This window comes from Solea senegalensis, linkage group LG9 (assembly GCF_019176455.1).
Source record: "Solea senegalensis isolate Sse05_10M linkage group LG9, IFAPA_SoseM_1, whole genome shotgun sequence".
Taxonomy (NCBI): Eukaryota; Metazoa; Chordata; class Actinopteri; order Pleuronectiformes; family Soleidae; genus Solea; species Solea senegalensis.
In genome coordinates this window covers 21,080,763-21,196,634 of record NC_058029.1, presented here as the reverse complement: position 1 = coordinate 21,196,634, position 115,872 = coordinate 21,080,763, and the positions used below count along the sequence as shown (strand labels likewise).

The 115,872-nt window shown below is 44.2% G+C and overlaps 2 protein-coding genes across 4 annotated transcripts; both read left to right on the top strand.

The window, feature by feature from the left end:
• Positions 1 to 227: 227 nt before the first annotated feature.
• Positions 228 to 43,468, top strand: pou2f2a (POU class 2 homeobox 2a). Of its 3 annotated transcripts, XM_044034399.1 has the most exons (16): positions 228 to 456; positions 30,986 to 31,051; positions 31,240 to 31,274; positions 31,699 to 31,749; positions 32,430 to 32,549; positions 33,054 to 33,410; positions 34,096 to 34,201; positions 34,306 to 34,397; positions 34,517 to 34,666; positions 34,769 to 34,910; positions 35,236 to 35,384; positions 35,932 to 36,129; positions 36,657 to 36,880; positions 38,509 to 38,577; positions 38,861 to 38,934; positions 41,387 to 43,468. In XM_044034399.1, exons 1-16 carry the CDS (start codon positions 357 to 359, stop codon positions 41,713 to 41,715), a joined length of 2,262 nt encoding a protein of 753 aa, XP_043890334.1. In that variant the 5' UTR covers positions 228 to 356; the 3' UTR covers positions 41,716 to 43,468. The 3 variants fall into 3 exon arrangements, with proteins under 3 accessions (XP_043890334.1, XP_043890335.1, XP_043890337.1); XM_044034400.1 differs by lacking the exon at positions 33,054 to 33,410; XM_044034402.1 differs by lacking the exons at positions 228 to 456; positions 33,054 to 33,410 and adding an exon at positions 26,321 to 26,496.
• Positions 43,469 to 62,133: 18,665 nt separating this feature from the next.
• Positions 62,134 to 115,614, top strand: erfl3 (Ets2 repressor factor like 3). Its single transcript, XM_044034056.1, has 5 exons — positions 62,134 to 62,432; positions 102,139 to 102,373; positions 112,227 to 112,342; positions 112,429 to 113,579; positions 114,063 to 115,614. The coding sequence occupies exons 1-5, from the start codon at positions 62,411 to 62,413 to the stop codon at positions 114,750 to 114,752; spliced, it is 2,214 nt and encodes a 737-aa protein (XP_043889991.1). The 5' UTR covers positions 62,134 to 62,410; the 3' UTR covers positions 114,753 to 115,614.
• Positions 115,615 to 115,872: the final 258 nt, after the last annotated feature.

The window sequence follows — 115,872 nt, the reverse complement described above, 5'->3', positions numbered from 1 at the left end:
TCCTGCAGCGTGCAGAAGTGAGCTGTGATCTCCTCTCCGTCCACCTGTCTGTGTGTGTGTGCGTGTCTGCTGCTCTCACACCTTCTATGCACATTCACACCTAAACTAAAGCTCCACCACCACATATGTAAAGAAAAGTGCACGTGCAGCAGTTCGGGGCTACATGTGTACACACCTCACGGCGACTGTAGCGAGCTGTCCACGCCGAATATTCCCCTCCCCACACACAAAGCCAAAGCTGTTTACGAGAGAGACACGGACCGAGACCGAGAAGCTCCAGAAGAGGACACCGCTCGTTTCTGCTCAAGTTCTGACACATTATTCGCATCAAAACAAGACGCCGGAGGAGGAAGATCATGTTTGTTCCCTTGCCGGTGCCGTTCGTGTTTCAGAGAACTGCCCCTGACCTCAACGCCTGGCGTCTCAAGTCTCCTCTGGCTCTCCGCTCCAACTCCGGTAAGACATCTTTTCCTCCCTCTCCTCCTCCCTTCCTCCTCTCTTCCTCTCCCCTCTCCCTGCTACACCTCCTCCATGTCGGTCAGCCATGCAGACCCGCCCTGCCTTCTCTTCGCTCGGTGCCGATGCTCTTGTAACGGATGAGTGAGAGCTGTCGGCGCGCACGCACGCACGCACACACACACACACACACACACACTCCTCCGGCTCCTTGTGAAGAGTCCTTTACACCTGCGGAGCGCTCCTTCAAATAAAAATATGCTCTCCCATAAAGGCCGGCGTGTCCAAACTGAAATGTTCTGCACAAAATGTCCATTCTTGCTGTGTCCACTGTCCTCCACTTGCGCCCATGCGTTTGTTAATCTCCACGCCCGCGTGTGTGTTTCCCTTCTCCGGGTATTTTTTTCCCCCCTTTTTTCCTCTCCTGTCTTCCGTCTCCATCCTTCCCCTCTCCTCCACTGCCTGCGCCTGAGCCTCAGCCTCCGTCTCTCCCCAACTAGACTCTCGGCAGGCTGGGAATATTCATGCCAACTTATCGATCCTGTGGAGATCGATTCCTGGGGCCGGTGGTGGAAAGCAGGGAGAGAGGGAGATAGAAGGAGAGTGTGTAGGAGCACGGAGGCACGAGAGGAGGAGAAAACGCTGTTGTTGTTTCTTTAATATCACACTGTTGTGTTTTTGGGCTTTATTTGTGTGGATGGTGTGTCTGTGACTCTTGTTTGAGCTCTGAACATCACTGCCTGCCCGGACCTGCAGGTTTGTTCTGGGGGAAAAGACTCGCTTCTTCTTTTTTGTAAACAGTAAACATCAGCAGTGGAGAGAGAGACTAGATCTCATCCCTCTGTCCCGCTCCTGCTGAGCTGCTGGTCGGTTGAAAGCAGAGGGAGAGAGGGATGGAGGGGGAGGGAGGGAGGCTAGAGAGAGAGAGGGGGAGCTGGCTGCATGACTCTGAGGCGCCGTCTGCGTTTCATCTGCGCTGAAGCGGAATAAAAGCAGGACGCATGGTGGGAGCAGCCAGGGCCGCTTCACTGTGTCACACACTGGTCGTTGTGAGAGATCAGTCCAGCTTCCAGTGTTTCTCAGTCATGCAACAGCTGCTCATGCGTTTCAGAGGGGGAAGAACGTGCGCTTCCTGTTTACACTGACTGCAGAGTATGAGGGAAGTGATGGGGAATGTCAGGGGAGGCCGATGGGCTTCAACTCTCCCCATCAGTGAGTAACTGGGCCTAAATGTGAACAGGTGTGCACCTGTTCAGCCACACGGTTCAGTTCTGATTCAGTCCAGATCCTATTTGATAGTTCACATTCATAACTTTCAGAGTCTTGCACGTGACTTTCATGTGCAGATTGTCCTCTGAGACGGCACTGATGACGTTGATGGGCAAAAAGAAAGAAAAATAAAGTCAAAAAGCCACATGATCGTTTTCATTCATGTCAAATCTAGTGACACAAGTGACTGATTTGAAAATCAGATTTCTGTGTGCACATAGTCCTGGAGAAATCTGATCACATCACATCAACAACAAAAAAAATCCTGATTTGATTCACTTACAGGTCCAGCACGTAAGAATTAGTGACACCTAATGGTGAGACCGCGACAAACAAACAGAGACCTCCTCCGCTCTCGTCTTTCTTTAACCCCTAGCGCGCTACTGAACTATGATGGCCTTCACATACCAGAGAGAATGTACCAGGGCTGTAAAGTCCCGGTACATTTATGAGTCCATACGTTCTGGTTCGACTCAAATTCTGATAAGTCGACTTCTTGCCGTGTTGATTTCATACAGTCTTTGGTTAATTTGATTTCACCTGGAGGAACGTACCAAGTGCTAATGGGAGTGTTTTCAGAGCACCCCTGTTCACACAGGTAACATTATAGCCCCCTTATTTACAGTATTGACATCGGCAGTGTGGCAGCATTTTACAAAAATAGATGGCAATAAAAAAGTCAAATGCAAGGTTTGCATATCACAGCTCGACGACAAACAAGCTAACTTGTCTTCGTTATGTCGCTCCGTCCGTTTTGAGTCCATGATCATATCAGAATTGGCATATTTCAATGTTTAGTCGAATAATCATTGATTCATACTCGCCTGCAACAACGGCAGTGATCTATTTGTGTCTCAGCCGCGAAGCTGAGCGCCTATGTTCAGTGTCGCTCTGTGTGAGGACATGCACAGAGACAAATCATCTACGTAAATATTCCTCAACAGTTGATATCACGCTGATATCAGCGTAGTATAGTTTATAGTATATTTTCGTAAATCATCCCCCCGCCGACTAGTCGATTTTGATTCGAAATTTCAGGGCTTCAGTGGACCAAGAATTTCTTTTGTTGATTACAGCAGTTGACGCAGTTGAGCGTACACTCTCTCTGCTGATTCCTCCTCTTGTTTTGTGTGTTTTGGGCTGGTTTGTGTGGCCGGAGCCATTTTCTGTGGTCAGCTTCAGTTTCAAAATGTGGGCTGCACATGTCAGGTCAAGATAAGGTAAAGGCCTAAGTAATGCTACACTTACATACACAAACATACTAAAATGAAACCTCCTAAATGTTGCTAGACCATTAAGCCTGGTCGTGTGAACATAGCCTCAGCTGGTAGACGGACTCTTACAGGACCAGTCCTCTTCCCCCTGGAGCACAGCTCCCCTTTCATTTCCAGATCAGTTCAAGCCCATTTGATTTCAGAGATGCCAGGCATCACCCTTACTCCACATACTCAGTCAGCAGTGCACAGCATGTGACGGTGAGGGGACAGGTGATAGAGTGGGAGAGAAAAAGAGAGCAGAGGGATGAGAGGGAGACCTGTTACCCACCATATCTCTAGAGATATATACACAGAAGAGAGCGGAGAGGGATGGTGGTGGTGGTGGGGGGTTGGAGGGGTTGCTCGATGCCAAGGAGCGGGGAACTGGGGAGGAGGAGTTTTCACGCCCCGCACGGTGAAAAATGGTGAATGTCAGAATGAGATAAAAAAAAAAATGTGGAAGGAGAGAGCGGGAGAGAGGGAGAAGCGGGTGAAAGTAAGAGGAGATGACAGAGTGAAAAACGAGGAGGGAGAGGAAAACCTAGTTTGAGCTTGAGAGGTGAGGGTAAACCTCAGATGAGCCATTATGTTGCCGTGTCCCGGGCCAAGGCCAGCATCTGAATAAGCTGGCAAAGTGATGGGATGTGTACACAGGCTGCTTAGATGGTGGGATAACAGTGATTCACAATGCTATGCTGATTTTATTCCGTTTTGATAACGTGGTACAAGGTGCTGTCCTTTTCAAACTTGGAGTATTTGTCGCTTAAAGGGAGCAGGGACTGAAACTAATTTCTTGGAAACAGCAAGGGGCGACATCATAATATAGTTTTTACTCTGAAATATTGACATAAAGCAGGTGTACTCCAGTCTGCCTTGATGTGTCCTTGAGCTCTAATCTGACTTTCTCAGCCTCCACTGGATGTTCAAAGACATTTTAATAGGAAGAATAGCAAGAAAATATCAAAACACTGAAATATCAAGATATTTCATGGCATGATACTGCACTGATTCTGGCTGCTGGTGTTCGGACATTTGACTCCTCCTCTTCCTTCCAATCCTCTCATTTTTCTTAAAACTAAAACAATTTTATATACGTTGCCATATATGGCATCGTCACCACTATATTGGGATGTGTATCGTATTGTGTTGCCAGATTTTTGCCAACACACTGCTCTGCATTGTAAATACTTGCACACCGTCCTGTTTTTTTGTTGTTTTGAGTGTGTGTGTGGGGAGCTCTTGACTCTCAGTTAACTTGTCTCTTTGACTCGTGGCGGCTCCTTGACTTGAGTTTGAGCTCCGTGCTCGGGGGTCAGAGGTCCCAGCACAAGTGTTTGACTCAGCCCCACCTGACCCTTCTTTGCCCCCTGTGTTTTCATTCTCTTTCATGTTACAACAGCCCTCCAGCACTTATACACAACCCCTGTGGGGACTCGCACACACACACACACACACACACGCACTGTGATGAAACAGACAGACCATCATATAACATGGAACAAGCGTGTCTGACCATTTTCCACCTGGATAGCAGGCCGTTCTGCAACTGATCCATGTTTTGTTCTATTTTTAATGGCATTGTGTCTACACAGGCACGGGTCAAGGCCACCGCTTTGTGTGTGTGTGTGTGTGTGTGTGTGTAGTAAAGTGGTTAGCTAAGCCATCAGCATTAACTGATGTATGAAAGTTTAATGGGACATCGAGGAAAAACCTCAGGTTTCCCAGGCAGTGAATGGTTTTATATGATGTGATATGATGGGACATCATCAGGAGATGCGTTCTCTCACACGCACACACACACACACACACACACGCACACACACACACGCACACACACACACACACACACACACACACTTACACACCCAGATTCAGTCCATCTCAGCTATGCACCTTCTGTCACACGCCATTAAACACCATCACCTACCAAATACACTGACTCTCTCTCAGTCACAGAGTTGAGACTCTCGTGAGGTGCTTTGTTGCTCCAGTCTTTGTCCATTATCCACCGCGTCTTTAGCGCGCCGCATCTGTGCTTCCCGGCTACTTTCAAGAGCGTGTGTTAAAGAAAAAGACAAAGAAAAAAGTCTTCGATTACTACATGATGTGAGACCATGCATGTGTTCACCCGGTCACTCTGTGTGTGAGAAATCAAGAGGCAGTGTCCACATATGTGCATTTGTGTGTGTGTGTGTGTTTACAAGCATGAGCCCATGTGCAAACTAGTGTGCGTACGTATAGATCGGCTTGTGGAGGGGGAGCGTGCAAGTCGCAGTGTTAACATGATTGCAAATGACAAAATGTCAACCTGGGTTTGTTAGCAACATAATGGGGAATCAATAGACACGAGAAAGATGTCAATACTACATGCTTTATTGCATTAAGCTACCTCTCTTCCTCTCCGTGGCCCTCTCTCTCCCTCTCTCTCCTCTTCTTTCCCCTTTCCCTCCCACTCTCGCCTGATCTCTGTCACAATACAATTCTCTCTCCCTGCTCTCCTCTCCCTGTGGTAGTTGAATTAGATTGCAGTATATGAGCCAGCCACAAGGTTGTGAATGCAGCGCGCTGATGGCAGAATGCTTCAGGAGCTAATTTACCGTCATCCCGTCTATTTACGTATATTAGGCTCTTATAGATATCCCTCAATACACTGTGACAACCTGACGGGCCCGAAGGAGCCACAGACATGTTGTGTTTAAATCAGCCTTCACGTAGACACGAGACTTAAAGAATTATCCCGAACCATACCTGGAAAATAATCGAAAGTCATCATAGGACATCCTTTTAAAAACAGAAGGGGCTTGTTTGTGTGTTTCTTGACACTATATCATCGCGCGTGTGTGTGAACTGCTTTTATATTTATGTGCTTCAAGTGACAATATTCTATTAAAATTGATGAAGGGCACTTGGGGATTAAACCGGTGACACGGCGTTGGATTAAACCAAACAAATCCAGGCTGTAAGTGTGTAATGATAACGTATGTTATTTGTGTTGCAGCAGGGTTTGAAAAATCCTCCTAATCCTATTAACCGTTTACCTTTTTATGGATTCGGACAGGTGCGTATATGTGCCTGTAGTTTGTATATATATATATATATATATATATATATATATACCTGTGTGTGTGTGTGTGTGCATGTGTGTTGGCGGAGACTAATGTAGTATTAATGCTGATGAGGTCCCACAGCTCATTAGCAGCAGTGAGTGGTATTGAGTTTCTCCTGGGGAACAAGACGGACCAACACGCACACACACACACACACATACATCGTCAACAACCATTAGCGTATTAATAACCTTGCACTGATACACACACTCCCACATGCACACATTCTCACCAAACAATGACCTTTACGCAAATGCTTCTAAATATACACGCCAACAAAAGCACTTAAGCTTACATCACAGCAAACAGCATGAAAACAAATGCATATATACATATACATATATATATATATATATATACATATGTGTGTGTTTCTAAGGACCATCCATGTGTTTCTTTACACACTGTGTCACTTGTTTGGCTCGTTCACACACACACACAGACACACACATAATCATTGTTCACAGATGGTCAGTTCATACGCTGAAACAGAGCCCAGCATTAGTTCTAATCAGAGGCCAAATGAGTGAAGCCACTTCATCAGACCAATCACCTGGAGAACACACACACAGAGGGGGATAAATGCAGTGTGTACTGTACGTGTGTGTGTGTGTGTGTGTGACGGGCAGTTAATCAACATATCAGCAGGAATAAACACATACATACCTGACTCTCGCCGGGCTATTGATTTATACCCCTTCCAGTGTTTTTCACGTCCTCCCGCTGCCTTTGCTTGAGTAACGCGATGATGACGCGCAGGCGGGGAAACTCCAGCGTTCTTGACCTCTACATACAGTAGTTATTCTCTCGAGTGTGTTTGTTTAGTGGTGGTGATCAGAGTTGCCTTCGCCGCACGCTGCCAATCACCCACATCAGACTAGGTAGTCAAAACAAGTGTTTGAACCCCTGCTGGTCACACTGAACACTTGATTACCTGATTTTCTCCCAGCCTTCAGACTCCCTACATTCCCCTGGTCAGAGCGAACCAAGCTTGATGCAATTTCTTTGCGGCAAAACAAAAAAAAAAAAGCCTGAATATGTTATTTGCTGGAAATGAGCGGCGAGTCATAAACACAGCAATAATGTGTTGTCGTCCACAGCTTCGCGCGCTGTTCATTTTGTTGTTGATTGCTGCAGGCTGTCACCTTTGCACCCTCGCTCATGTGCCGCTACATTTAGATAATAAAAGAGGCCAATAAAATGCCCGGCTTTTGATTGGGTGTCTCCCCTTAGCCCAGCAGAGCAGAGGACTGAATGACTGGCCCTTTCTCTCCGTTTCATTTTCTGCTGATAAGATTTATGGTAATGAAGGGGCTCCTATTAACCTTTAGGGTTCTACTGCTGTCCTTCACAGTGAGGGCAGATGAGAGTGCTCACTGATTGGGTTTTGAGGCAGAGGTAGCGAACATGTCTGCTATAAACAATGTCACATCATTGCAAATGCACTGCCTGGAGTGTGCGCACACACACACACACACACACACTAAAATGAAGACCCTCCAAAAGCAGCTCAGCTCTTAGAGAGAGCTGAATGCATGTTTAATCTCCCTCCTCTCTTTCTCCTCTCAGCATTTCCCCTTCTCTTTATCCTCTCTATCCTTCCTGCTCTCCATCCTTCTCTCGGCAGGAGCACTCTGTTCTGAAATTAATCTGTTGTACCCCACCACCTCTTCTCCCTCTCATTCCCTGGCGCAGTCTCTCCTGCTCTGCCTTTCTTTCATAAAGGCATAGTCCCACTCTTTTCTCCCCATGGCTCATGAAAGCAAAGTACGAGGGATTTTTGAAAATACCTTTGTATACTTTTTTCAAAATATACAATTTCCTACAACTAATTTCAAACTGCTTCCATGTATCCGCCCCAACGATATTCAATAGTTGTCTTTTTGGAGGTATAGACCCCTCCTTTTTCTGTACATGGGCTGCACCCCTCAATCCCTTTGTCTGCTTGTAAAGGGGACGAATGAAGAGGCACGGGGGGAGTGACTAAGTGACCTCTCCCGCCTCTTTCTTTTGACGCTTCCATGATCTGTCCATTTTGTCGTGCACGTCCCTTTTCCTCCCTCCTCTTTCATCCTCTTTCGTTCCCCCTTTTTTCAGGCTGGTTAAGTCGCCATGGCTATTGGCCTCATCTGCCCTGTTCTCTCTCTCTCTCTCTCTCTCTCTCACTCTTTCCCCCCCTCTCTTCTTGCATCTTTGGCAGCAGCAGCCTGGTTGCCAAAGTGTCTGTAGGACACATTAAGGCCCATAAAAGCCTAGTCTGCGGTCGCACTCTAAACCACCAGTCAGAGGTAGTGTAAAAGTGACTTTAAATGAGTCTGTGATTACCCTGGAACATGGAGAGATATTGAAGTGGCCAAGAAAGTGAGAGACAAGGCCATGGCATTGGAGAGAGCGGCTCCTGGATGTTTCTTGAGTCTCTTAAGGAAAATTGAGCAGAAACAAACATGTGTTACAGCTGAGAGCTAAAAAGAAATATATATATATATATATATAAAAATGCCACTTTAGAGAAGCAAGCTACGAAAAAGTTGCAACCAAGTTCCCTGCCCCCACCTCCACCTCCACCTCCTTTAGCACAGCCTGCTTGCCCCCTTTGCTCCCCTACACCCCTTTGCCTAATTGGCCACATGCTGCCGTGAGTGACAAGTGTAATCATCAGTCAAATTATGATTGGGGGAGAGAAGGTGGAGGCAGAAGCGGGGGAACAGCAGAAGGTGGTGGACGGAGGGTGGGGCGGTTGTGGTGGGGTTGAAAGGAAGTGCTTTGATCAGAGATAGAGAGGGGGCGAGCGGGCAAACAGACCACAGAGCTACATGGAAACCTGCTGTCCACACACCTGCTGCTTCATAGATGGGCAACATTAGCACCATCACACACCAGTGAATGATGAAGCGTTCTCTGTAAACACCGTTAATCTGCACTCATTCTTCTTGCTATGCAAATAGTGTCCAACGTGACCAGCAACACACGTCCTCTGCTGTGGGTGCAACGTAGCCCTCCTGTCTGATTTCAGTTCACCGGGCCAGGTCCGCATTATATTTTCAAATACTTTGTTAGTGTGAGCAGATGTTAGCTTTCTAGCCAGCTAACAAGGTTTATAGTAATTAGGAGTGCTGATAAAGCGCTTTGATTCTCCGGCTGTGGCGGCCCTCTCATTAGCGGCTAGCTGGCTAGAGCTGCAGCAGGCGCTCCAGTCACATCCTATTAGGCGGCTCAATGTACACTCTGAATTAGGAGCGGGAGATTAAGTGGAGATGAAAACTCTGTGCGTGCACTCGGGGATACACACACACATATATAGATATATACACTTACTGTTAAACCAGAGTTAGAAGACGAAAATGCATTTAAACAGAAATGTTTAAATGCATTATTTGGAGTTTATCAGTTTATCAAATGCAACAAAGACATGTGGACCAGAATCCCACACTCAGATCAACATTTGTTCACATGAGTAATCCACGTCCAGGAATTTCTCTCTGTGTTTGTGTACAAATTAAAGACGGCAAAAATCCTTGAAAATTCTCTCACAACAAAAACACCGCGTTATTCATCAATGCACACGCTCTCCTCTCTGTGCTCGCTCTCTCGCTCGTTCTCCCTCTCCTGTCTTTTGTGTGATGGAGTGATTATTGAGGACGTGGCTCCTGTGTTTAACGTAGGTTGATGAAGTCTGCCTTTGTCTGTCTGTGCTAACCTGTCACAACCGGGACACTGCTTATAGCAAAATCAATACACAGAGTAGAAAAGAGAGAGAGAGAGAGAGATGGAGGGATGGAGACAGACACACAGAGATGGAGAGAGAGAGAGAGAGAGACACTGGCAAAGAAAAGAAAGGAGGTGTGTGGGTGAAAGGGTTTGTTTGAAGGTAGATGAATGCATTGAGCAAAATGTCATTGGCAAGAAAATGGAAGTGAGTTGGAAGAAAAGAAAAGGTAAATACTTGACTCAGTGATGGTGAAAAGCTTCTGTGTGTGTGTGTGTGTGTGTAAATCAGGTATTTTGCCTGTGCGTGGCCTTGACCACAGGCGAGTTGTAGCACGGTGTGCATGTGCTAAAATGTGTGTACATGAGCAGAATGGGACAGTCCCTATCTGTTTGTGACAATCCATGTCCTGTGTGTGTGTGTGTGTAGCATCACTTTCCTCCACTCCCCAGAGCCGGGGCTCGTGTGAAGGGGAGAGCAGAGCTACAGAGGGATGAGGAGTGGGGAAGGAGAGAATGGGAAGAAGGAGAGGTGTAGGGGTTGAGTTGGGAGGGGGCAATTGTGTGAGAGAGGCACAGCTGGGAAATGAGAAATGAACCCCCACCCACCCCACCTTACCACCAACTTACACTCACACATACAACATATACACACATGCACACTCACACACACACACACACATGATCCCCATCTCTTTATCCTCCCCTCAGGAAAGAAGGGGTGGAGGTGGTGGTGGAGGGGGCTGAAGGGAAAGGAGAGGCAAGGGGGATAGGAAGAGATGGAGAAGGGGACAGATAGGGGCATTAAAATTCATGGCCTTTTTTTATTTTCCCTGCTGAAAATCAATAGTGTTTACTATGAATGAGTGGAACAGTGGACAACAGTGGTGCCGGGGGGACAGAGAGACAGGGAGGAGGAGGAGGAGGTGGAGGAAGAACAGAGAGAGAGAGAGAGAGAGAGAGAGAGAGAGGTAAAGAGGAGGAGGGGTGACTTTATTGCGATAGGCAGAAGCACCAGAGGCCAAGGTTAAAGACCAGCAGGGGCACAGAGACAGAAGCACTAAGTAAATTCAGTTGTCTTCTAAAGCAGACGTACTAACCCTGTAAATGCATATTTACTATGAACCATCATAATAATCTGGCCGACTCTAATGTCCCCTGCAGTAATATCTACTCCTCTGCTGTCTCACATTCTGACTTTCCATTCATCATCCCTCGCTGCAGCTGAATATACCTTTCAAAAAGCATGTCTGCTTGTCTGTGTGTGTGTGTATTAATTTGCAGCCCACACACACGCAACACCAACACAGTCTCTTAGAAAACACACACACAAACACACACAGGCTTGTGCAGCGATCCTTGGACTCTAGTTGACTTCCATTCATTTAAACAGACTAAACAAAGCATTTAGTCTGTTTAAAACCTGAACATTAACTTTACCACAATTCAAATCTTAGCCATAAACTTCACCAGTTCATCAGAAATGAGGAGTTAGGACCATGTTTTGGTCTCCATGAGGACTTCTGGTCCTGATAAGGTCAGTGTTTATGCCAGAAAATGTCTGAATACAAGAACACACACATACACCATAGTCCAGTTCACACTGAGTTGTTCAGCAGCCTTGACCCTGTTCCCTGCTGCTGAAAGTCTAGAAGTTCACCAAGGCTTACCAGTGTTTTGATTAAGCACTGCCTGTGTGTCTCACACCACTAGATCAAAACAGAAAAAAGAGGGAAAACGATGTCTTTATCTGTTATTTCTTACTACATGTTGCTCCGTTGTGTTTAACGATCATCAAAGCGTTCAAAACGTTTATGTCGCTTTTTCTGCACCCCCTCGAAGTGAAATGCTGCCATTTAATTGAATGTAGACCATGTGACGCTATACGGCTGATTTACAGCAAAGTTTTGTCTTTGCTTTACTTTCTGAGGCCAAATGTTGTTGTTTTTTTCTCTCGCTGCTTTTCTCTCTTTTCTGCTTTTCATCAGCTCCTCAGTCTGTGTCCTCGGTTTGTTTTGTGTTCAGCTGAGAGAGGACTGTAGTGGAAGGTATGCAAGGCTGTCTTCTGCATATGTGTCCATGTGATTATGCACACTGGCTACTGTGTCTATACAGCGCCATGAGTGTGAGTGATTGAGTGAGTGAGTGAGCGGTGCAGGGGGTGATATGTACAAATATATATATATATATGTATATATATGTATAAATATATATATATATATATATAAATATGTATATATATACATATATATACACATATATATATATATATATATGTATATATATGTATATATATATATATATATATATACATATATATATATATATATATATACATATATATATATATATATATATATATATATATATATATATATATATATACATATATATATATATATATATATATATACATATATATATATATATATATATATGTATATTCAGGCTGCTCATGCATTATGGAGAGTGCAGGTGAGAGCCTCTAAGTGTGAACTGCTGGTATGTGGAGGGTTCACGGCCAATCTCACCAAAGCCTTTTGTATTAGCATAGCATCTCCATTTCAAATGGGCCTGTCAAAGCCTGCAGCATGTTTTATTCAGCAACAGATATTGATCACATATTATGCATACATACCAAATCTATATTGCATGCCAAGTCCGAGGCTTTGATATTTATATGACTCTGCTTTCAAAAAATATGCAGCATGCAGAATTTGGGCCGATTGTTATGTGCATAAAGTCTGCAAAAATATGTCTGCGTGTGGTTATTTGTTATTTGTGATTTTGATCAGGCGTCAAAGTTTGGAGCTGAGAAGTGCTGGTCACGGGAGAAGAGAGAGGCAGCGAGGGAGTGCGTGTGTGTGTGTGTGAGAGAGAGTGAATGTCTGCAGTGAGGTCAGAGCGGCACTGACATTCTCACCTGCAGGCATGCACACGTGTGTTCGTTGCACCTCAAAGCACTAAAGTGCGTGATGTTGTTGTTGTACTAACTTCACTTTCTCAATCCACTTACCGAGCTTCTAGCTTCTTGGTAGAAATGACCTCCAGCACCCATATACATTAACAGCCAGCGTTTCACTACACCAGGCCTTCTCTTTGTCCATCAACACGTTCTCTCATCAATATTTTTCGCCATGCATTAAACCGCAGACCCGAGGCCATCGCTGCCTCTCTGTCATGTGCCGGTTTTTACCATCCACGCCGCGTCGGTGCTGCACTAAATCTCCCGTCTCTAAATGACTGGAGAGGATGAGAGGTCACAGTATATGGAGAGAAGGACAATGAAGGCTCTGGCTGTGATGGCGCTTGCTTTTTCACCCTTTATGAGCACAGGTGGCCCATTTAGTGAATGGGACATGAAGAAAGTAATCGTTGATTTGTTAGGGAATGAGCATTTTTCCTGACCACACATATTTGTGCCCGACCCCCTTCTTTTCTTCTTACTGAGGTTGAATTCATGGTTTCATTAGGTGCCTGTCGTCTACCTCTTTAAATTCACCTTTTTCACCTCTCTCTCTCTCTCTCTCTCTATGCTCTGTTCCCCTAGCGACCGTTTCCAAGGTGTCCAGTGTCCATTCCCAAGGGTTGAAAGAGGGGGGGTGATGTCATGCATGCATAACTTTACACCTGTAATTCATCTTTTATATACTTTTTCTATCTAGTTCAACTCCACGTAGCCCCTCCCCACCCCCTTATCCTTGTATTAAAGCTGCAGTGTGTAACTTTTAAATATAAACAAATGTCAAATGAGCTCCACACAACAGTGACACATTTTATATGATGGCTGATGGAGGGAGGGCAGAAGAGTTCTACTCGTAAAACAAGACATCTGAAACATGAGTAAAGAAGTGAGATCTGGAAGCAAATATTGAAAGAGAACAGTTGAATATGTAGATTCTTCCTTTTAAACAGCTCTGCAGACTCTCCTGAGCAACAGAAGTTCCACACTGGAGCTTGAAACACCTGACTTCTTCTTACAGCAGAATATCCACCTGAGGTTCATGCGTCACTCTGCTTTTGTTGCACATTTTGCACATTGCACTTTTGGTGTATTTAAAGTCCTCGTAATGTCAGTGTTTTATTTTAAACAGTGTGGAACAGTGACGCTTATCTTTTCACGAGCCGTTAAGAGACAGACGGTCGAGCGGCCCTGTGTCCACCGTGTACATGACTCTCTACATCTGCTCCATGTTTAAAAGGTCATTTGTCAAACCTGACATTTTCTGCCCTTACCAAAGGTTTCCTCAATATCCAGCCCGGCTCTCCCATTCAGAGTTTATGCTTTTTCATCTATTTGTTTCCTTTTGTATAAACCTTTTCTGACAATACGTTCCTTTTCCGTGTCAAAATACATCAAGGGGGTAGGAGGCTGAATTCTATCATCTTGTAATGTTCAATAAAACTAAGGAATGACAGATGTGGTCCTCTCTGTTGGTGTGTGTGTGTGTGTGTTTGCCCTTGTTTTACTACGTCCATGGAGTCTGGGAACCTGGAGATCACTACACCTGTAGGATCTGACGGCTTTGTGTCGTTAAAAAGGGTCGAAAATAAGTTTCATTTTAGGGTTAAAGTTAAAATAAAGGGATTACATGATGTTAAGGACTGATCTCCTGGTCAGGTGTGTGTGTGTGTGTGTGTGTGTGTCTGGGTTGCCTGGGTAATGGGGCTAAGGATTTAAAGAAATGTAAGTTACATAAGTGTTCTGAGTGGGTACTTGCACATTCACATTGTGTGGGGTCTGATCAGCGGATTAATGTGTGCACACTTTAGTGTAGTGTCCTGCATGTGTGTGTGCTCGTGTTGTCAGGGTCTGTAGTCCTCATGGAGACCAAAACCTGGTCCTAATGAGGCAGAACCTCACTTTGTTTTAGGAAATGATTTAAGTTTACAGCTAAGATCTCAACTGTGGTTAGGTATTCACTGGTTATGGTTAAGGTGATGGGTTGGGTTTTGGTTAGGCTGTACAAATGAATGGAAGTCAGTGCAGAGTCCCAAAAAGGGGAGCTATGCAAACCTCTGTGTGCGTGTGTGTGTGTGTGTGTGTGTGTGCCCCCGTGCCAGTGGGATGTTTTTACTCAACACAGTTGTCACTTCCCTTGTTCCCCCTGTGCACCTTCTGTTCCACTCCTATTCCACCATTTTTGTTTTTATCCCAGACAAAAAGAGGCCCCACAGCAGGGCCCCCTACCTGAGCGCGGCCTCCCTCCTGATACCCTTCAAAGCTCCCTCTCTTTCTTCCCTCAAACACTCTCCCTGGTTCTTAAATTCTAATAGAAATCTGCTTCTTTTTTTTAGCCGTGAGCAGATATTGCCACAGCACCTTGTCCAGGTTTATAGTTTGTATATAATGTTAAATATGTCGTAGCAAAATAATGAAAACAGATCACCACAAATTATTAAAGATAAAATAAAAGATATAGGGTTTTTTAGCCATACCTTAAAACAGCAGTATATATATGTATTCTATATAAAGGCGGAGTCAATGCTGTGAGTCACTACTTCAATGACTGATGTGATCATTAAGACTAATTTGTCTGTTGAACACTCAAGTCACAAGCTCCTCGCGTCCATTTTGTGAAAATATTTTCCAGTGACATCCACACGTCTTCACTTCTCACAGTCAAAAACTGTTTATCTGAGTGAATGACAGGCCTAGATGGAGAAAGGTTATACATAGAAATGGTCCCTAATTACTCACCACATAAATCATTTCTGCTCTCATATTCTGTATATTCTGTGTACTGAATGTTATTTATAAGATTATTCAAAAAACGAGATTTCTTTTCATAAATTCAAATATATTGGTTTAACCATGGAAATAAAACAAAATTAAAGTACTGTTTCAAAGTTAAAATTATAGTATAACTTTTTAACCAAGACGCAAGATTATAAACACGGCAAAATCAGCACAGGGAGACCCAGAAACCTCTGTGATGTCATCCAATCATTTAGTTGTTATCAGTAGTCAATAGATGCATAAACTCTGTCTGTGGCACCGGGCCCACAACAAGTCAGCCAGAGGAGACAAAGTGGACAGAAGTCTGGTCCAGGTGTGGTCTCTCAGTGTCTCTCTCTCAGTACTGTGGTGATGAGAGGGCAGTGGTGGGCTCGTTGAATGAACTCTGTGGTTTTGCTGACAAATCAATGATAAAGAGTAATGACATCAACACTGTAATGTATCTCCCCGTGTCTCCCCACCCCCTGTCCCCTCTCTTACTCCACCTTGGCTCTTTGACTTTCACTGTTGATGTTTCCATCTCTTCATGTTTGTCATAATATGTATCTTTTATCTTTGTCTATTGGTCTGTCTATCCTCTAACTCTCTCTCTCTCCCTCTCTCTCTCTCTCTCTCTCTCTATTGATCCAGTCATAGTTTTCTCAGTCTTCACAGTACTGGGCCGCTCTAATCAATACAGATAATTGTCTGCTCTCTCTCTCGATGCCAAACATAGTCTCCCGTTCTCCTCACTCCTTCTCCCTCGCTCCCTTTTTTATCAATGAACCCTCACCCCCCCCCTGCAGACGGGGATTCCCCCTCCCCTAATGACGGAAGATAACCTGCTTTCTTTACCGATTTTTCCTCCTCCCCCATGCACGTCCCTACCTCACCCACTGCCTCCCTTTTCCTCCCTCGTTCATCGATTACCGTGAGAGTTGGGGCCCGGCCCACCCGCCCTCCAGATGTGAATACACTCAGCGCTTGTGTTGTGGTTTAGTTGCTCTTCGACCGTCCCTCGCGTGCGGTCCTCTCGGTTGATGACTGGGTTCCCGTGGTTTATTCGGTGTCATGGCCGCCTTCTGCTACGACACGGACGCTACACCGTCGGACCTGTTATCTGTCACGGCCAGAAGTACGGCTCCTCATCACTCAGTCGTGATGTGAACGAAGACATCCTTGACCAGCTGAAGGCCCCCAAGCCGGATGCCACAAGGAAAAACTCAATAGATTTTGTAGAGACTCGAGTAAAGTGAAGTTTGTTTATTGAGTCCAAAATCAGAACTTGGTCTCAGTGGGCTTTAAAAACCAACACTCGGCTAACACTCACACTTTAACACAGAGGAAAAGAAGACGGCGACAAATGAGAAATCCCTCCTTCACGAGGCCACTTTAGTGTGTGGTCACAGCAAACGAAAGTTGCCGTATTAGAACTGTAAATACAGAGAAACGGAGTGACACGATTACATAAATAATGTAGCCGGTGATTTAAGTAAACGTAAAGTGTGATAAATGAAAGATTTTCAAGGAAAATGTAAGAGTGGAGTCCAGAGCAAGGCAAAATATCCTCAGTAGGGTCCACAGTGCAGCATTCATATTCTGTCTCTACATATGAAATCCAGTGTGTTTAATAATGCATCCACACACAGCCAACAAGGCAGGTTGTAGGCCTGCAGGTTATTGTACAGTGTGTGAGTGCATCTGTGTGCACATGCATTGCCCCCGTGTGTGTATGTGTGCGTGTGTGTGTGTGTGTATTCATGCTTCCATGAATCAGATGTGTAGCATCCAGAGCTAGTCTCTGATGTATACTCTATCACTGAACTCAATCTGGAGCTGCACGTAAACCACACAAGCAATATCAGTGACACTGTATACAGTATATGTATCCAATGTTTACACAAATATCTCATATCCACTCACATCTGCTGCGACTGATAGTCGAGGCAACGCCGTGTTTTTTTTCTCCGCGACAGGAGTAACTGAGATGGAGGTGGAAAACCGCACAAACTGTTTCAATCACCGCGTTTCGGCCAAGCTGTAACGCGGGAGAACGGAAAATAGGAGGGGTGAATCATTTGTGTTTGAGGATTATTGTGTGAATGTCTGTGCGTCGATGACTTGTTTGTATGATTGTGTGTGTGTGTGTGTGTGTGTGTGTGTGTGTGTGTACTTGTATTTGTACCTTTTCTGGTAGAAACGCTGACCTTGTCAGGACCAGTATTCCTCATGGAGACCAAAACCTGCTCATATGAGGCAAACCCTCATTTCTCACAGTTAAAGACATAAATAAGATGAGAATTGTTGTTAGATTAAGGTTAGAGTTAGACAATAACAATAACAATGTTTGTGTTTAGGGATGAGCTGATATGATAATTAGAATCAGTGTTGGTATGATACTACAAAATGACTGGATTGAATCAATTAGTCAACTATTTTGATCATCATTTAATGGATTTGGGTAGGGTTAGTTTTTTTTTTTCAATAATTCAAACACGTTTTCAGCTTCTTAAATGTGAATAATTTCTAGTTTCTTTGCTCCATATAACAACGAAATCAGTAAAACTCAATCATTTTAGTCTGTGTACAAAACAAGACACTGGAGAACATCATTTGCAGGTTTGGTTCACATCCCATTCTGACATGTATCTGACCAAACAATGACTCGATTCATGGAGAAAATAATCCACAGATTAATCAAATCTGAAAATAATCGTTCACTGCAGCCCCCAAAAAACCTCTGAAGTTCACATAAACGCCTCACTCAGCACCGACTGTGAAAAATGTAAAAACGGTTTATTTCTCCTTTATAGGTGCAGAATATTTGTTTTTAACACAGTTGGAGTGTTGTGTTTCTGAAGTGGCTGCGCGGTAAATGCATCAGCGCAAACGTGTTGTTATCAGCTTTGTCGTTTAAACGATGCAAAAACAGCTGCGTTGGACTGATATTGCTATCAGTTCGACTCAAGATTGTGATATTGGTAAAAGTGATGTATAGAACGAAAGAAAAGTGCAATTGAGCCAAATGTGAATATGGTTAAGGATAGGGTTAAGGTTTTACTGCGGCTAAATGAATGGAAGTCAATGCAGAGCGCTCTCTCCCTCTCTCTCTGTGTGTGTGTGTGTGCATGTGTGTGCGCGTGTGTGCGTGTTTGTTTACGAGCAGCCCAGCATGTGCACATCTATGTCTACATCTGAGACAAACAGAGAGAGTCTGGAGGCGAAGTTCAGGTTTACACATGTGTGCGATCAGACTAAGCAGGGATTAAAAGGACCAGCAGTGGGATAGAGGAGAGTAAAGAAAGGTGGAGGGAGGGAGGGAGGGAGGGCTGTATTGTCTTTGGAAGGCAGGGAGGGAGGGAGGGATCGGGCATAGGACGGTAGACAGCAGGGATGCTCCTCGTCCCCTGGGAGTCGAACCTTCAACCCCCTAACCTTCCTCTAGCCCGCTGGTCATGGACTTGAACCCTGTAACAGCCCTGATGGACAATCTGTTCTCCTCCGCGGCCTCGTCGCAGAGCTGTGCATGCCATTAAGAGATAAATAAGCTCTCGCTCTCTCGCTTCCCCCCCTTTTTGATTTCATTTTTGTCAAACATGAGAGTTAAAAAAATAAATAAATAAAGGTAGGGGCTGATTTGTTATTTTTGACTCGTGTCCCTCTCACAAGGACAGAAGCAGCAGAGACGTGGCGACAGACCAGGACCACGCTCATTCTTCACCTTTCAACAAAATCATCCTCGCGTCTGAGAAAAGACATGAGAGAGGGGTTTAGTGAGTGAAAGAGAAATGGAGATAGAAAGATGAGGGAGCAATGAAGAGGACGGGGCTGATAGATTCCACTTTGCTCCCTCTCCCTATTTTGTTTATTTCTTCCCTTGTTTGTGTTTGTATTATCAGATCCCGGCTCCATTCAGGGCTTCAGTCAGGGGGAAGAAGCCAGACGCCGCTCCACCTCTCCTTCATTCAATCCCTCTGTCTCTCCTCCTCTCTCCTGGTTCCCCGTGCTCTCCCTCTGCTAACCTTTGAGAATAAGAGCCTTGAATTTGAATTTCAGAGCGAGCGAGCGAGCAAGAGAAGGAATTGAAGGGGGGAGGAGGAGGAGTGGTTGGGTGAGTGTGTGTGTGGGGTGGGGTGGGGGGGATGTGGAGGGTTGGAGGAGCCACAGTCGTTGAGAAAGGGCCTGCTCAGCACGTCCTGCGGCCTCCCCCCTTAGAGGGGCCCCGATCGATACAAACTCTGAGCAATAAAGCTTTCCCCCTGTCATCTCTGCAGAATACAAAGCAGAATAGAGAGGGAGAGAGAAAGAGAGGGAGGGAGGGAGGGAGGGAGAGAGAGCGAGAGCGAGAGAGGTGAAAAGCTGTTCCGCTAGCCAGACCAATTTCCTAACCCCCCCTCCTCCTCTCTCCCCTCACCACCACCTCTATCACCCCCTCTTTTTCCTTATTTATGTATATCGCTCATTCACCTCTTTCCCCAAATGCACGATATATCCCCATGACTACTTCACAGAACTGCAATCTCTCCATAATAAATACAGCATGAATAAAGTATACAATAGCCAACTATCTGGGAGAGAGAGAGAGAGAGAGAGAGAGAGAGAAAGGTAGAAACCGGGGGGTGTTGACGGAGGAGGAATGTAGAAATGGTGGTGTGAGGCGTAAAGAAGTAAAGGGAGTAGGACAGAAGGAGAGCAGGAAGGAAAGATTGTTATAGGTGGGGATGAAGTGTGTTGAAAAGAGAACGCTGCACCTGGAGAAAGATGGATGGAGCGATACAGGTAGAGAGGAGGTGCAGGAATATTGATGAGGAGGGAGGTTGGTGTAGGTTCAGGAGGAGGCAGAAATGTGTGGGGAGGGGCGAGGTGACGGGGTCAAACAGAAATCGCTTGAATTGAGAGCCAATTACTGTAATTGTAATCTGGATTCAAAGCATGGAGACGTGGCACTGACAGGCTGACGAGACAGACAAAAGACTGTGTGTGTGTGTGTGCACTCGTGTTTATTACCTCTTTAGGACGTCTTCTGACCTCGTCAGGACCAGTAGTCCTCATTGGGACCAAAACCTGGTCCTAAAGAGGCAGAACGGCGTCGCTGAGGAACTGGTGGAAGTTTTGGGACTAAGATTTGAATTGTGATTAGATTAAAGTTATAGGGTTTGTGTTAGCTGGTTAGTTATGGCTGTTCAAATGAATGTGTGTGTGTGTGTGTGTGTGTGTGTGTGTGTGTGTGTGTGTGTGTGTGTGTGTGTATTCTTCATCACTGAATGCTGGCCTGCCAATCAACTATTGTACTCTTGTCAATTTAATAATATTTCTTAGCGCTGACCTCTACAGCACGGCTCTGTGTGTGAATGTGTTCCTATATATTTTCTATGTCTCTCCCTCTTTCACCTCAGTCTAACCCCCGCCCTCCCCTCCATCCCTCCCTATCTCCCTCCCTCCATCCCCGTCTCTCATTCTCTCCTTTATTAGAAGAAGATAGTGCGAATCCTTCATCTCTCCCTCTCTAATTCTCTCCGTTATTGTCCCTCTCCGTTCGGCCCTGCGTCTCTCTCTCTCTCTCTCTCTCTCTCTCTCTGCGCTCCTTCACTCGTTTCCTCTTTTCTCTCCTCACCATGATCTATGTGGCTCGTTCTTTTTTAACCAATGCCCCGGCGCCCGTCCTGTTCTTCCCTGTTATGCTTCAGCTTTCTCTTGTTCTTTCTTTTCCTCCATCGCCACACATCTCTCTCCGTCCCACTCCTCTCTCCTCCTCAGATTTCCATCTTCCTATCCCAGCCTCCTTGTGTTCACACCCTCTCTCTCTCTTTATATCCCTCTCTTTCTTGATGTTCTTTCTTCCGGGGCTGCTCTTCCCGTCTCATTTTCAACATCGTGCTTTTTTGCTTTTTCATCATCATAGGCTCATTTTGTCAACTTTATGTCCCACTCTCATTCCTCAACCTCCCTCCTTCCATCCTTCCTTCCTTCCTCATCCCTGTCTCCCTCCCTCCACCCTGTCCGTTCCCTGGGGAGGTCAGTAATAATGGTAGTGATGGAGTGAGAGAGGGAGGTGCGATTATTGTCTTGTCGGGAGTCAGAGGAATCGATCGGCCCAGAAATATGAGGCGCGAGAAAGAGCCGCTGTGTCAGATACAATAACCACCCTCTCCCGGGGGCTTACACACACACACACACACACACACACACACGTAGAGACACATTTATATGGTTCGACGCAAGTGCAGACACTGACACACGCACTTGTACCATCTTTCTTTTTCATTAACACAACACACACACACACACACACAGCTCTCTTCTTCTGTGGCGAGGCAGCCCAATCATCTGCATGCTTTGATCTGAGATAAAACATAGACGTGGATCATTCTTCATGCACAGATAAAGGGCAAGGCGAGGAAAACCGCTCACACACCTTTCACTCACGTAGCTATAAACAGACATAAACACACACATACGTGCGCGCCGAACGCACGCTCACACACGCTCACACTGAGACCTTTCACTGCTGTTGCCTGGCAACGTGGCCGAGTGTCCAATCCAGGCAGAGAACAGTGGCCAGTGATGTCACAGCTGCTGCTGACCAGCAGGTCTGACACAGAGAGAGAGAGAGAGAGAGAGGGAGGAGGAGAGAAAGTTTGCATTGGAGAAGAAAAAGGCAGAAGGTCACAAAAAAAAGGGACTGGAATGATGATGATGATGATGAGGAGGAGGAGGAGGTTTGAAGGAAAAGGGGCACAGCATGTGAAGAACAGGTCAAGGTGAAACGGGGAACAGGTCGTAAGCTGACCATAACCAAAGTATTCCCTCTGTTTTGTCAGAGTAAGTGAACTGTTTGCTCTAAAGTGTCCTCAGTGCTCCTGTTTCCGGCGATGAAGGCCACCAGTCCCTCTCAGCACACACTTCACTCTAGTGCCAAGAGGTGGAGGAGAAGAAGATGGAAAAGGAAACAGAGGATGAAAAGAAAAAGAAGAAGAAGAAGGGAAGAAAGGAAAGAAATTGAGCTTCAACCTTGGTAGCGCCGTGGGAGAGAGCGATGTCTGTCTAGACAAGCCAGGCTCCCTATGGGCTGCTGAGATGATAGAGAAGGGGGAATGGTGTGAGAGAAGGATGGAGGGGCAGAGGGGCCAGAGGAAAAGGAGCGATTGAGAGGTATTAGGACAGGAGAGGAATAGGTGTTGCCGATGTGTAGGCGGCCTGTGTGTGTGTGTGTGTGTGAGTGTGTTAGATGACACAGGTCCCATGGTGACCAACGGTGTGAGTGTATTTTAGCGCCCGCTGCTTCTCATACAAAACCTCCACCTCTGTCGTCTCCACGCTACACACTCCACTCTGTGTGTTTATAATCCCTAAACTCCTGGTGGGGCTACAGCTGCACACACACACACACACACACACACACACACACTGGATTTAAAGTCTCTCACCTTGTGGAATTGAGTCCTGGTGTTGGGACTGTGTAAAGGCCTTGGTGGGTCCATCACTGAGCTGCGCTCTGTCCCCTCTATGTAAGAGGAGGAATATAATATGATGGATTATATGAATTAGAGCAAGTGTGTGCTCCCGGCCTGAGGCTGCACTAGATATAGAAGGGCCGAGCAGTAGAGGGACACGGCGCAGGTTTGGAGACCTCACTATTGTCCCTGCAATGACCCATTATACACACATTCTCTCTCCGTCCGTCCTCCAATGTCCTCAACCCCGGCCAATATCCCTTCACTAGTCTCTCTATCAGTCGCCCTCATTGCCATCACTTTCTTCATTTTCTTTTTCTTTTTTCTTCCCTATTCCTCTTTTTCTCTCTCTTAGTAGCCCTCATATCCCCCTCCCTCCCTGCCTCCCTCCTCCCTCCCTCCCTGCCTCTCCCTCCCTCTCTGACAGTGGAGTGATTGATGGCACTCTGGAGGCCCCAGCCTCCCCCATCCTTCTCCCTTGGGTCCCACTATCAGGTTGTGTGTGTGTGTGTGTGTGTGTGTGTATATATACTGTCTATATATGTGTGTGTGTGTGTTTTTATTATCTGACCAACATAACTTAGCAGTGACCAAAACACAATGTGTTAATGCTCTGTAGTCTGTTCCCTAAATAATCATAAGAACATCCATTAATTATTCATATAGTTCTATTTTAAAAATGAACGGCGCGACATGTGACCGCGTCGTTTGTAAAAACATGTTAACTTAAAACCATTTGCCATTAGCCCCGCGTCATTTAAGTGGCATCGCTGGACTGTTGCGAGGTCTGGTCTCCATGGTAACCAGGGCTCAGACCTCATCGGGGCAGGAAGCTCCCCATGGCCATGAACTGTTCAATATACACACACACACACACACACACACCCCACCCACCCTGAGCACACTTGGGTTCACCTCAATGAAAGATACACACACACACACACACACACACACTGTGGTCATTATGTGGGTAGTCTCAGGTTTGAACAAAGGTCACGGCCAAAGCCAGGGTGTCCAGACGACCTCTGACCCGGAGAGACACCCCCCCCTCCCCAGCGTGCAGTCTGTCACTGACAGACGTGGACACACATCGACACTCTCTCTCTCTCTCTGCACTGATTAATTACACGTGAAACAAATAATCTCAACTGTCGTGTACTAAAGTGTGACGTTAGATATTTAATAAGCAATAAAAATAAGAACTGATGAAGCAAATCCAGCCGTAGCTGTAATGGTAATTATTGAACGATGATTTCCGTTCTCAGCGCCGTCCTGAAATCTAAAGGTGATGCAGCTTTTGTGGTAAAAGCAGCGTCACCTCGCTCTCACTGTCAGAGCTGCACAATCCCTTCATTCCTCCAACAAATCTCCAAAAACACATTTTCACAGACGGAATTTCTCAAATCTGTGAAAAAAGAATAGTTTTTTTATGATTTGTGTCGTGATTGTGGGGGTGATAAACTAACCCTTGCTTATTTACGTACTAACTAATTACTAAATCAAGTCATTATTTCTGTGTGAGTGTGTGAGACATTTAGTTTACCGCAGAATCACTAAACACAGCAGAATAATTCAAGTTCAAGTTAGGGCTGGATGATTTGGCCAAATGTGTTTTCACAAAGAGTTGATATTGCAATAAATGTCAGATAATTAAAGATTGATATTGACACGATAGTGCGTTTGCACAGTGTATAAAGTGTGTTACTGAAACCTTTGCTATATTGATACTGACAGAAACTGTATCATAATATAATATATTGTTATTGAGTTATTGCCCGGCAGTAGTTCTTGTACTATCAAGAAACGTAGATGCTGATGTAGAGCTGAGACAATTACTCGATGAATCGATTACTAATCCATTACTAAAGTAATCGTCAACTTTTGAAGCTTTTTTCATGATTAAAACAAGATTTCTGATTGTTTCAGCTTCTTAAATGTGAATATTTTGCTCCATATAACAAAGAAATCATTAAAACTCAATTTTATACCGTTTTCTGACATGTTATGGACCAAACGACGACCCGCTGATTAATCGATAATAATGAAAATAATGGTGAGTTGCAGCCCTGTGCTGGTGATTCACCGAGCAGTTATTGAACACAGAGGAAGAGCTCCACACTTCCTGTCCTGATGATAAAACATACATTCAAATGTGTGTGTGTGTGTGTGTGTGTGTGTGTGTTAGAGGACAGATGTAAAGATGTGTCAGTGGAACAGAGAGCACCTCCTGTGCTGTGGGTTATGCACGTCCTGGTCAGTGTCTGTCCAGCACTACATCGGCCGGTTGTAAATCAACACATCAAGTATTTATAAGGTTAAACTTGGGAGCTCTGCTGCCGTTAGCTTTTAAATTAGTGAACTCGGACCAAGGGAGACGGAAGAGGGGAGGGAGAGAGGGAGGGGGTGTCCACTCACCTCTCCTCTCCTCCTGGATGGAGCCACTGTGTTCACACTGAAATGAGAGAATCAAGAGTGCCACCTTGTGGTCAGCTGAGCCTGGAGCGTCAGAGCAGCACACCAACACTGGCACGTTCTTTCTGCTGAAACACGCTGTTTCCTCGAGATCTTCAAGATTTTCACTTGTGCCGCAGATTTAGCTTTAGTTGCCGTTCTCGAGTGGGTTTTGGTGTCACTGTGACAGTGGGTCATATCTAGTTTATCTGCAATGTTCCACTTTGACGCTGCATCTCCACGTCCATGTAGGCTGTGTGGTTGTGTGTGTGTGGGCTGGTCAGTGTGGTACAGTGACTGTTGTGACAGACTTTTTCCCTCTGCTCAGGATAAACCGAGCCAAAGACGATGATGATGTCTCACATCTTCTCCTTGTTGGTGTCGACCTCCCTCTGAAGACCACCTCACACCCACTGGGTGACAGACAGGTCAGAGCAGGCAGAGCTGCTCCTGTGGCCACAGCAGCAGTGAAAGGCCCGACGAGAACTCACCGTGTCACATATCAGACGCATTTACCATACTCTCCTCACTAAGAATGTCAAGCCTGCTGTTTTTCTCTCTGCTGCGTGAGTGAGTGAGTGAGTGTGTGAGTGTGTGAGTGAGTGAGTGAGTGAGTGGCTGTTTCCAGCCGCGCAATCACTTTCCGTCATTACCCATCATCCCCCTCTTTTTCACCTCGTCTTCCTCTTCGCTCTCTCTCTCTCTTGTTCTCTCCCACTCTTGTGTGTCCTCCTTTCTTTTCTCTCTCTTTTCTTTTCTTCTTCTTCTTTTGTCTCTCGTGTGTGTGTGTTTAAGTTCCTACTCTTCGGAGGTTTACTTCCTGTTACACTCGCGGGGGGGTGTGGCCTGTCATGTGTGTTTTGTGTGTGAGAGAGAGAGAAAAAGAGAGGAGAGGGAGAGATGATTTCATACACTCCTCCTTTTTTGGTTAGAGACTGTCAAGAGAGAGGGAGAGTGAGAGTTTTTCTTCTCTCACACTCACACACACAAACACAGACACACACCGGCACACAGACACACAGATATGACCAAGACAGCAGCAATAGCATCAAAGGACTTCTCCAGTATGTGGTTGCCAGGTGAGTGACTGTCTGTGCAGCCGTCTCTCTCTCTCTCTCCCTCTCTGCCTCTCTCTGCTGGCCTTCATTTACCAACGCCAATTAAGCTGTGTGTGTGTGTGTGTGTGTGTGAGAGAGAGGGTGTGTGTGTGTGTGTGTGTGTGTGTGTGTGTGAGGAGAGCAAAATTGAAGGAGAGAAAAGGGAGAATGGTGTCTTTGCTGCTGATTAATGCCACTGGGTCTAAGAAGCTCGGCTAATTAGAGCACATCAAAGAGCGAGAGGTGGTTGGGCTGCTACGCAGAGAAAGATGAGGATGGATGGAGGGATGATGGATGGATGGGTGGATGCCTGTCGCAAGGAGAGGGAAAAGGTCAGACACCTCACCAGTCCTTATAGCGTCTGTGTGTGTGTGTGTGTGTGTGTGTGTGTGTGCGTGGTGAATGCTAATCAAAGCTATAAGGAAAAAAAAGTTTGCTGCAATATTTAATTTGTTCGTTTAGTTGTTTTTCTTTCCCATGACAGCGGTATATTTGTGTTCCGTGTATTGATATTGGAAACTTGTGTCAACTTTTTGTTTTGTGTGTGTGTGTGTGTGTGTGTGTGTGTGTGTGTGTGTGTGTGTGTTGGAGGTGTTGGTTGCCGCAATTGTTGTTCACTTTTACATTCAAACACATTTCACAACAGTCATAGATGGACGTAGTTTTTAAGAAAGTTAATCAGACGGGGAAATACCTAAAATAATTGTCCTCGTCTTTATCGATGGTCACCTCAGGCTCAGTGAAGGTGTCAGACACACTTTTAGTTGCCGGACGACGACATCTCATCTCAAAAACACTGCACTGACTCACCAATTACTAGGAATCTAAAATGAAATGTCAATTAGCTCATATTTCTTATTTCTTACTCCTTATATGATTTTCTAAAACAGTGTCTTTTGTGGTATATATATATACAGTATATATATGTTATTCTGAGCAGGGTGACACGTCACACACTGTGAGAATTAAGCATGTTCAATCTCTATTCAATAACACTAATTCTGTATTAATTGTAAACGATGGGTTTTTGCAAAAACAGAATTATTATAATAGTAATAACTTAAATTTTAGGTTAAAATTTCACTTATCTTAAGAGTTGAGGCCTTTTTGTACAAACAACGTCGCAGCGTTGTTGGTGAATTGAAAGGTGCAGCTCCTCATTCACGTCATGTGTGTAATTAAACAAGAGTAAGCGAAAAGCTTTTCCATAACTTTAAATAAATTGTACAGTCAAAATCGTATCCTGCCTCCACGTACGGCCTTAAACTTCAGAGCATCAGCGAATGAACACGTTTCTGCACAGAGTTTAAACTCATTTCCATCTGAGAAATCACTATATGACACATTATCATTACTGAGTTGTGTTATTTATTCATTTATTGTCTTTTTCTTTACACAATCATAAAGTGTGTGTGTGTCTGCATTATAGCAGCGTTAAATCAATTATTTTGGTGTTTTAGACTAAAATATTGAGCGTTATTATTAATATTATCCTTATTATTATTATTATAATAATCAAACCTAGAATTAATAATAATATGCCGCTGCTGTGACATCCCCGATGAGCTTCTCACATTAATATTCAGCGTCTTGTTTAATTTCACTTGCTCAGCTTGTTTTATTGTGAAACTTTGACGCCGGCGTGTTATTTTATCTTTTGACGTTGACTTCAAACAGGATGACATTTCTTATCAATGGAAATGTTGCTGCCATCAGAGCTTTTGTGCTTGTAGTTGGTAGTTTGCTGCGATGACTCCAGTTTCCCTCCTGAATCAGGAAGTGTGGTACACAGGTGGAGGAGTGTGAGTCAGTGGCGCTGGAGTTTCATGTTGACCAGAATACCCAGAGGAGACAAACAGAAACAGTCCAGACCGAGCGCAGGCTCTGTTGTTCCTTCTTCCTTTCTGTTGCAACATTTATTCATGACACAGGATTATACAGCATTAATCTGTTTGCGGTCTCACTGAGCGTTGCTGTGAAATTAGCAAATTAGGAGATTGTGTTTCTCATTCTCGTGCGTGTTCAGTCCTAAAGATCTTTTTGAAACTGTAAAAAACATTTATGACATGCAACTCTGCTCCGTGTCAACTATCAGTGGCATGTTTTGTGTGCAGCAATGTGGTGTTTTTTAAAGGGAGAGTTTAAGAGAGAGAGAGACAGAGAGAGAGACAGAGAGAGCAGGCTAATATTAATAGCCTCACTGACAGTAAGTGTTGGGTTTAACACTCTGTGTTCAACCCGGTACAAGGGGAAGTCGGGAGGGGAAGTGAGAAAAAGACACAGCAACTTGATATACTGTCCCACCACTGTATTACTGACCACATTATCCACCATGCAACTGTCTCTAGGCCATTTTACACTATGAATCAAATCACATCTCCGCCCGAGAACGGGCACGAAAACTTCACTTCACAGCTGTTTTATGAACTGGACAATCGTTTTATATGGTGTATTTGGCTTTTAGTGATGTGCACTGCACCGCACACCGCACGCAATACAGTAAGAGAAGTGACATTTACAGTCAATTACTGCATTTGTTGTCTTTTTTCGTGAGGCGTTAACTTTCAACAAAACTCTCAAGTGTGTGTGTGTGTGTGTGTGCGTGTGTGCGTGTTGAGCGGAAAGTTTTGCAGATTTAACAAGAAACACTGGACATTTTTCTGCTTCCACTAATAACTCTCTGTCTGTCTGTCTGTCTGTCTGTCTCATGTAGCACCGAAACAGGAGCTGCAAGTAATGTTGGAATAACCACAAATGAACCCCATGCATGGATGTTTTTGTCCATGTGGTCGTTGGCCAGATTAGCTTTTTGCAGAAGTCGTTATATATTTGAGGGAAACCCTGTGGTCAGTGTGTGTGTTCCTGTCCTGAACTAAGGTTAAAATAACCACGCTGGAGCTTCCCGCCTTCCCCTTAAAGACATGCACCGGAGCCAGCTGTGTCCACATCTGTCTCACTCAAACAAATGCTTCTGCCGCCGAGTGTGTGCCTCTTATCAGGGAGTGGCTCATTTCATTTATACACTCCCGTCTTTATGGAAACCACACTGCACTGACGGTTTAGATGTTTTCAATCAGCAGCAGGTCAGTGTTGGTCAGTGGAGCAGGTTTGTCCTCTCCTCTGTGTATCACTGCTGCCCCCCAATGGTGAAAGTCATGTTTGACCACTTGGAACTGCAGAAAAGATCACACAAGAGTGTTTTATGTTTTATTTGACAATCCTATAAGCACAGCAACGGCATTATGGGAAAGCAAAAGGGAGAGGAGGGGCAGAGAGAGAGCGGAGAGAGGAAAAGGGAGACTGAGAGTTTATTATGCAGGTGGCAGATATAATTAGTTGGTCGTTGGGCAGATTTGCATGTTTTCACAAAAGGGAAGTAGCTCCGCATGTGTGTGTGACTGTGTGTGTGTGTGTGTGTGTGTGTGTGTGTGTGTGTGTGTGTGTGTGAGTGAACAACAAGGTAAAAGGTTTAAATGAATGCACTTAACTAAACGTTGTCTTACAGTTTGTGGTTTCACACAAATAAAAAAAGGTTTTTCAGGTTAAATAATATGTGAGTACATGAACACAAACAACACACAAGTATGAAAGACACGCACCCACACACGCACACACACACACACACACACACACACAACATAACCTTGACCTGTTGTCTGGGCCTGCAGTTTCATACATAGTTCTTCCATGCACTCACACACTGCTGTGCCTTTCAGCCCAAAATGATCGCTAAATTAAAATCCAAAAATTAGATTATAAAAAAAAAAAAAGAAATGTTGAGATAGATTTAAGAGGAAATAAAAAAATAGGTGATGTCTTTCATGAAACATATTTAGGACAAGATCATTTGTTCCTTTGAGGCAAAGGGTCCTTTATGTTTTATGAATACTTTGACTAATGAATAGAGCATGAAGAATAGAACACACACACACACACACAAAGCTCTTTACTCATCGTTCTGACTCTCTTTTGCCAAAAAAAAGAAAAAAAAGGTCTCATTCTCTTTGTGACAAACTTTGTAAAAAACGTATATACTGCTGCGCTCCATTCACCACCGTTGCTATAGGGACTGTCCCAAAACAGCATCAACCAGGAAGTGATGTGGTCTGATGATGAGTGACACACACAGTTTTTTGTGCATATCACTCCCACGTAAACACCTTGGGTTAAATTTAGAACAAGCAAACACCTTGGGTCAGCCTACTCTCTGTTAAACCACTAATTGGAAAGAGTGAATGAATGTGGGCTGCACTCAAACTGTGAGTGATTCAGCCACATCTGTGTGTGTGTGTGTGTGTGTGTGTGTGTGTGTGTGTGTGTACAGTGTGTGGGCCCCAGCTCCGTGACCTGAAAACACTCACAGATGCCCTGGATGTCCTCTTTTCCCTCTTGACGTCCACATTCACCTGCTTATTTGTCTTTTTTTTTTAAGTCTGACTGACTTGTTTCTCTGCGTGTCTTCCTGTTTCAGATATCAGGATGTCAAAGCCAGTAGAGGTTGAGAAAGTAGGGGCGGACTCACCAATGGACGGCACAGGTAAACACAACAAGGAATATAGAAAGTTTCAATTCATTTTATTGACATTAACACAATTGATGTACATGAACAGTTCATGTGACGTATTACTTTGATGTACGCTATCTTACAGTGTTTTTTTTATTTTTTTTGCATTTATGTGTTAACACCTGATCCACTGTTCACTTTTTCCTTCCTCTCCTACGCAGATTCTGAGCGGAATGGACCTGAATCAAATCACCAGGTACATTTGAATGCTCTTGATTAATGACACATTTATCTCCCACTTCTTTTTACCAACATAACTAATCTACAAAGAAAAAGACATTTAGTGTTATGTGTTTTTGGAAGTAATGACGAGACTAAATCAATGTTTTCACCTAACTGTGGAAAAGAAAATCAGTTCATTTAAGAAAAATTCATGAATAAATAGGAGTAAAGAAGTCAGAGAAAAGCAGCAAATTGTTAAGAGGACACAGCTGTATATATGTATATATATATATATATAGTTTAGTAAGTTTAGTAATAATTTTTTTATTATTAAACTTGGCAATTGACCAATATTTGCAATACTACATACTGTATTTATATAATTCAACAAACATGTGTTATTCTATGAATATTCTCATTTATTCTATTCTATAATGTAATTTCTGTTTCCTTTTCAGTCAATGAAAGTCAGTCCTTTTCCTCTGTCTCCAAACCTGAGCAGCAGTAAGGTAAATGTGTGCTTGGTGTGGCGTGCGTGCGTGCGTGCGTGCGTGCGTGCGTGTCCATTGTGCTGAACTCCGTGTCTCTGTGCACGTCTGGGCTGACGTTTGTGCATCTTTTGTGTCTTAATGTCACACAGTGGCTTTATTGACAGTGAAAGCCGCCTCAGCTTTGTATTTGTTTCTATGCAGTGAATTGCTCTTTTGTGGCGTTTGACATTGAGGTTCATAATGTGTCGACTCTCCGCCCAGCCTCGAATGTAAACACACCCGGCGAGGGCAGACGGCACATTCGGAACAGAAATAAATCCATAATGCTGCGATATGCTGGTGAAATACTCCCTAATTTGCATTCCATGGGAGATATGCAAATCAGTAAACTGGAGGAGCGCTGCTGCCAGTTCAAACATGCCTGATCTTACAAAAAAGATCTTTGTGCTGGAAAAAGACAGACCAGCCGGCTCCTGTCCTGTGGGACACGTCTCATCAGTTTATTTTGAGTTGATCAAAATCTAAATAATTGCACTGTCTGCTGTTGTCACCTTAAATAGCAAGTAAGCTGATGTAGCCCTTCCTAATTGGCCAGCTTTAATGTTGCCGCTGTTGTCAGCAGGGTAACAAGACCGATGCAGGATTCATGTTTTAATCACATGTATAATTAACTTTCCTGTGTATCGTCTTCTTCACAGAATAAGATGGAGGAGTGTGGTGAGATGTCCCCGGCCCTTCCTCACTCTCATGGTCCGACGCCCTCACAGACGGCCCTGCAACATACACAGCTCATGTTGACCGGCTCCCAACTAGCAGGGGTGAGACACACACTCACTCACACACCACACTCACACACACATGCACTCACTCACTCACTCACTCACTCACTCACTCACGCAGCATTCTCAGTGAGGACGTTCATAGACATCATGCATTCCCCAGCTCCTTATCCTAACTGTTACCACCACAACTAAGTGCCTAACCCTAAAACCAGGTCTTAACCTGGTGAGGACCAGACAAAATGTCCTCACTCCATAGGGTTTATCTGTTTTTAGTCCTCACAAAGATACACATACAAGAACACACACACAGCTTTGCTTTTACCTTGCTTGCTTCCCTTGAACACTTTGTTTCCTGTCTTTCCCTGTCCATTTCCTCCTCTCCTCTCCTCTCCTCTCCTCTCCTCTCCTCTCCTCTGCTCTCCTCTCCTCTCCTCTCCTCTCCTCTCCCTCTCCTCTCCTCTCTCCTCTCTCTCCTCTCTCTCCTCCTCCTCTCCCTCTCCTCTCCTCTCCTCCTCTCCTCTCCCCTCCTCTCCTCATCAGTTGACAGCTCTGTTGCCTGCACAGCAGCAGCTGTTGCTGCAACAGGCTCAGGCACAGCTCCTGGCTGCAGCTGTGCAGCAGTCCAATGCAGCCCACGCCGCTCACGCTGCCCATGCAGCCGCCCAAGCCAATCAGCAAGCTCAGGCAGCAGCAGCAGCAAATCAGCAAGCCCAGCAGCAGCAGCAGCAGCAGCAGCAGCAGCAGCAGCAGCAACATGCAGGACAAACGGGTCAGCAGGCTCAGTCGCAGTGCCAGGGGCAGGGACAGAGCACACAGGAGCAGACAGCCCAAAGTGTCCCTGTCCCACCTCCTCCACCCCAGCTCACTCTGTCTCAGCCAATCCAGCTCACCGCCCAGGTACTGACCACCAAGCAAAGCCATTTCCTGATGAGTAGGCTGACTGAAGAAGAAACAGTGAAAAACGATCAAACAATTCGTCTCGCACGTGTTTGGCATGTTTCCTGATTCACACTTTCACTCTTGCTTTTTCCTTTACTTATCTTGATGCTGCTCAGCGACAACAGTCTCTGTTTTACCTCTCGTCAGCAGGAGTCAGCTCACATACTAACACACGATTCACTTTTCTAATTATCCTTTTGAATTCAAAAAGATTTTACACATTTTACACATTACACATTTTACACATTGGACCTTGATAATAGGTTGTTTTAACGTATAATAATGTTCTGTTTAAATTTGACGTACCTCGATTACTTCAACAAGCAATTTCAAGTTGTCTATTCTTGTTGTTTTTTTAATAGATTCCAATAAAGATGGTTTCCTCATCTGTATTATTTATTGCATATAGTCGTATAGTAATAACCCAGGCTTAACTGGCTGTTTTGAAGGGGCGGGGCTGCAAACTATCAACCCCCACCCACCACTTCTATTCCCCTTCATTTTTCATTTTTTGTTTAACTTATAAACTTACAGGCATGAGCCAATGAGATTGCATTTACTCAAGACAACAGACGTTGGGAAACTTAATAATGCGTTTGGTATTTTACAGTCTGGATACATACATTCTCTCTCGGTTGCACAGGACATCCAGCAGTTGCTGCAGCTTCAACAGTTGGTGTTGGTTCCAGGTCACACGCTCCCGTCTCCTGCCCAGTTCCTCCTCCCACAGGCACAGCAGGCCCAGCAAGGTGGTGACGGCGCTTACATGCATTCATTTTTTTTTATCAGTTTATAACTCTTTGTTTTGTCAAAATTATAATTGATAATGTGCTTTTTTTTTTTTGTTGATTAGGACTCCTGTCAACACCAAATCTTATAACGCTACCTCAGCAAAACCAAGGGAGTCTGATGTCTGCTCCGTCTAGAATGGGACTCCAAGCACAGGTTTGAGGAAACTTTTAAAGCTTCAGTCAGTGGAAAACACCGGTGACACCTACAGAACACTGGTTTGTTTTTCTTTTCTCAAATTCTCACTTTCATTCCTTCATGTCCCGCTGCTTCAGCGAGATAAGAGTTTGGAGGTGAGCGGCGTTGGAGGTGTGACCACGATGCCCTCGGTGACCTCTCACCCCGAAGAGCCCAGTGATCTGGAGGAGCTGGAACAGTTCGCCCGCACTTTCAAACAGAGACGCATCAAACTGGGCTTCACACAGGTGTGGGAGAGGCACATGTGCAGGTCACGTCAGCGCTGGAAGTCACGCATGCGGTTCGATTTCTCTGAAACTTTCTCGTGTTATGTGTTATCTCTCTGTCAGGGAGATGTAGGTTTGGCCATGGGGAAGCTGTACGGCAACGACTTCAGCCAGACAACCATCTCCCGCTTTGAGGCCCTCAATCTGAGCTTTAAGAACATGTGCAAGCTGAAGCCACTGCTGGAGAAGTGGCTCAATGATGCAGGTGAGGTTCCTTCAAAATAAGAGCACTTTTAATCACTCTTATCTTAATGTGGGCTATTTTTCTAGATGTTAATTATGCATGTTTATTATCTTATCTTAGACTCAGGATTTTCAAGATCTTTATCAAGACCGATAAAGACTCCAGACGGTTTATTTTTTATGAATCATTCATGTAATTAGACAGACATTTAAATGGGAAAATGTAAAGCCCATTTATTAGGCTCCTCTTCCTGGAAATAAGCAGACAGGGTGTTATATTATTGCTGGTAATATACTGTAACACACAGTTACAGGTCTAATATGAGGTCTAATATTCCCTCCTTCAGAAACCATGTCCATAGACAGCACCCTGCCCAGCCCCAGCTCGCTGTCCTCTCCCTCCATGGGCTTTGAGGGGATTCCTGCCCGACGCAGAAAGAAGAGAACCAGCATCGAGACAAACGTGCGCGTGGCACTGGAACGCGCGTTCATGGCGGTAGAGTATTTTATTACTTTTAATGTTATTACAGTGTTTCCCAGCCCTGGTCCTCAGGGAATACTGTTCCATCTGAATCAGGTGTGTTGGAGCAGGGCAACATCTGAAACATGCATTTTGTCGTCGTTGATGTAGTGGGAGTAGTATTATCGTTGCTATCATTATTATTATTATTCTGAGTGTTTGTGTGATGCAGCGGGTTTTTTGAGTGATAGAATTAACTTCTTGTAGAATCTTCAGTCAAACTCTGTCGACCTGTTTGCAGCCGTCTCGCTTTACTAGAGTAATGTTGCTGTTGCCTCTGTCTGTGTTGATGTAAGATGAATCACTTCTAAACACTCGTACACTGAGGAACTCACGTGGAGCTGATAAGTCACACGTTACAGTTTTTACAGCCCAAGGCTTCATCACGATACCTTTGTCAGCAAATCATTCCACTGTCTCCCTCTGCCCTTTGTGTGAAAGAGCATGATTAATATCCTGCTGTTGTAAATGCTCTAAGCGTTTCTGGCTGAAATCCTGTCTCCCCTCCTGTCTCTTGATGCAGAACCAGAAGCCTACCTCAGAGGAGATCCTGCTGATCGCAGAGCAGCTCAACATGGAGAAGGAGGTGATCCGGGTCTGGTTCTGCAACCGTCGGCAGAAAGAGAAGCGCATTAACCCCAGCAGTGCCACCCCTCCCCTGCCCAGTCAGCCCCCTACTGCCCCACCAACGCACAAACCGCCCTGCTACAGCCCTCACATGGTAAACACACAGTCTTCTATGTTAAGTACCTAAAGTACAAGTATTTTACCAGAAAACAACTTTTTTAGAAGTTGAAGTCCCTTTTTATAATATTACTTAAAACTCTTAAAACTCTTAAAGTATATGACATTTACTGTACTTAAGAATCAAAGTCATTTTCTGAAAGGTATTAAAGGTATTAAAGTTAAGATTGAGCCATGGTGGTTCAGTGGCTATTCTATGTGTCCTTTGGCAAGATATGTGAACGAGTGAATGGCAAAACCATCATGTGTGAAGCAGACAGACCATAATACCAACTCTTCTTCTTCATTTATTTGGTAGTAACGAGTAACAAATATAGTTAGAGGAAATGTAAAGTAAAGGACAGATACTTAAGTACAGCAACAAAGTAAACACACAGCCTTCATATGCTCATGAATGCACCATGAATGCACCACGGTCCTCACATTTTGACTGTTTTTTTTTTTCATTTCTCTGTATTCCCGTATCATCAGTCACCTCAGTCTGTCTGTCTGTCTCTCTGGCAGATGTCCAGCCAGCTGTCGCAGGCCGTGACCAGTCTCAGCAGCACAACAGCGACCACCATGTCCCCCATCTGCCCCCTGACTTCCAGTCTCTCCTCCACCCACCCCTCCATCAGCTCAACTCACCCCTCTCTCAGCTCCGCCCCCTCCCCGGTGACTCCTCCTCCTCCCCGCAGCACGGCCAGTCCGGCCACTCCCAGCCACAGCTCACTTAACCTGAACACAGGGTAAGACGATCGTGTGACGTGCAACCTGGGAATCCCCCCCATCAGTCTCTGCAGGGATTTAGATTTTGACTGATATCATTCAGGTTTCTGGACAAGTTCACAGCCACTGACCAGAAGAGTTAGGGTTTAAACTTTCTCTTCAGTGCACAACAATAGAGAAACATGTTCAGCCTTCTCTCTGCGAGTCATCCTTAATAGTTGCAGAGGAGTAAGGTTACTTCCCATAAGCGTTCATACAAAACAGCACCACATAATGGATGCCATTGCTCAAACGCTTATCTTTTCAAAGTAAATACAGTCTTTATGTCCGTGAACATGTCCATGTCATCAGCCTGACGTGTCGCTGAGTCATTGTTTATTACAGTCAAGGGGTTCAGCCGTGTTGTCAGCGTAACCGTGTAAATGTGAGTATATCCTGTAGCATAAGTCATGGCTGACATTTGGACCATAGCGATTAAAAATGCACGAGGCTGCAACTTCTCCTGTGACATAATATCTCACTTTAGTTAGTTATGACTGTTTGTGGGAGATTGACAGCAAGATATTGGGCATGGCCACATTTACATTGTACTGTTACTCTTGGTCTGTCAGCTATCTACAGTATATATACATGTATATATATATATATATATATGTATATATATATATATATATATATATATACATATATGTATATATATATATATGTATGTATATATATATATATATATATATATATATATATATATATATATATATATATATATATGTATATATATACATGTATACATATATATGTAGACATGAACAAATTGTGCCAAAGATATCCAGTAATGTTAAATAATTTAGTATTTCTGGGGAACTGATCCTTGTTGTTTCAAATGTTTCTTAGCATTTTTTTAGCATTATGCTCCAGTTCCAGTATTACAACATTTATAATCCAAACACAACAGGAGCCATTCATTCTGCAGTCTTTTAGAACTTTTCTGACACGCCCAGCATCACCAGCAGTGGATCTGGATTTATTGACTCCAGAGCTCTTGTAATGTAGGGCATAATGCATGAATATGCAGTAAATCTTTCACATTTCTCACATATGGGTGACACATCTGCAAAGATTGTATCTAACGTCGCGTAACCGGCGTAAAATCTTTAACTGGATCAAACAGTGTCTCGCATTAAGGGAACAGACGTTAACATATTTCAGGCCCTTATGCTAAATGTCTCCATGTTTGACATGATCCATGTTTAGTTGTGTGATGTGTCATAATATATAACAACACTGCATGACCTTCTGTGATATAATCCCTAAAACACTGGTCTAGTTTGTGGAACTGGTCCTTTAACCTTTATGTCTTTGTGTGGTTTTTAACTGAATCACTTTTAAACATTATAATTGATACCACAAGTGAATACATGGAGGTACAGTGCTGCACCATGTTTGCTTCACCTGCAGTTTGTAGTTTAATGGTTGATTCCACACACACACACACACACACACACACACAGACCTAGTGATTATTTTGAGCACACACACACATAGACCCTGATATCCCATCATGACCTATGGGTGCCACTGCTTCCTCTGTGTAGCAGTGTATTCTAACCCTGACTGTGTGTGTGTGTGTGTGTGGTTCTTGTGTTCACAGCTTATGGCGTATGGGTAAAAAGAACGGTGATGTGTCTAACTACCTCACCGATTTTGCTGCAAACTTGAGGTGAATACGACTCACGTGCAGGTCTACAGCATTGGACTATATCCTGTATTATAAACACAAAATCTCTGAACATTTTCCAACGTGACCTGTTTATCTGCACATTTCTAATCTGTTTTTCTTGACATGGTTTACAATAACGTCTGTCAGCAAACTGCTGCTCTTGTCCTATGTTTGTATTTGCTGCCAAACCTGCTTTTTTTCTCACTTTTTCTCCTCTTCATGTCTCTGTTGGTGTACATGCTTGCACATGTATGGTGCTGTGTGTGTGTGTGTGACACAACAGGAACACTGTGATGGGAGTTAACACAGGGATGAACCAAGCCCTCCTCGGTAACAATCCCCTGGCCACTATCCAAGGTGTGTGTGTGTGTGTGTGTGTGTGACAGAGAGAGACATTGAAAAAGGCAAATGCACTTGAAGCCACTGAAAGCAGATTATAATTCAGACATCAATGCTGAAGTTGAGGAGATGTTTTAGGTGTTTTATTTCTTTTCTGTACAGGATTAAAGAAAAATATGAGGGTCACAGGACTTTTAAAGCACCACAAAAACACTTTGAATGCTGTCACACAGGTCATTGACTGCTTTATAAGATGCACCAAAGTCCATAGAGAAAATCAGTGATTTTACATCATCACACATAGGACTACTTGATCCAAGTTCAAATATGTTATTTTGCGACTACCTCGTACAAATAAACTTGAAAAGACACGAGCTACGACTTTAAAGTCAGACATACACGGCACATGACACATTCCCTCTCCACGACACCTTCCCACACTCGAGAACAAGTGTGCCGGTGTGCATGTAGCGCGAGAGAAAAACAAGTGTGCAGCCCAGCGGTTGTGACCACTGAACAGTCACACACCTCCTTTATGATCACGTATTAAAAAGAAAAAGTGTGATGGTGACTAATACAGTTATGCATGGAAGGTGAATCATCGCCTGTACGAAACCACTGAGGCTGGCAGAGTCGTAGATTTGTTTCTCGCTGATCTGTTGCCATCAACATCCATGAATCCATCCCATCAAGTGTCTGCATGTGTGTGTGTGTGTGTGTGTTTTTGTGTGTACGCCTGTGCTGTCTCACTCATCTTTGTCCTCCAATCTCTTCATCCAGTCATGTATCATCATTATTATTATTGAGATAGATAGATAGATAGATAGATAGATAGATAGATAGATAGATAGATAGATAGATAGATAGATAGATAGATAGATGGATGGATGCAGTCCACCCACAGAGAGTGTGTGTGAGTGCCTATAGCTGTTGCTCTTTGGCTGTTGCCATGCAATCAAAATATGTTTGGCCGTGTTAGCACACAAACCATGTGGATAGTGAGAGAAGCACTGAATGAAGCACGTTTATAGGAGTCTTCAACCTTGTTTCCATAACAACACACCTCACGTGTCCGCCTTTTGCTGTGTCTAATTCAACAAGATTAGCTTGTCACAGATGTTAGATATGTCATTACGGCGGCGCTTCATCTCGATTGGCACCGCGCTGTAATGTGGTTGGAAAGTGATTTCACTGAGAGAAGCAAACAGGTGAAGACAGGTGCAGCACTTTTGGTTTTCTTATATACAGACACCCATGACCACTCCCCCCCGCACATTCAGTGTAAAGGAAGAGTTCATAGATGGTAATTCTCCTGCTGCTGCTGCTGAAAACGAGTCTGGGCGCAGCTTCCCAAACCAGGAGAGCTGTCAGAAAACTGAGAGACTGAATCTTAATTAAAAACACCTATTCAATGAGAATAGAATAGTTTGACGAAGAGGGAATCTTAAAGCTGTATAAACAAATCTATGTTGCACTCAAACAATTGTCCAATGAGTTCACACAATGTTGTACAAGTAAAAGTATTGGTCTAAACATGTACTCAAGTTAAGTCTAAAATGTACCTTTACAAATTAAAGTGCTGACAAAATAAAATAATGACATAACGACATTATGTATAGGTCAAAATGGGTCAAAGGTCAGAAATGCTTCAACTTTCTCAGTTCTCATCGATCACCTGTCCTCGCCGTTCACCTGTCCTCATCGTTCACCTGTCCTTCATTTTTTACTCAGTAACAGATGTGATTTAAAACGTAGTGAGGTACAGTACTTCCAACATTATACTTAACCCTTAGAACACAGAGCATTTTGGCTGCTTTCTTCTATTACTATGTTTAAACGTACAGTATATACAGAGGCTATAATAATGTGCAGTATATAGTGTCTTATATCCTTTTTTTTCAGCACAATCTAATGGAAAAAAAAACCCAACAATTTCACAAACACTATAAAAACGCCAAAGGAACAAGTACTCAAAATGTTTAAAATCCTGATTGTGAAATTTGGAAGTACCTCACAGTTCAAATTTCACTTATGAACAAAAAGAAAAATGTGACTTCAGCACAATTATTTCTACTTTATATCACTTCTAAAAATGCGATATAAACACATAAGGACGGGGAATAAAATACACTTTTAAAGTCAGAATATGTGACCTATAAACACACACCCCCATGATGTCCATATAAGGAGTTGTGTATTATTCCCACGGCAAATTACCATGGGTGCACCTGCGGCACAGATCAGTGCCATGTGGGCGCTAAGGGTTAAGTGAAAGTAAAATTCCAACTTTAAAAAGTACAAGTACTCCATTACAGTAACGTGATCACTTATGTCAAGACATCATCATGTTCAAGTTGCACCAAACGCGCATAATTAAAAAACATCAATCAACTAAATTGAAGGTTTAAATTGTCACATTTAATTTAGAACAAAGTATAGTCCTTTAACCTTTGTCTTCTCTCTCCCTCAGCCCTAGCAGCCAGTGGTGGTCAGCTGCCTCTTTCCAGTCTTGAGGGGGTCAGTAAAGTGATGCTTGGGGCCTCTGCGGGTCAGGGAGGGGGCCTCCCCTCCTCCCTCTTCCTCAACCACCCCGCTCTCCTCCACATGACTCAGCATCCTGGCGCTGGACTGGTCAGCGCCGCCGTAGCCAAAGCCTCCCAGGCCTCGCCCTTCCCCTCAGCCAGCAGCATCAGTCCCACCCCCTGCTCCCCCTCCCCCTGCTCCAGCCCCGCCTCTTCCTGCTCCTCCAGCGAAATGGCACACAGCCCGCCCTCCCTGGGCGGGTCCAAGATTGAGTAACCACACCAAGGGCCAATCAGGGAGGAGGAGGAAGGAGTAAAATGGGAACCACGCCTTTCACACCAAAGCTATCTCTTTCTCTCTCTCTTGCGCTCTTCTTCCGTTCTTTTTTTCGCAATGGCTGTCTCTCCCTCTCTCTCTCTCTCTCCAAGTCTTTCGATGCCAAAAATACACAGAATGAAAGAGGAGAGATGGAGAGAGGGAAAGAAGTGGAAAAAAGAGGGAGAAGGGGAGGAAAGGGAAAGATTGAAACCAAAAATCTTAATCTGTCAAAGCAGATGGAGACGAAGCAACATGGGAACTCTTGTCAATAACACACGATGTCGACGTGGCATCTCTCCACACTTCCTCTCTGAAGGAAAACAAACCAATGACTCTTGAACAAAGAGAACGGAAGAGATGGCAGGGATTCATGTTGAAGTGCAGAAACCAAAAATGACGATTAAAAGAACTCTACTATGTGACAAAGGAATGGCGGCAAGGACAAAAAGAAAATGGAGAGGAGGACTGTACTCACGTTTTTCCTTTCTTTTTTTCTTATCTTTTTTTTTTTTTTTGAAAAGCTGCGGGTCTGAAGGAAGGAGGAGTAGGGAGGATAAATTTAAACCAAAAATTAACCTGAGGAGGAGGCGGAGGAGGAAAACACAATGACGAAAAAAAGTCAACCATACCAAAATCCCAAATACCAAAAATACGGAGAGAAAAGCTTTATTCAAAGGACATGTAAATACTGAAGCTATCCAGGACCAGGACTTTACTGCTACTGCTATGTACACACACACACACACACACACACACATGCAGAGCCACGTCATCCCACATCCATCCATCACCTCTGTCTGTCACCTCGTAGGGTTTCATGCTAGACTTCTGTTTTGGTTCATTTTGTAAAATCATTGCCAATAGAGCTGTACCTTCATGCGTTTAGTCTCTTTACCTTCCTCCGGTTGTATAAGAGCATAACAAAGATTTTCTCTCCTTTTTTTATCTATTTTTTACACTTTGAGAAGTAAAGTTTGGATTTTTCTATTGTTATTATTTATTAGCGCCATTTTTTTATATATAGTCCAGCTCCTATTTATTGTTTGAAGTGTTGATTTTTGGAATCGTCGTCATCATCATCATCACTGTCATCATCATCACTGTCTTCATCCTACATGCATCTCTGTTGTAACTGTGACTTTTCTGCAGGAACAAAGACGACGAGGGTGAACGCGCGCTCATCTCAGTCCTCACCAAGTGCCAGTAGATCAAAAATAGAGTCGGCACACTGCAAGTTGATTTCAGAGTGTGAATGAATGTATCATGATGGAGACATGTGGCGTCACATGTGTGCGTGAAGTCAGACTCGCATAAGTTTTAAATACAAACAAATGTCTGTTCGGTTCAAACCGTCGTCAGATGAGTTCACACAGTGCTGATCAAGATTACCGGCCCACAGCGACATTCCTGCGCTGCACACAGGAAGTGATTTGTTTTACAGTAGCGCTGGAAGAGGTCGCCGTATGACTGAACACAAACACTCGCCTCAGTCGGGTCTGATAGTTTTGCTTGATGACGGACGCTGCAGACAAATAACAGAATAATAACACCAAACAAAAATCAGCCAACGTTATGCAATGTATCTTTACAGATAACCTATTACCAGTGGTGATCGTTTTAAAAGTATGAAATAAGGCCTTGATTGATGATTTGAAGTAACAGCCGCTAAGACTGAAGGCTAAACAAGTCAATAAAGCCAACTTTAGTCACAGCCGCCTCTCATTCCTGCCTCGTCTGTCGGCGTAGACGCCCCGACACCTGATATTTGTCTGTTTCCATCACCACTCCATCAGTCACATTTCACTGTCATTTTCCACCTCACACTGCCATTAATTCTCGAATGGAAAACCAAAGCATTCTCAAGGCCGGGCTCGTCTCGAGGAGCCTCGGCCCAGACATACGAAGACAATAAAGACACCAAGGGGGCGGGATGGTGGCTGAGAACAGGACGTGGAACCCCTGCTGTAATCCCCCCTGCACCTGGCCCATGGGGGAAGCTTTATTTAGGGAACTGATCCTTTACTCTGAAACCCCCAGCCCGAGAAAGAAGGGTACGCTGGAACAGGCAAAGGAGGGACACACACTGTTTGTGCTGGGAGCAGTTTGAGGGAAACACATTTTGTAAGAGGATACCAAAAATAAACCCAAACCAAAAACAAACTAATAAAAAAAAAAAACACACAACCCAAGGAATGACAGAAGCAAACCAAAAAGAACCCAAACCAAATGTGGCTGGAGGGAGGAGGCGAGGAGGACTAAGTGCAGGCGTGAAAGCATCTCTCTTGCTCTCTGTCTGTGTGTCCGTCTGTGTGTTAGCTTTAGGGCTGCAGCATTTGAAACTGTGTAGCATGGATAGAAAGATAAATAAGACGGGCAGACAGACAGACGGCAGAGAAGGAAGAAGGACAGACAATTCCTCCCCTCCTCTGCCTCTCTCTGGCTCAGCTCTCTGGTCCTGGATGGAGCTAAACGCAAATGACCTCACTGAACTGAAATCTTCTAAAAGAAATCTGTTTTTATTTTTCTGTTGGTTGGTTCTGATTGTTATATCTCTGCTGTGTCTCTTGATGCTGTTTTATGTACTGTACTTTAGTGCTTATTACTCATTTGGAATAACGTACTCGCTTACTTACTACAAGAGCTCCTTATTTTTTTCGTAGTCGTGCTAGAGATTTTTATCAGGTGGTTGGAAAAAAAAATACTGTGAAAATTTAGCTTCCAGATTTTTATTAGATAAAGAAACAGACTGTCTTGGCAGAGAAAAGACAACACACACCAAAAAGCCAAAAAAACAAAGAATTGAGTTGCAAAAACCTTAAAAATACCAAACCAAATAACTGAAGTAAACCAAACACAGTAGAGAGGAAGAGGAACTGCCTTCTCTGCATGCAGGCAAAGACATGGGTTAGTGCCAGTTTGCCTGAGGTGAAACAGTGTGTTTTTCTGTATGTAAGTGTAAAAAAAAACCAGTAGGTGCTGCAGATGTGACGCCTAAACCATACAGACTAATACTCACGGAATCAGCCTCAGTCAAGTGGAAAGGCTCGAGCGCTGGACGTAAACGTATCCAAAGAATATTTGGTTTGGTCCGCAGCAGAAAAACAGTCGACGCGCGAGAATCCTCTCACAAACCAAACTTCACACGTGTGTGGGTGGTTCGCGCCGTTTCTCCACATTGACTCTTAGATGGAATGTATCTGTTAGTGCTTCTATAGATTTTGTAGAAAAAAAAGATCTATGTTCTACTGCTTACTTATCGCTAATGTATTATGAAGAAAAAACGTACAAAAAAGACTTTGAGAAAAAAAAAAGATCCTAAAAACATTGATGATAATAACTTGATTTTAGACCAAAAATTTAACTATCTCTCTTTGGACTTTTTTATTTCTACATATTAATGATGATTTAGACTTTTGATTGTACTATTTATTCGGGTAGGGTTGATTTATTTGCTTATCCTTTTTGTCTTATTTATTTGATAATTTATTTCTAGCTGTGCTTCTTTTCATATTCTGGGATGTTCTTTTTTTTTTTTTTTCTTACTATGTTTTGCCCTTGCTGAAGTTCTTTCTTACCTCTTTAAACCAAATAACATCCGAAATGCAACCACGAGTCCTGCAGGGACTGAGTGGACTCTCCTCTGCAAAGGAGGAGCTGCTCAGAGGCTGCACTGTGTGGATAAACACCTCATCATTTCATTTAGGGGGGGCGGGGTCACTTTTCTGGACACACACTTGCCTTTGTGTCTCCTAATAATGTGATCATGAAAGAGAAAGTTTGAAAGAATGTTTTAAAAAATGGTAAATGCCATTCATGTTCTGCATGAGGTGCTTCACTCAGACACAGTGATGCTTCTGTTCTCTATATTTATATAGAACACACTGAAAGCTTTACAGCTACACAACCAAAAAACACACAAGACGAAGATCAGCTGGGGCAAAGGCTGAGGAGGGAAGAAGGGAGCAGATGACAAAGAGGGGGTATTTAGTTTCCTGGCTGCAAATTGCCCTCTAACTTCTCTCTTTGTCTGGTTTTTTTTTGTTTTTTTAATTCTCCAAATCTATTTTTATTTCCACTTTTCTGTATGTTTTGTTCAAACTATTTTGTCCACTGTGGGGCGTAAAAGAGAGATAGTTCATCATATACCTCATATTCTTTGATGATAAACCAAATAGATGAATGCTTTAAAATGCGGGGTTCAAGTGGGGATGAGGGCACCAGGATGGTACGTGTGGACGGCGTGTGTGTGTGTGTGTGTGTGTGTGTGTGTGAGTGACCAGGAGCAGAGACAGGGAGGCTTAATCAAAGGTCACTGTCCTTATGGAAATAAATTGGAGATAAATACATAAGAACATTTGCGATTGATCCTGGATCATAGAATAGATGGCTTGTTTTTCTCAAGTCAAAAAGGCCTCACTGATTCCTGCTCCAGTCTGCACACACACACACACACACACACACACACATATCCACCTACCTTGTCCCCCTGGAAAACACCCCCCGCTGTCTGTATCGAGCTTTGAACACAGCCCTCTCCTCAAACCTGACCTGTGCTGCTTCCTCCCTGTCAAACATGGACTGTGGGCTTAAAGCTGCTCTTTGGTACAGATCTGGGATCAAACCTGGATCCACTTTAGGCTTTAAAAAAGAAAGAAAGAAAGAAAGAAAGAAAAGCTTTTGGTTTTCTGCCTCAAAAGAGCAAATGGTATCATCAAGGTCACCTAGCCCTCTCTCGCCTTGAGGCCTTTGTTGCCTGATGAGGGGTTATACTGACCACTTGATGTCCATGTGTATCACGGAGCGCAGCAGGGCAGGTGACTGGGGAGCGGCTGAGACCGAGGTTGCTAGGTGACACTTTCCATGAACCGGTGTTTGTTGAGAAAGTGGAAGTTGGAAGGAGAGGTGTACAGGTCAGCAAATGAAGGAATGAATGGACGCGGAGTTGCACTTTTCTGGACGGCCTCAGGGTTTTAAGGGCCCGGGTGTGAAGTGTAGGTCTCTGTGGCAGGGATACCTCCTTAGTGAATGATACCAAAGTCAATGCCCTGCTACAGGATCCAGCAAAATGTACACACTCCCCCAAAATCCCTGATATCCACGAGGGTGTTAAGAAAACTCCGCTGTCCTCCACATGCTTTTTTCTGCTGCTTTCTCCACACAGTTGCATAGTCTCTGTAAAAGTAGTTTTCTCTCACGTCTGTGTGGTAAACACGAAGCCTAGAGCAGCCATTTCAATTAAAGGTAGTTGAAGTTCATCCCTCAGGCCATCAAACGTAGTTTTCACGCCAGATTTTTCACAAGCCTGGTTCTGTCTCACGTCACTGGATTTACAATAGAGTGAAAGATGTTATGGAATTATTGTTCTTAAGTCCTTCCTATACCCAGTGTTACTGTTGGGTTCAAAGCTGACTACAAAGATCACTTGGATCCAATCACCAAGTCAGGATTTTATGGACTGAGACTGGGTCAAGACCAAGTTCCAAGTTCCAAGTCTAGTCCATATCTAGAGCTGGATCCCAGGAAACTAGGATGTAATAATTTGACAAAGCAGTCATAAATAAATAGGCTATGCTGTTTGTCATGCACACACACGGAACAGTGAGCTGTGCCATGGTTGTGTGTTGTTATGCAAATGAGATGTGTGTGATTTATAGGACAGCAAACATTACAACGGTCAATTCGGCGACGTCTCCTCCCCCGGAGAAGACACTCAGCTTCCCCTCATCTCCACGAGCCTAACTTTATTCTGTGGAGTGTGGGAGTGGAAGTAGCTGTTATCAGTGGCAACACTAAAAAGATCAGCTGTCGACAGAGTACGTGAGAGCGCTTTTTCCTTCCTGCTGTTTACACCAAAGTAAATTTGAACAGTGTCGTCAGTAATGACTTAAGTATATTTGAACTGCACCGCGTGATTTTGGTCACATTTATCCAAAGAAAGAGTGAGTGACTGCTGCTTGGTATTGTGTTTACCATGCAGATACAGTATATCAGCCCAGACAAGACAGTGAATCAGCTTTTAATCCCCGTGAAGAGAAGAAAAAGACACTTCCAGAGACAGCAAATGTCTCTTTACATGAGAGATGTAACTGCAGCTGGAGAAGAAGAGAAGCAGCGAGCGGTGCAAAGAAAGCAACTTCTTCTTCTTCTTCTTCTTCTTCTTCCTTCACCCACTCATCTGCACACACACACTTCCTCCCTTTCATCCTCTCTCTCTCTCTTCCTCTTTCTATCTCTTCTCTACAATACAGCTTTAGTCCAAAGGTTCTCCAGCAACACAGCAAAGCAAATCAGATATTGAAGAAGAAAACCAAAGAGCTCTAACTTGACCTTCGCTTCAACACATATAACCTCCACTGCATCCTTCTCTCTCTCTCTCTCTCTCTCTCTCTCTCTCTCTCTCTCTCTCTCTATCATCCCTTCTTTCAGCCTGCTCTCCTTTATCTGCTGTCACCTAGCAAGCCAGTCTGTGAAGCATTAACCTCAGCAATCCAAAGGGAAATAATAATAATAATGATGATGATGATAATTAAAATGATGATGATGATGATGATGATGATGATGAAATGTATATTTTTAAGTATTTGTCATTGGAAAAATAATCTTAAGCTTCTCATAATTATGATGATCATAATGATGACGACGACTACGATGACGATGATGATGATAATGAAGTTTCTCTTGGTATCTTTGTAGCTGTTCTGATCCCTCTTAAGTTCTTGTCCTTTCTGCTCGTGCTGCCAGAGTCCTGCTGAACTCCCATCAGCCCCTCTGCCCTTTGTTTCATTTGGTTTACCACACTGTTCTGGTCCTTTAACGTCCAACTGTCTGACCATCACCCCTGGATGTGTGTGTCTGTCTGTCTGTGTGTGTGTGTGTGTGTGTGTGTGTGTGTGTGTGTGTGTGTGCGCTGGCTAACAAGGGGAAGTTTGAGATGTTTCACTGGAAGTGGTGACTAAATAAAGGAGGGGTTGTTAGGGGTGTCTCCAGTCAAGCACATGTTCACCTGTGAATGAATGACTGAGTGAGTGTGTTTGCTTGACAGTCAGTGAGTGTGTGTGTGAGATTTGCTGCAGCATTTAGCTGCAAAAAGACAAACATACTCCTTTGTTTTTTGGACGGCAACAAGCCCCGACACATGACCTGACACATGACCTGTACTGTCAACTGTAACGTCCTGTTTGCCCTACTTCCTAGTACATGTAGCTTTAATTCCTCCTGTCAACAGTCAGCTTGTTTCCTCAATGTGTGTGTGTGTGTGTGTGTGTGTATGTTACCTCTCCACCCATCACCTAAAAACACCCCTCCCTTCCCCTTCTGTCTCCCAACTTCTCCTCCCTCCCTTCCTCCCTCGTGGTAGCAACTTAGCCTTTTAGTGTATTTATCTTGAAAACCAAAAAAAAAAGAAAAGAAAAATATCTCTGCTTGTTCATTGTACAGTGTTGTTCATTTTAAGTCATTTTTGTAACTGAAAGTGTTTCATTCATCCAAATAAAAACAGGAGACAAAAACTGTACAGACGACCCACTGCCCTCCCCTCTGCTCCTCTTTGCCTCTTGTCTTGTTTCTTTATCTGTCAAGCTCTTCTTTTCCTGTGTGGACGCTTGTTTCCTCCACTTCTCTAACCACAGGTTTCACGTGGTTTGGTGGAACCACCATCGGTCTTGCTGGTTTTTAACCAGAGGAGGGCGCTGTTACATGTCAAATCTTTCCTCCAGCAGAGGCCACGTGAAGCCACCATTTCCTCCAGCTCCAGTGTCCACAGGTAAGAAGGCGCGTGCATTTCAGAGCTCATTCATACAATACTTGACAAATGAATGCATAAATCAGTTAACGCAGTTTTCACTGAGGATGACAAAGTCGGAGTTGATAAATGTCGTAAAAAAAGGGTCAAATGAAAAAGTTGAGTGAAAATACATTAAAGAGTCAAAATATACTTAATTTACAAATATGTTGTGTCATTTTTAAAAAAGATATTGAAACCTTTGACAAGACAAGTCTAATGCCTAATTTGCATTTCTATTGTTTTTATAAGTGAATGATGTATTGAATTGTTATTGATTATTTTTGATAGTTATCTGTATTGAACGTTCTACTCACACCACACTTTAGTCAGTGTATGTATGCATTTATTTACTTTTTAAAAAAAGTGACCCCCCCGACACTCATGTGGAGGATAAAGTGGTAGAAGATGAAAGAATGGACAATTAGTATTACTTTAATTATCAATCAGATCTTTTTTCTTTTACTAATTATTTAGTAAAAGAAAATACTTTACACTATGATTAATGCAACAATATGAAAAGTACACTAACACTAACAAGTGCATTCAGTAGCACTACAAAGCATCTTTTCTCCTCAACCTCTGGATATAATTTACCACCCAGCAGATTTATTGGTGGGCTGTGGATGTAGGGCAGGGGGGGAGACTGAGGGTGGGGGTCAGATCATCCTCACCCCTCCCTCCATTCTTCAGTCGAGTCAGAAGAACATGCTAATTAACAAGCAGAACTGCATAAATATGGCCTTTACCCATTGTTCCTCCTCATCCAGAAGTGTGATGCTGTATCCTCTCATCTGACTGCTGTCTTGTCTTCTTCCACATTCCTCTTCTTCGCCTCCTCCTCCTCCTCCTTTTCTCCCACACACACACACACGCACATCCCTCTCTTTTTAACTGCCTCTCCTTCAGTGCGTCTCCTTCGCTTCTGCTCCCGCTGTGTGGCACAGTAGGTGGATGATTAGGTAGGATGCTGGAGTGTGTAAGTGTGACAGCTTTCAGACACCCACCTCCGAGCTGAGTCACGGACGGCGGTGGTGAGCATGTGATCCTCTCACTGGGGTGACTTGGGTAGATCCATGTTGCTGTGTTGTCACACTGATGGATAATATTTGTTCTTCAAAACGAAGCTGTTATGGTGAGACAGTATCTGTGAGTTGTATGCTGACAAATAATATCAAATCCAAACAGTGACTCTGATTTAAAGTATTTGCTAAGTATTTGTAGATCAAAACGTAATTTTTATGTCCTTTTTAAGTGCGTTTCATCTGCAAATATTGTATTTCTTTATTCCATAGCATTAAAAACTGAATGAAAATGAATACAAACAATATATAGAGGCACACTGTGACGATGTATTCTGTACTGTCTCTGACTATTTGAAATAACGACACATCTGCTCACATTATAGAGAGCTATGAGCATGTATTATATGTTATGTAAGAGGACTCGCAGTGAAGTGTTATTCAAAAGGTTAACTCAAGGATTTCTTTCAGAGCTTAAGTGCATTTGAGTAAAATTCTCTTCTTAATCATCAGTGCTAAACGTTTGATATTACAACGTTGCTCACCACGACTGTAAAACCAGGCTTTTGGCATGACGTGGGTAACCGGAGAGCAGTGTATCTAGTTAGGTGAGGAGTCGGTTAACAGCGTCTGGAAGAATCCCAGCAAAGGTGGAACTGGGTACGAATAAGGCCTCACTGTGTCAGTGGTACGAGAAGACAGAACTCCAGCTGTCAGTTTAAACAGGAGCTCTGCCAGTGTGTGTGTGTGTGTGTGTGTGTGTGTGTTTGGTGCCAGTCAGAGACAGTGTGAGTGGTAAAGTGCCATCAGACAGATCTGGTTTCCTTCCCTGAGCAATGGTGTGTGTGTGTGTGTATGTTTTGTTGTGTAAGCGACTGTTGCCTCATCCATCGACCTCCAAAGAACATCGGTGTATTTCCCTGTTTAAATCCATAATCCGTCAGCTTTCAAATTTACTGGAACAAAGACAAAACTGAGTTCAGTCACGACGTCAGATTTGTGATTTTTTAGAAAAACTAACACAAACCTCTGCCAAGGCCTCTCCATTTACCACTTCCCTGTCTCGCAAAGTTAAATGCTTTATTGAAAAATGAATTAAATCCACGTTCTACAACCATATTTAGATCACAAGCAAAATCAAATCACCTTTCCTTTGGGCTAACCTACATCTCCGGCAAATGTCATCACATCTGTCACAGAGAAACAGACAAGGACAAAACGTAACCGCCTAAAAACTCATTTCACAATCAGAATATGAATCCACATATTGAGTTAAAAAGTGTTACCTGATGTGATTGTATCTGTGCGCCAGTTCCTCTCATATCTCACCATGTGTTTCCCAAATGTATCACTTTTGCCATTATTAAAAGCAACACACTGGAACTCTGCACCACATCATTACGGCCAGACCACTTGTGGTGTGTTCAAGAGCAGCAGTGGTCAGTGGGAACTAACCACAAACCTGTGATCACAAAGGCAGTGGAGTCGGTCTGGACTGAAATGAAACAGGAGATCGTGAGAGGCACAAGTTACAAACAATTTTAATGATGGTTATGAGAGGAAAGTGAAACAACTCGGAGCAAACCGAGCTGCTGTTTGATCATTCTTGATTTTTCTTCTTTCTTTTTTTTCCTTTGAAGATATTTTTGGGAATTTTTTTGCCTTTATTTGTCAGCACAGATAATAGTGACACAAGCTGGACTCTAACTGGGGGAAACTGCTGCAGAAGACCTCAGCCTGAGGGGCGTCTTCTCCGCCTGGTGAGTGCCTCCATTCTTAACTCTTCATCATATGTGAGGTTTAAAACTGTTTGGAAATCTAGTAAAATGTGGCTTATTCTATTTAAATTGCCCCATGTCAACATGAGCAGTAGGGCACTCACAGAGTATCAGTCAATCAATCAGACTCTATTTATATCCATCCATCCATCCTCTAATGCTTTATCCTCCACATGAGGGTCACAGGGGGCGCTGGTGCCAGTCCATCACAGGGCCACATGGAGACAAACAACCATCCACTCTCACACTCACACCTACAGTCAATTTAGAGTGTCTAATTTGCCTAATCCCCAAATCTGCATGTTTTTGGACTGTAGGAGGAAACCGGACAACCCGGAAAAAACCCACACACACACACACACACACACAGGGAGAACATGCCAATGAAATAACATCAAGTAAAACTACAGTGTCATTGATTAACAGAGTACATCAAAGTGTGATTAAGGGTCAGAATTAAAAGTACAAACTAAAACACACAACACAGTAGCTTTCAAAGCACCGGTAATTAGACGTAGGACTTGCATCATGTGAAACACAAGCCATCAAACGACCACAAAACACAATGGCACATGCAGGTCAGACAAGAGAAATCAGTGCTACTGTACAACAGCGGGCAGCTCCCACACTGTGAATGAGCCCACTGCGCGGCAACCTCCACAAAGAAACCTACAGAACAGCAGCGCGAGAAACAATCACACACACACACACACACACACACAGCCATGCAGATATGAGGAGGAATCCGACAAAGCAAACGATGATGGTGATTATGACACATAGCTATGCCACCCACAGCAGTGCCTGTGCGAGGGCAGAACACATCAAACTGAGCAAGTGTAACACATGCTCTGTGTCAGTCCTCCTCCCCTGCACTGGCATGTAATGTATGACACATAACTGAACCACCTACAGGCCTGCTGTCTCCATGCCCAGCTGAGGAAGGGGAGGACGCAGGAGGAGGGGGTTAGTGAGGGGACTGGGTCCAAGGAGATGGATCCTGGTGGGATTTGCCACTCGTTTTGCGTAAATTGCATGTTTATGACACTTCTTCGGAGGCGGGCGCCTGCCAGATGTCATCTGCTCCTGCGTCCGGTGACCTGCCAAACGTGAACTCGTGTTTGAAGCGAGGTCCCGGGGAGACGTGTGGTTGCGGGGTTATCTGAACCGGGCTCAGCACTATTCTCCGTATGCGGTGAATGTATGGTATCAGGTGGGCGTGGGGTTTTTCTGTGGCTGGTGGCCAAACATCTCCGGGTGATCTAGTCTGAAGTGGGGATGAATGACCCTGACTTAGCTCCGCGTGAGAATGACTAATTGGGGATGAGCGAGAGGGGAGACGCTGAGGCTGTTACTGGATCTGACCTAGACCTCTTCTACACATACTGTACATGCCTCACACACACACACACACAAACAAAGTGCGGGACTGATCCAGAAACCAAATCTAATTTTGGACTTGCTGTGACACATATGGAGGAGAGAGAGACGTGGATATTTTTACTGTACAGGAATGAACGGTGAGGAAACTTAGATAGACCACACATTGGCTCATGGACCGTATGTAACAGTATCTAACTGGCATTTGTGATGAAGTATAATAGAGGGTCAGGTAAAAGGATCTTCAAACATCTGCTTTAACTGTGGCCCGTTTGGCACGTCCAGCTAAAAGTACAACGTTCAGACAGTTTCCGTCCTTTTAGTTTTTTAGCTGTTAAATTCCTACACAACGTTCATTTTTCCTCATGTTTCTTGTTGACGTTTGCCTGCAGGTAACGTGTTTGACCCCATGCCTGAAAACAAAGCATGTGAGGGTGAAAAGCATGAACCAAAACAACGAAACCCAGAAATCAAAGAGCTGAAAGCTGCTGAAACTCACTGTGTTTGCCGAGCAGAGTAAAAGAGGGCATGTCTGTCTGTTATACTGTATATGTTCAGTGTGAGAGTGGGTGGTTGTTTGTCTCTATATGTGTCTCTGTGATGGACTGGCGAACTGTCCAGGGTGTACCCGCCTATCGCCCTGTGTCAGCTGAGATTGGCACAGCTCCTCCTGTGACCCTCACGTGGAGGATAAAGCGGTAGAAGGTGGATGGATATAAAGTTATATATATATACACTTTCCCTCCTCCTGTCACTATATGATAGTGACTGTGAAAGCAACAGCTGACAGGGATAATAAGCCCTGGCAAAGGTTTGGCCTCCACTGAGTGCTTTAAGGTATAATATATGACATTTCTGCATTAAAATGTCTAAAAAATGACAAGAGTAATACCGTACATTTTGTTGAGAAGTGTACTAACATGAGCCAAATGTTTCTAACACTCTTTAAATCCATAAAAATCCATATTTCGTATCGTAGACGACATGTTTGCACAAATGCACTTTGCGTTACCGTCTTTACGTGACGGTTTGTGCTATCGATTTGTGAAAGTCAAAGCCAACATGTGGTTATTACGGTAACTTGTGCTAGAGTTGGAGAAACACCTGTACATAGTTAAAATTTTTTGACAAAGACTCAAATAAATGTTATTTTAAATTTGTTTTATGCTCTTTGAATTTCAAATGAACATTTTGTGGATTTTTACACTAGTTTAACATGCAGTCAATTGTAAATAACTGCCAGATATTGACAGTTATTTTGAAAAAATTTGGCAAAAGCACTTTTTTTTTGTCCAGACGGACGTTAAGGGGTTCATTTCTGGGGGAGGAAGTATACACTGGAGGAAGTAAGATGGATGTAGTAGTGAGACTGAGAATGTATTTCAATCAAAGACAACACACGTGATGTATATTAGCAATGGGGCAGCATGCACTTTGGTCACTGAAGGGTGAGAGCGAGTAAAGAAGGAAAGAGGAAGCTCTGCACCGTGCCAATAGGAAGTTTGTTCCTCAGTGAGATAGAGGAGACCGTGTCAGCATACACTGTGCTCGATATAGCGGCTGTCACACTGTCAGGCATACCTCGCTCTCCTTTCCAGCCTGACACTTGCTTTACTTAACACCGCTCCTGCCTTGCTCACGTTCTTCCACACCCCCGTCCCCTCCTCCCTCCGTCTTAACAGGTTCCATTTTTCCTCTCCCGACGAGTCGCCCTCCAGGGCCCTGTCCGTCAATGTCATGTCCCCGGAGATAAATGAACTGATCTCCTTTTCCTTTGCTCTTTCTCGTCTTCCCTCTCCCCTCACTCTTTGTATACTACTGTATTACAGACTTGACACCCTGCCAGACGTTGGTTTAATATAACACACATTCTCCGTGTCTTCCACCCGCTCTCACATTACCCTCTCTTTCCCACCACCCAGCTTTCATACGGGCACTGGCCGCTTGCTTTTTCCATACTTTACCCACCGCAAAAAGAGCTTTTTGTTCTTGAATAGCTCCCTCATTGCCATGGTAATCCAACAGAAAGAGAGTGTGGTTTTTCTGTCAAGGGCCTTGTGGATGAAAATAGTAAGTCACGATGGTTTCTTTAAGTGGCCCTGAATGTAAGAAATCAGTCAGTGGAAACTTGGAGCTGGCATAAAAAAGTTAGACGCTTATATTTGTGCAATTATTCTGTGAATCAGTGTCATACAGCTCACAGCCAGTAACACGTTTATCACATGTGCCTTCTTCATGTTCTTCCAGGTGGACTTATCACTGTCTTTCCATTGATCTCCCTCCTCCTCCTCCTCCTCCTCCTCCAATGTCACCCTCCTCCACCACCTCACCACTCGCTGTGGTAATCCCATTACTCATGTACGAATACCAGCTGGGGAAGAGAGACGGGTATGAAGGGAGGGAGAATGTGGACAGAGGATAACTGTGTGGAGGCCTCGGGTCACAACTCGACGGTTGGACATCCTAGACGTTTATTCAAACTGTTGTTGAGGAAACGAGAGGAAAATAGTGACGGACGCCGCAAGTGTGAATAGCGTTTAAAGACGGGCCTCTCGTGACATTCTGAAGGGTGAGGAGGAAGACAGACAGACAGGGGGACAGAGAGAGGGACAGGGGGAGACAGAGGGAGGGATATCTGGCTGTGTCTCTTGACGGTTGGACTGGCAAGCTTGAAAATAAACAAGCTCTTTGATGACAAAGAACCCATTGACTCCCTTATTCCCTCTCTCTCCCACTCCTTATTCTCCACAGCTTTGCACTCTTTCCCTCTCTGCCTGTGCTTTTTCGCTCTTGCCATTTCTAAGGGGTGACGTTGGAGGGTGAATGTTGTGTGTGTGTGTGTGTGTGTGTGTGTGTGTGTGGTGGGGGAGGCATTAACCGCCACCCTGCTGCACTTGTTGTCCTCCTCAGCTGCTGGCTTTTTCTTTCATCCGGTCTTCTCTCCCGCTCAGTGTCTCTCGATCTCGAGTCCCGTCTCCCCTTCAACTTTTATTGTTTAGATGTTGCCCCCCAAGGTTTACCATGAAGCTGAACAAGACGTTGGAGGCGATTCATACACTTTTTTCTCGAGAAACTCAAATAATTCTAGTGGTTAGATAAAATGGGTGTAGGAAAGAAGAGGAAAGCCTAAGAAGGAGCGATGACAGAGGGGAGCGAGAGAGAGAGAATGGTTATATGAACATGCGTGTCGTCTATGCGCATGTGTGGGTACATTTGTTCATGTCACGAGAAGAATGAATCATTACTTACCCGAGATGTAAATATTACATCTCTGCTAGTTTGTTTAACGCCCTGTCCAGGAAGAAGTCTTGCCCTGGCTTCCACTGAGGTTCTGCATGTACATGCATGGCATATGTGTGTACGCGTGGGTGTGTGCGCGCGTGTGTGTGTGTCTGTGTGTGTCTGTGTGTGTGTGTGTGTTCGTCTCCCTCTGGTGGCACTGGTTAGTGGGCTACCACACCCATTGTCCACGGTAATTACACTGAGTCGAGCCATCTGTGTCATGGAGAAACAGAGTAGAAGAAACGTGTGTGTGTGTGTGTATTAGTGCTGACTACATGGCAGGCTTTGCAGTTACACTATAAAAACAACTCTTCTTTTTTTTCTTTTCTTTTTTAACCCTCTTGAGCTCAAGTGCACTAACTTGTTTTTACACTTGTAAGCGTCTGACACAAACCTCAGTGGCGTCGTCCACCCTGACTTGTGATGACACATCACTTTGTGGATGTAAGATGCAGCAGGGAGATGAGGATGAGGATGGGGGTGGGTTAATGGTTGAAATCTATAGGCAAGAAATATCTGGGGATGTTCACACCCACACGCACACACACACCCAACTGTGAGCATTCACGCACGCACAAACACTCCAGTGACAAAATCTCCACTCTCCCTTTCATTCTCTCCGTCTTTCTCTGTGAAGCGTCTGTCTGTCACTCTGATTAGGAACGGACAGAATCACATAAAGCATAGAATGGATGAAAAAGGGCGGGATGGGCGATAGAGGGAGTTGCGGATGATGTGGAACCAATAGGACAAGGCTGCTCTGTGATACTTTACCCATTGTCAAGCACATCGTCAAGTTCTCTTCCCATATAATAGCCACATGCATGTGACTATTTTTGAATAAATACTAATGTAAAAGTCTCGGTGCAGGTGCAGGCATTTGTGTTATATCAGAGTATATATATATATATATATATATATATATATATAAACTACTTTTTACTGTTTGTTCAAAATCTTTAATGATGAATATCGCAGAGGACAAGCTTTAAATGATCCAAAAATAACAGTAACAAGGACCTTGTGAAAGTGTAAGACACTGTGCTCCCTTTTTTCCGTTTTAGTCGCGTGTTGTTGTTTTTGGGTTTTTTTGTAAAGGTGCTGTTTAAATTCTTTTCATCACAACATCAACCTTGATATTGTGTCTGAAAAAAAAAATCTCAGAAAAGTGAAAGTGAGTGAGTGATGAGTGTGAAGGAGGGAAAGAGACACAGGCATGGAGAGGTGGCAGAGGATGGCGATGGAGGTGGAACAGAGGAGGTGTGAGAGTGAGGGAGGGCAGTGGACGGACAGTCGTGAGGACAACTGGGCGGGGAGAGAAAAAAGACGACTGAATTGTGAAGGACAGTGTGGGAGCAAAGTAAAGATTGAATGGGGGAGAGAAAACTGGAGAGGTAGATGAACGGCAAGAGCGAGGCAGGAGGAGGAGGAGGAGGAAGAGAAGGTGGAGGACATGGGTGGGCAAGAGGGAGGGAGTTGAGTGGAGCACAGTGTTTATCAGTGCTCAGAATGTACTGTGCTGTAGATTTGTCTGTAAATGTCATCTCCTGTGCTTGACTTACAATAGACGCACACACACGTGCACGCACACACACACACACACACACACACACAGAAAATGAAAGAGGAGAAGCCATTTTGTCTACCCTGCACTTAATTGCTAAATCACTCTTATTTTTCCGTCAGGTTCCTGCCCTTCTAGAGCTTGTCCTCCCTTTGATTTCTTCTCTTTGTGTCATCTCCTTCTCTCTCTCTGTGAAGAGCCGGGGGGATGATGGAGAGCTCTTCACCTCAACCAGGAATATACACATGTGAAAATTGAGAAATGATAGCTACGTACGAGGTGTACGTATGCCAAAACCACGGGAAACGCACCAGAGGCGGCAACAAACACAGAGAAGGTGAAGTCAGAGTGCAGCTGATTGCCCTGTTGTCAACCTGTGGGTCAAACTATAAACATGCTGCTCTTTCCAGATGTTTTCCTGCTGTGGTGGAGAAGACAGGACAGGATAACAGTTTACTGGGCCTTCTTTTGGTCCAGTTTCTTATCAGCTGGAGCAGAGTGGGTTTCCTGAGGGTGTCAAAGAATGGCCAGTGATGGGAGGGAGAATCCTGTTAGTAAATCAGGCCACATGGACATTGCTGCTGTCAGGAGACTTTGTTTACTTAGCTTTACAGCCACTCTCTTATCCTGTTGACAAGGCGGCACAGTGGTGTGTATCGCTGATGCAACAACACGCTCAAAAAAGGCACAACAACACACACAAACAGACACACACACACACACACACACACACAAGGCCTTCATCCTCTTTGCAACAGGTGCCAGTCTGCAAAGAAGGCACAAGAAGGAGATTCACTTCACCTCCCACCAGTGACGCCTCACCCACCCACTCCCTCACACCTCACACATTGATCACAGATGACAGCTTCATATCAGTGGTACATGAGGCCAGTGTCTTTGAAGTGACAGGAAACAAGTCTGAACATGTCATGTGACATGACCGGATGAACAGTGAGGCAGCTGATGTGTGTGTGTGTGTGTGTGTGTGGGGCCAGATACAGTTGACTGGCTTCACGTTATTGTTAAATGACAGGATGCAGGTTCATATTCAAATTACCACAAGAGTTTCTTTAATGTATTGTTTTCTGTCATGAAGCGCTTGTTTCTTTGACAACCCACGGATTTCAGTAGAAATTCAAATAAGGCTTAAATAAGTTGTGGCTTCTGTGGCTGCACCAAAAAAAACAGTGATACAGTGTAGGTGAATAAACTTTTACTGTCCTGGCACTTTTAATATTTTCAGATTTGAGGCAAGGTGTAAATTTTACCTGAATACAATAACAGAGGTCACATCCTTTGGGTTTACCTGGGGGTTCAGAGTTTAAAGGTCCAATATGTAATTCTTGCTGGCATGTCAGACCAGTGACCAATGCCACCTTTCCACTACATGGTCCCAGCTCGCCTCGGCTTTTTGTACCTGCTCTGGCGAGGTTCCAGGCGAGCTAAGCTGATACTATGCGCGACGTCGTCCGACTGCCGTCCACTGATTTGTCAGAGTGTCGTCACAGGAAGAGGCATGAGCACGACGTCCGACACGAGAATCAAACCGAACAATACCGAACTGTAGATCAGTTAAAACTACTTAAAAATCATCAAAACTTGGGTTACTTTCCAACATTTAGCAAGGAGATGTCTAAAATCTCAACATTTAACCGAGGAGTCTGGTGTATTTAGCGACAGCACTGCTAAAAGCTGGCGATCTTGACAAGCCCTGCCGCTGTATTTCAGTTCAGAGACTGTGTCATAGTTGAAGTACTGAACAAATCTTTTTAATGAACCAACTCAGTACATCGAAAATAACCGCTTTACAAGTCGCTAGTCACTAGTTTGTGTGTGTCGCATGTAAAATGAAGTGATGATCCCGCATACGTTGAGGAGGCGGAGCCAGCCGAGGAGGTACTATGTAGTGAAAATGTGTCACAAACCAATGCCAGTAAGCTCCTGTGCTTATTCTAGCCAGTCACCAATGAAAGCAGCCATTCCATATATGCATTAAGTTAGTGATGTAACCCTGGTCCTATGTCTCTCCTTGTCTCAAGCAAAGGACAAAGTCTCTTTGGAAGTACATGCGGCGAGTCACCTTCAGCTGGACGTTCTGAACTACTTTCTGCCATCTTAAATAGGAATGGCTTTGAGTCTGTGATCCATCACACAGGCTCGTGTTGTGATCTGAAGACAAAGACGTACAATGTCACAAATGTTAAAAACTGCATGGCAACAGTTGTGAGTGGTGATTATTATCCAAGACGAAATGGAAGAGTGAAATCGCTCACATGTTCAGAAACAATCATCAAATCTCATCATAGTACCTCGAAAATAAAAATATAGCACCACACTTTACATACAGACAAAAGGAAAACAAATATTTTATTATTTATTGTTTCCTTAAAAAGAATTGCTTTGGTTAAACTCACAAGTTAATTTATTGTTTAAACCTATAGCAACTAACAGTTACATTAAACACTCTAGAAACTAACATACAGTGACATACTATTTCAATATATTAGGTTATACAGTGTTTCATCGAGATGAGTTATTACTTAAACTTGATACTCTTGATACTCTATACACAATCAACAGGTGCTATTTATGAACGAATCTGCTCATATGTGCACATCTTTGCCATTCTAGACAAGAGACCTATTCAATGAAAAGTTTCTTGAAGTTGTACTTTTATTATTTTTAATCAACTTTCTTTCCCGCCATCACTCCAGAGGAATGACGCACAGTGTGTTACCTGACAGTACTGACTTTGAGTTTCCTGTTTCCCCTGTAAATCACGAAGTGACGCTCTCATGTTCAATTTGCCACTTTAATAAGAGTAATTATCAGAACACGGAGGGGTCTCTTCAGAGCCATAACCGCTGACTGACGTCTGCTCTCTCTCGCGCCTCGGATGTGATGTCACCACGGCAGCGCGCGGTGGCGGTCTCCGGGGCAACGCGTGCTTGCTGCATTGACGCCAACCCGGGGCCCGGGCTCGTGGTGAGTGGGCGTGACTCACCACGTTAGCCCTCCCTCCCGCTCTCTCTCTCCCGTCAGTGTGGGCGGGCCACGCAGAGGGGAGAGCGAGCGAAACACGACACCCCGAGGACGGAGAGAGAGAGGCGAGGGGGGGAGGAGAGAAAGAGAGAGAGAGTGCCACTGAGTGGTGTGAGAATGACTAAAAAAACTCTGTAAAGAAAGAGAGAGGTTCCTCTCTGCTACGTTAACTTCTGTCAAAGTAGTAACGAAGCTTCGCAGCGGAGAGATGTTGTCAAACAGCGACCAGGATGCAGTGGAGACGGAGTAAAGAGAAAGAGCCAGCGGACAGTTAGCAGAAGAACTTGTTGGAGGAGAGAAGAGAGAAAGGCTCGTCGGCTTTCTTGAGTCGGGACGGCTCTCTTTCTCCGTGTGTGTGTGTGTGTGTGTGTGTGTGTGTGTTTGTGAGTGAGTGTCGGGCTTTTTTTTCCGCCGCAACTTGAGCAGCGTTCGCCGCTGCCAACTGCGGGACGAGAGGCGAGGAGCACACCGCGAGGTCCTGACCGCCTCAGTCCAGTGGAAAGTGTGCCATTCGCTCGGTCCGGCTCGATTCGGTTGGCGGAGGAAGAACCGGGGGAGAAGCGGAACAAGAGAGCGCCGCGGCTGTGGAAGAAAGAAAGAGAGAGAGACGTTGTAGCAGCAGTTAAAAAAGTTAGCCGTGTGCCTTCAGCCACTTTTCCACACCGGGAACTAGAGGCGAAGAAGAAGAAGAAGAAGAGGCCGAAAAGACTGACTTTTTCTTCCCACCGGCAACTTCGGGGAATTCACCCACTTGAGTGAACTTTAGCCGCTCGCTGTCTTTGCTAAGTGAGCTAAAGCGGAGAGAATGAAAACACCTGGAGATACCGGTGAGTTAGTGTGTGCATTTTTACCCACCATTGTGTTGTTTACTTGCTGTGGTTGTTGTTGTCGTCTGCAGACCCGACAGTATAATTACGCTGGTGATGAAATAACAAAGCCAGATAAGTATCACGATTGTTATGAATTGTTCTCGGGATCAGTGTGATCCGTCATTGTTTAAATCTGGTGCAGGTGGTGTACTGTACTCCGGTTGAAGAGGAAGTGGTTGAACTACTGTACAGTTGTTACAGCGACATCCTCGGTGTGTCACCCTGACAACCTCATTTCACCATCCAGCACCTTTCAGAGAAGTGACTGAAAATCCTAGAAGCACTGCGTGCTTTGCTGCAGAGAGCTCAACTGCTGTCTGTTCTCGGTGTCTTATGGCACTCGACTTATTCTTTTTCTTGTTCCAAATATCAGAGATCACCCTACAGCTTTATAGTTATCCTGAAGGAAAGTTGGTCGATAAGGAGCCACCAAAACACATCAATCAATGCACATAAAAAACTGGGGGGACAAAAGGCAGATAAATAACTTCCTACCACAAACAACTTGAAACTGAAATGCACAGTGGCAACAGGTATATATATATATATACAGTATATATATGTATATATATTTATACATACACTGAGTCTGAAATTCATAACTGTCTCGCAAGGATAATGTTCTTAATGGCCACACAAATAAAACAAATATTTGGCAGTCCTTGTATTTGTTCTGTGATGGAGATGAAACTCCTTACAAAAGTGGAGATGTGGAAGTGATTAAGACTTGTGTTTTGTTGCTGGTGTTGGTGGAGCTGAGCTGATTGGCTCTGGCCAGGTATACATAGATCATCAACCTAAAATTAACTCAGTAATTGAGTGTAAGTTTGTCAGGTACTTGGCCTGTCAGCATATTGAAGTGAGGGAGGAGGAGGAGAGGGGGTGGTGGGGCTTTCCAGTCATCAGCTGAAGTCTGTGTGTGTGTGTGTTGATCTAATTCCTGAAATGCTTGCATAAGTTGAATCTTGCTCTTCTCTGTTACAGACAGTTTACATTTTCTTTCTAAAGGAGGAAGTGGAAGTACCTCCGTTTGTGCCGACTATGCACTTTAATATTTCTGATTGTCAGTAACATGACAAAAGAACATCATAGTTTTATTTAAGACATAGCTGTTCATTGCTAAAGTCATAAAGTGTTACTGGTGTGTAATGAAGCATAAAATGTCAAGGGTTTTATTTATATAACTGCCACGGTGCCGTAGCTAATCGGGATGTTAATAATCTAAAATAGACGAGCTGAAATGAAAGGTGAATTTTGAATGTTGGTTATTAATTTCATGTCATCTTTATGCCTTTATTCACACAATTCATTCTCTATAAAGAGAAAGTTGCGGATTTATTTAGTCACGTCTCATTTGCTAAATGAAATAAACAAGACAAGGCCATTAAAGATGTTATCTTAAACCCAACCAAAGTTTGTGATAAGACTAAGCGACTAAATTGTTATTCAAAGTGGAAGATTAATAATGAAAGTAACTGCCCTGTAGCAGACTTTAAGCACAAGAGACCTATTGGAAACCATCTGAAAGTTTACAACAGTCATTTATTGTCTTTGGCCCTCTGTGTAACACATATTTAATAAGTTGTATTTCCTGTGGGAGCAATGTGATGACTTTCCAAGTAGCTACTGGTAAGCATTTGGCATAGGGCCATTTGTGTGTGTGTGTGTGTGACTGTGATGGACAATCTTTGTGGGACAACCTTTTCCATTTGGGATGGACCCCTCCCCTCCCCCACCCTGTCCCCTCCTGACTCTTGCTGCACCCAGCCTCAGCCCCTCAGCCCTCCACATTCCTGTGCACACACACCCACTTCTCTGCAGCAGCAGCAGCAGCCCCGAGCAGACTGTCATGACATCACACCGCATCCCACCACAAGTAGCCCTTTTATTGCACTGAACTCTGTGTTTGTGTGGTTGCAGATAGCTTAAGTCCTTCTGGGAAGGTTACTAAAAATTGATTGCGCTCAGCTTATGGGTTTGATGTATGCATTGGTGTGTGTTTGCGTTTGTGTCGCAGGCCAGCTGTGTTTGTTATGTCTCCGATACAGATGTAAAAAGGACGTTAACTTGTCTGACTTGCCTGTGGTTCTCTCGAGTGTGGTTCTGTGGACTTGACAAGTGTTATTCAGCCCTCTCTCTCCACCACGAGTACGGATTGATCTTGTGATTAAGATGTTATGTATAACTGTTGATGGTGCAAACCTAATGTAACAGTCTCAACAACCAAGAAACACATTAGTTTATTTTGTGATAAATCAGTTAAAGAGTGCGGATTATGAGAAATGAGAAAGTCTCCAAAAATTCATATTTTTTTTGTAGGTATCAAAAACAAATATTTTCAGCTCTGAATTAATTCACTCTTGTCACACTTTCCAAAATTCTGTTTGAAATTTTTTTTAATGACCTGTATCCATTAGAATAAATTTGACTAAATACATTTGACAGCCCTAGTCATAGTTTATTAATCTTTTCACCAGTGCCATAACATGTCTTTCTCAGAGGCATGATCATGTAACACTACACTAAAAAGTTGTTAGGAGGAGGAAAAAAAGTCAATTTATTGACCTGGATAATCCATGGTGCTCTCCTCATCTGTCTCATAGCCTGCCGTTGCTGTGTTTCTATTCTGAACACAAGTTTTAACCCTTAACCTATGTAGATCCCATCATGAAGAGTGGACATCTTTGTGTTTGGTATGTATAGGATAAAAAAAAAAGTAATCATCCCTCACCAGGATATTTGGCGATGTAGGATTATGTCCCATGCTTTAAGCTGCCGCCTGTGTGTTCTTACCTCTTCTTTCTCATCACTGGACACTTCCTTTGGACTCCTGTTTTCCACAGCCACTTCATTAGCCTGAATAGATGATAGGATTTCTGCTGAGATGGAGAACTGATGTGATGAAGCAGGAAATGGTGGGGCTTTATAGCTGCATCTGTTCATGTTGTTGTTGTTGTTGGCGGCCGGTCAGTGTTGGTTTTGCGGTGTTGGAAAGAATCCAATTTATCATGTGTTTATGTCTAATAACTGCTCTTTACTTACCTGGTCTTCTTTAGTGTTTGATGGGTCTGTCAGATTGTTTGGAGGTGTGTGCCGCGTTTTATCGTCTTATTTTCCTCCAAATGGCAGCACAATTTACAAAATGTACATCATGTGCTTTTGAAAAAAAAGACCTGAAACGGGTGATTGAGACCGTTAACTCCTCAGGAAATTGTTTACGGATGTTATAGTAGAAGCTCTTTTCCCATAGTCATTCAATTCAAACTAACTTCTTTTCGCAACCAGCGGAGTCACCCTGTAGTGGCTATTCATTAAATTTGGGTTGTCCTATTTTCGGTGCACTTTTTTATACACAGTGTGTAGTCAGAGGCAAAGTGTTCTGCAGGTTGTGTTAGTCAGCACTGTGGACAGAGAACTAGTGGCTCTTACACTGTCGTATATCCTTCCATACATGTACCTCAAAGACTGCTAATGATTGATTAAGCACACACACACATTCACACACATTCACACACAAATGCTCTTCTCTGGCTTTTGTATTTCACCCACTTTCCTCCATCCCTCCCCAAGGGTTACAATTTTTCTTCCACCACCTCTGTCATTCTTGTTTCTATCTGTGACGGGATAAGGACTGGTGTGTGTCTTTTTGTGATGGAATTGCATAGTGGGACCCCCGGCTCAGGAGTGGCCATTGTGTGTGTGTGTGTGTGTGTGTGTGTGTGAGTGTGGGACAATGGTGGGAGTGGGGCAGGCCCTGGGGCTGATTGTGTGTGGACTTGTGGGGCCAGGGACCTCTCATTGTACTCATAATGGTGCGGAGTAGCTCATAGTTTGATGGTGCTTTTGACAAGTGAAGAGACTGCACTTGTGTGAGTGTGTGTATGTGTGAGTGTGTATGTGTGCGCTTGCACAGCCTTTTTTCATCAGTCACTCAACTACATAGTTAAATGATAGTTGTTTTTTTCTTTGTGCTGTTTGCTTCTTCCCCAGAGTGATTGACATGCTATATGGAGCTGTTTTACCATTTATTCTACACACACACACACACGTAGTCCTGCCCTATGATGTGGCAGGGCAAGAGACAAAGGGGTGGCCTGTGGGCAAGTAATTGAAAGGGAACATTTCACCTTTTCCCTGTGCGAGTTTATGTGTGCAATTGCAGGCATATGCTTTTCAATCTCCACACACAACCGCTGTGATGATAAGCGCAGCGATTACCCTTATCTGTGAAAACTCCCTCGCAGTGCTGACCACAGCAAAACCACTACCTCCCATTATCCCAATGCAGTTTTATAGCCCACTTTATGGAATGCTACCCTGCTGTGATCAGGCTCAGCCAACATGCTCGAAACAGGTGATGTTCCATGACAGAACAGGTCATCTTCCTTTTGAAAGATTCTGGATTATTCTCAGGTGCCAAGAATAGATTGCTGATGTTTAAATTATATTTAGGAATACTCTTCCTAAATACACTTGATATTTACACAGTGGCAACACTTATGAGACTGGTCTTATAACCAGGGTTACTGCAGATCTTATATCTTATATTAATATGTCCTAAATCGATCTTTCAAAAGTCTCTGAAAAAAATCCTGACGTAATTGAAAATCTTAAAATAATTGATATAGTTTTTAAAGAACTTACACAGATCAGGATAGGGGGAACCAACAGAACAGTCGCACGTTTTTGTCCGGCCGCACAGAGCAGATTCTCACTGCACATAGACGTTCATGTGAGAGGCATTTTATCCTTGAAGACATGAGGAAGTTTAAATTCAACCAAAATGGTCTATTCATCCAAGATTTCACTGCATGGCTGAAACTAATGTCTGTCAGTGTGTGCTAGGCACAGTGTAATAAAAAGGCAACCTTCAGGTTTGTGTCTGTATTTTGAAATTGGTCTTAAATTTCGTTCCAAGTGGCATTTAAAAAGCCTTGAATTAAACTTGCCTTAAGCTACAGGAACCATATATAACATATATTGCTCTTCATAAAGTTTTTGAAATGGCCGTCTTTAAAGCTAAGGTGACAAATGACTTCTGGTAAAGGGGGCCCTCACTTGTGGAAATGTCTGTATTTAGCCAGGAATGTGACCAAAGGGGACAATGTGCTCAGCCAGTTGACACTAATAGACCTCCCCTCCATTAGTCCTGTGCCGCCCTTGACCAGGGAGATGGCAGCCAACAAGGCAGCGTTACCCTTGGCGGTCTGGATGTCTCTGACCACTGTCCCACGCTGCTTGTGGCCGTTCACCTCCTCCCCCAGAGACACACACATTAACCTCCCATCTGACCATTGTGTCATATAGATTATCGGCCTCTCTGACCTGTGTGATCAGCAGCGTGGCTGTGGGGTTTGACACTAAAGAGCTCCATTTAAAAAGTCCTTTTTTTTTCTGCTGATAAAACAGCAGCACATCTAAACGTGCCCTCAGGCCGTGTGTGAGTGTCTGATGTGAGCTGAACCTAGTTTTACTGCAACGCCATTGGTTGTCGTCCCCACATGACCCCGTATTGACTTTATTGGTTATTGGTCAGTGATGGTAATGAAGTGCTTCTGTGCATCTGGATGGGATGGACTGTTGATGGATAACTGTAACACTTTTAAAGGAATGTGTTTTTTTACGAGTACTCATACACAGCATACACTTTCTCAAACACACACATGCACACACACAAACACACACACACACACACACACACACACACACTGCTGCTTTTTATTGGAATTCTTGGACCTCCCACATTCCTGCTTAGAAGGTTAATAGTTGCCGGCTGTGTTGCATTACACATGAGGGGAAAACACAACAGTCACTATCTCTGTGAGCCTTTCCTGAACTCACACACTCACTCACTTGCAAAGGAATGCATACATTTATGCAGACATTGAATACATTTTGAATGAGATGTATTAATGCATTAGTTTACTAATTGTTTCATCATTTTTAATTTAAGCCAGCACACAAACTCAACCATACACACACACACACACACACACACACACACACACACACACACATGCACCAAGGGTCTCTTTTCATATGGGTATCAAAATTCATGTTGAGAATGCAGTGGGGTGTGTTGGTGTGCTTGAACTGACCTGCACTGTTCAGCAGCTGTTTGTGTGCGCATGCATGTGTATTGTAATGTAATATAGGGAGTTTACAGAGCTACATTGTTGCAGAGGTGACTCAGATAGGGAGACGCAGAATGGCAAGTTACTGTAAAATAATATCAAATGTGCATATGTGCGAGATAAGGTTTTCTGGCCGAGCAGCTGTGTGAAGGTATTACTTGTGAACAAAGTGTGTACGTCAGTGCTCATGGGTGTATGCATAAAAGCTGCTTGGTGACGACGGCGCCACTGAAACCGATCTGAGTCTGATGACATGCACGCGCGAGCACAAACTCACACTCACACGTGAAGATCAGGTAACTCTATACCTCTGATCCCTCCAGATGAGAGGTTTTATTTTGGATCTTCACAACACAATGTCCTGTCCTTTAGTTTAGAGCCTGAAGTGTCACCTCTCTGCAGGGTGGTGTATAATCATGGTGTAAGCTGTCGGGAGCATGACAGCTCTTCTCACCCAGGCAGTCGGTCATGAAGTTAACTTTTTTTCTACTCCGCTTTCCGTATAAGTGGGCCACAACCACTCCACGCCTGGCCTGGCCTGGCCTGGCCTCTTGTGCACACTCATACACAGAAACACACATGTGCACGTACATACCAGGCAGTTTCTCGTAATCCTCTACTGATGCCGCTGCATCAGTGGTGACTCTTTTTGCAATTTGTAAGGCGTGGCCTGAGTGGTGTTGTAATGTATACTTCTAATCTTCTTAGATTAACCTCATTAATACTGGTCATGCTGTGGTTTTCTACAGTACACTGCATTGTACAGAATCAGCACACAGTGTGCCTGCTAATTATATAGAACAGAAGCTTTTTTTCAACTCTAAACTAGGCAGCCAGTGTGCACACCTGTTGCCTGCACTTGTGTGCATATCACAATTTGGTAATATTTCATTAAAAACACATGCTTTTTTGTTGACGTGCATCTCCACTAGCACATGTGGTTGCAAGACAAAAAAAGTATTCACTGTTTTTTGCAGAAATGTCAGCAGCACCAAACTTAAATTTCAAACTCGCAAATATGTTCCTTTCACTATATTTACTGTACAAAAGAAGTCTCAAATAACTGCGTCTCCACACTTACTTTAACTCAACAAGGTTGTGCATGTTTGTATTCGGGTCAAAGTGTGATAGAGCCTGGGCTGTCCCGCAGTCCCAGGCCCTTTGATTCAGGAGGTGGCGAGTGGAACTCCTAACCCCTCTCTAACCCTTTAAGTCCAGTGTAGTCAGCAGACACTCCCTGCAGAAACGCAGCAGTGTTTGAATAGTTCCTCTGGCTATTTTTATCTGGGAATCTGCCTCTGTGCTGGACTCAGGGAGCCGGGGTGGAGGGCAAATATCTAATCTAATTTCAGATGATGGGAAGTCACCAAAAGGACTTCTGTGCCACTTGCATTGTGTCGATATTCTGTGTCTGTGTCTCTGTGTGCGCGCGCGTGCGTGCGTGTGGCTGTGTAGTTGGCTGTCGGGTATTGAAATGCTGTCTGGCGCCAAGTTAAACTTCTTCTCTTGTCACCCTCCTCCCCCTCACCCCTCTCTCCCTTCCCCCATTCCTCCCTCTTTTTCCTCTCTTCCCTCTTTCTCTCGCTTGTCTTTCCTCCACCCCATGTAAGGAATGCATGGTCTTGTTTGCAGTTTTCTTTTCAACCAGTCTTTCCTCTTCCTCTGCCCGTCAGCCTTTCACTTTCCAAGCTCTCTCTCAGACTTTACCTCCTTTCTCTCTCTCTCCCTCTACATGCTCAGACCTGTTCTGTTTTGTAGGTCAGAGCACATTTTGAACTTTGAGCTGTATCATCATTGTGTGCATTTTAAAAAGCTTGTGCTTAGGATGGGAATGTAGTGTCAGTTGTAAAAAGTGTGTTTTATGGTAAAAGGCCACACCAAATTAAAGAAAAAGATAGTAGGGTTAGTAATCTTTATCTAAGCAAAGACAGCTTTAGTATTAGAGTTACATCAATGTTAGTGAAAAATAATCAAGTATTGATACATAGGCTGATATTCCTTATATTACTTTTTATTTTTTTTTTTCCTAATTCCAGATTTGTGTCTTGATCATTAATTTCTGTCTTGCTCCATGACCTCCATCCTCAGATAATTTAGTCAAAATCCATTCTTTACTTTTTGAGTTATCCTGCTCACAAACTACCGCCTTGGTTGAGATAATTATGGGGTCATTTCCAAAAACTAGTCAGTATTGTGTGTATGTGTATTTACAGACAGCACACCACATAATTGTAACCAAATGACACCCTGTCCAGTTGGACTATCAGTAGCAAGCTGTGGTTGTGTGTGAGAGAAGGAGATAAGTGGAAAGAGGACATCCTCTGCCTTTTATTAGCTGTGACTGCTCGATCTAATTTTGTCCATCTGGACAACCACATATATGAGCTCGGTCTTTTATACTTGATTTTTGGAAACACAAAACAGTGTCTCGGTCTAAATTAAATCAAGCTACCTCTTGTTGGAGTCACAGGTCCACTGCTGAATGCTGCTTTTTAGCTGAACTTCTGACCCAGATGAAGGCGCCCTATGAAGTTTGTTTGTAGGTGGTTGAGATGGTGTTTTCATTTAGAATGGACTATTGTGTGTCTGTGCACTCACACACGCACACACACACATATATGCACATGTCCCAGTAGGGGAGTAAAACCTTTTTAATCATCGATTGACCCACCCATCTCACCATCTTCTCCTCCCTCTCACTAACATTTCTGTGTCACCAATCCATGGACGAATACCCCAGTGGCCGCTCCTCTTCCATTAGCCTCCTCATCTTCTTTCCTACTCTCTTCCCTCATCTCTCCTGCTTCATGTCACCCTACCATATCTGTTTCACTGGACACCCTGATTTGCCAGCCAGCCTGACTCGCTGACAAAAAAAAAACCCTGGCTGAGCTGAAATAATATAGAAAAACATCAGTTACCTTCAAAAATATATCAGTTAATAACAGTGGATATGGTAATGATAATTCACCGCTGTAGCCCTGAAAACATAAAATATGAACTAAATATCAGGCAAGACCAGTATGAAGTGTGGTCTTCTTCCAAGATGTTTGGTCATATGCAGAATAAAGTCCAGTGATTACACTCAGCAGGACAAAAGTCTCACCCCTTTTTTGCCCACTGGCCATCTGCCATCTTCCAAAAGACTTCTTTCCTTCAAGAGACTGTTTTTTTTCTCTGGCTTTCGAGGTGTGTGTTTGTGTGTGTTTCTTTCCTTATGTATCCTTGTGTGTGTGTGTGTGTGTGTGTGTGTGTGTGTGTGTGTGTGTTGGCTCGAGAGAAACTGAATAATGCATTGGATCATTGGAAAGGTATTTATAGGAAAGTAGAATGATTAAAGTTTAATGACAAAGCCGGCCATCAGTGCTGCGCATCATATAGCATATCCTCCTCCAGACGTGCACACGTGCACACACACACACACAGTCTGGTATCGTCGTACATTTGTCCATAAGTGAGCCAGCCAGACTCGTATGTTGCACCACTCTGCACTCTTTTAGTACCTTGACCTGATCATGTCCACTAGAATGAGGTATTTGGTCATTTGCTGAAGTTTAAATTATAATGTTGATTTGAGTAAGCACCTGTCCTCTCCACCTCAGTATGTATACATTTTACTGTGTTTACTTCCTCTTTTACTAATGCCCATTTAAAACAGTCCCGGTGTACAGAAACTGTCTCAGAAAATCGTGTGGAGTCACTGAGAGTGTGGAGCGAACAGACTGTGCTTATGACTCTGCCCCGACCACACAGACATGCTCACGCGCTAAAATTAAAGACCAGCAACAGAAAGCTGCCGAACCTTCATTTTTCCCTCTCAAATAATCCTATAAAGTTGCACAATGTATTGAACTGAACTGTCTGAATTAGTGAAATGACCATTGGTTCATTGTGAACACTGATTATTTAAAATATTCAAAAATATGAAATATTATTTAATGTTTCCCATTCAATTTAAACTGGCCTCCTAAAAATGAGTAAGATAGCACCTCACATTGATGACTGCAGGCACAATAGTGGAAAAAAGCCAATGTTTAAAGTTTTATCTGTTCCATATTTAGGATTAATGTCTTTTATAGAACATGATGGTGATCAGTTGCGGAAAAGCTTTGTATTAGTGGTTGATGACATCAAGGTGAAGCAGCCTGCTCAGCCCCCGCTGTCTGTGTGTCCATGTGTGAAGTGGTCCAGAGCTTCTGTACAGTAGCCCTGCCCACTGTCACAATAGTTTTATCCATGTCCATTTTTAGCATCAGATGTGGCCCAGTGAAATTACATAACAGCCAAGCAGTTGCATGCGGGTGGGCGCACTCACACATATAGGACTACTGTACACACACACACACACACATTGATTGTTTTGGGGCGGGTATTAAAGATTTGAGAGGGAAAAGCAAAGTTGGGAATAATAGATCAAGAGCAATGAAAGGATTAACAAAAGCATGAGGAAGAGAGGAAGATAAACTCAATAGAGAGAATCGGCCACCATGATGGAGGAAGAGAAAAAGGACCAAAGGTGTGTGATTATTGGGCCTGATAAGGGTTTATCAAGAGAGGAGCAATACAGCAATGAAACCTAAACTCAGGCCACAAATTAAAATCAAATTTAGATGAGAGTAGTGATTTTAACAGGTACAGTGAACACTGCATGGATAATAGCGCTTGTTGGCAACTGAAACGCTCTATTATAAGAGGTGACAACATAAATCCTCAGCGAGAAGCTGATAAGTGGTGAATTGTCAAACAGATTTTATCAGCATATTTCCCTCAACATGGCGTGTCTGGACCGAAACAGCCAGCCTGTGCATCTGTGCTAGACAACAGTATGTGTATACATACATGTTACCCTGGAAGAGAGTCGTAAATGCAGCATATTTTGCCTGCCGAGACATGTCATTAAATCTATTACATTAACGACTACAGGCTACAGAGAGAGAGACTGAAGGAAATAAATCTACAAGTGGCGTCATCGGGACTTTATAGTGCATTGCCTTTGCCCATGCACAGATACACACCATCATCATTCACAGCACAGCCCTCGGCAAGTATTATATTAAATAGGGATGTCCCACAGTATAGTTTTTAAAAGATTAATCTAACCATTATTGTTATGAATATTTTTATTAATCTAATGACATTTTTCAGTTAATATGACGATGGCTGCAGCTAATGATTATGTTTGTAGGCAACAGCCTATAATAGAACACATGAAGCTGTATAAGTCAAGTTGAAGACTCCGTACCATAGTTGATATTATTGATAAAATTGATATGCTCCAGCCCACAGACTAACTGGCTAATGTAAGGCGGAGGAGTGTTTGTTATTCTCCAGTGTTTGTGTAAATAAAAAGTAGAATGTGTGTGTATGTCAGTGCTCTGAGCCTTATGTCCTTTATATCACAGTGCATATGTGTGTCATCAAATTGTTATTGTGTAGACGTAAGAGACTGTAAGCTATGATTTCATGGGGAAACCCCGCTGCTACATTATACCTTGGGACAGATGATCTGAGCGTAGTTGAATCAGGCCTCAGCACAATAGTTTGCGTGAATGCTGCCTTTATATTCTGGGCCTTTTGTGTGTGTGTGTGTGTGTGTGTGTGTGTAACGACACCGGCAGATATCTGTATTGTATGGCCACATACTTACAGTGTGTCACAGTGTGTCTGAGACCACTTTATGATAAACACCGCATACACACACACAAACAGTGAAGTAGTGCCACATGTTATGAGTTCCACCAGGCAGAGGTAATGGGTATGTTTACACTCAGCTCTTACATAACACCATCCAAGCAGTGTTCTTACAGAGGGCAGAAAGTTCATTGCTCTGTCTCTTTCTCTGCCAGTCAGTCTTTTATCTCTGTGAACTAACTTCCTTCCTGATTGCTCATTTATTTCTCTCTTTTTTCACTTCCTTCTCTCTTGTCCTTTATTTTCTTCTTTCTGTTTCTCCTTGTCTCTGTTTTTTTTTTACTTGGCGTACATGCCTTTCCAACAGTTACATCTGGAAATCTGCTCATTGTTGACTGTAGAAAAGAACTGTATATCATTAGATATGACAAAACAATAAAACAAATGTGGCAGAATATTTAAAATATAGCTAGTGGTGTAGGTACAGTAAGGTCAGGGAGGACATCTGTAGACCTGAACCTTTTCATTCCATGTTGTTTGTCCTAAACTCAGGTTCTATTCTAGATCCTAAAGATTCTCAAATGATCTGGTCGGAAGTGAACAGCTGTAATACTACATCCATTTGAAAATGGCATTTTCCATACTACCACTCCTAATAGTGTATGTTTCTGACCATTCAGTTACACTGCACATGCTTGTTGATGATGATTGAATTGAATGAAGTGTTAACAGAGCGTTTCGTTCACAGATAATAGTGAAGTTGTGGCTGATTTAAAAAAAACAAAAAACTAAAACACCAGGAAGCAAATGTGAGTAACTGCTTCATCATTTTCAAAGGTCTCGCTTCTGCCCGTCAAGACTAGAACGCAGACCCGGAGCCAGCAGTGTTTTCGAACGTAATCATTTACTGATTCTCTAAGATGCCAGGGTAGTGTGGACAGCCGTATTCAGAGCAGCATGTATGTGTTTTTTAACACTTAATGTGGATGTGGCTCAAGTTTGCCACTTCACACCTTTCATCACCTCCAGTGACCACTTGTGATTGGATCTCACTTCCCAGTCTTTATGCAAATAGAAAAGTACAGCAATGACAGTCTGACTTTACAGATGGGTCTGTTGTCTTTGTTGGTCATGTTTGTGTTTTGTGCGTGCTGGTGTGAAAATTGAAAGAGAGAGCAAGACAGAAGGGGCTGAGCAAATAAATGTGCGGCAGACGGCTCGACTATAGCAAATTTTACTCATTTGAAGTCGATAATAAATAAATGCAATTAAAAAGAGGACAACAGCGGAGTTGGCAGTCCCTCATTAAGGCCCAGGACAAATTTGCATTCACACTGGTAATTAAAAGAATGTGATCGTATACCAGAGGTGGTCTAAATGAAGTCATAACTTCTCAATGTGCCAATTCATAACATACATGATTTCCATGATGATCTCTTCCTCTCCCAATGACAGATGATGTTTCTGTGGAATCGGGTATAATTTGTCAGAAAGCATCTGACTCAACACAAACCAGTCACTGTGATGACAATCTGTCTACTTCCTTACACGTGAAGAACTTCAGTAAATGTTAAGTATATATAGAATGCACAGTTTACGTAGATATTCTGCTCCTTTTCTTTTCTTACAACCATTCAATTTTGCATTCATTACCCCTGCTTGCCCCTCTGTGTCTGGTGGCTCAGTCGGAGTTACACACAGACACTAGCCAATAAAATCACGTTTATGTCCGTTAGAGTGCGCCTATCAGTGGTAACAGATAAAATTGTAATCGATATCAGAACTCTTACTACGAAGTGGGCCACGGTAGTCACTGCACTCCTGGTGTCTAATAGCCACCTCTAGCACCATGTGTCAGGTACACCCACTGCTAAGTATTAAAATGGCACATGCATGTGAGGGCACTGTAAAGTAAGCTTCTCCACGTCCTTCTGTTCGCATCTCTGTCGCTCTGTCTCTTCATTATTTTCTTTCTTGTTCATCACTTTTGTATTTTGCTCTTTCAAGTTACATCATCATCATCATCTCGCTCCCTGACTCTCTCTTGCGTAATGTCCAGCTTTATTTGCTCCTGCTGAGGATTCTAATCCACAAAGCACAGCGCAAGAATAAACCAGGAGGAGAGAATAGAAGCGGGGCATGATGACCTTTTAACCTGCCTGTGTGTGCACTGCCTCGTTAACCCAGTCACTCCACACAATAATGAGATCTGGAGCACGATTTTACAGTCTTACAGTTTACAGGCACCAACAGGACAGTGTTTTTTTTGTCATTTATGCCATCAGGCTGTCACATCAAGTGTCAATGTGCAACAATTAGTTGATGTCGATAAAAGTTGAGTTGCAGACTAGTTGAATTGTCGACATCTGACGGATAAATTATTGTGCAGCTGAGGAGCTGAACAATATATTTTTTGAGGAGTGATTAATTTAGCTTTTTGCTTGGCTCTGCTGAAAGCTGGACACACAAACGTGACGGCAGATGCTTTTGCTGGCTCCATTACCTGTTAGCTGCTTCCCCACCACCCCCCCATGTTTGAACAGATATCTGAATTTCTGATTAAAAGTGTCAGCACTACTAGCTGTGTATGGACAGAGTTGTTATCGTCCAATAAATCCACAAATACACCAACACTAGGAAAGAACATCATGATGTGCACATCCCATTGTGGCCAAATGCACTCATGTCACATCACATGTACACCATGTTGGCTCCAGTCCAAGTAGACGTGGTGTTATACCTGTACACAGGTGTATGTGTGTGTGCTGCACATACACAATGCTGAGCCGTGTTCATTGAAGCAAATTTCTCGGTCTCTGATTCTTTTGAATCTCTTTCACACACACACACACACACGTACCTAATCTGACTGGCTGGCAGTGACATCTGTGTGAGGTGAGTGTTACATAAGGCTGATCAACACTTCTTAATCAGCTTTAGGAGACATGTTTAACAAGCTGATCGAGTGGGGCGGGGGTTTGTGGAGGGAAAAAAGAGGCAGCGAGGAGTTGAAGACATGGGCAAGGCCACAGGAGTGGGGCTCAACGGGAATGCAGGAAAAACGGGAGTGAAGGACGAGGACAGTGGGTGAAGAAGAGAAAGTGGTGACAGGCGGTGACACGGCATGTGTCTTTTGTCTCTGTTTACGACGAGATAAACGCACACACTAACATGCTGTGCTCTGCCCTCTGTGTCCCTCTCACAGACCACTGTGATGCACTGCAGTGATTGCCAGGAGTGTGTCACTGTGTGTTACTATAGTATGATAGAGTATGTCAGCAAAGTGGAGGGAGAGTGAGCACTGAGCAGGAAAGGAGGGATTTAGAATGAAACATGGAACGCTCTCTCGCTCCGTCATGTTTCAATTTTGTGCACACCGGCAACTTAAGGCTCGTGTAAGGAAGAGGACGATGGCAGAGCACCTGCTCCTCACAGCTTCAAGTGTATATGTTATTGCCAAGAATGCATTAAAGGCCGTTATTTGATGTATTTGTAGCCACAGCCACAATATTAACACAGGCTTTCCTTCTCTAAAGTGTTATTTCATGTTACAGCAGCGTGAGTTTGGATTCACTCGGCTCCTCTTGGCTCACTTCTCACAGACACTCAGTCACAGACACTGGCGCGCACTCAAACGTTAACAATCATTCTTTGAAACATGTTTGGTTTGGCACTCAGAGATGGAATTAAAGCTCATGACATTTATCACCTGTTACTGAAAGTCACGCACCTGAAAACTGAACACAGGGAAAGCCACCATTTTCATTTTTGTTTGTTTATTTATTTATTTATTTATTTATTTATCTATTCTGTGTGTGTGTGTGTGTGTGTGTGGGAGTGGGTAAATCCATTAGAGCAGGCTGAAAATTGACCTGAGCAGGGAAGTGTTCTGTGATTCACTTGGTGGTAGTACTGTTTGTGACTCTCAAAACAAGGTTCTTTTTCTAACTTCGTTCGGTGTTTCACTATGGGATATCGCCTTGGCATGACCAACCAGGGAAGCTCCAATGGCACCACGTCTGTCAGTGACAGACAGGTCGAGCTGTGCTGGGGCACCGCCCCCTTCATACTATCACAGCCGACCCGCCCCTCAAAATCATTCTCGCTTTCTTCCCGTGAAGAAACTGTGTGGAAGCTCCCTCAGCTATTCGGGCTAGCTTGGTGTTGCTAAACTGTTCGCAGACGCGCCGTTAAGGTCCTCGTCGCCGAACGCAGTCCCTGGCTTACGTCCTTTATTTGCTGAGTAAGTTCTTCGCAAGAAGTTTTCCACTTGATCTTGGTGTAGTGTCCGCGTCAAGGCGAGCTGCTCCACCGACCACCCTGTATTATCTGCCGGGGGTCGGTTAACTGTAGATCAGTTACCCACAGACTAACGCGTTGCGGCGAGTCAGCGTGGATACGGTTGACATTTGTTTGTTAACTGTGTGTTTACCGGGAGCGGAGCTAACGTGTCGCGGCGAGCTAACTCTTAGGTGTTTCGTTAGCTAGGACCTTAAACTCCGGGTGCTAACGCTAATTACCGAGCAGGGCTTAGCATCACAGCTAATCTGCCGGGTGCACGGTGTCTTAGCCGACAAGCTACATCAGTCACCGAGAGTAAAGCTAACGCATTACGGCGAGCTGACTTTACGGTGCTTGGTGAGCGATCTCCGTGCGCGACGAAATGTCTCTCTCTTCGCCCGCTGCCATGTCCTCGACCGCAACCCCCGCCAAAGGGCCGGTTTCGAAGGTCAAAGAGGCTGCATCCCGCCTGTGTCCCGCGTCATGCGGCTCATCCATCTCAGGCAGGGACCCTCATCCCATGTGTATTACGTGCATGGGTGCTAAACACGCACAGGCGTCTCTGGCTGACCCGCAGTCGTGTCCACACTGCGCGGATATGCCAGAGAAAATTTTGGAGAGGAGACTGAGAGTGGCGGTCGCTAATTCTCAGGACCCATGTCTGTCGGGAGAAACCGCTGTGGCTAAAACTCCCCATGTACCGCGAGCTACCACGAGCTGGGCGGATATGATGGAGGAGGAATACACAGACATGCCGCCACTCTTTGAGGAGCTCCCTGGCGTAGAGCCAGAGGAGGATGCTGAGGGCTATGCCAACTCAGACATTCTCAACTTGGATGATATGGAGGAGGACGAGGACGATGCCACTTTTCCAGTGCCTTCTCGCCCCTCCAGTGCATCTGATGTCGCTCCTCCAGCTGACAGCAGCCTTTACGAGGTCTGTAAACGAGCTGCTTCTAAGCTGGGCATACAGTGGCCTGCAGTTCAGGACGCAGGTGGCACTGAGAGGGACCTTTATGATGGTAAGAGACTTCCACCAGCTCAACCACCAGCCAAACAGCTCCTTCCAGCCGTGCCTGCGTGCATGAGGGAAATGAGCCGTTTTTGGTCCTGTCCCTTTAAGAACAAGCTCCCCACCAAAGGATGTTCTAAACTGGAGATCCATGGGATGAAGGAACTGGGGCTGTCCGAACCCCCAGTGGTGGAGTCTTCAGTAGCCCACCACCTTCACCCTGATCGCCGCTCTGTCTCGGCCTCCTCTAACATCGCTCTGCCTAGTAAGATGGAACGCGTCACATCTTCCATCTTCCAGAGGATGTATAAATATGCAGCTCAGTCAGTCTGTTCTCTGAATGCAGTTACACTGCTGTCTGCGTACCTGGCTGAGATTTTGGAGGAGATGGGCCGCCAATTGGACTCTGGAGCACCAAACCCAGCTCTTTGGGACGAGATCTGTGTGGTGAATGATCTCATCCTGCGCTCCTCACGGGGAGCAGTGCAGGGCAGTGGCCGAGTTATGGGCCTCGCTGTCTCAGGAGAGAGGGCCCTGTGGCTGAACCACTCGAGCCTGAGTGATGCACAGAAGGCGGATGTGATGGATGCCGCATACGACCCCACCAAAGGTCTGTTTGGCCCAGCTCTGGAGAGGATGAGGGAAACCAGCACCCTCAGAAAGCAGGAGGGAGAAGCCTTTGATCTCTGTCTGCCCAGGAGACAAGCCCCTCGCCCCCCTCAGGCCGCCAAGCCCACCTTTGCAGCCTCAGCTGCCGCAGTGAGGAGACGTCAGAGCAGTGCCCGCCCTCAGAGGCAGACTGGTCAGCAGGGCAACCAGCAGCCCAGGTCTGACGCCCAGAGACCGTGGGGCAAACACTCCTTTGCAGCGGTCGCAGCAAAGAACCGCCCGTCTCACCCCACTGACGGAAAGAAGAAGCGGGCGTCCTAACAACCCCAGCTTCTCCATCTCCCCCTCCGGTCAAGTTAAGAGTCATGGAGGGGGACCACCAGGACCCCGTCATGTGTGGTTCAGGAACCCTGGCTGTTGTTTGTTCTCCAGGGCTCCTTGTTCAGTCTCCCATGTGGCAGGCCCACGGGGAGAAGACACAGGGGTTCTCCAAGTTAATGTGTCACCAAACACTTCCACCCTGTCCAAACCTGTTGCAAATAAAAACAGCATTTTCGCAGCCAGGCACAAAGCCAAGGGCGAGATGCAAAATAAAAAACACAAAAATAAATCAATGTCATGCACCCCCCTCGCCACCAGAGGGAGCTCACGCTCCACTGGCGAGACACGATTCTCACCGAGTCGTGGGGGTGACGTCACCACAGCTCGACACAGGACCTCTCTCTGTCAGAGCGGACGGGTGGCGCGCATGCGCAGTTCACCCATGGATTCTATCCACTGTATCTCACGGATACAGACTTCAATTTGCCATGAAACCACCCAGGTTCAACGGTGTGTTAGTTTCAGTGGCCAAGGGGGACGCTGCACGGGTTTTGGAAGACGAAATAACGTCTTTACTGAGCAAACGAGCTATCAGAGCTGTCACGGCCGCGGAGTCACAACAGGGTTTCTACTCCCGGTACTTCCTCATTCCCAAGAAGGCAAGCACAGCCCTTCGCCCCATCCTAGATCTCCGTGTGCTAAACAAACACCTACGGAAATACACATTCAGGATGTTGACACACAAAGTGCTCTGTCGCTCTATCCGTCAGAGAGATTGGTTTGTAACGATCGACCTCTCGGACGCGTATTTTCACATCGCCATTCACCCTGCACACAGAAAATATCTCAGGTTCGCTTTCCAAGGCAAAACCTACGAGTATCAAACTGTCCCATTCGGGCTGTCGTTAGCTCCGAGGGTATTCAGCAAGTGTGTGGAGGGGGCTCTGTCTCCATTACGGAGCAAAGGCATCAGAATTTTTTCGTACATAGACGATTATCTGATATGCGCTGGCTCGCACGAGCAGGCGGTCATGGATTCTGCTGTGGTGATAAATCATCTCAGGGATCTTGGGTTCAGTATAAACTGGACGAAAAGTCAGATAGAGCCCGTACAGTGTGCGGAGTATCTGGGTCTGAAAATAAACTCCCTGTCATATCGCGTCACGCTATCAGACGGGAGAATAAAATCTCTCACACAGTGTCTCTCCCTCTTTCAGATGGGGAGAGTCGTGTCGTTTCGACTATGCCTACGTCTGCTCGGCCTGATGGCATCAGTGATAGCTGTAGTGCATTTAGGTCTGTTGATGATGAGAGATTTTCAGCGGTGGGTTGCGGCTTTGCACCTGTGCCCGCGCCGTCACCTCAACCGCAGAGTGAAAGTGACTCGGACCTGTGTGAAGTCTCTCCGTCAGTGGAGGAACGCAGGGGCGTTCACCACGGGGGTCCCGCTGGGGACGGTGACGTCCAGGGTTACCATGACAACGGACGCTTCCCTGTCAGGGTGGGGAGCAACGATGTCAGGCAGAGCGGTGAATGGCTCCTGGGGTCCAGAAATGGCCCAGATTCACATAAATGTTTTGGAGCTCTGGGCAGTGTTTCTAGCGCTGAAACACTTCCTGCAATTTCTCCGAGGCCGTCATGTTCTGGTGAAAACAGACAACTCCACTGTGGTAGCCTATGTCAACCGTCAGGGAGGCACTCGCTCACTACGGTTACACAAGTTGGCTCGGGAGATGATACTGTGGAGCAGCACCAGGCTCCTCTCACTCAGGGCGACACATGTGCCGGGAGTTCTGAACAGAGGGGCGGACTTGATGTCTCGTGGGAATCCTCTGTACGGGGAATGGTCTCTGCACCCGCAGGTTGTGGACCAGATTTGGAAGAGATACGGCCGAGCCGCCGTAGATCTCTTCGCCTCGCAGGAAAACGCCCGCTGTCCGCTGTTTTTCTCCCTGTCGGACATCACTGCACCTCTCGGTGTGGATGCTCTGGCTCACCCTGGCCAAACGTGCTGCTCTACGCATTCCCTCCCCTCAGTCTGATTTCCCCCACCCTGGCCAGGGTGAGGGAGCAGAATCTGTCTCTCATACTGGTGGCGCCAAGATGGCCGTCCAAACACTGGGTGGCGGAAATAGTTCAGATGTTGGCGGGCGACCCCTGGCCTCTGCCCATACGCAGAGACCTCCTGTCCCAGGCACGCGGGGAGATTTACCACCCCCACCCAGACCGCGTGGCGCTCTGGGCCTGGCCCGTGAGAGGTTTAATTTGGACGCAGCAGGACTGCCTCCGCAGGTTATAGACACCATTCAGAGTGCAAGGGCTTCCTCCACCCGTGCTTTGTACGGCTGTAAATGGCGGGTTTTCGAGGAATGGTGTGAGTCTAGACTCACAGTCCCTTTTCAGTGTTCAGTTGTGGACCTGTTGTGTTTTCTACAGGAGCTGGTGGATAAAGGAAGAGCTTTTTCCACAGTAAAAGTGTACCTCGCTGCCATCTCAGCATGTCACGTGGGTTTTGGTGATAAACCGGTGGGACAGCACCCCCTGGTTTGTCGCTTTATGAAAGGTGCACGTCGAAAGCTCCCAGTTTCTAGGCACCTGGTTCCACTGTGGGACCTTCTGGTGGTGCTGGATGCCCTTTCTCAGCATCCCTTTGAGCCTTTGGAGGCTGTGGGGATGAAGTTTGTGTCTCTGAAAACGGTTCTGCTTTTGGCTTTGTCTACGGCGAAGCGCGTGAGCGACCTTCAGGCGTTGTCTATCCGCCCTTCCTGTCTACAGTTCGGTCCGGGACTCTCCAAGGTTTGCTTGCGGCCCAATCCGGCTTTTGTGCCTAAGGTGGTGGAGTCGGCTTACAGGTGTCCCACAGTAGAGTTGCTGGCTTTTCACCCGCCTCCATTCTCCTCGACGGAGGAGCAGAGGCTTAACACTTTGTGTCCGGTGAGGGCTCTGCAGTCCTACGTGAGTAGGACGGCAGATTTCAGGCGTACTGACCAGCTGTTTGTTTCCTGGTCCACTACCCATAAGGGCAAGCCATTGTCCCGCCAGAGGCTGTCTCACTGGATTGTGGAGGCCATTTCTGTGGCGTACAGTTGCAAAGGTTTGCTGCCGCCCCAGGGTTTGCGTGCTCATTCCACCAGGAGTATAGCTGCTTCCTGGGCTCTGTTTAGAGGGGTGTCTGTTCAGGATATTTGTGCTGCGGCGAGCTGGGCTACGCCTCACACCTTTGTCAAGTTTTACAGGCTAGATGTCTCTGGTCCTTCTTTGGCCCAAGTGGTGCTCGGTGCCGGTGCTCCGGGGTTGGAGTGATGTTGTCACTCAACCTTTTGTGGTAGTTAGGCTTCGGGAGTCATATGCAATCCGGGAGTGGTCTATATCTCCCATAGTGAAACACCGAACGAAGTTAGAAAAAGAACGAAGGGTTACTCAACGTAACCCCGGTTCTTTGATAACAGAGTGAGGTGTTTCACCACACGCCCCTTCTTGCATTAGGCACGGAAAGAAACCGGTCTTGAATGATTTTGAGGGGCGGGTCGGCTGTGATAGTATGAAGGGGGCGGTGCCCCAGCACAGCTCGACCTGTCTGTCACTGACAGACGTGGTGCCATTGGAGCTTCCCTGGTTGGTCATGCCAAGGCGATATCCCATAGTGAAACACCTCACTCTGTTATCAAAGAACCGGGGTTACGTTGAGTAACCCTTCGTTTCTTTTCTCTTTTTCTAATATTCAGCTTCAGTGTCGAACAGATACCAACACTGGCAAAACTATCATCATATAAGTACAAGTGGTTGTGTGCTGCAGTTTTCTTGCTGCATATTTAAGTATTTAGACGTGCCTTATCAAGTCTATTTGTCTGGCTCTTACCACAAGTTATTTTATTTTGGCATATGCTGTAGATGACATACTTTACATCTGTGTCACATTTTGACAAAGTTCCACACCACAAACATGTTTTGTTTTTGTACCGTCAGCTTCCAGTCAGTGAAGGAGGGGGGAGCTACGTGTGCGGCTCACTCTCAGCCATATGCAGATCAATGTTGAGCCTGTTAGTTTGGATTCTAAAGCCACATATTAACCAGATTAGGTGATTTATTTTTTTCATTCTAGCTTGTAGAACTTTAACAATTTCATCCATCCATCATATGCCTTTGTTTGACCTCTCCTGTGGTCAGTTTGGCCAAACCAAAGGCTGTTTGTCCTCCTCCTCCTTTCTTTTGTTTTTGACTACAAATTATTCCCAGTTGTATGATTTATGATCATTAGAGGGAGCGAGCACTCTGCCTTCACATTTGTCCAAGCTTTTCAGGGCAAATTGGGCTGAATTATAATGTTTAGTTTATTTCACGTTCTCTCTACTTGTGATGACAGCTTATTGCTCTTGTGGTTCACCACTGCCAAATAAATACACTCTACACAAATGACTGTATTTCAGTAATGATTAACACATTTGCTCTGGTAGTGACTCAAGCGTTACCTTGCTTGTTTTATACCTTTTATTTCCCCTTTTATCACTTTTTCCCTGCATTGTTCTTGTATCTCACTTTGACCTTTTTCCAGTTTCCTTTCCTCTCATAGTCACACACACACACACACACACACACACATTAACACACACCCCTGAAAGAATGACTACCAGATGCGGTCAGAGCTTTTTTCCTTCATCTAAAATTAGCTGTAATAGAAGAATGGCAGGAAAGCGCACAGGGTTGGACGCACAAATAGGAAGGTGTGGGGGTTTGGGATGGGGGGATAGATGGAGGAATAGACTAGAAGTGGAGGAAGGAATAGCTTGACGGGACACGTTGAGGTAGTGTGTGTATTTTTGGTGCCGTTCACACACACTGCTGATGACACACAGGAGCCTCTGAGGGCTCAGTCTACTGGCATCTTAGGCTTTGAATGTGCATGTACTGCTATTTAATCACTGTGTTTAGTATTGATGCCGGTGTTTGGGCCACTGTGGCATCAGTTTAATGCATCCAGGAGCAGCTATTATGCCTTTTAATGCTAATTATGACACTGCAGTTAAATTATGTTGCGAGTTAACTATCTTGCAGCACCTGCACTTATGTTTAATTTGTCAGAATGTATGTGGTGCATGAGTATGACAGTTGTCACAACCAGCTCTGATGAAATCTGTCTGGAACAGGTACATTAGCTTCATGATTGTCATGATGCAATGCTGCGATGAAACTCTCTCGATTTCATTTTTGTAATTACCCATCTATTAGCATGTTGGATGCAGTTCCAAAGCTGCTCTGCACCCAATCAGTAGAAAGGTGTTAAGGACAACAGCACTGGTTGGTAAGCTGCTGGTGTCCCCTGTTCACTTGGCACCCAAGGGCCTGTTTTAAATACCAGGCCATCAGCCCTCTGCTTTACCCTTAAGTTATCTATGTCTGTCCCCTGATGATCATGAAATCTACATGGGAGTGTGTGTGTGTGTGTGTTAGATTAGTGTAAAGTGACTTGATCAAAAAGTGCATCAACTGTCACACAACTGTCTTCACTTTGATACGATTGTAGTGTTAGTGTTCTGGGAAACAGTGTTAAGTGTTATGTTTCTATCTTACTACTCACAGTGAGTACTGTGTGAATGCAGTTTGTAGCAGGAGAGCTGTGAGAAAAACATGATTCCCCCAGGGCCACTCACCTATTCCACTCTCAACTCTTGTCTGAACAACAGCATGCAGCGCATAACAAGATGCACACACACAAATAGTACAACCACACGTTTCCCATTTGAGCTTTGAAGATCAGTGTGCATATGCTTTCTGTTTCTCTGTGTTGTGTCATTTATTGCAGTGCAGATAGTGAGATAATGTAAGTACATAGTCAATTCATTTAGCATTTTAAAGGTTGCTAGTGGTATTTTATAAGAATAAGTTTTGTATTGAACTTCAAAACCTTTCGACGGGGCATGTAAACAAATAACCTGCAAGCAACATAGTCCTTATCTTTGCATTGTAAATGTTAACAGTGTTTCCCACAAAAATATTTCAGTGTGTACATGAACTAGCAATTGAACATCATTCATTTCCCTGTTGTGGGTTTTATCTTATGTGCATGGACCCTTGAGTGTGGAAACATTTTATTGAGTAAAAAAGACAATTGCATTGCATGCCACTCGTTTACGCACAGCTGTAGCTGAAGAAGTCTGGACTCTGTGTGGACAGTAATAACTTTATAGGCGACAGCTTGAGAGTACGACAGCATGATAGGGAGTGCAAGCAAGCACGAGACAAACGGTGCCACAAATAGTGCTGCACACGGCTTGACAGGACATCTGGAGAAAATTACAGAGGCCTGTGGTACCTATCATTCATTCATATACTGTCATGTAGTTTAGGCAGGTATTAGAATTACAAACATAGGCTTGCGGCCAAATGTGTTTGACAGCTGCATTTAGCACCTTCATGCTATCTCGGGGGTCAACAAAGCATTACTGACCTCACCGCCTTACAACAGCTAGTATCCACAACATGTCTTATTCCAAATCCTCCAACATTGTCTCGCCAAGCTTAACTTTTATATTGGGGGCCACTTCTAAAAGTGAGCCCCAATATAAGCCCTTTAATGCTGTGTTTCCCAATCCAGGTACTCGATGCCCTGCATGTCTTAGATGTTTCCCTGCTCCAACACAACTCATTCAAATGGTCAGCTCATCACCAAGCTCTACAAAAGCCTGATGATGACCCAGGCTCAGGTGTGTTGGAGCAGGGCAACCTCTAACACATGCAGGGCAGGGATCACAGAGGTCCAGGATTGGGAAACACTGCCTTAATGGTCTCATCCTCTACCGGGTCCATTCTGAGGCCAAGCAGGAAATGGGAATATATTGAGTGGCCACTAGGGGGTGACTCCATAAAAAAGCCTCAAATGCTGGTCAATAGAATATGATTTAGAGCTTAAACGATTAATCAATTATTAATCAATTACTAAATTAATCGACAGCTATTTTGATAATCAATGAATCGGTTTGAAGCCTTTTTCATGATTAAAACAAGATTTCCAATTGTTAAATTTGAATATTTTCTTCATTTCTTTGCTCTGGATAAAAAAGAAATCATTATAAGTTAATAATTTTTTTTTTAAGTTTGTGGACAAAACACGACATTTGAGAACATCATCATTTCCAGGTTTGACGAACACCGATCAACATGTTTTAAGGTTTTGTGATATTTTATGGACCAAACGATTAATCGATTTATCGAGAAAGTAATCGACAGATTAATCGATGATGAAAATAATCGTTAGTTGCAGCTCTAATATGATGTCATTTTTTGTAAATTATGTTCCACTTTAGACAAATGTAGAAGATAAAGTATGGCACATATGAGTGGACGCCTCTGAGATTGACAGCTGGTATTGTCCAATAGGAACCTGGATGCACGTCACGCCTCGGAACCAGTTGCTCTTGATTCTGGAGGCATCACTGGGAGTTCAGATTTTTCTGGGTGATAGCACGACCGTTTGCCACTTGGCTTCCAACCTCTGCAGCCTCTCAGTTCAGCTGATCAGCTGCTCCTGGTTGTCCCAGAAACAAGGTTGAACCTCAGGCCTTTGCAGTTGCGGCTGCCAAACTATGGAACAAGTAACCTCTCCATATAAGGCAGGCCTCTTCACTGCCTGTTTTTAAGTTTGCTCTTAAAATGCACCTCCTCTCCTGTGCTTTTAACACCGTGCAAGATTTTGCTTATTATATTGTTGTCTTTTACATTACTGTCTTTCATGCATTTGTCTACCTTTTTATGGATTGTTTATGTTAATTTATACCACTTTTCCCAACCATGTGATTTTTAAGTGATTTATAAATAAAAACAGACACCTATGCATATGCATATACATATAAATTAACTTAATTTTATCCCTTTTTTATATTTTTGAAATTATAAGTAAAAGACTTCTGTTTCATTTTTACAAATTACGACACTCTATTAGTAACTTTTCCGTCAAGTGGTGTCAAAGTTTTACTCACCTGAAAGAGTTGAATATGCCTATGCTGTTCTTAAGTGAAACAGAAATGTCATATTTATATATTATTACTGACATAGCAGATTGTTAAACTGATCATTCTGACTGAAATGAGCGAGAACAGCTCCTCTTAGAGACGTCTGGTGCAAAGATCAGGTGTCTGGCCGCTCATGCTTGCCATCACGCATCCAAAATGTTAATCCACTGTGGAATGTGTCAGCTTCAGATTCTAGACAGCGGGTCTCCGTGTACGTCTGTTCATGACTCATATGGCTTTTACTTTTTTCAGAACATTGTTGATTTCATAACTTTCTTGGAAGAGAAGGAAAGAAATCGCGGTGCGATTGCTGACTGTCTTGGATTAAGAGAGTCTTTTGACATGCAGTGTATTATTAATATTCTCTCGAACTCTGTTTAACCTAGCACTGGCCTTGTAGCCAGCTTGCTGAAGGTACACTGTATAGATGTTCCTGGAGGCTTGTGTACCTTGAACAGCCCCTGTTTTACTGGTATACACACACACACTTCGTGTACACACACGCACACACAGAACTCTGTCTCCTGACGACTACCTGTTGCTGGCAGATTCAGCCTTCAACTCATTGCTCACTTGCTCCGCCCCTGCTCTTTCGTTTCTAATACTTGGTCTGTTTGAGTCCGTGTTCCATGCTTGAAAGAATTAATTGCCATTTATGCTTTATTTTTTTGTTCTGTTCGTTTCTGGGGGGGTTATTTTTAGGCCTTAAGTGTCTGGTTGCTAGGAGACAGTGTTAAAGAGAGAGAGCAGGAGAGAGGCAGGAGAATGGCGGAGAGTTTGCATTGTGAATGCTGAATTACAAACACATTCACGCACTTAGTCAGCACTGACGCACACTCTCACACATAAATACACACACTGGATGTTTTAGTCGGTAAGTGTTATTGTGGTTTGAGCTCAGTTTGTAACATTGTTCATTATTATGGGAAAGTGTTGTACAACTTTTGGACCACATTGTACTCTCCAGCCACTTCTGTTCAACAACTTGTTAGCACAAATACTGTATCTCGTCGGCCAGTCATATGCATTTAGGTTTGTAAACGTGATCAAATGAACCTGCTGAAGTTATAATCGAGCATCAGAATGGAGAAGAAAGGTGAAGAAAATGCTGTGTTGATGCCACAGGTCAGAGAAGAATGACCAGACTGGTTCGAGATGGTAGAAATGCAACAGTAACCAAACCCCACCGAGCACTTTATTAGGTACACATGCAGTATATAACTGGAAAATGAACTGCATTTATATTGTGCCTAACACTGTGAGTCACCCATTCCAGACACATTCATGCCATGGCTCTAAGTGCCTCTCTATCACTCATTATACATCACATTCAGTTTGGTCACGTTGAGTTGGGGACAAAGATGGAAGGACAACAGTCCCCCCCCCATCTCTGACACGTGAATTCAGCTTGTTCACCGTCACAACACAGATACATATCCCTTATTTAGTTATTATGTCTTCATGGTACCTCCATGAAGACTTATGCACTGTTTCCATCATGGTACGGTTCGGTTTTGTACAGTACGGGGTACGGTCTGGAATGGTACAGCCCCGGGTCAGACTTAGAACTGGGCCTTTACTTGGCAGGTGTGGCATGGGCTGTGCCTGATGGCCACATCAGGGAGATGTGTAGCATGACGTCATACCCGTGCGACGACAATGAACGACGTAACACGACAATGGAGAACGTTCAGCAGCTCTTGGTTTGCCCTGCTCGGTTTGTGGCTGTCTGTCTCAACAAGATGTTAAGCTTCGTTTGAGAACAGTCTGTCGCCCAATCAGCTGACTGTTGTGGGTGGAGCTGATCTAGCCACTTTACCATTTTATATACTATACCCCAAGGGAAGGGTACTATTCCAAAATGGAATGCAAAATATAGCGAAGGTACTGTACCAAACTGAACTTTTCCACTCAATGGAATACTTTCGTTGACCTTGGTGACAATTTTATTTACTCAAAACATAAATACCACATAAGTAGGTGCTATTACCTTCAAAACCCTCTGCATTACGAAAGGGTTCGACTTCCTGCGCTCTACACTACGCACATATGCGTCGCTTTAGCATTCACACGACTATTTCTGAGTATTACCAGACTTGGTTTTGATTCTAGACAGATTTGAGTGTGTATCAGAAATGTCATGCATGGTTACACACATACACACAGGAAACAGACCTGTTGGTGTGGTGTATAACAGTCGCTAACATCCTGTCCCGCTCTAGTGGCACATTCCAGGAAACCACCTCCCAAAAATGCCACCTGTTTCTTAGAGAAACACATACACGCTCTTCTCCGCCTGTTTGATCAAGCTACATCTAATTTAATCCCGTGTGGCAACAGAAAGTCTTTGAGCCATTGACCTTACAAGTACACAGTATTAAGATTTTCACTTGGCAAACATGGCAGATTAAAAAATGATATCAGTATTGGTTTTGGTTTCTCCGTGAGAGGAAAGCCAACAAATAAGACAACAAACAAAAGGATTTGTCAAGGAAATTATGAACATTCACCTTTTAATTATACGGTCACATTTTTTAAAGCATGAAATTGTCCATTATGATTGAGACATTTATCATTAGTGATAGCATTAATAGGACTACAGCAAAAGTCTGTTTATTACCTTGTTCATAATCAACATCATCCTTCTTCACAATGAGTCATTCATCACGTTGTCATTAAGAATAATCATCAGATTAAATGATGATGAAAATATTTGTCAGCCCCAGTAAAATCTATTAAACACAGATCATATTATTTTTTATTTATTTTTATTTGCTGTGATGTCTCTTAATATTAATGTGTGGTTGGCCATATTCGTACTTTCACACAGAGATGAACACACACACACACACATACACATAGACCACACACTCTTCCAGGTAGTAGTGAGTGTGGGCAATCAGTGTGTTGTTGAACCAGAGGTGAAGTGTCAACTGGCAGCTCTCTGCCAAGCTGTTGGCGGGGGAAGTACATTAACACCGGAGTGTGAGGTGGGGAGACAGAGTGAAGGAGAAGAGAGGCGCCTGTGGCCTGTAACATGGTTGTGTTAGGATTTAGCTGCTCTTCCCAAAAATTAACTTTGAAGAACATTATTGGAGGGAGTATCACTGTGAAATCTAGTTTACTCATCCTGACTATTTTCATTTGTTCTTTACTAAGCAGACCAGGTATATGCTGCTTGTGACAAACCCTAGAACATTCATTTAGAGTGTTCATATTTTTAAATTTGGGACTAAAAATCTAGATTTGTGGCAAAAAACAGTGCATGGAAATGTGATGTGGACTAGTGTATAATGCCAGGTCATACTTTGCGTGTCCGTGTGTGCACAGATGTCCACTAATGTCCGCTGACAAATTCACGCAGACCTCTAGTTTGATTCCGTGTGCTTGCTCCTTGTAGCACAACACTCTTTTGGTCAACAAAGAAGATGGTAACCTGGTATCTCCACCTTACAACTCAGTGCTCAAAGGATACAAAGAAATACAAATGATTCCCTGGCTGATTTAGCTTAATAATTGTGCATATAGACCCTGTGTGTGTGCGTGGATGTGTGCGTGTGTGAGTGTGAGAGAGAGCGTGAGGGAGGGGGTTAATGTCCAGGGAGCAGCAGTGTCACTTTGGTGAGAGTAAATATACCTAACCTGCGCCTTGAGAGCAACAGGACTCTTCTCTCACTGACACAATGTTATTTTGCTGTTCTTAACATGCTCTGGGGAACACACGCACGCACACACACCCCTCTATAGTTGTGAGGACATCATCTATTATTATGTATCTACTATTGCCCCATACCCTAACATGGACCGTCTTAACTAATTTTTCCCCCCAAAACCCTTGTCCTAAACCTGTCTAAATCTAATTCTAACCCTTAAACAAAGCCGGCCACAGTGAAGGATTAGAACCATGGAAAGCCATTTGTACTCATGCATGAAAACACACACACACACACCAGGCATGTTTATGAGGGTGATTAATTACACGCAGAATGCTTCAATTGCAGCATGTTGCATGGACCAAGCTCCATGTTTTTGTTCCCTTCTTGCCCAATCCCTGCATGTATGAATGTGACATTTGCTTATCCAGTCTAGCTTGCAGTGTGTGTTTGTGCCTGTTTTGGAGATCCCATGTGAAGAGCTACTTGTTGTGCGTTCACGTTGCTAGTTACACAGGCTGTGTAGTGTGCTCATAAGTCCTCTGTGGTTCACTACTGGACTACTGGGTCCTCGTAGGCTAAAATCAAACTCTCACCACTGAGCGCAGCCTCTGTAGAAACCAGACAAGCCCACAGAGGTGATCAAATATTCATTAAGGTAGATTTATTCATTGTGGACTTGTGTTTTTATCTTATTCTTCTTTTGTACTATGATTAACTCTGCTTGTTTTGCACATTTTGGATCCTGTTGCTGCGAGTCACATATAACATTCATGCAATGTTCAAGCAAAGACGAGTTCCCTGCCTGCACTGCCTGTGTATACACGCAAGCGCTCCCTCTGACAGGTCTGAAAGTATTGCTCGACAGAGCATTTTTCAAATGCAGCATACAAATAATGTCACCTACTTTCTGTTCATGAAGACCAAACAGAGGCAGGATAACAACAATCAACAACAACAAAAACAAAGAATACTTATTTTGGAAACTATATTTTAAATACGGTGTTTCTGCTTTCAGATTCATGCGCACTTTTCCACTCTAGGAAGTCTGGCTTCAGCTAATGGATATTTAAACTATGTTGTGACCTAACAAGTCATTTACAGTCTAGCAGCGGAGCTTGTGGAGTAGCTGTTGAGATCCGCAGCTCAAGCTCCCTATGGAGGACTGTGCCTTTTTTCCTCCCCTTCTTCTCTCGCTCCTCCCTTACAATTTCCTGGAAAAGACGTCCGTCGGTTCTACACTGAGCTGAGAGACCAAATCATTCATCTTACATCATGTCCTTCTCATTCTCTTGTCCCACACTTGCCGTCTCCTCTTCCTCCTTCAGCACTTCTGTACTTTTCCTCTTCTCCATGCTGTGTGTTCTCTCTCAGTTTTCTCTTTCTCTCACACTTCTGCTGTTGAACAATAACCTCTGTGTGTGTGTGTGTGTGTTGCTATTTTTGGCCCCTCCAAGGCCACAAAGTACTCTCTTCTCTTTCCCCGTGTCTCTCTTCTGCAGCTGTATGGCAGTGAGTAAGAGTGTATAGAAAATGTAGACTGAGGTGGTATTTAAGAATATTTGAACAGTCCTCTGAGACTTGCATGTTTTTGTGTGCAGTGTGTATGTGTAATTTTTTTTGTTTACCCTTCCTAGCAAACAGGTGAGGCAGGGATTATAAACAACTCCCAACGAAAAACGGTTCCTCCAAGAGAAATTGGTCTTCATTATTCTTAAAGATGGTTTCCAAACCACTCTAATCGTCTCTGCATGCTACAATAGAACCACATTGATTAGACAAACACTGTGCCCAGGTATTCATCATCATCATCTTGATCACGTTGGGAAGAAAAAGGCATTTTCAAATGGCTGATTCCACCATTTATTCTAAACAGACATGTTGACAGACAGACAGCTGGAACCAAACATGAAGCCACATGCTGAAAAATTTTTCTGCAATTTTGCTGTTAATCAGAAAATCCTGGTGTCAGCTGAACAACTCACTGTTGCACAGAAAAAAAAGGCTGGGGGTGCGGGGTGAAGATATAGGATTAGGTATAGGTAGGACTTTCCATCATTATCTCGTCTCTCATTGATAAATTAATAAATAACAAAATAATGTTTGTTGATTTATTCAGTCCACTGGTGTTTGTTTATTTGTCTGACTGTGAGTAGCATAACACAAAAAGTAAAGAGCGAGTTTGGATGAAATCATCTGAGAATGTAGGTCGTGGTCCAAAGAAGTTGTAATAAGACCTGGATCTAGATTCAGGATTGATAAACTTGTTAGATAGGGGAGTGTATTGACACTGGGAAACCCTGTGGCATTGGGGAAGTTTGTGCTCTCAGAGTGCTTTCTCTTGATGATAATGACACAGTAGTTGCATCTCTGCTCGTCTTCATTTAGCTGATTGTGACGTTTACACTGCAGCTCTTTTTTTTATGGTTCACTACTAAGGTATCCATTTTCCCATCACCTTTCTCACATCCTCAACTTTTCCTGTCACTTTGTTGTGTCTCTGTCGTCCTCTCTCTCTGTGTCTCACTCTCTGGTCCTATTGGCCAAATGAATTTTTAATGGACTTGTTGGGAAGAGTCCAGACATTTTGGGACTCATATGTATGGACTCAAATTACCCTCCTCTTGCTGCTGTAGAGCCCACCCTTCTCTTTCTCTCCCTCCTTTCACTCTTACTTTCTCTGCCTCACTCTCTTCTTTTATTATGCCTACATGCCCCCCCAAAAAAAACCTCTTGGTCTGTTGTTTCTGTCTTTTCTGCTCCTGTTGCTCGGTGCTTCAGGCAGTTTCACTCATCCAAGCAGCTGCGACAAAGACAAGGCTGTGTATACTCGTGTATGAATCTGCTGTAGGCAAATACAGACTGTCTCTCAGCGTTTAACGCCGTTGCAGCCCCTCAGAGCTGATAGTGACCTCACCCTCACCCACACACAGACTAGCACTGGTCTGGTTTCCCACATCCACACTAAAGCTGAATTGGGTTTAAGTAGTACAGTGCCAGCCAAAGGCGGCTAATGGCTGTTCAGAGGCCCTGCCTCCATGTAAAAACCCTGAGTCTGCAACTCTGCTGTTAGTTTGGCACAGGTCTGTCAGTTGATTTGCTGCTGAGTAGGACGCTGAGCTCTGGGAATCCCTTTTCTGACTCTACTTCATTGTCCAACTGCAGTCTGCCTTCTTCCCATCAGCTCTTTCTGTCTCCTCAACACCTCAGCCCCAGGCTTGACGATCCAGCCAATCGTTTCTTTGAGGCTTAGCAAATAGTGTGTTTTCATCCATAAATGAATTTAAAATGTTCTTATTAACCTGAAGTTGAAATAGTTTGGGGGGGAAAAAGGAATTTAAAAAATATGTCATCAGGTTGAACCCAACTAATACGGGTTATGTTTTGTATCCTGATCTTAATACATCAGTAAAGCCAATGTCTCTCTCTCCAATCTGAATTTTCTCTCCAGTCTGCACGGCGGTAGCACTTATATATTATAAATAAATAAAAAAAATATGCACATCGAAATATGTTTAAACTTAATAATGAAGTAAAATAAGTAGTAATTGGCTTATTAAATAAATGGGTCTATCTCTACTCTCAGGCCAGTGTGAAGTGATGGAGAAGTTGTCCTTGACTCAATCACGTTCACTTCTTCATCATCTTTGTATCCTCTCAAGTCTTCTGTCTTTTCTCTTTCACTCTTTTCTCTGTCATTTGCATTCATCTCCCCACCCCCCTGTTTCTCCTGTGGTGTGTATGTGTGAAAGAGTGGAGGTTATTGTTGGACCGGTGAGCGGGGCACATTGCTGAAATAGCAGCAGTGTTAGAAGTCTGCTAGGGGCCTGCCACTGAGATCACACAGAGGAAAAGAGGCATCCGAGAGTGGGAAGGAGAAGGGGGGTGGAGGGGAAAAGGGGGGAGGAGGGAGAGTAAGCAATCTGACCTGGATGACAACAGACTACCAGACGAGCTATGATCTCATCGCTCCCCTAATCCCACCCCCCCTCCTCCTTCCTTCCCTCCGTCCATCCATCCACCCCCTCTCTCCTCTCCCACTCTTACCATTGTCTCTTTCTTTCTCTTCCCACTCTTGTTTCCCCGCTCTCCCTCCCTCATCTCTTTTTCTCCTACTTCTTTTCTCTGTTCTGCGCTTGTCCTAGTGCTCACCCCATCTCGTCTTGCCTTCTTCTCTTACACTCCCTCCCTCTCTCCATCCACTCCCCCTCCTCTTTGCCCCCTTTGCATCCCTTTCTACCACCTGCCCCTCACTCGCCTCAACTCAACACACACACACACACACAGTTCTTGATGCACTTGCACTCTCTCTAGTGTCCCAGGGCAGAGATTAGGCGCACCCCTATCGTCAACCCTCCACACAAGTCCCTACATTATTGATGTAGACGCTGTGTGTGCGTGCGTGTGTGTCTGTCTGTGTGTCTATAAGAGTGTGAGACCTGTACATGCATGCTGTAATGGCTATCTGGTGTCTCCCCCGGGAGGGAAGGGAGGTAAGGAAGGAAAAGGAGCCAAAGAGAGGGAGAGTCGAGGTCAGAGAGGTTAAGTGTGGTGGCGGGGGGGTAAGGTCATGCTCTGTGGACTCTTCCTTACTCTTTCCAACTCCCTCTCTCTCATCTTTATCCTGAGACACAGCTTCACACAGATCTCACATGCAGATTCCAAAAAACATCATCATGAAATTGTCCCAAAATGCTAATGAAACAGATCAGTGTGCGTGTGTGTGTTAGGTGATCTTGTTTGAGTCAGGACAGCTCGGCTTGGGTTGGTCTCAGGACAAAGACACCTGTTCTTGTTCTCAACATTCCTCTTAACATAATCCCTGCACAGCCACACATTGAAACACACACACACACACACACATACACACAAAAGCTGCTGTTGTGTTCGCATACTATGCAATATATTCACTTTGATGACAAGGTTTTGACAGTTAAACTGATGAGTTAAGTCCTGAACACCCTGACGTGTGTGTGTGTGTGTGTGTGTTTGTGTGCGTGTACAGCACACATACGGCGCATATGCATACACCTGTCAACTGTACTCATGCCTGTTTATCTACGTAGTCTCTTTGGTTCACACAGATGCCCACAGCAAATCATGTATCAACGTAGAGAGAGAATGACCTATTGCCTTTATATACACACACACACACACACACACACACACACACACACACACACACAGCCATCCTGCTGGTCAAGCCTTTACAGGAGATCAGTTTCACTCTGAAATACGATGTGTGTGTGTGTGTATATAATGTCCTCTGAGGTCCATGCCAAAGTCAAATAGATCATTACAGATACATCATTACAGACACATGCAGTCTGTCGCTGTCTGCACAAACAGTCGCCTGAAAGCCGTGGAGGATTTTTTTTTTTATGTTCTGTTTGAACTTCTCTTGCTTATTTAGTCCCCTTCAAACCTGATACTCACATCCGTCCTCAGTGATCCGATCACATGCAGACAGCCTTAACTAAGACTGTTCACACCTGACATCTCCTGTGACCACATATGATAGGATCTGGCGTCGCTGGCTTTTATTCAAATACACACTGATGTCAGGACTGTTTGCAAGGACAAAATGATGTTATTAACAACTGCACATTTGTGTGTGTGTGTGTGTGTATAAATATATTTGTGAGGACCAAAAAACAAGACTTGGTTTTGGGGTTAGGTTACTGTCGGGCTCTGAAAAAGAATTATGTTTGAATGTTGCACTCTGTGTTTGAGAGATGGAGAAAGAGTACCACATAGAGAAAGGAAAAAAGAAGAGGAGGATGAACTACTCACGCTGCTCTGTAATAAGTTTTAACCATGAGATAAAAGAAATCATATTGCGATGAGGGTTCATTTTGTGGCGGTGGCTGCAAATTAATGGATGTACAAGCACTGTACAAGTTGTCCACTTCAGTCTCTATTTCATCCTGGGGACAGACTGCGTACATACATGCAGAGGAATGTGTCCACGTGTTGCTATAACTGTCTCTCAGGAAGCATTCACGACAGATGGGAATGTTCAGATCTGTACTTTGCGTGATCTGCCTGAAATCAGATCACTCAGTACGGATGTTAATAGCAGGTCTGAATGGGGTTTTACATGCAGACGGTTACACACCAGGCACAAACTCAGAGTAGCAGCTGAGCTTGACAGCAGCAATGCAGGATCAGTGGTTAAGATTTGGCCAGCACTCCTCATTTATTACTCAGATCATCGGGGATTTGATTGACCACCTCTTGACTCAAGTTGACACAACTCATTTGCTTTGACACAGTCACCACCAGTTCACTATGTCTGGAAACACTGCGTTGCTCTCTGCAGTAGGAGAGCACTTATGTGGGTGGTTACGTGTTATTGTTGGAGGAGCATGCTCAGCCCGGCCAGTTTGTTTATGATAGCCCCTGGTGTGTCCCGATGTGGCTGCACTTCACTCTGGGTTGGATCAGGCCGCGCGTGTTTGTTTGAGTGTTTAAAAAAGAACAAGAGGAGGTGTCGGGTGGGAAGAGAGAGAGGAAATAAAATGACAGTTTAATTTGCATGCTAACTGCTACCTAAAGGTCTGGAAAGTCTGAGAAATTGCACAACACAGACGACATGTGTGAATGCTGTTTTTACACCCATAGACATTTCACACATCATGATGCTTTTGAAAACAACAGCAACAATAATCTGCAGTTTCAGTAAAGTGGTAAAGTTGCCTGCACAGCTTGGCTTGTTTGTTGACTGTTGCTCGCCAGCTGCTATCTGCATAATATTCAGCGCTGAGAATATCCTCTCCGGATACTGGAGATGGAAAACATGTAGGCTTCTTGCACATTCTACACTAAATCTTCCCTGAGTAGGTGGAACCACTGAGTGATTCATTGATCCTGTCACGTTCATTTTTAACATTACCGTGGAGGAAAATCCATCAAGAGATGGTGTTAAGAAAATAGCTCATAGCCTACGATTACATTAACAACAAGTTGATGATGACTCTTGTTTCAAACCTGTTCCTGTTGCTCTGTCTCTTTCAAAGTAGAAGAGACCACATGGAGGTAATCTCATGTTGATAAATGGCTCTAGTAGCAACACTTGTCCACAGATTCATAGATACAGTATCTGGCAGATGTGCTATCAACAATGTTTAAGGTTACGCAACAGTGAGTAAATGGTAAGAGCCGGTTAGTGCAGCAGGGATTATCAGGGCTATCTATCGCTGCCTCAGGCTGTCATCCAGCAAATCCATTGACATGGCTGCACAACCCTAATCTGATGATTTGGACCCGTTTGTTTCCCAATCTCCAGTCCTGCCCATCTCATTTCCTCTGTTTCATGTGTACGCTGTGCTGTTAAATGCTGTGTAGACGCTGGCTTCATGCTGGCCTCTCTATGTTCTCTAAAAGGAGGTTGTGATAGTTAAATTGTCCAATGAAATACAAACAACAACCTAGTGGCTGATACTATTTTGAGGCTCTTCAATGTGTCATGATTAGAAGTCGACTTATATAGGTTTTTCTTTGGCTGATATGATGCCAAGTTGTTGTTTGCAATATGTTTTCTTTTTATCTCCATCTGATAAAACATAACGCTTAATAATAACAAATGATACGCAAATTTGCTTCACTTAAATAAGCATTTGAACTGCAGCGCTGGTGTTTTAACCAAATAAGTGCTTAAACCAAATATTAAATACTTGAAACAGGTAATGAACTTGTCTTCTAATTGTTTTAGATGAAAAATTACTTTTAATGAACTTAAAAGCACACGACTCTCTGAACTAAATCAGCTGATGCTGAGACTATTTATGGCCATTGTTGATCATCATTAAAAATTAGCAATAAATTATTTGTATTTATGCCTTATGTGTCACAGAGGTGTTTTTAATTAAGTGTAGCCTTTACTAGGGCTGCAACTAACGATTAATTGAACCGTTGATTAATCTGTCGATTATTTCCTCCATAAAATGTAAATAAGTGGAAATGATCATGTTCTTGAATGTCTTGTTTTGTCTACAAACCAAAACGTCTTCCGTTTTATTCTTTGTTATATGCAGCAAAGGAAACTTTTTCTAAATTAATTTAGTTCATTTTTCAGCCCTAGCCTCTACTGTTTTATTTATTTTCAATAGTCCTTCTCCTTGTGTGGACATCTGTTGCACAAATTGGAATCCAATACAACATCACGACAGTCTTATTAAGTGAGTCCACGTACTGTGAACAACAAATCCATAAGAATTGAATTAGACAGGTATGATTTGGTGCTTTGCATTATTTGCACCACACGTCTGCATATATAAAAATATTTTTAATGTCTTGTGCAGTGACATTTAAGCAGGGTGAGTGTCATTTTCTTTAATGACTCAGCCTCCTCACTTGTGTGTTCGTTGTTGCTATGAGGATGATTGTGGACAGAATGAAATCCAGTGCAGGCTAAATCTGACTGATTATTACACTGTTATAGCCTGTTGTCGTGTCAAATCTTGACCACCCAGGCAACAGAATGTTAGTGGGAGACTCGCACAAACATTTTCAAACATGCGCACTGACACGTAAACGCTTTCAACCTTGTACATTTGGGCGCACACATGCTCATGCAGACAGTCATATACCCACGCCCACAGTCTCAGTCCGCGTCTCATACTCTGCTGTGGGTGGAGAGAGATGGAGGGATAGACAGGAGAGATGACTGGTCATGTTGTTTTCCTCCGGTCATCGGAAAGAGTGACTGCATGAGAGGAAAGAGGTGGAGGAGAGGTGGAAAGGCCTGACTGTTCCATGAAGCCCACTGACATTACAACTTTTTTCACTGTGCATTTGTGTTTCCTATGAGCGCCTACTATAGTGAGGAGGTGAAAGTAGTTTATTACTTGATACGAGTCTATTTTTTAACAACCTGAAACAGAGTTCTCTGACTCTCAAGATGTTTCACCACTAACTTGTCTTTGCTCTCTGCACAGACTTAAGGCTCCGTGTAACAGATGCAGAAAATAAACACCACAACATAAGTGAGCCTCCTCCATGTCTCACACTGGGGATGTTGTTCTTAATTTTCTTTTTTTCGTCCCCCTACCGACTCTCCTAAGCAACAAAAATCACACATTATCCTTTCTCATTTTTTGTGTTTTTTCAACATGCATTTTTAGCAAACTCCCTGTGGGTTTATTCAATGTTTCTTTTCTTTCCCTTTTCCACTGAGCCCACTTTCATTGAGTAAGTTCGGTATGGTGCAACTGGATAATGTGGTATCATTGCACGTCAGCCTCATATCAGTTATGACGCTTTTCACCATCATTCTGTTCAGTTTGGCATAAGATTTCCTCTTGTAGCCGCATCCGTGAAAGTTAAAGCTACAGCTTTTCTCATCATATTAAAAACTGTGGTCACATGAACATCTAGCTGCTGATTATTCATCACTTGAAACGGGAACCAATCCTTTCAAAATCTTGGCTGTAATAGAGGATTTGTAGTAGAAGGGGGGGATTTCTGCTTTTCTCACGGATTTCCTTTAATTTCAGCACCTTTCAGGAAACATTATGTCAAAGAGCTGTAAGGGTTTTTTTCTGTCACCCAGATGGTCTCGTAAGGTCAAGAAGACAATTCAATTTGCAGGTCAGGGCATACTACAGTACACTGCCTCTCTCACCATTGTTTGAGATCATTACCTCATTCGCTTACCTTTTCCTGTGCTTTTTCTCTCACACTCCACTGTGTCACTGTCCAAAAAAATATGGAATAAAAAACTCACAAACAATGTTCAGAGACTGGCCAATGTGTAATGTACTGTATGTGATCTATATGTGGTATTACAGAACAGCTGCTGACTCCTGAGTGCATTTATACCTTTGAATTTTTTCTATAATATGGATTTTCTCTATCAGACAGCATGACTTGCATCAATTTTAATGTTCCTTCAAAGGGATGCTTTTGTCATTATATAAATATGACCTGCGCTCTCTCCACATTACTACTCACTGCTCCTGACAAAGTTCTCCTGCCCCACACTAACCTTCCACTCTCTTCACCTCTCTGTTTCAGGGTTTGCTTTCCCAGAATGGGCTTACAAGCCTGAATCCAGTCCTGGGTCCAGGCAGATCCAGCTGTGGCACTTCATTCTGGAGCTGCTCAGGAAAGAGGAGTATCATGATGTCATCGCCTGGCAGGGGGACTACGGCGAATTCGTCATCAAGGACCCCGATGAGGTGGCCCGACTGTGGGGGGCCAGGAAGTGTAAACCCCAAATGAACTACGACAAACTGAGCAGGGCACTGAGGTAAGATATTCAATCATAGTTATTTACTCCTGTTCTTGTGACTTTGAGTGTGCACATGTCTACGTACACCACTGTCTGTGGATTTGAACTCAGTGACGGGTGGATTTGCTCCTGCAAGTCAAGAAGAACAGCAGGCGAGTTTCCTTTTATTGTGTAGTTGAATTGTTTGTGTTTGGTTGACTATGTTCTTGTGTCTGTTTTGGAAAATAGATCTCATTGAGACTGATTACGAAAAAAAGATTCAGAAAATAATGTTGGTTGTTGGCAAGAATGTTAGTGGAATCCCTGAGCCTGGCTGTGAAGGCGACTTAAGACTTTTTATTTATATAATACAGTACTTTCAGCACTCGATGCTCATATATTTGATGTTGGCTGTACATCAGTATATAGAAGAAATGAGACATGGGGAAACAACAAATTAAAAAGGTCTTTAGGTGGATGTGACCTGCTCTGAGCTGTTTGTAGGTCAGTGAAAATGAAAGAACAGATGAAAAGAGTTTGTATAGCAGCAGAAATCCTAGCAGCATCTATGAATATTCCAGCTCACACTTTAGGGTTCTAAACTCCTAAAATGCCACTCTAAAAACTATTTTCATTCACCAAGCACTTCACAATCTCCATCCCAGGAACATGTGCACAAAAGACGTTTGCAAGTTGAGTGAACAGATCATGTAGTTAAACAAGTGCTGGTAAAAATGTTTAGCAAATGAGGTTATGACTCTTAAAACCCACACAAACGCCCCCGAGGCTACTGGCATTGTAAAAATTCAGTCTGTAATCCAGACTGAGAACACGACCTCTGACCCTGGCAGCTGATTCCAGTTACAGCACTGACCTGCTGGAATCTTTTCATTCAGACCCACACAACACAGCTTTGACTGCCTGGCCCAGTTTCACCTGCCCAGGCACTAATAGCACTTAACCAAGACTGACCTCTGGACGCATGCCTTCACATGGTATTTACCTGAACCAGTTAAGCTACATTTATGCTCCAAGTACAGTTGCAAAAGACACACAAACAGCGGGTCATACCATACAGCTTATACAGTAGTTAAGTCAGCTTTGCTCATTAGGACTTTACTGCAGTGTTTTGGCATAGTTTAGGTTGTGACCCAAGCTTCAAGTTCACACAGTAAACTTGCTTGAAAATGTGACCCATGGGATACCACGGTAAAGGCTCCCTGCTCAGCGCTTATGCCGATGTGTACACATTGTCTTGAGTCTAATAAAATAGTGGGGTTATTACAATAAACAACATACTGTAGAAAACAAAGTCACTCTCTAGACATTTAAGAGATAACAGACAGTGTTCATGTAGCTGTTCCCGTTTGGTCACTGTCATAAAGACGCAGCAGAAACAAGACTCCAGTAAGGACACAGATACATGCTGGATACTGATAGAACACTATTCATTTCATTGTTTAAGATATGAAATAACGCAGTTTCTTTAAATTTGCTGTTGCTGTAAATCAAGTCTTCATGGTGGCCAAGAGAATAACAGCAAAATGAGACTTAATAGGGATCCATCTAAATGTGGATGTTGTTGTTTTTCATTTATTATGTATCATCATGACAGTGCAGCAGAAAGAGAACTTGGCTTGTAACCGAAGGGTTGTTGGTCCGAGTTCCCGCCAGGTCAAGGGATTGGGTACAAATGAGCAAGGTACTCAATCCCCATTGCTCATTGTTAATTGGACACACACACACACACCAAATGTAATCCTTATCCCAGGCCAGAGTAAATGGGAGGGTTGCGTCATCTGCTCTGGCTACCCCGAGAGAGGTAGCAGCCCAAAGACAGAAAGAAATATCATCATGACTAGTTTAAACCAAAATGTTGTCTATTACAGCTTTTAAGTTCAATATTATGGACAACACAATATGCTTTTCCCATTCACTGTGTCTTGTATACTCAATTTCTGTTTAGAACTCAGTCTGAGCACTTCAGGAAAAGCCCATGAAAAGCCTTAGAGGCCATTAATAGAAGGAAATGCATTGCATTGCTTAATTTAGGGATGGAATGGCTTATGTGGATTCTTTTACACTGGTCAGATTAAGATAGCGTCTGTTACAGAAGGGACCCGATTGGGACAGAGGGAATTAACATGGATGACTAATGTTTGCCTACATGAGATGTACACACACACACACACACACACATTCAGACTTGGAGTCCGGATTTAGAATTTCTGAATTAGAGAGAAAAAGAATGTGGATGGGGATACTTGTGGTTAGGCTGTGTATTTATAGCATGTCCATCTTCTCGAGCTGTAACAGATTTGGGGCTTAGGCTGCACTAAGTGCTTATATATAGCGGGTCTTAGTGCCCTCTGATGGACCAGCTTTACAGCATGATTATCAACAGGTTTCAGAGGGGAAACTCCTGTGTTCTCATCCATCCTCCTGCAACCCAGGTGTCTCACTCCTCGTCTATAAATTGTCTGAGTCACCTCAGACGTAGGGCAGGGAGGACAGTCAACAAAAGACACACACACACTCACTCACCCATGTATCCCATGTTGTCACCTGATTTGACACCAGAGCTGCCATCACTCCTGACTCTGCAAGAAACACTAGAAATGAGGCCTCTCAAGACGCACATGAATAGTAATGTGGTCAGAGGATTAATGACACGACCGATAAATGAAGTTATCAAAGCGCCACACAAACACAGATGTGCATGGTAACATTCTCCATATGGAGCAAACTGCTTGATTTCAGGGTACCTTGCGTCCCTCATATGGAGAAAGCCTGGAGTCGGCTAATAATGGCCACCGCAGTCAGCATGTTGCAATTAGCACACATGCTCACACACTTGAAAAGGCAGGTCTGTTTTGAAGTGTTTCTTTTATCACTTTGCCTTTGTAATCATTATTTTTGCCCCTACAATCTTATTATTTCCTGTCTGCCATGCACATGTTGGAAATTCCCCTTCAGGACCACGGTATTGTGTGCATGGACGTGTTGGATTTCCTTTTAGGGGGCACAGTTTTGGTCCATGCGTCATCTTGGCCTCCCACTCCCACGTCCACTGTGAAATTCCTACTCTTGTTGAGAGGATTACTCTCACACTGTGCATGCGAGCATGTGCAGGTTTGTGTGCAGGAAAGACATTCATTTTATGGCTATATTTGATTCAATCAATCTTTGTTTTTCTGTCATATAATAAAAAAGACAGGAAAAAGGTTCACAATATCAGATTCTTTGTGATTTTCACTATTTCAAGTCATACTCACCCCACCAAGCCTAATAGGTGTTGAACGCTCTGTTGCATTTTCATAATGAGGGATCATGTCGGAGGACAAGGAAGTAAAGCCTCTCCCGTGTTACTCTGTGCTAGCAGCTTGTTCTCATAAACGAGACCTGCGCTGATCGACAAAGGAGTGTACGGGAAATGAAGCCTGCTGCCAGTCAGTCACTGCAGAGTCCTGGCTTAATGAGTGTAATCATGCTAAGAGGTCCCAGCTCCTAGAGACCTCCAGGCCCCTCTTGTCCTCACAGTCAGCAGCCCACATTGGCCCCAACATGGCGGTCAGAGGTCAGGGGGGACTGCCACGCACAGCTGGCAAAGATTAGAAATACAACACATGTGCACATTCACATACACAAATGCACCATTGTACAAAGGCGTGCTTGTAGCACACATGTTTGGAGTGCTCGCTTCATTTGCAGCTTTTATTTGTTGCTGTGATGGGCTGCCACAGCTGGAAGATTGCCACTGTAGGAAAAACACATAAAGAATAAAGGTTCCACACAACTCCCGTAAATGTTGACACTGTGAATTTAAAGAAAAAAAGGACACACTAACATTACATGAGAACGTGCATCTGACATGTTCATACTGTTGCTACACTTAGATATAGCAGTATGACAGCGGTTTTTGTTTGTTCATGATCTGAAAACAGGCTCCGTCAAGCAGTACTATCAGACCTGACTGAGGGAGTGTTTGTGTGTATACATCAGCAGCGCAGGGAAAGGCTGAGTCGAGGTGTAGTTTTCTTGCCAAACTGCTGTCGTGAGCGCCTGTTGGTGTTTTCAATTATACTCTAAACAGTTTAAACAGTCTAAACTGTACTGGCACAATGTTGCTGCTGCCTCCATGTGTCTCAAAATAAAGCAAATCAAGTCATCAGGCGTCATGAGAACTAATATACTGCCAAGCTGAAGGGCTTAATCAACGTTGTGTGAACTCATTCGGTTTGAATGTAACAGACATTTGTTTATATTTATGTTATGCACTACACTACTTAAAATAAACTATTACAATATATCATATCATATGATATATCAGGATATGTATTGTATCATTAGATTCTTGCCAATACACAGCCTTACTAATTATGTGCAATATTAAATGCCACTTTTACATTCTTGCCCTGAAGTACTGCAGCTATTTTTGAACTGCTGCAGTAACTAAATGTGATGTCTTTTTTAGAATTCACCTCATTGACACCACGTCCACAATACATGCAGTAGGAAATAGTGCTGCCTATGCACGAGTGATACTCACCTAGCTGGCTGGGCCTGTTTGTAGGCCAGAAGGTCTCTCTCTCTCTCTCTCTCTCTCTCTCTCTCTCTCCCTCGCTCTGTAGTAAAGTATTGTGTGGAAGGAGCCATTACTGAAGAGAAAGTGCAGAGGGAGCAGCCAGGGACAGTACCACTGTATGACTGTGCTCAGCGTACACTTGTCATGTGCATTGACTTTCCATTGTCTCTATGTGTAACGTGTATGTGTTCAGTGTACACCAGCCCTGTGTGTAAAGTCATTGTCCCTGACTGAATGAGGCCTTTATGTTTCACAAGTGAGCGATGCACACGAGCTGCGCACACATTTGCACACACGCCAGATTGTGCTGGAGTACATACTCGCACCCACAAAGCATGTGACCGGTCTAATCGGACCCTGACCAGATTCTCCCCTTCACACACACACAGAGCATGTGACATGTTTCCTATTCATACCTCCAGCTCACATCCCTACACAAACAGGCTTTATTTCCTTTTTGAGAGAGTAAACACTCATCAAACTCGGCTTCTTCACAAAGCACCCTTGCATGTGCAAATTTGTACACACACACCTGAGTGTGAGCAGCTGGTGTGTATGTGTGTAGTGGAGGAACTGGCTGGGATGTATGTGTGTAACAGTCACTGCTGACGAAAGAGGTAGAAAATAAACACGGGGCTCATGGGGAGTATTGTAATCCCAACTTCCTGTCACAGTCAGCGCCTATTTACAGCTCAACAATGGACAAGGCACAGGCAGCGCGCGCACACACACACATAAGCGGGTCGGTTCAATCCGTCAATTCATTTTTAATGTTAGTCTGTGTATTTGTGTGGAGTGATACTGAAATAGGTCGGTGACCTTGTGCTGAGATCATATAACAGGTTAAGTTGTGCAGAGACGCAGGTCTTTGTACCTCAGCTGATAATTTAATGTCATTAGTCAATATATAAGAATATTTTCCCCATATATGTAATCACATCTGACATTTTGACGGGAAATAATTTACAAAACACTATGGCTTGCTTCCCACGGATTTCACATCTAGGTTTGGCCCAACCCAAGGCTTGGTAGTGGTCGAGAGGTTAGGGTTAACTCTGGTATAGGTCATACAGGTCTTTTTTTTCCCCATTGACCTCATTTTATTGACTTCTGCTTTTGAGACCTTAGCAATGACTTGATGAATACATTTGATATAAATGCCAGATTAACCGTTTAACACCAAGCCTCAAAATTTAAATTTAACTTGTTTTAACCATAAAAGGGCCTGAAAATGTCCTGTGATTAAGTGATTTCCCAAAACACTTTTCAATATCTATTTACTGCATGTTAAAATAGTGTATTGACAATTTAAAATGAAGAAAAACTAAAAGTTTTATTTAGAAAAAACATTGTTGTTGTACATGAAAACCAGATTTTAACTAAAATTTAAAACCGTATAAAACATATTTAAAATACCATTTGTTTGAGTCTGTCCAAAAACAGGCCAAAAATGTAAACTGTGTTTTTACCGTAATAACCACATATTGACTTTGACTTCTCAACTTCTCAGCTTTCAGAAACCATTGGAATTTTTCCGATAGCACAAACCGTCGCATAATTACAGTAATGCAAAGTGCCCTTGCACAAACTTGTCGTCTCCGATACGCTTGGTGTTAACAAAAAATAAATTAAATATGTATTCATCTTTTAAACATGATTTAGCTTTGCTTTTTTTTCTATCAAGGCTGCTTTTTGTGTTCAATGAAATCTGGAAGGTTGATAACAAGATACCGGTAAGTAGAAATAATGTAATATTTTTCCAGCAAATGCCTACAAACGTGCTAAGTGCTGTTTTGAAATATCTACTGTTTGTTCATTCAGTGGCATGGAGCTCCTGCTGCTTCGCTCTCTCTGCTTTGATCATAATGTTCGTGGATCTCAGCAGGTCTGTGTAATCGCAGCCTTAATTCCTGGCCTAGAATCACACACAGTTACGACGGACTTGATAGAAAGCCTCCCCTCTGTCTCCCTGAAGGCTTTGCCTAAATCCATGCTTGCATTGATTGTTCTATCTGCTCCTTTGGTTAAACAGAGCAGGATAAAGCAGCGTCTTACTGGATGATTCGTTCTGCGGGTGTGTGGTGGCACACGTGTTTAATGGGATGGCAGTTGCAGAGTCAGGATATGAGGGAGGTGTGTGCGTGTGTATATATATGTATGTATATATATATATATATATATATATATATATATATATATATATATATATATATATATATATATATACATATATATGTATGTACATTTTGTGTGTAAAATGAGTGTGATGGTGGGCAGCTAAACACAGGCGCTCAAAGAATCTCTTTCTTCTCTTTTGAAGTGAGTTCAAATACTCTTCAAAGAGCGTCTGCCTGTATGACGGCACAGGAGGGGGGGGCACGCAGAAAGAATGGGTGACCATGTGCTCTAAGCACGGCCTCAGATGCCGCGGCTGGGATTACGCAGCAACGGGTTGTTGTCGTTGCTTCCGACTCTGCATTTCAGCATTCACTCTATTAACTGCGTGTGCGAGCGAGTGAGTGCAGCCAAGCGCACACAACATTTAAGTTGGCTTTACTCCCTACTCACTGACTGCCACAAGTCAGGGTCAGACGGATAGTGTTAGTACAGGGATATCATTTATACACTCAGCTGCCAATTTACACGTATATTAAACTAATGCATCACATCTGTAATTAACTTTAAAGTATAAAACTCCATTAATGAGATATCAGCAGATTTTGGAGGCCGTGAGATAATAAGCACATTTTACTGAAATGTTCTTTTAGTGTTTGAACAACTTTATAGTAAAGGAAGAGTTCAGGTTTTACTTCATTGACATAAAGTCTGTCCTGACTGCGCTCAGCTCATTTCAGCTCGCCCCCTGTGCCAAGAACCAGCTCCAGACATGGATGTTCACTCTTTTACTGCAATGAAAAACAAATTCACCTACTCAACAAAAGGCTCATCTAATACAATTTTACGCTTGTTTTAGTCTACAGTGTCTCTTTCCACTTTTTCCTGCTGTTGTTAGTTAAGTTGTTAGACTTTTCTGACTGGAAAGCTAAGTTTGTGTTGCTTTGTTGTTGTTGTTGTTGTTGTTGTTGTTGATGTTGATCTGACTCCACCAGTAAGTTCAAATATGTTGTGACATAAACTTACCAAACAAGACAGGAGTAAACCAGCAGCTCCTGTGAGCCCCACAAGTTTATAAATAAACGTCAGTTTCCTGTTGGAAATGGCTGGAAAATGACAAACATACTCTAAAGGTATTGTAGACAGAAGACTTCTATTGTCCCTGCTGGCAGACATGTTTTCAGGAAGAGCATGTCATGCACACAGGTGTATTTTAATACTTCATATAATGGGAAGCAATGCTAGATGGAAAATGGTGGAAATTATACTATCTGATCATCAGCATTTAGTTTTCTACCCTTGCATTCTATATTTATTTTATATTAGACCCTCATGTGAGCCATAGCACAGCTTGTTGACTTTTGTATCTTCAGCCAATTCGATTACAGTCCTTTGGGAGTTTGAACCCCTCTCAACGTCCTGTCCGTCTTTTGCTCCCAACGCAACTCTTCCCTCCTTCCCTCCTTCCCTCCTTCCCGACCCTTGTGAGTGTCTCCCCTCGAGCGCAAATTACATGCTGCTTTGTGCCTGGCGTAAACAATGTTTTCAGCAGTGCAGGCCTGTCCTGTCTCTCCCCATCTCTCTCCCCTCTCCCATTCCCTTAGGGGACGAGTGCGTGGTATAAAAAGGGGGAGGTAGAAAGAGAGAGAGAGAGAGAGAGAGAGGTATCAGTCGTATAAAGGGAGGAGAGGGGGAGGGTCAAAGAGAAGTGAAAAAGAGCAACAGTCTGTTCTCAGAGCAAAAATGGCCCAATAAGTCTGTGTAATAAGCATAATAAGAGGGGGTGAAGGGCAGCACCCCCACCACACACACACACACACACACACACTGCAGTTTGGATAACTACCATTCAGTGTAATGATAGTCAATGGGCTCTGATTAACTCAGAATTACCTACATGCCCTGAAGCCCATATCTTTGCCAGCACACTTCACTTAACTTGTGCCAGCAGACACATGCAGGAGGATGAGACAGCACAGTCTCCAGCTATAAAAGCAGGTAGGCATGCAGACATGATGTGCAAAGTGCCGTCTGGTTGCATCTTGTGTTTTAATAGCCAGGGGTTATGTTAAAATGATAGCGGTCGTAGTTTTTGGAGGAGCATGACACTCAAGCTCGTCCTCTCCGATGGATAAACACACAACATCTCTGTTTGTTTCTTGCGCCTCCATCTCCTTATCCTTCCTTCACTCCGTCTCCTTCATTGTGTGACAGTTTCCAGTCGGGGAAACAGAGGTTACATAAACTGGATGTGGATCTGTGGAAGAAAGCAGAGAGATGTTACATAAAGAGCTGTACATGGACAAAGGTTAATAAAAATGGAGCCTTGTACTGTGGGCAGGAGCCACGAGAGAGATAGAGAGAGAGAGGGAGAGAGAGAGAGAGAATGGTCATTACATAAACAGATAAAGATGGGGTGAATTATTGGTGGCTTTGCTTTGATGTTACATAAGACGACAAGGCCATTTAGTTAAATGGAAGACAGAATGTGTTATTGCGTGCAACATTTACCTGACAAAAACTTAAAAAAGACATATTTCTCCTGGTCAGCTCTCGAAGATGAATCCAGTAGATTATTGGAGTTGCTTCACTTTCTCAAACACTAGCACTATGAGTCAATCTGCTCACATACTGTACCACTGTGCCCTGACCATCCATGCCATGCTCAAACTAGTGTAACGTTTTGCAGCCATGGTACGGCTGAGTACATTGAACTGATCTAAACTCTGAATTGTTTGTTTATCCCTACACACACACACACACACATACACGTCATCACTCTGTTGCTCCATGACCCAATCCATCCACTGCTTTTCATCTGTTTCTCTGTGTCTGTTGCTATCTCTCATCCTCACCCTCCCATCCCATCCTATCCTTTCTGTGTCTGCTTTGTGCAAGTGTCATACAACACTCTGTAATATCTACTAGTAAGGAGGGGGTGTGGGTCGGGGGTGGCAGATGAAAGACTAGTGCTTATTAAAGTGTGTGTGTGTGTGTGTGCAAGCTCATCGGTCATCGTCCCAAACACTTCAGGAAAAGTAATAATTTTGGGTGTTGCTGAAGTCCAGTAGTCCAAACTATGTGCAATTATTTTCCCTTTATGTGTGTTTACATTTGTCTTTGTGTGAATAATTCATATATAAGCACAGTAACGTGTCACAACATTTATATCTGTTTAATGCTCTCTTCCAGATACTACTACAACAAGAGAATCCTCCATAAGACTAAAGGCAAGAGGTTCACTTATAAGTTTAACTTCAATAAACTGGTTTTGGTCAACTATCCTTTCATCGACATGGGCTCGACCGGTAAGTTCAGTCAGTGCAGTGCTGCATGTGTGAGATATCTCCTGGATGTAACAATATCACATTTTTCTCCTCCCTCCCATGTCCAGGGAGCAGTGTTCCTCAGAGTGCTCCTCCTGTCCCCACCGGAGCAGGAACCCACTTCCGCTTTCCTCCTTCAACTCCCTCTGAAGTCCTCTCCCCCAACGAGGACCTCCGCAGCCCCGGTGGCATGTTCAGCTCCGTGGCCCGGCGAATGGCACGCGGCTCTGTCAGCGACTGCAGCGACGGCACTTCTGTCAACTCTGAGATTGAGGAAGGTAACAGCGGGGCAGGAGAGGAGAGGGGAGAGAGGGGTGTGAGTGGAGGAGGAGGAGGAGGAGGACCTGGGGGTGGAGGTGGAGGTGGTGGCTATAGGAGTATCATCCATCCCCGTCTGTCTCATGAAACCCTTTTCCGCATGTATGGAGGAGGAAACCCACCTGGACACCCAGGATCTCGTGGCCCTGCCGGGCACCGGATCCACCCGGACCCCCTGTCCCCCTTCCCTGTGTCCCCTCTGCCAGGGCCAGGAGGAGCTGGCCTTCTTGCTCCTCCTCTGTCCCCGGCATTATCCATGACCCCCTCATCTCACTTAGCCTATACTCCCTCACCCACCCTGTCCCCCATGTTAGGCTCCCACTTCTCCTTCAACCCAGAGGACATGAAGCGCTATCTGAAGGCCCACACCCAGTCAGTCTACAACTACGGCCTCAGCCCCAGAGCTTTCCTCCAGTACCCCAATATCGTCATCCCACAGCCACACCGGCCCGCGGCAGACAAGGTGGTTCTGAGCGGAGAAAGAGGCGTGGCCGAGAGAGCAGCAGGAGGAGAGAGAGGAGGAGAGCGCCACCACCATCCACCTCTGGCTCACTCAGCTCACCACCATCCACACCAGCCTCACTCAGCTCACCCTCACCCTCACCCCCACTCCCATCCAATGCACCATCCACTCCATCTGGGTGAGGAGCCTCCACACATGTCGCCCTTCAAGTTTAAGCTGCAGCCGCCACCACTTGGCAGGAAGCAGCGGGAGACTCAAAGCCAGAGCAAAGCCAGGCAGAGCTCACTGTCCTCAGGATCTGGCTCCATGTCGTCCACCTCTGGCCTTGGATCCTCACTGTCGTTTGGCAGCGACCTGAGCTCAGCCAGTGGTTCGGGTCTCATCTCTGCCTCGTCCTCAACACAGTCTCTGAACAGTGCAGGACTTCCCAAGATAAAGGTGAGACACACACGGATCTGTGCAGCACTAAAGCCTTAAATCTTTTGAAGGAAAATGTGTGACTGGAATCCACACGCTACATTTCCTTTAAAGTAGCAGTCAGCAGGATTGTTGGAAAAATATTTATAATATATATAATAATTAGCAGTTTATTAAAACATTATGGGTTTGGCTCTTTCTGACCCATGCTCTTATCAGATTAGCATCTCTGAAACTCTCTGAAACTCTTACTCTCTTATTGTCTGACTCTTCTTCAGTTTTCATTGTCAGTCGGCACTTTTACACAACATAAGAAAATGATTGTGGTAGCCCAACTAAAACCAAACCTCTAAAATACATTCATTATGGAATTACTGCTCAATCATGCCCAAAATACTAGACATTTTAGTAGTAAGTTCAGAACTAAAATGTTTGATCGTTTCACTGTCGTTTTCCTCTTGTGCTCATTTTTGTCGTTGTCCCTGTTTTTACCTGACTGTCCAGGTGGAGCCGATCTCTGACATAGAGTCAGAAGAAGAGGTGGAGGTGACTGACATCAGTGATGAGGACCCAGATGAAAGAGATGAAGAGTTTGAGCTCTTCTCCCCCAGGCACTCTAGAGCCTCTGACCACCACCATCACCTCCATCACCGTCACCACCTTGCTAACGGCACAGCCACATCCCAGCATCACACCAATCCTGATGAAGACCTGGACGAGGATGTCTTTAAAGCCCCCGCTCCACCTCCACCTGGTCTGACACCCTTCTTCACCTCACAGCAAACACACTCCAACTCCCACCGTGGGATACCTGTCCTCAAAACTGAACCCACTGAGCCGGGGGAGAGCAGCACTCCCCCGCCTCAGACGGGCTCGGCAGGAGCTTTCCACACTAAGTGCATCCCCCTCAAGTTACGCTTTAAACGGCGCTGGAGCGAAGACCAGCGCATGGAGGCCTCACAGGAGGAGTCCGACGACAAGAAAGTGCGACCAGAGGAGGAGAGGGAAAGACAGAGGCAAAGCAATGGACGAATGCAGATGGAGGAGGATGGGACAGGCAGTGGAGACGGGGACAGTCCTCCCCCTTTGGCGTATGAGGGCTCTTTAGCCACGCCGTTGGCCTCACACCGGAGGGTGAGCGCCGAGCTGCATCGTGCCACTGCACAGCTGTCCCTGGAGAACAAAGACTGCTGATGAGACATGCAGCATAAACACTACTGTTCCAGTAGCACAGGAGATGGTGCAGGAGATTGTAAATGGTTCCTCTGTAATCCCTCTCCCACACTGACAAACTAGATTCTTGAACCCAGTATCAGTAAACTGACAGCACAGTTCAACACACACACACACACACACGCGGGCGCGTACAAGCAGCCTCTCAAACATGAAGCCCGTCAGATCACCCAGCTCACTCAGCTTCTGTTTGGGTCAGAGCCTTTCTGGGACATGTCCTTTCAGATTCAGCCACCCCAGACACAGTGACTGTGGCGGGGGGTTAAATCACAGCGAAGCTCCCTCATGAAACTTCACCTCCCACCAGGACGACGAATCTCCAGATGCCCTGTCCCAGTAGCACAGCTCCTGCCTTCATACCCCAACCAGTAGAATCCACAGCCAGTCAAGCAAGACTTTCCTCAGGGGGACACTGACTCCCTTACAGCCCAGCTCTGCACACCCAGGACGACATCGTGCTCCCTCTTTCCATGATACTTTTCTTATGAGACAACAGGACTTTGACAAGTGCCTGTATCCAAAAAACCCACAGCCCACAGGCGGCGGCAAACAGAGGCAGAGTGTGTGGGATATGAGCAGAACAACTGCTTCGAGATGTCATCACTTAACTCGTGAACCCTTTGCAAAGTCTGCCAGATACTGAAACATCACAAGGATGAAAAGGAAAGTGTGTCTCTAAGTACTGAAGAGTGGGGCTGTTGGCGTTGTCTGTCTGACTGACTCTTAAACCTGACCCACTCCACTCAGGGAAGCCTATTGCTGTATGTTTTATTTGAATCATGCACACAAACAGACTCCAGCAAATATAACTATCAAAAAAAAACAGCCAACAGTGAATGGAACTTGGGGACGATATGGACACTAAACAGTGTTCACAGCAACACAAGACCATACACACACACCGCCCTCTCAGAGATGATGATTTTAGTTTGACCTTCCTTCTGTCTGTCTCTCTCCTGTCTCCTTGCGGACCACCTGTGGAAAGATCATGACTCCACTCAATAAAATGAAAATGGGAGAGAAGACTGAAGAGGAGCTGCTGAAGGGACCACGGAGGGACAACACTGGGGGAGGAGGGATT

Coding starts and splice junctions, on each gene's coding strand:
- erfl3 (XM_044034056.1), top strand. CDS start 62,411: ATGAAAACACCTGGAGATACCG. Junction 102,374..112,226: donor AAACTGAGCAGGGCACTGAG/GTAAGATATTCA, acceptor GCTCTCTTCCAG/ATACTACTACAACAAGAGAA. Junction 113,580..114,062: donor CAGGACTTCCCAAGATAAAG/GTGAGACACACA, acceptor CTGACTGTCCAG/GTGGAGCCGATCTCTGACAT.
- pou2f2a (XM_044034399.1), top strand. CDS start 357: ATGTTTGTTCCCTTGCCGGTGCCGTTCGTGTTTCAGAGAACTGCCCCT. Junction 31,275..31,698: donor GACCTGAATCAAATCACCAG/GTACATTTGAAT, acceptor TTTCCTTTTCAG/TCAATGAAAGTCAGTCCTTT. Junction 34,911..35,235: donor GAAGTGGCTCAATGATGCAG/GTGAGGTTCCTT, acceptor TCCCTCCTTCAG/AAACCATGTCCATAGACAGC.